This window comes from Capsicum annuum, chromosome 8 (assembly GCF_002878395.1).
Source record: "Capsicum annuum cultivar UCD-10X-F1 chromosome 8, UCD10Xv1.1, whole genome shotgun sequence".
Lineage (NCBI taxonomy): Eukaryota > Viridiplantae > Streptophyta > Magnoliopsida > Solanales > Solanaceae > Capsicum > Capsicum annuum.
In genome coordinates, this window is record NC_061118.1 from 118,746,136 (window position 1) to 118,890,314 (window position 144,179).

At 33.8% G+C, this 144,179-nt stretch overlaps 2 protein-coding genes across 2 annotated transcripts; one reads left to right on the forward strand and one right to left on the reverse strand.

The window, feature by feature from the left end:
- Positions 1 to 47,801: 47,801 nt before the first annotated feature.
- On the reverse strand, positions 47,802 to 49,149 carry LOC107879020 (proteasome subunit alpha type-5-like). The gene is made up of 4 exons (XM_016726152.2): positions 49,007 to 49,149; positions 48,413 to 48,515; positions 48,091 to 48,156; positions 47,802 to 48,006 (listed from the first exon to the last, which is right to left on the reverse strand). The coding sequence occupies exons 1-4, from the start codon at positions 49,147 to 49,149 to the stop codon at positions 47,914 to 47,916; spliced, it is 405 nt and encodes a 134-aa protein (XP_016581638.1). The 3' UTR covers positions 47,802 to 47,913.
- A 2,230-nt stretch (positions 49,150 to 51,379) lies between these two features.
- On the forward strand, positions 51,380 to 51,779 carry LOC107879021. The gene is made up of 2 exons (XM_016726153.1): positions 51,380 to 51,393; positions 51,464 to 51,779. Exons 1-2 carry the CDS (start codon positions 51,380 to 51,382, stop codon positions 51,777 to 51,779), a joined length of 330 nt encoding a protein of 109 aa, XP_016581639.1.
- Positions 51,780 to 144,179: the final 92,400 nt, after the last annotated feature.

Genomic DNA, 144,179 nt, shown 5'->3' on the forward strand with positions numbered 1-144,179 from the left:
TTCAAAAACATCAGGCACCTTAAAACTGATTGAATAAATCATTTATATGAGAAAGAAGATACTTATTCTTAATCATCACTTTATTCAATGACCAATAATCAATACACATACACATAGACCCATCTTTCTTCTTCACAATCAAGACAGGTGTACCCCAAGGTGATACACATGTCGAATAAATCATTTATCCAACAACTTTTACAGCTGATCCTATAATTTCTTCAACTCAGCTGGGGTTATTCTATAGGAAGGAATAGAGGTGGGCTTGGAGCCCGACTCAACATCAATAGCAAAATCAATATCACAATATAGAGGCATACTAGGCAAATTTTTAGGGAACACATCCATGAACTCACAGACAACACAACAGAATCTAAAAAAGAAGGTAAAGTAACACTAACATCATGAATATGAGCCAAGTAAGACAAGCATCCCCTCTAGACCAATTGATGATCTTGAACGTAAGATATAACACTCTTAGGACCTAAATAAAGTACACCCTTCCAAGCTATCCTCGGCACAACGGTGAAGGTAAATTCACAGTCTTAGCATAACAATCTAGAACTGCATGGTAAGGAGCCAACCAATCCATACCCAAGATAACATCGAAATCAACCATATCTTACATAAGCAAGTATATCCAAGTCTTACGCCCAAAAAAGGTCACAATACAAGATCGATACACCCAATCCACAGCTAAGGAATCTCCTACCGAGGTAGATACTAGAATAGGAATGGCAAGAGGCTTACTAATAGAATCAAAAGCTAAAGTAAAATATGTAGACACATAGGAGAAAGTCAATCCTTGATCAAATAACACAGATCCAATCTAAAATAATTGGGGACGATACCTATGAACATAGCATCAGAAGCATCTGCCTCTAGTCTAGAAGGTATAGCATAGCACTATCCTCGAGCACTGTCCATGACCACCAACTAGCTGAGTAGCCCCTCAACCACCACTATGGGATCCACTACCTTTGCCTCTCACACCTCTAGTAGAACCTCTACCTCTCACAAATGAAATAAGAGTAGCTATAATCATATGGTGGGGATAATCCTTTGCTAAATGGCCAATCTCATCACACACAAAGCAACCTCTATGGCCCAACTCAGTAGGAGAAGGTATGATTAGGACTGAATGGCCATTCTAAACTACTAGACCAGAAGATCCACTACCTGAACTTTGCAAGGCTATCTGCACTGGTCTACTATGATACCCATGAAAACCTTTAATAACTCTAATTCAAGAAGCTTGATCTCCGAACTCACAAAAAATAACACACTTTCTTGGTGCCTCCCTGAGATGCTTGAAGAATACCCTCAGTTATCTTAGCATGATCCATTATACTCCAAAAATGCTCCATATATAACCATCTAAGACGTAGCGACCTAAATAAAAGTATCCCACCCTATTACAAATATCTGAATATTCTCATACCTGGTGGAAATGCTAGCATAAGAATATCTAGACAAGGCATGAAAGCATGCCTCATACTCTACAACATTCATGGAGCCCTACTCCAGGCAATCATACTCATCTCTCATCTAATTCTGTAGACTGTAAGGTACAAATCTCTCTAAAAAGGCATCAGCAAACTGACCCCAAGTCATCTCAAGAGAATCAAGAAGTCTGTAACTAACAACTAATCTCCACCAATTTATAGCAACATCTATTAATTGATAAGTAGTATAAGCAACCCCATGAAAATCAAGCAAACCCAAATTATGTTACTTCTCCAAACAATCAATCTAGAACTCGTAGGCATCCTCACCCATAACGCTATTGAATCTAGGGAACCCAAATAAGTAAATCTCTCAAACCTCTTCTAATTCCCAGAAGGCATAACTGTACTCATAGCAAGAGGAGACATGGTAAATCTGGGGGTCTTAGATGTTATATAGAAGGTAACATGGATTAAGGATGAACTCCTAATCTTGGAATACCATACTCAAAAACCGACACTATAATAGGAATGGTACTTTGGGTCTGAGGAGTACCAAGAGAGAAAGTAGGTGCAACTGAAGGATCCACACTCGAGACTGGAGAAACACCAAGTGCACTCAAAGGAGTACCCTCTAAATGGATCAACAAGAGAACCAATAACCCTTCTAATACTAGGGTAGAAGAACTTGGTGGAACTAAAGTAGGACTTGCGCCTCCATCATGCTAAACACGAGGCTCGGGAGAAAGTCCCCAAGAACTACTCCTAGACAGGGCAAATTTACGTGCCCGTCTATGACCTTGAGTTCTTCTATAACTCATAACTCACTCTTTAGACTGGGCTCTCTCCCAAATAAAGGCTCTATATTTCTAACCTCACAATATCTAGTCATCACCATCTGTGCAAAAAGAGTGAAATGTGACTTAGAACACAAGGTATAAAAGAAATTCGCACAATAAGAAATAGAATAAGGGAAATTTACTGAAGACATCCTATCACCTCTCAAAGATAGAAAAAAACATCCACAAATCAATCTACAAGACTTTATTAGATATCTCGTTCTTACACCATTGAGACCAATTAACCTGGCTACTTTGAAAGTAATTTGTCACTACCCAAAACTCGAGGATCATGATGGCACTTGTCGTAGCAAACCTTGACCAGTGAGCCTATCACACAAACTGATACAAAAAGGGAAATAAAAATCCAAACCCAAGGCTAGTCTCCTAGAATGAAGCCGAACCATATTAATATAACAAATAAGGAAAGAAACATACTCTGTAATACCAAATCCCAAAACCTAATCTCATAGTGTAAAAACATAACTAGTACAACTCAAAGTCAAATACACAAGACATCCAAAATAGGACATAATTATGTCTCTGATATACTATAAAGACATAGTCAAATAAGGAAAGAAAGAAATAGACTCTGGATGCCAAAAACCAACCACTACCTTTAAAAGCTCCAAATGACACCCAAAATCAAGCACCATGAGGCACACTCGAACCTAAATCTGTACCAAAACACCAGAAAGGAATATAAGTATACATTTATACCACCTATGAGAAAGAAAAAGAGACAACACATACGGAAACATCAAGTATAAGTAAGGAAAGATAGAATGATGGATAGGTACCAAGTCATATAGAATATATAATCACATTAGAAGAATAATAAAGTAAATACAATAAGAATGATGATGATAATGATGATAATGTAATGTACGAGGTTGTCGCACAACTCTGAGACCATCTCACAGCCTTCAAGACTATCGCACAATATCTGTATATACCTATAAAGCTAAAGCTCCAAGACATAGGACCCATGGGGAATTCGTCAGCCAGTATACAATCCATATATATCCATATCTCCGCCCCAACATATCCCTCAAGGAGATTTTTATAAGATGCTAGATTTTTTATCAAAAAAATGTTTTGCGTTACTTAGTATTTCCACGTGGTACCAATGTTTCATGAATGATTATTAGGATGAAATGCTCACAACCAACCACAATGAGTATTTCCACAACCATCCACAAAGAGTATTTCCATGACCTACTAATATACCATCTTGTGAGCAAAATATCTACTCATTATTTCCAACCATCCATGAAATCCAACATGATTCATATGCCAATAGAGTATGAATACAACACAACACACAATTTGACCTTATAAAATCTTTTCATCAAAAAGATATAATTATCATCATGTAAAATCTTTTCATCAAAAAGATATAATTATCATCATGTATACATGGCTATCAATATCACATAGGATCCTACACGATCACACATAGCACGTAATGTTCTAAAACCACCACATAACATTAGATATAGGCCCCCACACTGCACAACACATTAAGATAGCCATTTTCATGATTAGTTCCTACACCCTTAATATGCTTCTGTATCAACATTAATTACCAGCGCAGTCTGAAAGAAGTGAAGTCATAACCTACCTCGAATACCAAAAATCAAAACAAAAGCCTTTAATCTACAGTCTTACTCATTACGTACAGACTCTGAATCAACTAAAACATAAAATATAGAACCTACGTACCAACAAAAAGTAAATGATACCCATATTACCTATTTTTTAGTCGGGGTCAAAACGGAACCCCGCAATGAGTTTTTTAAAAAGAAGGGTAAAATTATAACTTTATTTAAACACATGTTCCCCAAATTTTTAGGAGTCTACATCTAAAACCCAAACAAATAAGTTTAAAACAAGGTCTAAATCAAAGACAAACTATTTTTAAGATTTTCTGATAAAAATCCCTAAAACCCATTTAAAAATCAAGACTTGAAATTGTTTTAAAGATGAAATTGAGGAAAAATTGATAATTATAAAGTTACAAACTCATCCAAGTGAAAAGGAAAGAAATTGGGGTTTAAATTTGAGAATTATAATTTTAGGCCTTGCGGGCCAAAATCCCCATATTCTATACTTATTCAAATTTTAACAAGAATTAGATGATAAAAATTGAAAAAAATAATTAAAATGGGTGTTATACAGCTTACCCAAGCTTAAAAGTAAAGAAATAGCTCAAAATAACAAGAAGTCTCAAAAATGGTTAAAAATAGAAAAAATTAGGTATTTATATACCCAAGCTTTGTGATCGTGGACCAAGGTAGTGATCTCGGTACGTAGTCTATCAAGGGTATCATAATTGTGAAAGGGATATTGTAATCGCGACATTCGTATGTAGGCCCAATCACAATCGCGATAAGAGCATTGCAATCGAGGGTGCACCAGTTGAGTGGTGTACCAGCTGGGAACTTAGTGCATTCTAAGTCTCTGCAGGCCCCTTGGAATTCATTCAAATTCCCATGAACACAAATGAACTATGCTACCCTATCAAAGTTAATGCTCTAGACTCAATGGATAGCATATTTTTGAAAAAGTATCATTTTCATAAATTTGACCCTCAAAACCCAAAATCAAAACTTTCCAAACCAAGGTCAAAATGAGACATAAAAGCCATAAAGTCACACCAACCATGTTACCACCCTAAAATTGATGTTCTAAAACTACAGGCATATTCTATTTTGCCATTCATATCACGGATCAAAAGATATCAACTGAAATTAACTATAAGGCTATCAAAGTAGCCAAAAACCATAATATCATATAAATTGCACTAAAATGCATCAAAATTATGCTAACGATCTCCACACTCCAAAAATACCATAACACAACCACGGGGATGGGTAAAATGGTCAAATTATATAGAAACATATATTTCACATATTTTATCAAAATTTAGGTCGTTATATATCTCCCCTAGCTTTGGACTCACTCTCATTCTGCCTTGAAGATTTGCCTCTTTTTTAAGACTGGAGGACATAATGGGAGTGGTCGTAGGAACAATTGCTTTGGACTTGTTAGCCTTGGACCTAGTGATTCGAGTCTTGTATTATTTATCAGCTTGGCTTATAAGGTATTCTTCCTTCGAACCACTAGATTTATCTTACTCAGGCCCAACACAATTATTGGTCTTTTTGCCCTTGCTTGGAGACTATCTCTTTACGATCTACCTTATTTTTTTTCTTCTTGCTTAATTTAGGTTCCATGGTACCTGTAGAGGAAATAATTAGTCACAATTCAACAAAATAGTGTACAAGTAGCTACAAATGACCCTTAGAATGAATCATTGTATGAAGGGATAACCTATCATTTGGGTCATTGGACATACATCAGGGAACCTTAGAGTGAGCTCCTCAGACAAGTGCCACCAATTACTCATTGTGATATACCATTATCATTTGATGGGTTGTCATGAGGATTATTGTGATAAAAGTAATTATCATCCCTAATGATCTGACCAATAATATTGTAAGATACAATGGGTCGTTGGTTAGGTCGTTAAGTCTTCCCTTCTTTTAACATGTATACACATTTTCAATTCGACCCATATTTTATCACTTTAAGGCTACTCGGACTTTAACCTTACCAAACCTATTCATTTAAGGACCTAAAAAAACACTATGAACGCAAATTTGACTCCCTTCAAACTTGATTTGCATATGCATATTCACATGTTAAGCATTAAGACTTCATCATTACATTCTTAAGGTAATTCTAAACCCTATTATCGTTAAATATTTGAGCAAAGCACAAGCAGTAAAACAAATATGGCATGACTTACTTTTTTAGACAATGCAACAACTCAAAGATAAATATTAGGTGTGGAGTTTGTGAATAATGGGAGTAATTAGCTAATTCCAATAGGAATCATTAAAACTTTAGGAATTTGGGGTTATTGATTGTTATTTTAACTACTATGATCGATAAAAAAAGAGTATTCCTTTTAGTAAAGGGCTGTTTGCCATTGGATTATCGGGTAAAGGGGATTAGGAATTAAAAATGGTATCGGTAAGTTGGGTCGGGTTGGGGTCATTTTAATTAAATGAGTTGGTGCTAACCCGCTCCATGCTGTCATCCTTAACAATTCAAAAAACTTACATAGGAATCGATGGAGCTTAGGATGGGTCATTATATGATGCAATGATCTGTTCCTTATGCTCGTCGATGCAAAATCTTGAAATTGACCTTTAAGAGTTTATTCAGATGGTGAATTTCACGATTCATCTTATGTTAGGACAGTTTGTGGTACTCAACCATTTTACAACTCCTAAAACTTGATTTTTGATCTTTATGAAGATGACAAGAACCACGAGTCATCATACAGTACAATGGTTCATGATATGGCTCATAGTTTCTACTTTTATTCCATATCTAGGTTGGATTCTAAGTCACTCTTGCACACTTTAAAATAACATTACTATTAAAATCTAAGTGAAAAATAAAATAAAGTGCAAAAGGGTTGCCTCCTAAGTAGCACTTGATTTGACGTTGTGGCACAATGTGGGCATCTTGATTACTCAAACTTCACCAAGATACCCCCATGGTTTTGGTCCCATGAAGTGCATTATTTAAAATCGATGCATGACTTGAGTCCTTTGGTTACTTGGACTTCACCAAGGTCTCAAACAGTGATCATATTTCCTCTTCAGTTCCCAAATGCACCTTAACACTATATCTATTTACTTTAAATTGCTTTCTGTATTTCTTCTAAAGCTCAAATGCACTATATGGAAAGCATATACCACTAAAAATAGTCAATCAACTTGGACTTCAACTTACTAGGAAAAAAGCAAAGTTTTAAATTGAATAATAATACGAAATCACTTGGATGAACTCCCTCATTTCTATGTTTAGTCATGATACATATTCATCTTATCTTTTTATAGAGGTGAAATATCATAAGCTTTCATACAAAACTCATCTAACTCATTCAATTGGTCAAGTCTTAAGTTAGAGGCCTGGCTCTAATTCAAATTCAATTTCTTTAGTGCCCACATGACCTTATGAGCAAGTTCCACCGAAAAATGGCTTCTTTTTTCCATAAACCAGCAAATAGGGTGACATACCTATAATGGTCTTGAAAGTATTCCGGTATGCCCATAAAGTATCATCCAACTTTCTAGACCATTTCATTTTATTTACCTCACAGTTATCACAAGGATTATCTTTGTCTTCCAGTTAGAGACCCTATTATCCATTAGTCTGCAGATGATAAAGTGTTTCCACCCTATTATTTGAACTATATTTTTCAATAAGAGCATGAAATAACCTATTACAAAACTAAGACCATCTGTCCCTAATGATTTTCCTTGGCATATCAAAAATCAAAAAGATATTCTACTTTAAGAATGTTCTGATGCTCCTTCCATCATTATTTAGAAGTGCAAACACCTCATCTCATTTGGACACATAGTCAACAACTACAAGTATATATTCATCTCATTCAATCTCATAAATATACCCATAAAGATAATACCCCAAACATCAAAAAGCTCAATCACAAGAATGAGGGAGAAAAGAAGTTCATGCTTTCTTGATATACCCATTTTTCTTTGGCATTGGTCATATGCACTTGAATAGTCATAAGAATATTGATTAATGGTTGGCCAATAGTACCCATATTACATAATATTATGGTTTGTCGAACTACCAATATGATGAACCCCCTCCCCCCCCCATACAATAAGGGATAAGTGACAGACCTCTAAAATTTTCATTATATTGACCTCAGGTATGTATCTGTGAATTATTCTATATGCACAAATCCAAAACAAGTATGGATCATCCCAAATAAATTTAATGCAACAAACATAAACTTCTTCTACGGCTAAAAGGATAAGTTTGATGGTATCACATCTCTCACTAAGTAATTGGTGAAATCTGCAAATCATAGAATTAAGTCTTGTGAAGCAGCCAATATTTGCTCATATGGAAATGTGTCATCAATGTCAATATCATCTTTCAACTTTAGTATTAACTCAGTAGTCGTGATAAGCAGTTTGCCATTTGGTTTTTAGTCCTGTTTGGTTTTTAACCTCGAAGTCAAATTCTTGAAAGAAAAGTAACCATCGACTAAATCTAGGCTTTGCATCTTTCCTCATCATAATTTACCTAAGAGATGCTTGGTCAGTGTTCGCAATCAATTTTGTTCCAAGAAAGTAGGATTGAAACTCTTTAAAAGCAAAAACTACAACAAACAACTCTTGTTCATTCACAATGTAGTTGTTTTTAGCTGGATTTAGTGCCTTTCAAGCATAATAGATAGGATGAAGTATCTTCTCACGCCTTTCGCCTATGACTAATCTTAGAACTACTCCATTAGAATCATACATAACCTTAAATAGCATGGACCAATCAGGCAAAACAATGATATGGGTTGATATCAATTTCTCTATTTAGGCACTCAATTACCTTAAAAACGCATCATCAAATATGAACTTCACCTCCTTCTCCAATAATTTATTCAAAAGTTAAGCAATTTTAAAGAAATTTTTAATGAACCTACAATAAAACCTAGCATGCCCAAAAGCTTCAAATACCCTTAACAGAAATTGATGAGGGCAATTTTTCAATCACCTTAATCTTAGCCTTATCAGCCTAAACTGCTTTTTTGAAATCTTATGGTAGAGTACCATCACTTTTTTACCATAAAATGATACTTTTTCCAATTAAGAACAAAGCTATAGTCTCCATACCTCCTCACAACACTAGCCAGATAGACTAATCAATCATTAAAGAAGTTACTAACCACCAAAAAATAATCCATGAATACCTCGATAGTGTACTGTCATGTTTGAGAAGATAGACACTATGCCATATTGAAAGGTCACTGACATATTACATAATCCAAAAGGCATCTTCTTGAAAGAAAATATCCCATATACAGAAGTGGAAGTAGTATTATATTAGTCTTCAGGAGAAATCAAGATCTAATTTTATCCCAAGTAACTATCAAGAAAATAATATCATCTTTTACCTGCAAGACGGTCTAACATTTGGTATATAAATGGCATTAAAAAAATATCTTTTTTTATTCTGTATTTAGCTTCCTATAATCAATGCATAATTGCCAATCAGTGACCAGCCTCACTAGAATAAGCTAATTTTTAGCATTTGGAATCATTGTGATTTTGAGCTTTTTTGTCACACATTGACGAGCTCACCCATTGCAATAAGGTAAACCATACCTGCATCCAACCACTTGATGATATCCTTCTTGACTAACTCTTGAATAAAAAGACTAAGCCTATATTGATGCTCAACATTAGAAATACAATCTGGCTCGATTTGGATCTAATGAGTGCAGATTCTAGGCAGAATACCAATAATGTCAGCAATGGACCCTTTAATTTCCCTCTTGAACTTTTTGCAAATCTGATTCAAGATTCTTAACTTGCCATTCGACCACTATAATAACTGGCAAAGTATTGTTGGCTGCCAATAAATCATAGATAAGATGGGATGGGGGAGCGTTGAGCTCCAAGATGGAAGGTTTTTCAATGAAAGGCTTGGCCAATAGAGTTGCCTTATTCTTCAAATCTAAATCTAAATTTTTAGAGCATAATAGTAAGAACCCATGCTAGTAAGTACGCACACTATCTCATCATATTCATCAATATCATCATCTTGTAAGTTCATGTTCATTATTTTAGTGCCTCAATACCTAGACTCTCCTTTATAAAAACTATCAAGGACTTGTCATCAACTAATCAATAAGTGAGACCACACAAATATCATTTGGTTACTTTATGATTTGCAAAAATTAAAGTCACTTCTTCATTATTCAACTAAAACTTTAACTGATCAGTTTCTATATCAACTAATGCTTGTCCGATCACAAGTAATGGACTTCCTAAAATGATGGAAACCTCAAAATCAACTTCACAGACGAGGATGATAAAATAAGCTGGAAAAATAAATGACTCAACCTTCACCAAGACATTATAAAAAATACCTACATACTTTATTATTGTGCGATCCACTAAAAGAAGAACCATCAAAGTTGGTTTAGGCAACCCAACCCCAACTATCTAAATACTGCAAGTAGCATCAAATTAATGCAAGCACCTAAGTCACACAAAAGAGTTAAAAAATTAAAATCCCCAATGGTGCATGGAATGATAAATTCTCCAAGATCCTTCTTTATTTGCACAAGAGACCGAAAATCTTTTGCACTAAAATGCTATAAACTATCAATATCTCAAACCTCATGATCTTCTTTTTCATCACAAGATCTTTCATTAACTTTGCATTGCAAGGCGTTTACTCAAGTGCCTCATCTAAAGGGAAGTTCACAGATAATTGCTTTGGCATTAAAATAAACATGTAGTACTTCCCCTATTCGTCTCTCTTCTTCAATTTCTATGGAAAAGATGAAGGAGTTCATGGAATGGGAGTCACAATAAATGGTACCTCCTTTTCCTTCCCCTTTTTAGCCTCAGCCTCTTTTTTAGTAACTGGAGATAGCTTTTTAAATGACTTTTCTCAACAAATTGATCTTCAAATTCAACTACCTTTTCAGCATTGATCATTCGATCTTAGCCTCATCATCAACAACCAATGGCATAAGAGGGCCAGCAGTTATTTTCCCTTTCCTAGTAGTTAGAACCATGCAGTGATTGTTATTTTTCTAATGCTAAATAGTGTTTCTCGAAAGTGTAACTTTATGATGTTGATTCAAAGCTACAAAAATCTACCTAAACTACTGCTCAAGTTGCTTAATAGTAATATAATGTGTCTCCTCCTTTTGAATTATACCTAAAATATCTGCTCTAATATCTTTATAGTTGTCATCAGTTTTCTCTACCCCTTCAACACTTTTGAAAGCAGCTCCTCCACCCTAGCATTAATCATCTCAGTTTTAAGACTATTGGGAGAGACATAAGAACCTCTTTTATCATCCTTACAACTATCTCTCTTCCTTCAATCACCATCGCTGCCTCTACTCTTATCTCTATACCCTGATCGATTACACATGTTAACCTTGCAATTGTTATGACCTTGATTCCCTTGACCTTGATGTCAAGTTTCTTAATTAGAGACATGGACTTTGGCCTATAAACCCACAACATAATCATCTAAATAGTTTACCTCCTTATCAAAATTAGAGTATTTATGTATAGGCACTTTACCTTGAGTTCCGACTACATGGAATATGTATATACCCATCTCTAATAATTATTTTGTAATCAAGCTTGATTTGGTTCTTATCTAAGCTACTTGTGAAGTGATACCTTCATTTATCTTTTGTTGCTCAATCGATGCTTCTATTACATAAGTGCCACAAAAACCTCAGAATTCCATGTATACCAACTCTAGTTAGTTTTTTATGATTCTACCCATATAGATGGAGCCTGCTCCTAAGTTAGACTCATGAATACACCCTCAATTAAAGTGTCAGATGCAACCTTGTTGTTAAAATTCAATGATCGATAGAAGATTTCAAGTATCTGTGATTAGGTATTCTTTGATTTGGGAATTGTTATAGTTTCTTCTTAAACCTCAATCGTGTTTCATACAATGCCTCCAAATATATTTGCCTGAAAGTATAGATCTTATCTTTTATCTACAACATTTGAGAGAATAGGTAAAACTATTTCAAGAAAGTTGTCTTTTGAATCCTATCTAGTAGTGAATGATCCACTTGGTAACTCCGCCAGCCCTAGAGTAGCTTCACTAGCCAATCTTATTTCGCACTAGGTATTTCATAGGATTTGCATATCTCCACAAAGTTTGTTATATGTAGGTTTACATCAGTAATAACGAAACACACTTTTCAAATTCAAAAATTATACCATGTCTCTAGTATTGTCGAATTTAGTCCTTGCTAAAAGTAGAGATGGAAAAATAGCACTTTTTACCTATATCATATATGATAGCATCATCATCATCAACATCAAACTAGGGAACAAGACATTGGGGTTGCTGATCAAGACCTCAATTTCACCTTTGTCTAGTTGTTCATCCACTGCAGCTTGATGGGTTGCTTCTTCTTGTCTAGCTTCATCTTCCAATTAAGCGTATTGAGTTAGTTCATATTGTTTAGACTATTCTTTGTCTATCATCTGCATTTCATACTCTTTGTGCTCTCCATTATTAACCATTTTTCTCAAATTTCTTAGTGTCTTTTTTATTTTAAGATCAAGTGAAATTATGAGATTGCCTTGACTCCCAGTACGGGGCATGCACCAGTGTGAAACCTAGAAATAAGAAAACAATAAAGTAAAATAAATAAAATAAGGACTAATAGTTAAATAAACACAATTGATCCATGTGTGATATTTTGAATCCTCATTACAAATGGAATCCAAATGATCTCTAGATTAATCAAAAGATCTTGTTAGTTGGCTAGAATCTGCTACTTGAATGAAATAAGATCTTATGAAATTATATTGAATATTTTCCAATACATTTTTTTACCAAATTAGACTAGTTGTCCTTCTTCCTACACAAACAATGCAATTTGAATTAGCATCAAAAGTAAGTGATAAAATAATTTTTTTCCTTTACTTATTGTTTTAAATTAAAAACATCTACCATTCAATAGAATATTCTTTAATTCAATGAAAGAGATCATCGTATTCCCATAATTTAAATAGATGTGAGATATATAAATTCTTTGTTCATAGTTTTCAAATTTGTTGGGTGTGTTGGAATAATAAGAAGTTTTAAAGTTCTTATTTACTTGAAAGGTAAATATAGAAACTGCCATACTCTTCGGCAGCGGTGCAAAAATTTGATGTTGCACCAGTTACACCTCACAATAAAGTATATAGTAGTCATTGATTAAAATATGCAACCCAACAAAGGTTGGGGTTGATCCTACAGGGAATACGGCTAGGAGCTCAGTCGATGCGTCATTAAGCTTTCAGTGAGTTATTTTAAAAAAAGGGGTTTGTAACAAATAATATTTACTGAAAGTGAGTAACTTAGTAACAAAATGTTTATTAATGGTATTTTTAATCAACAAGAGAATTTACGATTGTGTTCCCCATGATTTCATAATGCATTAGGTATGTCATACTATATATTGTCACAATCCAAAATTTGAGGGCCATGATCGCACTTGTCGCCGCGAACCTTGAAAAGTAAGCCTATCCCACAAACTTATACAAAAGGGGAAATAACAATCCAAACCCAAGGCTAGGCTCCAAGAATAAATCTGAACCATATCAATATAACAATAGCGGAACGTATAAACTCAAGGATAACATGTCAAACTCCCTAAAACCTGGTGTCATAGAGTAAGAACTACTAATACAACCCATGAATCAAATACATCAAAAAATCCAACAAGAACAATCTATGTCTCTGCGTATTAGAAAAGACATAGTTTAATACAAAAAGATAGAAGTGGACTTCAGAAGCATAAAAATCTAACCACAACCTTGAATAACTCTGAAGGCGCCCAAATCAATCACTTTATGGTGCACTCAAGCTGGGACCTACACCAAAAGGGCACAGTAGGAATGAGTACAGTCCATTTGGACTCGGTAGATATCATAGGCCGACTGAGCAAAGTAGTTAAAAGACATACAAAAATACACACTAAGGGAACGTCACCTACAGTTAAAAAATATCCCACACTATTAGCCCACACCACTTGCACTAACAGTTCTATTATATCCATATATAACATAGAAAAAAACCAGAAAGGAATACAAGTATACATTTATTCCAAATATAAGCAAGGAAAAGAGAACAACATAGACGAGAACATCAAGTACAAGTAATGGAAGATAAAATAGTAGATAGGTAACAAGTCCAACAAAATATGCAATCATATCACAAGCATAATAAAGTAAATATGATAAGAATGATGATAATGATGATGATGTAATGCATGAGGTTGTCACACAACCTCCGAGACCATCATACAGCCTCCGAGACCATCTCACAGTCTATGTATACACCTATGGAGCTAAAGTTTTAAAACATAGGACCCATGGGGGTTCGTCAACCCATAGACAATCTACATGTATCCATATCTCCTCCCCAACACATCCTTCGGGGAGGGTTTTATAAGATGCCATATTTTCTATCAAAAAAAGGTGTTTCCAATGTTTCTTAGTATTTGGTACCAATGTTTCATGAATGCATGTGAGGATGTAATACTTACAACCAACCACAAAGAGTATTTTGCACAACAAACCACAATGAGTATTTCTATAACCAACCAATATACCATCACGTGAGCCAAATATCCACTCAGTATTTCCAACCATCTATGAAATCCAACATGACTCATATGCCAATAGAGTATAAATATATCACAACACACAATTGGTACCATAACATGTATTTTCATCAAACAGGACACAATTATCATCATGTATACAAGGTTATCAATATCACATAGGACCCTACATGATCACACATAGCACGTAGTATTCCAACACCACCACATAACATCACACATAGTCCCCTACATAGGCATAACACATTGAGATAGCTATTTTCATGATTAGTTCCCACACCCTTCACATGCCTTTGTATTAAAATTAACTACCCAGCCCAGTCTGAAATAAGTTAAGCCATAATCTACCTCAAAGGCGAAAAACTGACCCGTAACACTTTAATCCCAAAGCCTTGCTCCTTATGAATGGATCTAGAATCAACTAAAATATGAAAATATAGAATCTACGCATCAAAAAAGAGTAAACGATACCCATCTTACCTATTTTCAAGTCGGGGTTAAAATGGATCCTCAAATTGGGTTTTCGATAAAGAAGGGCAAAATCATAACTTTGTTTCAAAAAACTGAAGATAAGGTTAGAAATTAAGATAAAACTGATAATTATGAGGTTAGAAACTTATCCAAGTGAAAAAGGTTTGAAATTGGGGTTTAAATTGGAGAAATAAAATTTTTAGGCCTTATGGGCCAAAATCCCCAAATTCCATTCCTTAATTTAAGTTTAAAACAAGAAACAGATGATAAAGATAGAAGAAAATGATCAAAATAGGTGTTATGGAGATTACCCAATCTTAGAAGTAGAAAAAATAGCTAAATATCATGAAACTCTAAGCTCCAAGTCTCAAAAATAATAAAAAATAGCAAAAATCAAGTATTAATATACCCAAGCATCGTGATCGCGGACAACGAGTAGTGATCACGGTACCTGGATGACAAGGGTATCGCTACTGCAAAAAGGGTATCTCGATCATCATATTCCATCTAAAGTCCTAATCGTGATCCCGATAGGAGCATCGTGATTGCGGGTGCACCAGCTGGGGACTTGGTGAATTCCAAGTATCTGCGGGGCCCTTAAGATTCATCCAGAATCTCATGAATACAAAAGAACTATGCTATCCTATCAAATTTGATGCTACAAACACAATGGAGATAATAGATTTTCAAAAAAAACTTCATTTTCACAAAGTTAACCCCCGAAATCCAAAATCACAACTATCTAAAATGAGGGTTGAAATGAGATTTAAAACCCATAAAATCACACCAACTATGTTACCACCCTAATATTAGATGTTTCGAATCTACTGGCATAGTTTGTCCTGCCATCCATCGTACAGATCAAAAGATGTTAACTGAAGTCAACTATAAGGCTCTCGAAGACACCAAAAACCACAATATTACATAAATGGCACCAAAATACATTGAAAATTATGCGAATCATCCCCATATCCCAAAAATACCAAAATACAACCATAGAGAGGGGTAAATTGGTCAAATTATTAAGAAACACATATTTCACATATTTATCAAAATTCGAGTCGTTACATCATCCACAGCTAAAAATCTAGTTTATTCTCGAACTAAAGGCAAGAGAAATACCTAGATTAGCAAAAAGTTAGGGATACGAACTACGCATATCAAACTCGACCTTGCAAGTAGCCTCTTCTACGGGTCGATGCCTCCACTGGACCTTAACCACAGAAATAACTCTGAAGTGTAACTGTCTAACATCCTTAGCCAATATGGAGACTGCCTCCTTAACAAAAGACAACCTCTCATCTAACTGAACTGGCTCCCAATGAATGACATGAGACTCATTCAAAATTTAAAGGCAAAGCATGAAAACATGAAAAATTGGATGAACAGCTAATAAGTGTGAGGCAAAGCTAACTCATAAGCCACATCACCAATAGTCTGAAGAATCTTAAATAGGCCTATATACCTGGGGCTAAGCTTTCCCCTCTTCCAAAACCTCATCACACCTTTCATGGGTGAAACTCAAAGAAAAACACGATCAACAACACTAAATCTCAAGTAACGAAGTCTACGATCTGCATAAAACTTCTGCCTAGTCTAAGCCACTTGAAGTTTATCCTAAATGTTCTGAACTCTATCCAACGACTCATGAATCAAGTCCGTAACTTGAGGTCTAACCTCAAAAATGTCAAAAAAAACACTGGAGAGTGACAATGCTTACCATACAAAACCTCATAATGAACTGTATTGATACTGGAATGGTAGCAATTACTATACGCAAAGTCTATCAAGGTTAAATGTTGCTCCCACTAGCCACCAATATCCATCACATAAACACAGAGCATATCCTCCAAAACCTGGATAGTCCACTCTAACTGACCATCAATCTAGGGGTGAAATATGGTGCTAAGATTAACCTGAGTACCCAACTTATCCTGAAAATTCTTCCAAAAGTGAGATGTGAACATCGAACCTTAATTGAAAAGAGTAGACACTGGCACACCATGAAGATACATAATCTTATGAATGTACATATCAGCCAACCTCTCAGCACTAAAAGAGACCTGCACCAAGATGAAATAAGATAACTTGGTCAATCGATCCATAAGGACCCAAACACTATTAGATTCATGAGAAGTATGAGGAAATCAGATCATGAGGTCCATAGTGATTGGTTCCCATTTCCACTCAGGAATGGGTAATCTCTTGTAACGACCCAATTTGCTAAATCGGAATGCTACACGATGCTCATGACCCCGAAGGACCACAAGCTAACCCATGACTGATATTTGTATCTGTATACTGCATGAGATAACATAATAATATGGAAACATGCTCTGAAAGGCCATAAGGATACATCATGAACATAACGGAATGATATAACATCTATGTGGGGTAATAGAATACCCAAAACAAAACTGAAGTCTAGCACATGACAGTCTATGTCTAGTCTGCATCTAGTCTGAAAGTCTCTACTGTCTGAAGAATCTGAATAAGGATTTGATGGGACATGTCCCCAACTAACTCCAACTAATAAGCTAATCAATGAGATACTAGAAAATCATTATGTCTTCGAAGGATGAGGACTCACTTCTACTCTGACTGTTGAAACTGAAATCTACTGTTGATCTGGAACTCGTGTCTCTGAACCTATGGTGTAACATAAAAAGAAAGCACCATAGCACAAATATGTTAGTACATATGTACCGAGTATAAATGTGAGGTAGGCTAAATATAAGGGTTCACATGCAAGCTAATGCTAGCTGATTGTCTAACATGAACGTGAGAATGCATATATAATTATGTAACTGTAACTGACAACGTGATATCGTGATTACTAAATCTGAATACTGATAACATAATATGACTGATAACATGAATGACTATATCTGAGTATAACTGATAACATGGGTGACTGTAGCTGATAATCCTGAATCTGATGGAACTATCTGAGTTTCATACTGTAACTGAGTTGACTATATCTGATAGTCCTAAAATTTGAAGAACTATCTGAGTTCTATTACTGAGACTGATTGACTGTATCTGACAGTCCTGATTCTATAACATAAAACTGTAGGAAGTAGTATCTAACTGATATGCCCCAAAGGTGTTATGATAGATCAGATGGGGTCCAATCTATGCCCTGATTAGAAGGGTGTCAATACCGCGCCACTGGTAAGGACAACATGTGAGTAACCCTTATATAACAAGTAACTCTAGCGAGAACGGTGGTAACCCTCACATAATAGGTTAAGCCACCTCATCTACCCTCATATAGTAGGCTACGATGTCTCGACCTATGTTGGCTACATAGTTCTGGAATGCAAGGATTGCTTCTAGGAATCAGACCCTCGTATAACAGGTGAGTCCCCATCCTTGGGTTCACTCAGTGCTATTCCTACTCCCATCTGAATGGACACTGAACATGATTTACTAAACTAAACTGAGCATGGACTAAGTTACTAAATTTTCATGGCTGATGAAATACTACTGATATCTGACAACTTACTAAGTCATGAGATCATGGAGATTTTTCCTGAGTCATAAGACTATCTGAAGTCTAAGAGTTCATAGCTTGACTGAGAGTATCGTGAAAAACATGACATGGCTCTAGGCACACAGCTAATATTTTGGGTATAAGTACCCCCAGGACTCAATAGAAGGAAACTGTCATAGCATGATTTACTTGAAGACTTGACTAACATCATAATACATACTACATTCATAGGAGCCTTTCATCAAACATATAATAGGCATAAACTTGTACAGACATGGTGATTTCATGATATCATGCTAGTTAGACAATTTTTCTTCATCTAGGCATTTAATCAAACATATTGTAGGCATAGTACATGTAAAGCACATTATACAACAATTAAACATCATGCTTCAATTCCAATTCCATCTACATGGTTTCAGTCATAGGATTTTGTGAATCTTTATCTATATTAATCAACTCACATGGAATTTATCATCAAATCATGGAATAGAAATCAATTCCTCACTTATCAACATGAAAGAGAACATACAAAGCATGAAAACATGAAGAAAATCTATAACTTGTAGTTGAAAAGGGATTCTTGGACTTCATAGACTAAAGGAGCCCATGAATGAACACTATGCATACCTTAGTTCGTGATTTCATGAAGATTGATGGTGAAACCTTCTTGAAATTGGACCTTCTATGAAAACCCTGGCTTGAGTTCTTGAGAGTATTTGAGAAAAACATCAATATTTAGGATGAATAAGGGCTAAATTCCATGTTTCAAAGCTTATATAGGGGGGCAAATTGACCCTTTTAACCCTGGACACGTAATTTAAATTTTCAGTAAAATTTTTCGAATAACGCCCTTGGCACGACGTAGCGTTATCTCGTCGTGTCACTGAAAATTGACAATTGGGAAACTGCATGGTAGCGTAATGTGGAGCTATCGCTTTACCACCTTGTCTACAACCTGCAAGTTTGGCGCGACGCGCCAGTATTACGGAGCAACACTGGAATTTGACAATTGTCATTTGAGCTATCTCCGCGACACGCTGAAGGCTTAGGTCAAACACTGTCTCACTAAAAAGGCTCTAATTCTTCGCCCGGGTGTTGGATTTGGGTGAATTATATATCGATGGAAAGCTTATTCAATTTCCCATGTGATAGGAAGTAAAAGTTATGGAAATACCATGTGTATGAGAATGAATTATTATTTCAAAGTAAGTTCTAACATCCTTGAGATGATTTTCAAGCTAAGAAAAAACACGGGTATTACATCTCTGAAGCAATCCACCAGGTCTCAAATACTCGGCCTTCACTTGCTGGCAATAAAGGCAACGAGCTACAAAATCTTCTACAACATTCCTCACACCACCCCACCAGTAATGCTTCCTTAAGTCACGATACATCTTAGTTATTCCCGAATGGATGAAATACATATAACAATAAGCCTTCTCCAAAATCCATCTATTTTAATCACCCACTCTCGGTAAACAAACTCTGCCCCCAATCCTAAAAAAATCATCGGAATCAAGTGAGTTCCTTAGCCTCACACCTCAACACCTTATCCTAAAGCAACCTCAATCCCGCATCATCAAACTGATGAGCTCGAATCTAATCCATCAAAGAACACCTAGCCTCCATTAATGCTAAAACACATCGAGGAGTCAAAATACCAAGCCTAACCATCTGGTTAGGTAAAGACTAAACCTCTAAGGTAAAAGGCCTCTTCTGGATCAAAATATGTGTCATGCTACCCATACTAGTCAACTTTTGGCTCAAGGCATCTGCAACCACATTAGCCATGCTCGAATGATTGAGAATAGTCAAGTCATGATCCTTAAGCAACTTAACCCAACGGCGTTGCCTTATATTAAGATCTCGCTAGGTGAAGAAGTACTGAAAGCTATGATGATCTGAGAAAATCTCATAATGGACTCTATACAAGTAGTGACTCTACAACTTCGCACAACTCCAAATCATGGGTAGGGTAATTCTTCTCATGGGGCTTCAACTAATGAGAAACATACGCAATCTCCTTACCCTTCTACATCAACACGGCACCTAATCTAATACCTAAGGCATTACAAAAAATGATAAAACCTATGCCCTCCTTAGGCAAACTCAAGATAGAAGCTAAAGTTAATAAATCATTAAGCTTTTGGAGGATCACCTCACAAGCATCAGACCACTGAAAGGAAACCTTCTTCCTAGGCAACCTGGTCGATGAAACTATAATGGATGAAAAACGCTTAACAAAACACCGATAATAACCTACCAAACCAATAAAACTCCAAATCTCGATGGAAAAAGTAGGCCTATCCCAATCACGAACTGCTGCAATCTTGGCTGGATCAACCATAATAACCTCCTTAGTCACCATATGAGCCAAGAAAAAGATAGACTCCAACCAAAACTCATACTTGGAGAACATGGCATACAACTTCTCATCCCTCAATCGTTGAAGCATAATCCTTAAATGCTTGTCATGATCAGCCTCACTCTTGGAATAAACCAAGAAATCATGTATAAATATAATAACAAAGAAGTGGAGATACGGTCAAAACCTCGATTCATCAACTCTATAAATATGGTTGGGGCATTGGTAAGCCTTAAAAACATGACCAAGAACTCATAATGAATATATTGATTCCGAAAAGTTATCTTTGGAATATTCCAAGGTCTAATCCTCAACTGGTGATACTCAGTTCTCAAATCAATCTTTAAAAACACCGCGGCACCCTGAAGTTGATCAAACAAATCATCAATACGATGAAGAGGATACTTATTCTTAACCGTCACCTTATTCAACTGTCGATAATTAACACACATACACATAGGCTAGTCAAGACAGGCGCACCCCATGGAGATATACTAGGTCGGGTAGATCTCTTATCCAAAAACTCTAGCAATTGATCCTTCAATTCCTTAAACTCAGTTGGGCCCATCCTATAAGGAGGAATAGAAATGGGCTTGGTTCCCGTCTTAATATCAATGGTAAAATCAATATCGTAGGGAACACATCCATAAAGTTGTGGACAGCATAGACAAAATCCAAAGATGAAGGTGAAACCACACTAGTATCATAAATATGAGCCAAGTACAAAAGTCATCCCCACTTAACCAATCAACGTGCCTGAATATAAGATATAACCCTCTTAGGACATGAATGAAGTGCACCCTTCCAAAATATCCACGGCCCACCTAGCTAAACTAGAGTCAAAGTCTTAACATAACAATCTAGAACCATATGGTAAGGAGCCAACCAATCCATACCAAAGATAGCATCGAAATCAACCATATCTAAGAGAATCAAATCTATCCAAGTCTCACACCCAGAAAAAGTCACAATACAAAATTGGTACACCCGAACACCAGTAAAGAATCTCCTACTAGGGTAGATACACGAATAGGCATGGCATGAGGCTCACTAAAAGAATCAAAACCCAAAGCAAAATATGCAGACACAGGAAAAAATCAATCCCAGATCAAATAACATAATTGCATATCTTAAATAAATAGGGATGATACCGATGATCATAGCATCAGAAGCCTCTACCTTTGGTTTGGCAGGTATAGCATAGCACTGTTCACAACTACCAACTAGCTGAGTAACCCCATAATTACCACCATAGGCTCCACTACCTTATCCATTTGCACCTCTAGCAGAACCCCTACATATCACAACTGAAATAGGAGTAGCTCTAATCACATGGCGAGGACAATCCTTGGCCAAATTACCAATCTTATCACACACAAAACAACCTCAGTGGCCCAACTCAATAGGAGAAGGTACCACTAGGCCCAAATGACCACCTTGAATGCTGGACTAGAAAACCCACTACCCAAACTCTGTAAGGCTATTTGTACTGGCCTACCATGATACTCGTGAGAACCTCAAAAATCTCTTCCTCGAGAAGTGTGACCTCAGAACTCACTAAAATAGCACACCTTCTTGGTACCTCTCTGAGATGTTTGAAGCATAGCCACAGTTATCTTAGCTTCACTATACTTTGAAAAGATGCTCCAAATTCAACCATCTGAGATGTTCAACGCCTTTATAAACTTCTGAATCTTCTCAAACTTGGTGGTAATATTGGCATAAGAATTTTTGAACAAAGCATGAAAGCGTGCCTCATACTCTGTAACAGTCATGGAGCCCTGCTCCAGGTAATCAAACTCATTCCTCATCATATCCGTTAGATCGTAAAGCATAAATCTCTCCATAACGGTATCGAAAAACTAAGCCCAAGTCATCTAAAGAGAATCAAGCAATCTACAACTAACCAATGACCTTCACCAATCTCTAACAGCATCTGTCAATTGATAATTAGTATAAACAACCCCATGCGACTCAAGAGAACCCAAATTATGTAATCAATCAAGAACACATAGGCATCTCTCGCCCACAGCACCACTAAATCTAGGAGGACCCAAATGAGTATACCTCATAAACCTCTTCTAATCCTTAGAAGATATCACTTTATCACAGCAAGAAGAGACATGGTGAATCTAGCAGGCTGAGATCCTATCTGGGGAGGTAACATAGATGAAGGCTGAACTTTCAACCTTAGAATACCATATACTCATGTGTCGGCACTAAAATAGGAATAGTACTCAGGGTCTAAGGAGTACCAAGAGTAGAAGTAGGTGTAATTAGAGGATCAACACTCAAGACTGGAGGAACACCAAGTATACTCTAAGAAGCATCCTTCTAATAGGTCAACAAGAGAACCAACAAATCCTCCAACACGAGGTTGAAAAACTTGGTAAAACTGAAGTAGGACCTACACCTTCAACATGCTCAACACAAGGCTCAGCGAAAAGTCCTATACTATTACTCGTAGATGGGGAAAATTCACATGCACATTCACTACCACGAGTCTATCCATGACTCATAACTCACCCTCTAGACTAGGTTCTCTCCTCGAATAAAGGCTCCATATCTCTAATCTGATGAGATCTAGTCATCACCATCTGCAGAAAAGAGTGAAATATAACTTAGAACACAAGGTATGAAAGGAATCTTCATGATAAGGAACAAAATAAAGAAAATTTCCAAAAGACATCTTATAGCCTCTCAAAGATAGATACAGACATCTACGTACCAATCTGCGAGACTCCATTAGACATTTTGTTCTTACACCATTGAGACCAATGAACTTGGATACTTTGATACAAATTTGTCATGACCTGAAATCCGAGGGTCATGATGTCACTTGTCGTGGCGAACCTTGACAAGTAAGCCTATCACATAAACTGATACAAAAAAAAGAAAATAACAATCCAAACCCAAGGTTAGGATCCTAGAACAAAGCCAAACCATTTTAATATAACAATAGCGGAACGTATAAACTTATTAATAATATACCAAACTCTCCAAAACCTGATGTCACAGTGTAAGAACTACTAATACAACTCATGAATTAAATACATCAAAAAATCAAATAAGAAAAATCTCTTTCTCTGAGTACTAGTAAGGACATAGTCTAATACAGAAAGATAGAAGTGGACTTCCAATATATGAAAATCCAATTGCTTTCTTGAATAACTCTGAAGGCTCCTGAATTAATCACCATGTGGCATACTCAAACTAGGACCTGCACTGAAAGGGCATAGTAGGAGTTAGTGCTGTCTACTTATACTCAGTAAGTATCATAGGCCGACTAAGCAAAGCAGGTGATAAGGTATAAAAATAAACACAAAGGGTATATTACTTGCAATCAAAAAATGTCCCACAACGATAACCCACAGCGCTTGCACTAATAAATCTATAATATCCACATATAACATAGTAAAACACCAAAAAGGAATACAAGTATACAATTATGCCACATATAAGCAAGGAAAAGAAAACAGCATATATGGGAAAATCAAGTATAAGTAAAGGAAGATAGAATAATAGATAAGTTACAAGTAAAATAGAATATACAATCACATTACAAGCATAATAAAGTAAATACAATAAGAATGATAATAATAGTGATGTTGATGATGTAATGAACAAGGTCATCGCACAACCTTCGAGACTATCGCACAGCCTCTAAGACTATCACTCAGTCTCTATATACACCTATAGAGCTAAATCTTAAAGATGTAGGACCCATAGGGGGTTTGTCAACTCATATACAATCCATATATATCCATATATCCTCCTTGACACATCCCTCTGAAGGTTTCATAAGATGATACAATTTCTATTAGAAAAAGGTATTGTGGTGTTTCTCAGTATTTCCAAGGTAGTACCAATGTTTCATGAATACATATGAGGATGTAATGCTCATAACCAACCACAATGAGTATTTTCACAACCAACCATAATGAGTATTTCCACAACCAACCAATATACCATCACGTAAGCCAGATATCTACTCAAACTTCTAACCATCCATGAAATCTAACATGACTCATATGCCAATAGAGTATGAATATATCACAACACACAATTGGTACCACAACATGTTTTTTCTTCAAACAAGACACAATTATCATCATGTATACAAGACAATCAATATCACATAAGAGCCCACACGATCACACATAGCACATGACATTCCAAAACCACCTAAAACATCACATATAGGCCCCACACGGGCACAACACATTAATATTGCAATTTTCAGGATTAGTTCCAACACCCTTAACATGCTTTTGTGTCAAAATTAACTACCTAACCCAATCTACAAAAAGTTAATCCATAACCTAGCTCTAAGGCAAAAAAACTAATCCATAAAACTTCAATCCCAAAGCCTTACTCCTCACGAAAAGACTTAAAATTAATTAAAACATGGAAATATAGAATCTACGCATCAAAAAAAATCAACAGTACCCGTATTACCTTTTCAAGTTAAGGTCAAACCAAACCCTCAAAATAGATTTTAGAAAAAAAAGGACAAAATTATAAGTTCGCTTTAAAAATATGTTTTCCATATTTTTAGGAGTCTACAGTTGAAAACCTAAGCAAAAATAAGTTAAAACGAGGTTCAAATCAAAGAAAAACTATTTTTAAACTTTCTCAGGTAAAATCCCTGAAATCCATTTTAAAATCAAGAATCAAAGTTGTTTGAAGATAAAATTGAAAGAAAATTGATAATTATGAGGTTAGAAACTCATCCAAGTGAAAAGAGTTTGAAATTGGGCTTTAAATTGGAGAAATACAATTTTAAGACCTTACGGACCAAAATCCCCAAATTTCATTCTTTTATCCAAGTTTTAAATAAGAAATAGATGATAAAGATTGAATAAAATAATTTAAATAGGTGTTATGGAGATTACACAATCTTAGAAGAGGAAGAAATAGCAAAAGATCATGAAACCCTAAGCTACAAGTCTAAAGAATGGTGAAAATGGCGAAAACTAATTTTTTACATACCCAGGCATCGTAATCATGAACCAGATGTCACAATTACGGTACCTGGATAACAAGGGTATGATGATTGCAGAAAGGGTATTGCAATTATGACACTTGATCTGTAAGCTCAATCATGATTGCGATAGGAACATTGCGATCGCGGGTGTACCAGCTGAGTGGTGCACCAGCTAGAGACTTGGTGCATTTCAAGTCTCTGTGGGCCCTTTGAAATTCATCCAGAATCCCATGAATGCAAGAAAACTAAGCTATCCTATCAAATTCTATGTTCCGGACTCAATGGCTATATCAAATTTTCAAAAAAAACATTGTGTTAATAAAGTTGACCCCAAAAAACCAAAATCACAACCTGGGATTGAGATGAGATTTAAATACCATAAAATCACACCAACTATGTTTAAACACCTTAAAATCAATGTTCTGGATCTGTTGGCATAGTCTGTTCTGCCATCTGTCACACGAATCAAAAGTTGCTGAGTAAAGTCAACTATAAGGCTCTCGAAGACACCGAAAACCACAATTTCACATAAATGGCACCAAAATGCATCAAAAACCATGCCAATCATCCACACACCCAAGAAATACCACAACACAACCACAAAGAGGGGTAAAATGGTTAAATCACAAAGAAACACATATTTCACATAGTTCATCAAAATTTGAATCGTCACATATATCCTAATGCTTAGCATGAAAAATTGGTTAGTTAGTCCTATAGATAGATGAATATCACCACACAACTTGGTTCGTCGATGGATGTTTGCTTTCATAACCTTTACCTTTGATCCCAAATTAACTATTTTTGAACAAAGTCATGTTATTAGATGAGGATTAGCAGCCTCAAATATCCATTGTTAATTCCCTTACTCATTCATTAACCCTTTGGTCCTGCAAGTAAGAACAAGGTGAGTTTTGATGTTCGAAACTATTAAAAAACAATCAATACAAAGAGAAGATCAATATATACATGAACACCATACAAGAAGTACTAATTAATTTACCTAAAAAAGGAATGATTGGGAATTCATGATCAATCTCACAATCAAGAATAACGAAATCGTTCAAAAAAATAAACCAATCAACATTCACCAGAACATCATACAATGCACCAACGGACAACTACAATTTTGTCAGAAACCCTAGAGACGGCGCATGCAAAAGCCTTAAAGTAAAAAAAATTATTAGAATGGCTACTTCGTCTGGTGAGTTTAACCCACCAGAGGAATCAATACTGCAAAACAAGAAAGGGGAGAAGAGTTTGAGTTTTTCAGGGCCAAAGTATGTTGATCTATTAAAAATTAAGACGTATGCGCATGATACTAGTAGGGTTCCTCCAAAACCAGTTATTATGATGCATGGGGAACCAATTTTTACATGGAAATCTTTAGAGAGGAAAAGTTTGATCTTGCAAGAGAACTTACAATATGCCATTATTGGCAAATTGTCATATGGAAAACCTAATGTCACAGAACAATAAAAATCAATTCTTGTACAATGTGGAATAAAGGGAGATTGCACATAGGAGTGTTGGATGCAAGACATATACTAATTAGATTGAATCAATTATAGGATTATGTGCAATTACTTTCAACCTCAGCTTATTATATTAAGGCCAAGGACATGTATTGGAAGATGAGAATACTAAAATTGGATCCTTGGTTCAAGACCGATATTGAAACCAGGATAGGCATAGCATAGATACCAATGCCTAACTTTCCATAAAAAAATTTTGCTAAGAAAGTCATATTTTCTATTGCTTCTGCAGTAGGAAAGTCGTTAACGGAGGACATGGCTACAAGAAATCACACGAGTCCAAGTTGTGAAAGAGTGAAAGTAGAGGTGGATTTAGTTGCTAAGATACCTCATAGAGTAAAAATCAATGAGGAAAATAATATTGTAGGGGAAATAAAGTCCAAATGGATTCAGATAGAAAATGACTACATGCCTAAGTATTGTAAAGAATGTTGTCAACAAGGACATGATGAAGAAAGTTGCTAGAACATTCATCCTGAGGTATATTCCAAGCTACAACAACAAAAAGATGAAAAGGAAAATTCTCAGGGCAATAATAAAAGGTAGAAAGAGGATGTTAGTGAATCTACAACTAACATCAACAAACAATAATAGTTCCAAAGAAAAAATAAATATAGGAGAGATAAGTATGGTCATATCATAGGGGAAGTTGAGGAAAAGCAAGAAGATATTGTTATTTCTAATACATTTGATGTATTAAATAAAGAGAAGAGTGAGTTGCAAGAGGAGATAAACAAGAATCAAAAGAAGGAGAGCACAAAGGATGGGTTAACAAGAGTGTTGGTAAAGTAGAAAAGAAGGCATTACCTGTGGACCAAGCTATAAAAGAGAAAAGTAATGAACAAGGTCAAGTAGATAATACTAAAATTGACAATAATTCAGAAAGGAGAGAAAACCAAACAAGGCAGGTAGAAGAGAATATAAAGTAGAAAGCACAAGTACAACAATCGGGGGTCGATACTCAAAACACAGCAAGGGAATTGATGGTGTTGAAAGAAGACAAGTTTTAGAAACAAGATTTGGTGTTAGAGGGAATTCAACCTTTAGCAATTAAAGCAGGGAATCTGATGGAACTTATTAATAAAAAAAGACATGGATAATGAAGATCTAAAGGATTATATATAGAAGGAATTTGTCTCCTAAACAAATACAGTCTTTAAATGCAAAGAATGGAAAGCAACATAGGAGAGGCATGACTACAACTGGGAGTACAATGCATATAAGTATCCATATGTAAAAATCAACATCAAAATAAATGCATTAATTTAGAGCATCAGGTCATTTATTACTCAGAAAGCATTTACAAGGTTGATGACAATGCATAAAAGACATCAATTTTGGTTCATTGGTCTCATGGAACCATTTCAGCAAAGTCATAACTTGATGATTATAAAAGAAGATTAGGAATATAGCATACATAAGTAAATACATCAGGCGAGATTTGGGCATTCATAAATTGAATAATGGAGTACAGTGTCATTAGGGAGGAGGAACAATAGCTTACCTTGAAACTTGAAAATCATCAAGCAAGAGTAACAGTGTTTGTTATGCTGGTATAAGCAAAATGTAATCAAAATGAGATATTAACATTAGGGGATTCACTGGAAGATATAGATAGTGTCATTCAAAAGTCATGGATAGTGGGTGGTGATTTTAATTTGATAAGAAGTAATAAGAATAAACTTAGTGATTTACCAGTCACAGTAAATGAGACTGAGGATTTTTATCATTGTATTAACATATGCAATTATCACGACCCGAGGCTACCCCCTAGTCGCGATAACGGTGCGTACAGTCATGAGTGACCACAAGCTAACCCATAAGCTGGTACCTACTAGGAGCATTGAACAAAAGAGTAATAAAAACAACATGTGTAGAAGATAATTTGATAAGATATTGTAAATCTGAAATAATGAAATATGTAATACTGATATGTCAGAAACAACTGATAAAAATTGAAAGTAATTGGCTGAAGTCTAACTGATTGTCTAAAATCCTCTAAACATCATGAGGAGTTGATAGGACAAGCCCCAAACTAACTCCGTCTGACTGAACATAATTAAATACCAAAATAACTGGGATAAATAAATCATGTCCTCGATGGATGAGGAATCACCACTGCTGCTGCTAAGTAATGCTGAGCTGTCTAAGAACGGTCGAGAAATTGAGCATTCTGAACCTATGTTATAAGATAACATAGTGCAATGAAAAGTATGCAATCAGTACTTTGAATGTACTGGTCTATAAGATGAGGCCTGGATAAAATGTATGAGATAACTGAGCATGATTACATGAACATGTAATATTTGAGAATGCAAGACCAAGCATAAATATGATACTGGAGTAATATATAAGCTGTAAGGCTGAAATCTATACAACTGAATAATTGACAATATTCAGGCTTGGTCAAGCAAACCTGAGCTGAGATACACTGAGATACTGACTAAAACTGTAGGAGGTATTACATAACCGACATGCCCCAATCTGAGCTAATCGGGATCCAACCTATAACCCCAGTTGGAAGGATGTCAGTACCGTGCCACGGGTACTAACACATGTTGTATGGAACCACTAAATTAGTGTCCCAAAGGACTAAGGAGTCATCCTTTACTGCCAGGTGCTCTCATGAGATATGCGTCAACCCTCAACTGGCAGAAAGACATCTCAAACCTACGCTGGCTACGTAGTTCTGGAACTCATGGACTGCTACTAAAGGTCACACCCTCTACTAGCAGGTGAACCCCCATTCTTGAGTTCGCTCGGTGATAAATCCTACTACCAAACTAAACTAACACTGGTACTTAACTGAACTAGACTCAACTAAACATAACAACTAACATTACAAATCATGATCATAACAACTGTATAAATGGCAATATTCATGGTTTAACTGAAATCATTACTTGAAAGATCAAAAATATAAGTAAACATATAGGTATCGGGTGTTCATAACCTGCCAACACTGAATAATCATAAAACACCATATTAAAGCTTAAAACTGCAGTGGGGAGTTATGGTTCAAAAACCCAAAACATAACATTTCACCAATTAAGTGAGAAGCATGAACTTGAACATGGGGATATCTTAAAACGTGAGAAAATAACATGAATTCATGGCTAAATTCATAATTCGATATTATGACATGAAATTCAATTGAATATGACATAGGAAATCAAAACTTGAAACATGAGATAACCTAACTTTCCATGGAATCATACTAGGACATAAATTGAGTCAAACTACTAAGGAAAAACATGAATTTAAACTCACCTTGAACATATGCATTTTCATAATAAAGCAAAACTCATATTTTTTAATCAAAGAAAGGTTTTTGGGATCCATGAGTGAAAGAGACCCATGGATGAACACCTCACATACCTTAATAATTGAATTCTTGAAGATTTCTTGGATTGGAAGATTGAACTCCTGATTTCTTGGGGAAAAAGGTTGAGTTTATTCTTGGGGACAGAAGAGGTTTCTTGAGAGCAATTTGGAGTTAAGGGGTCAAATAATGCCCTTTTGGAAGTCCCAAATCATGTTAAGGACGAATTGGGTTGAGGGAAATGACTCAAATGCCCCTTAGTTTAATGACAAGGGGCTGGACAGAATAGTATTGGTGCTCTGCGGGCTTCAATCTGGCGGAGTAAGCCCCGTACCGCGGGTTTCAGTCTAGCAAAACAAGCCCCGCTCTGTGCACCTATTGCGGTAGGTCTTTTTTTTTGTTTTCCAAACACGCCCCTTCGCTCATCTTAAAATCTCCAAAATCCCCCGAGACAAACCTTTACCAACCCCACACATAAATCCATTAAAAACTCAATGTCTCAAGGTCTGAAGACCAAAATAAAATCATCAAAGTTGTAGGAGTCTTGAAAATAACTAAGTCCTTAACACTTAGTGAAAATTTTAAGCCTTGGACCCCTTAAACATGCAACTAAAACCAAACCGAACTTAGGATCTTACGGGGCATTACAAGATCTCCCTCTTGGGTACATTCATCCTCAAATGAGATTTGTTAGACTAAGAATACTAAGACATAAAGGCCATATACTGAACATGCATGACTTGGAAAATGATTACAGGACTGAGTCTGAAGCATGATACATGAACTGAACTGATTTCATGAATACATGCAATGACATGAGAATGGTTACATAGCTAAAATAGAGAACGGAAAGAATTTAATATAAGGAAGATCACTACCTCAAGATGAATCTGGATTTCCAGATAAAAGATGGGGGTACTTGGTTCGAATATCTACTTTTGCTTCCTAAGTAGCTCCTTCAACTGACTGATTCCGCCAAAGAACTTTAACCAAGGGTACTTATTTACTCCTTAGCCTATAAATCTAACGATCAAGGATCTCAACTAGAACATCTTCATAGGAAAGTCTATCCTGAACATCCATACTTTTTAAAGGAACAACAATGGTTGAGTCACTAATACATTGCCTTAACAAAGAAATATGGAACACTGGATGCACTAACACTAAGTCTGCAGGCAACTCAAACTCATAAGCTACCTTTCCAAAATAGTTTAAAATCCTATAAGGACCAACATAGCGGGGACTGAGTTTCCCATTCTTGCCAAATACTTTACTCTGTTCATAGGTGAAATCTTCAAATAGATCAAATCACCAACCTCAAACTCAAGATCCCTTCTCACGTCTGTATAAGATTTTTGAAGGCTTTGGGTTGTCTTCAACCTCTCCCAAACAACTAAAATATTGCCTCAAACACTGAATTTGGCCCTATCAAAGCACCTTCACCTGCTTTAAACCAATCAATAGGAGACCTACATCTCCTTCTATAGAGATCCTCAAATGGAGCCATCAGGAAATTGGAGTGATAACTATTATTATAGGCAAACTTAACCAAAGGTAAGTGGTCATCCCAACTACCTTTAAAGTCAATAACACAGGCCCTTAACATGTTTTCTAAGGTCTGAATGGTCCTCTCTGCCTAACTATCTATCTGAGGATAAAAGTTGTACTGAGATAAACTTGGGTGCCGAGACCCTTCTGAAAAGCCTTCCAAAAGTAAGAGGTAAACTGAGTACCTCTATCTGAAATGATGGATAACGGAACCCCATACAATTTCACCAACTCCCTAAGATAAAGCCTAGCATAATCAGCAGCTGAGTATGAAGTATGAACTAGTAAGAAATGGGCTGATTTGGTCATTGTATCTACAATAACCCAAATTAAATCATGCTGACAGCGCGTACGAGGCAACCCTATCACAAAATTTATGTTCACCACTTCCCACTTCAGAGTGAGGATGCAGAACTCTTATAATGTACTACTAGGCCTTCGGTGCTCAACCTTTACCTGCTTTCAATTCGAACACTTAGCCACAAACTCTATAATATCTTTCTTCATACCACTCCACCAATAGATTTCCTACAAATCACAGTACATCTTAGTGGCTCCAGGGTGAATAGAGTATCTCGCACTATGTGTTTCTACTTAAATTCATTGTCTCAACCCATGAACACATGGAACACACAATTTGCCCTGATAATAAAGCACACCATCTCCCCCTTGGGAGAAAACCTTCACCTTCAAATCTCTAATTGCCTCCTTCAACTTAACCAAATTGGGATCCCTACTTTGTTTTTCTTTTATTTAGGCAACCAATGAAGATTCCAAACCATTCTACACCCACATACAACTATAAGTTGAATCAATCAATCGAACACCTAATCTAGAAAGTTAATGAACCTCAAGGACTAACTTCTTCTTATCTCTATCCACATAAGCAACACTACCTATGGAAAATCTACTAAGGGCATTTGCCACTATGTTAGCCTTGCCCGGGTGATACAATAAACTCACATCATAATTCTTCAACAACTCAAGCCACCTTCTTTGATGAAGATTCAGATCTTTCTATGTAAACACGTACTGTAAACTCTTATGGTCAGTGAAAACATCAACATGAACTCCATAGAGATAGTGCCTCCAAATTTATAAGGCAAAAACAGTAGCTTCCAACTCAAAAACATGGGTAGGATAGTTTTTTTTATGGGGTTCAAGTTGTCTAGAGACGTAGGCTATAAATTTACCTCACTACATCAATACACAACCAAGACCAACTCTGGAAGCATCACAGTATACTACAAACCCATTTATGCCATCTAATAGAGTTAAAAATGGAGCAAAAGTCGTTCAAGTCTTTAACTTCTGAAAACTCTTCTCGCAAAAATCTGAGCACTAAAATCTGACTTTCTTCTAAGTCAATCGATACATAGGGGATATAATATAAGAAAACCCTTTAACAAACTGCCGTAAGAGCCAGCCAAACCCAATAAGCTCCTGATATCTGATGGAAAGATGGGTCTAGGCTAGTTTCTCACTGCTTTGGTCTTTTAAGGGTCAACCTAGATGCCATCACCAAAAATAATATGGCAAGAAAAGCTGCAGATCTGAGACAAAATTCGCACTTACTAAACTTAGCGAATAACTGCTAATCTCTAAGGGTCTACAACACAACCCTCAGATGATTTGCATGATTATTCTCATTGTGGGAATAGACAAAGATATCATCAATGAAGACTATGACAAACATATCCAAGTACTACTTGGACATGTTGTTCATCAAGTCCATGAAAGATATAAGAGCATTTATTAGTCTGAAGGACATAACTAGAAATTTGAAGTGAACATACCGAGTTCTAAAATTTATCTTCGAAATATAACACTGATGATAGCCAGACCTCAGGTCTATCTTAGAGAAATAATTGGCACCCTGAAGTTGTTCGAATAAGTCATCAATTCAGGGGAGTGGATACTTATTCTTAATGGTGACTTTATTCAACTGATGGTAATTGATGCACATTCTGAGAGAACCATCTTTCTTACGCACGAATAGGACTAAAGCACCCCATGGAGAAAAACAGGGCCTAATGAAGCCCCTATCTAAGAGGTCTTTTAACTGTTTCTTCAATTCCCTAAGCTCAGTTGGATCCATTTTTTAGGGTGGAATAGAGATAGGTTGGGTATCTCAAAGGATATCTATTTTAAAGTCGATTTCCCTCTCAGGAGAAACTCCGAGAAGGTCTTCAGGGAACACATCTAAAAATTTATTTACTATTGGAACTTACTCAAGACTCGGGGTCTCAGAATTTAAGTCTTTGACTCGAACAAAATAGTAAACACACCCTTTACATATCATCTTTCTTGCTCTAAGATACGAAATAATCTGACCCCTGAGCACTGAAGTACTACCCCTCCATTCAATGACTAGTTCATTAGGAAACTAAAATTGACCGACTCTATTTCTCCAATCAACTAAGGAATAACATGAGTGGAGCTAATCCATAAGGAATAACATGAGTGGGGCCAATCCATGTCGAGAATAATATCAAAATCAGTCATCTCTAACTCCACAAGATCAACTGAAGTGATTTTTTGAGATAGGATAACCGAGAAATTTTTGTACACCCGTCTAGCTATAATAGATTTACCTACTAGGGTAGACACGGAGAAAGGCTTTGCTAAAATATTGGGACTAACACCAAAATTAATGAAAATATAAGGAGTCATAAAAGAGAGTGAAGCTCTGGGGTCTAACAATGCATAAACATAAATATAGAAAACCAGTAACATACCCATAACCACATCAGGAGAACTTTTCTGATCATGTCGAGTCTGGAGGGCATACAACCTGTTCTGGTGCTGCCCATTGGTTTTACTGGAATTGGAACCCTCTGGGTTGGGCGATTGGCTGGAGTAAAAGGACTATTAGACTGACCCTGCTGACCAGCCCCTGGGCAATCCCTGACTCTGTGGCCTAGCTTGCCATATCTAAAACATATATCACTACCAGCCCTACACTCACCCTGATGGTTCCTACTCTATAAGACCTGCATTAACACCTCAGTCCCCTTTCTACTGCTTAAACAAGGTGTGAGTGATATCCTACAACTGATGTATAGCCAACTCTGCACTCTCACTTGAAGCGACACCCATGATATCTATCACTTTCTGCACTATGTCTAGAAATCCCTATGGATCCTCCTCAGATTTAGATCCCAAAAATAAAGGGGGATTCATTTGAGTAAAATCCCAAATAGTAAATAAAACTATATTTTCCACTTGATTGGCTGGAGCAATAGCCTACTAGTTGTTTTAAGTATCTACAGAATGGGCTAGGATAGTAAAAGCAGCCCTGAAATCGGCATGAAAGACATGCTCATTCAAGGATCTTCCTAAACAGGTGGTGCAGTCTAATCCCCATTCCTTCTCCCGTTGTTTCTTCTAGGAGGCATTGTCAGTAAACAAAATTATTCCTTCTCCCGTTGTTTCTTCTAGGAGGCATTGTCAGTAAACAAAATTAAGTATAAATTAGAAAGGGTAATTAAATAGATCTCATGCTCTTTTGCATGACATGAACACTGAAAAGAGGAAGTTTTCCTAAAATATCTTGTAGCCTCTTGTCTATAAGTGTGGCTCACTTAACACCCATGAATAAGACTCTACTGAATGCGACTTTCAGACTCCCTAGGAAACTTTAAAACCTGAGGCTCTGATACAAAGTTTTATCATGACCCGGGGCTACCCTCTAGTCACAACAATGGTGCTTACGGTCATGAGTGACCACAAGCTAATCTATGAGTTGGTACCTACTGTGAGCACTAAACAAAAGAGTAATAAAAATAATATGTACAAAAGATAATTTGATAAGATACTGTAAATCTAAAATACTAAAATACGTAATACAGACATTTCTGAAACAACTGATAAACCTAAAAGTAACTGATTGACTATCTAATTGATTATTTAAAAGCCTCTAAACATCATGAAGAGTTAATGGGACAAGCCCCCAGCTAACTTTGTCTGACTGAACATAAGTAAATACCAAAATAACTGGGATAAGAAAACCATGTCCTTAATGGATAAGGACTCACCACTGTTGCTGCCAAATAATGTTGAGTTGTCTAAGAACGGTCGAGAAACTGAGCATTCTGAACCTATGTTATAAGACAACATAGCACAAATAAAAGTATGCGGTCAGTACTTTGAATGTACTGGTATATGAGATGAGGACAGGCTAAAATGCATGACATAACTGAGCATGAATGCAGGAACATGTATAATCTGAGAATACAAGACCAAGCATAAACGTGATACTAGAGTAATATGTAAGTTGTAAGGTTGGAATCTACATAACTGAATAACTGACAATCTACACGCTTGGTCAAGCAAACCTGAGCAGACATACACTAACATACTGACTGAAATCATAATAGGTATCATGTAATTGACATGCCTCAATTTGAACTAATCGAGGTCCAACCTGTAACCCCAGCTGGAAGGGTGTCAGTACCATGCCACGGGTACTAACACTGGTTATGTGGATCCACTAAATTAGTATTCCGAAGGACTAAAGAGTCACCCTTTAATGTCAAGTGCTCTCATGATATATGCTTCAACCCTCAACTGGCAAAAAGATATCTCAAACCTATGCTGGCTACGTAGTTCTGGAACTCAGGGACTGCTACTAAAGGTCACACTCTCTACTAGAAGGTGAGCCCCTATCCCTGGGTTTGCTCGGTGCTAAATCCTACTCGCAACTAAACTAACACTGGTACTTAACTAAACTAGACTCAACTAAACATAGCAATTGACATTGCTCATCATGATCATAACAACTGGATAAATGGTAATATTTATGGTTTAACTGAAATCATTACTTGAAAGATTAAGTAAACATATAGGTATCGGGTGTTCATAACCTGCCAGTACTGAATAATCATAAAACACCATATTAAAGCTTAAAACTGTAGTGGGGAGTTATGGTTCAAAAACCCAAAACATAATATTTCACCAATTAAGTGAGAAGCATGAACTTGAACATGGAGATATCTTAAAACATGAGAAAACAACATGACTTCATGGCTAAATTCACAATTCAATATTATGACATAAAATTCAATTGAATACAATATGGGAAAGCGAAACTTGAAACATGAGATAACCTAACTTTTCATGGAATCATACTAGAACATGAATTGAGTCAAACTACTGAGGAAAAACATGAATTTAAAATCATCATTAATATATGCATCTTCATAATAAAGGAAAAGTCATAATTTTTAATCAAAGAAAGGTTTCTGGGCTCCATGAGTGAAAGGGGCCCATGGATAAACACCCCACATACCTTAATAACTAAATTCTTTAAGATTTATTGGATTGGAAGCTTACACTCTTGATTTCCTGGTAAAAAAGGTTGAGTTTGTTCTTGGAGAAAGAGAAGGGTTTATTGAGAACAATTTGGAGTGAAAGTAGCAAATAATGCCCTTTTAAAAGTCCCAAATAGTGTTAAGGATGAATTAGGTTGAGGGAATTTGACAAATTCCCCTTAGTTTAATGACCAAGGGGCTGGATGAGATAGCACTAGCGCGTCGCGAATTTCAGTCCGGCTGATCAAGCCCCGCACTACGAGCTTCAGTCTGGCAGAGCAAGCCCCACATCGCAGGCCTATTACAGTGTGTCTTCTATTTTTATTTTCCTAACATGCCCTTATGCCTGTCTAAATATCCCAAAACTCCCTTGAGATATACCTTTAGCAACTCCAAACATCAATCCATTAAAAAATCAACGTCTCGAGGTCGGGAAGACCAAAATAAAATCATCAAAGTTTTAGGTGTTTTGAAAATGACTAAGTACTTAACACTTAGTGAAAATTTCAAGCCTTGGACCCCTTAAACATTCAACTACGATCAAACCAAACTTAGGATCTTACAGGGCATTACAGCAATTTAGAGGAAAGTGGTTTTAAGAGAAGCAAATATACCTGGTGGAATAGAAAGATTGGTGAGGAGTTCATTTTTAAAATATCTGATAGGGTGTTGTACAATGATAGGTTTCAAGATATATTTCCTATTGTGGAGATTGAAAACATGGTGAGAAGTGGTTCAGGCCATGCCCAATGTTATTAAAGTTTAGTAGGACAAGTGAGCTGGTAATCAAGTCTCTAAGATTCCTGAACTTCTGGTTGAAAGAAAAATCATGCATGGAGGTAATTAGGTTAAGTTAGAAGGCTAACATAAAAGGTAATCCTTTTGTCATTTTTCATCAAATGTTGAAAAGAACAAAATTTGCCTTAACTGCATGGAGTAAACAAACTTTTGGGAACATTTTTCAAGAGATATCTACCTTATAAAAGGTGATAAAATAAGAGAGAAGTAGTTTGAATAAGATCCTACAGGGGCTAATAGAGCTAACTTAATAAAAGCTCAAGTGGGATTAAGTTTGCAACTAAGAAGGGAAGAAGATTTTTAGAGACAGAAGGTAGGATTTGAATGGCTCAAAGATGGAGAAAGAAATTCCATATTTTTTCATGTAGTAGTGAAAGAAAGAAGGTCAAGATTAAAAATTAGAAGAATTTAGAATGAAGAAGGGATTTCGTTGGAGAATCAAGATGACATTCCAAAATCTGCTACAAAAAATTTCCAACAACAATTTGAAAAGTAGAAAGATACAAAAGATTTCTTAATGTTGGAGGTACTTCCTACAATAGTATCAGATGCCCAGAATAGTGAGTTGAAGAAAGTTCCAACTATAGAGGAGGTTAAAATTGCAATAATAGAATTGAACAGAAATAGTGTTGGAGTTCCAGATAGTATGACTGGTGCTTTTTATCTAGATTTATGAAATATTATTTCCAAGGATCATCAAATAATAATAGACTTTTTCTGTGGGTATGAGCTCCTAAGGTTCATTACATATACTAATTTGGTTTTATTACCAAAAAAATAGTAGTGAACACCTTTTCAGATCTGAGACCTATTTCACTTAGTAATTTTGTGAATAAAATCTATTCTAGAATTATTCATGAAAGAAATAAAGGAATTCTACCTGATATTATTTTTGAAGAACAAGCTGGCTTTGTTCAGGAAAGAAGTACGACTAAAAATATATTGGTGGTTCAGGAAATAGTGGTTGAAATCAAAAAAAAAAACCTCCTAACATGGTGATGAAACTGGATATGATGAAAGCCTATGATAGAGTAGAGTGGCTGTTTCTCACTAAACTTATGAGAAAGGTAGGATTCTGTAAAGAAATCATTGATATGGTGTTCAGGTTAGGAAATAATTGGTACTTTATATTGCTAAATAGACAACCTAAAGAACTTTTTAAATCCTCTAGGGGTCTAAAGCAAGGGGATCCTGTATCTCCTACATTATTCATCATTGCAGCAAAGGTGTTATCAAGGAGTTTGAAATCTTTACTAGTCAAGAAATAATTCAAACTTTTTGGTATGCCTAGAGGTAGTCCAAAAATTAATCATCTGGCATTTTTAAATGATATGATTATACTTTGTACGATTGAATTAGGGAATTTGCAATTGGTCATAACAACCTTGGAGAAATATGAAAAAGTATCTGGCCAAAAGATCAATAAGGAGAAAAGTGCTTTGTATCTACATAAAAGTGTGTCTAATAGTGCAGTGGTAATGGTAGAGGTAGAAACTGGGATATTGAGACAAGAATTTCCTTTTAACTATTTGGGATGTCCTATTTTATAAATGAGAAAAAAGAAGGACTACTACCAACTGATAATGAATAGAATAAGCAATAAATTGCAAGCTTGGAAAGGTAAATTACTTTCTTTTGGAGGTAGAGCAGTTTTAATCAAGCATGTACTGCAAAGTATTTCTATTCATTGTATATCTGTAATTAACCCTCCTAAGAATGTGGTAAATACTATTCAGATGATTTTTGCTCAATTCTTCTGGAGTAGTACTATAAGGGGAAGAGAAAGGCATTGGGTAAAATGGAAGACTATGTGTTTTCTTGAAGATGGAAGGGATTTAGGGTTCAAATTATTGCAGGATGTTTCCACAACTCTCTTCCGTAAACTTTGGTGGAATTTCAGGACTAAGAAGTCTATTTGGAGTGACCTTATGCATAATAAATACTATAGAAAATATCATCCTAAGGAGGTAATAAGGAAATCAGGGGGGGAAGATCTCAAGTCTGGAAAAAAATGTTGCAAGCAAAAGATCTTACAGAGCATCTTATAATGTGGCAGATTAGAAAAGGTGATGCATATATTTGGTTTGACAATTGGACTGCAGTAGGAGATATTTATTCTATTATATGGGATAGGGATGACAGATATCAATATGTTAAGGACTTGGTGTTAAATGGAAAATGGAATGAAGAGTTGATAAATAATCTTTTTTCAGAAGAGCTGGTGGACTATATACTTCATAAATTAAGACCCCCAGAGCATTCATTAGATAAATATAAAGCAATATGGAGTGTTGATGTAGGAGGAAAGTTTATTGTTAAGTCAAGATGGCAGTATGTGAGACAGAGGGAAATGATCAATGATTTCTATAATTAATTATGGATAAAAGGTTTGCCATTTAAGATTGTATTCTTTATGTGGAGAATGTGGAAATATCCCAGTGGATAATGTTATAAGAAGATGGGGAGTAGAGGTCCTTCTAAATGTTGGTGTTGTCAAAATCCAGCACAAGAGACTATGTCTCATGTGCTACTGAGATCCTATACTGCTAACAGGACTTGGTCCTATTTTTCTTCTTTTGCAAGTACTAATATTCAAGGATTGAGCTTAAGAGATACAATCTATGCATGGTGGAATGCTAATGTGAAACAGAGGGAGAAGGTGTATTTTAGAGATTTATCGGGCATTATTCTTTGGGGATTGTGGAAAAGAGGGAATGCATTGAAGCATGAAGGAAAAAGAGTGAATGCACAAAACTTATTTTCAATATTATAAGGAATTTAAGGATGCTATTGAAATTAAGGAAGCCAATGCTGGATTTCTCATATGAATGGCTGGTAATTTTACAGGATTTTGAACAACTAAAACCTAGAATCAAAGTTACTACTGTGTTATAGGAGCTTCCAGGGGAAGGTTGGGTTAAGTACAATTAAGGGGTAATCCAGGGAAAATTTTAGTTATGTTTTATTTGAGATGTATGCATGGAGATCTACTATATGCATAAGGAGCAATCATAGAAGACACTAACAACATGAAAGCAGAGGCTATAGCAACTATATGCAACAATGCATTATAATCAGTCAAAGTATGACAAAGTGATCATTCAGACAGACTCTCTATCAATGCAAAAAATCTTAAATAAGGAGTGGGAGAGTCCATGGAGTATAGCGATAAGGTAAAGCCAATATGGCAATTACTTTCAAGTAAGCAAGTTCAGATTCAGCATATTCTAAGGGGAGGAAATCAATTAGCAGATTACTTTGCTAACTTGGCATTGGATCAAGGGGAGTTCATATTTACATAATTCAAACAGTTAAAGATAGTAGGCAGGAGAATTGTTAATAGTGTAAGCTCCAATGTCCATATTTGAGACTATTACCATCAAAGAGGTAAAGGGGATAGGATGGCTAAAGCAAGTTTTTTCACATGTATTATATTTACAAGCCAAAAAGGTTACCAAAAGAGTGAAACTGCTAATTAGCCTAACTGTAACAGCCAACAAAAAGGACTCTCAACAATAGAAGGGTAGGTCAGAAGGTCAGATCTTATCTTTAGGCGTCTGAGCCACTTGTTACTTTCCAAATACATGTGGTTTCGAGCATCCCAAAATCTATATACCAACCATATATGCATATTACCGAGGGAGAGGTTAAGAAGTACAATCTCAAGCTCAATCAAAAAGGTCAATAGAGGTATCAACTTACTTAGAAGAAGTAACAAGCCTCAGTTGACTAGACCCTTCGATTTAGCACCAAAAATCATAACACAAATCCGTACACTGGAAAACTCAACTGAGATAACAAAAGTAAAAGCACAAAATTAGGAAAGATCAACAATATACAGAAGCAAAAATCAAAGGGGAGGAGGATAATTACTTATCAAGCTGGAAAGAGCTTCATTCAAGAGTAGCAAAGGCACAAAGCTAATTACCCACAGCTGAAAAAGAAGGAATTGAAGATTCTCAGAAGGAAACATGATGGAATGAGGCGGAGAAGAGTGAAGCTCAACACTGAGCTCAAATTTGGAAACCCTACTGAGTATATATGTTACTTTATTTGGGTCGGTTCATGTAATGGACCAATTTATTTTATCTATTGTTGGACTCTTTAGGATGGGTTGGTCTATCATTGTTTAGATTTTATTTTGATTGATTAATAAAACTACAAACTAAACCAAAAAAAAATAATTACTTTACCTACTTTGCTTATTCATCATGGTTACCATAATCTCAGTTGCGGGATTTAGCTACTCATACTCATAAGATCACAATAAGAATTGTTATAAGAATTCATAATCATAAACGTACGAATAAAATAGAAGAAATTTGGACACTTGAATTATTAAGAAAGAATTAATAATCAATAATTAATAAATGTACTCTCTAAAATCTCATAAAAAATAATATATGTGGTTTCTAAGACTAATAAGTCCTTATGAATGCATAACCCATAAAAGTAAACCTAGGAAAGGTATCTATAGACAAAACAAAATATATCCTAAACATAATGGGATTGTAGTGTCAGCATCTCAATGAGGGGTAGGACGATTCATTATTGAATTTGAAAGCCCATCCTTTCTATTCATTAGTAGGTGATTAATTTTTGTTTATCTTCATAAGTCTCTGTAACGATCATCAAGATGAGCCTGTCCTTTCATAAAATGGCTCATTGTATCCACTCGTCGATCAGGCATGGCCTAGTCAATTTGCATAACTTATTCCAACAATCTTCAAAATGAGTCTGTTGTATCTCATAATGAGTCATTGGATGCATATTTCTAATCACTCTCCATGTTGGCCTCTTCTGATTTTACATAGCTACAGCTTGGGATGGCTCGGCCTTAGGTCCAATAGGTCACCCCAAGGCTCGTCTGATTCCTTTGGCTCTATTTCCTATGTTTTGTGATTCTTTTACTTTTGGAATTTTTTTTCTCTGTAAATACCATAAAAACACACCACATTTACATAAATGTGCCTTAGAATGGCATAATTTTCATGTTTTAACGTTGAAACTATCGAATAACCATCACGACATATTAAAACTTACAAAAACACATCATATCTACAAAAAAGTACTTAAGAACGTATAACAATCCCATATTTTAGGCATAAAAATTATCATATAACCACGACACATCAATTTCATATGCAAATTTTATTAGTTCTGTCTCCAAAATATTATTTTTGGGATAGTAGTAATGTTAGTTTGGATATCGAGTCATTTGAATGCATTTTGATTCATTAGTTGGAAAGCTGGAAAATGATGACATAGAGTTGACTTCGATCAGTATTCATTGATCACGACATCCATTGGAGGATCTAATGATATCATTGATTTTGAAATATTAATTTTAGTCAAGTAGCATTGTTGTGTTCACGGAGTTTTGAATGAATTTCGAGGGTCTAATCAGGCTATTTTGTTCATATTTTAGTTGTTGGTGCAGCCCACAACCCTTCTAAGCTGGAAAATTATGGTAGATATTCATTGATAATGGTATTTGTTGGAGTATCTAACAATTTTATTGAGTTTGAAATTGTAACGACCCGAGTCTACCCCCATAAACGTCACACGGTGCTTAGAACTACAAGTAACCCCAAAGTTAACCCATGGTATCTACAAAGCATTGAACTATGATGAAAATACTTAAAACATGAGTGAAACTTGTTTTGATAATCTGAATTCAACAAGGGTAAATAATCTCATAGAAAACACTATGAACTAACATCAATTGAAACCCATGAAACCTGGAGGAAAAGTAAACCAATTGACTAGTCTTGACAAGATCTAAACATACTGAAAAGCCACTAGGATAGACCCCAGCTAACACAGAGTTAAAACATAAAACCTGAACTTATTAATAGCTGAACATGTGATAGTAACCATAAACCTAACCCTCAAAACATGAGGACTCACCAACTGATGAAATGTAAGAAGTGGTCATCGTGGCTAATCGTACTATTGAGAACGAACACCCAAACCTACATTATGAAACAATACAACCACACAAACATATATGTGTTTAATGCTTCTGAAATATACTAAGTATATGGGGTGAATGCAATAAGTGAAAACTATATAGATCATAATCTTACAACATGCATGTTAAGTGTAAATAGACTCATCATGATCATGAATAAAACTAAAAGCTAAAATATCATAAGACATAAAATATAATGCAACATCTGATAGAGTCCATGAGTCATTACACTTAGCTTCTAATATCATCTTTCTGTGGGAGATTCTCGTAATCAATATAAATCATGCGAGCAACATGGAGTCCATGTAAAAAAATCCCATCGAAATGGCCCGATATATCTTGTCAGGGTATAAAGGCTAACTAGGGTGATCACATATATATATCCATTTGGACAAGATGAATAATGTTTGCACATGTCCATTTAGACAAGCTGAATAATAATCTATGGTGGCACGTAGCTTATGGAACTAGGGTATGCTAAACCCTCGCTCACCGATGCTAGGTACTACTCCCAAATTACACTATTGCTCGAAAAATATATGAAATTCATCTTAAAATGAGCATATAAGCTGATAAGTCTGAAAACAGAATATGCTTCTGTTTCTATCTTATAATCATATTTAATTTGTGAATTTCATATTTTGTCTGAAATTATAAGATCAAAACTGAAATCAAAATCATGTTGTAATTGTTTGTCATCTGAAACAGTAAGTCCGAACTTCTTGTAAACTGAGTGAATTATGCTAAAAGTGCATACTTTTACAAAATTATGGTACTTTTATCATAAAAACTGAAATTTACTTCATGAGAACTACTATGGGTGTAAAAATATGAGAAAATCATGAATTTCATGCTAAATGTACTTTAATTCATAAAGGAACATCATAACTTGAAAATCATGTAAAGTGGGTATGAACCCTAATTTGAAATTTCGTAAATTGAATTATAAAATCAAAGCTTTTAGGCACAAGGATGAAAAGGTAATCCTAATTCAAACCCCACATACCTAAACTTAGTGAATTTCTTGAAGGAAACTTGAACTGGAGCCTTGAAAGTATGAATTTTGGATAAGAAAATCTTCTTTGATGTTCTTGAGAAGGAGAGGAAATTGTGTATTTTGACTTGGGGGAGGGGGGGTGCCTCATTTAGTATCTATTGTAGGATCAATTAGGACGTAAAAGACTACATTACCCTTAAAAAACTGAAGAGAAAGTAGAATTTTGGCATCGCCAGGACCACTAGTGTGGCACGCTCTTATCACGCCATGCTAGGGGTGTGGCAAGCTCTTAACGCAGCAACTAGCAAGTGTGGCACGCTCTTATCGCGCCAGGCCACTATTTTTCATGTTCAGGATGTGCCTTGCCTTCGTGGCACGGTCTAATCGTGAATCCTTACTGTTTTGGAGTTTTATTAGGCCCAGAATCTCATTCCAAAAATTTTGAAACACTTTCTAATGATTGCGTTAACATTCTTAAACATTATTTAACCTAAAAATCTCATTAAAACATCTAGGAGCTATCAAAATTAAATCGTCAAATTTTTTGGGGTATAACAGAAATGTTGATTTTGGTCTAGTAGCATTGTTGGATTGTGTTCACAGGGTTCTGAATGAGTTTTAAGGGTTCAATCGATTTATTTTGTTCATATTTAAATTGTTAGTGTAGCCCACCACCCTTCTAAGCTGGAAAATTATGGCATAGAGTTGACTTTTGCGTCTATTGGCGAATAGGACAATTTGATTTAGTTTGAAATGTTAGTCTAGTAGCATAGTTGTATTGTGTTCACAAGGGTTCTGAATGAATCATGAGGGTTCGTTCAGTGATTTTTGTTCATATTTCAGTTGTTGGTGCAGCCCACCACACTTCTTCGCATTCACAAGGACCATGTCGCGATCATTGAGCGGGAATTCCTTCAGTATCGCGATCGCAGTGGGTGAATCGCAATTGCTAAGAAGAGGTTTGAGGGGTCTGAGTTGGGTCCAAATTTGTTCCTCGCAAACACAATCAGGACATCACGAATGTAATCGGCCCAAGTCATTTAGCTTCGCGACTGCAAGGGTATTGACCACAATTGCAATGAGTAAACACCTGGACAGTGTTTAGAATGTTTCTTTCAAACCCCATACATTATAACTCGATTTTGAAGTTTTGAAACTCATTTTAGGGAGAATAAAAGGAGATTTTTGAGATTTCTTCATTGGGTAAAGTTTCTTGGACTATTTTACTCATTTTTCAATATTTATTCCATGATTTCACTTTCAAATCTTGATTTTTAAATTTGAAATTTTGTGGTCTTATACATAACCTTAAACATTTTTGAAAGAATTCCATCTTGATGGTCAAAAAATAAAGTAGGACAAACAAATTGAAACGAAGCAGTACTAACTTTATGAAAACTTGGTTAATTGGAGTTCAAAGATTGGGGACTACAATCTCAAGCAAGTTGTAAATGTAGAAGATGTAGAAATAGATGAGGTAGATGTCATTAGAGATGCGGATCGCTTGTTCTTCCTTTCAACTGATTGCTCATGTGTAGAAACTCGTAGGATGTGACATAATTAACTGATGTTCACACATCTAGTGTCTGCTCCGAGTTCCACGGCAAAATTATATATTGATCATGGCATCTCCAAGGGATGAAATCAAAATGGAAAATTTTACTTACCATTGACAAAATTACATTACTGGAGGATGAAAATCATCTAGTTGGTCCATTGAAGAACACAATTAAGAACATTTGAGAAAGGAAAATTAAACAACAATTTGCTGCTAAGATAGCATATATCTTTTGCAATGCGACTCTCCAAGTCTTCGTTAAACTCTTGAGCGAGCCTTCAAAGTGAAAAAAGAACAATAAAAGCTGAAGCAGAGAGTATTTTCATAATGTCGTCTTTACCGTCTCCAAAATTTTCCTACACTATTATTAGATTAGTTTTATCATATGGCTTACTTGATAAAAAAGAACACATACAGAAACTTATTGACTGAGAAATTTACATGCAACCCAAGAAGCTGAAACCTAAGGAACCAATTGTATTTTATTTATTTTTACATTTAGCAAATGATATGAATCATCTTAAAGTAAAAACCAGCTCTAACACTAACTCATACAAGGGAAAGCAAGCTCAGACAAAGTTGGTTTAGATGTAATTTGATAATTACTTGAGAAATGATTGTATAGTGGAAGTCCCTTGCCGAAGAGGCACACTAATTCAAGAATGCTTCAAAGTCAAAATAGAAAATCCTTTTTCTACTTTTTCTACCACAACCATATCTCCACATGACATCCAAGGATTTTAAATCTCCTTATATAAAAAGAATGCGTCCTTGAAGAAAGAAGTTAAACTTTAAAAAGTAGCTTTTCTGCAATCTCAAGTCTCGTCACCAAATAATCTATCCCATCTATCCCATTGTACGGAATTTCGTCGAGCAACATAAAGGACTTGAACCTTATCGTTGAAGGAAAATTTAACTCAAATCTAACAAGGTATCATGCTTGAAGGGCAAAAATAATTCACAAATTCTAGCACAATTGAAAGCAAACATTGCCTATAACAGAAATAGTGTACAAGCATAACGAGAGTGCTTTCTTATAGGCGGCTGATAACATCTTCCACCTCAGAAGGCGAGTAGAGATGATAAGTTGGTGATACCCTCGCAATATCCACGTTATTGGGAGTCACCTGGAATAGAATGACATGATTTTCAATCAATAGTAGAAGTAGAGCATACAAATGATAATGAAGATGCAGTGCCATGGAGCTTACCTTTTCTTCCATCACTTGCTTCAGAATTGACAATGCTATCTTTTCAGCCTCCTTGAGGGAAAGGTCCTGAGAATAACAAATAATTCACTTTAGATCAGATTTCAAAACCATATTATACCACTTACTTGAGTCCAGAAATAGCTGATCTACAACTCTCGTCATAGCAAATTTTCAGTGACATTTTTCTTTCTTTTTCCCAAGGAGGGGAAGGGGGTCTGGGATTAGAGGTGGTTAAGATCATAAAAATACCTAAATCCATGAAGAATATGCAATGTACAAAGATATGACAGTTAAACTAGACAATAAAATCCATCTTATATACCTTGTTGAATTGCTCCTGCAACGAGCTGTCAGCACCTTCTGAACCTGAACCAATGGCTTTTGCGTTGCATTGCCAGAATGTGCCAGAAGGATCAGTATAGTATCTGCATATCAAAACGCCTATTGTCTTAAGTGGCAACAGGGTACCAGATGGCCACTGGGATGAATTTAAAGGATAACAGCAATTAGGATTTCAACTAATGGTTGCACAGCCTACTAGCTGAGTACGACTGTTTCGTTAAAGTATATGTACAATATTCAGTAGCCCACTTAATTCTTGAAATAAAACAAATTTACTAGTTAAATTCGCATGTTAGAAGGTCGTACCACGATATGAGAATTCTATACCTACTACTAGCATTACTAGAATTTTTAGCATCATTATTTTCTGGTTTGAGTTCTTTCTTGGTTTTGTGTTTCCCATTGTTAGAATATGAGAAGGAATAAGAATAGCATATAGAATCCTCCTTGAAAAAGTACTGTAATGTAGTGTCCTATTTGAAAAAGGGTTGGAATTTAATGTCTATAAATACAGTCTTAGTGATTACACGTAGATACAACAATTTAATAATATTTTTCTCTTATATTTCTTCACATGGTATCAGAGCCTCCACGATCATGGTAGAGAATCAAAGAGCTTTCGATGCTGCCCGTCTGGCCAATGATCATGTTAGCCAAATTGGCTATCGTGCTTCTTTCTGATGGCTTCTCATATCTAATTTGCGCAGCACCGTGCATCTTTTCGGTCTATATTCTCATATCTGAGTTGTGTAGCACCGTGCATCTTTCCGATGACTCCTCAAATCTTATTTGTGTAGGATTCTGCAATCAGTCTGACCCTACCCAAATAATTTTTCCCAGATTTTCACCACTTTTCAGCCATCAAATCTAATAATCCGATGCATAATCATGTTTCGGCCAGTTTTCGATGACCTTGTTCAAGATCTACTCATCTCTTGATTTCGAGATGACCCATATATTTTATACCAGTTTCTGATAATTTTCCAGTGACGGTCAACTTCCAGACAACCTTTATTTAGGGATGTGCAAAAACTGAACCGACCGATAAACCGAACCGATAAAAATGTTATTGGGTTATTGGATTACCGGTTTCTTATTGGTTTTATAAAAAAATTTATTGGGTAAACGGTTCGGTTTTAGCTTACTGGGTTATCAGTTTAAGGATACACTAAATTATTGTTTTATATCCTTATTTATGTTATATATATAAATCTCTCTCTCTCTCTCTATATATATATATATATGTCTATCTACCTATCTCTCTATCTCTATTTGTCTCTCTCTATATCTATCTATCTATCTATTTATCTGTCTCTCTATCTCTCTGTCTGTCTCTCTCTCTGTCTCTCTCTCCGTCTGTCCGTCTGTCCATCCATCCATCCATATATATATATATATACACACACATATATATACATATATGTGTATATATATATGTGTATATATATAAATGTATATATATGTGTATATATATATAAATGTATATATATAAATGTATATATATATGTATATATATTATATGCACTACTTATTCACAATTCAGTGATTCACAAAGTATTAATCTATTCAGGGCAACAAAGGCATAATATAAAACTCGGCTATTATCGTATTGAAAAACTTGAAGCATTTATAGCTTCCAACAATTAGGATTCAATTTTTTTTCGAACTAACATTCAGTTCAAGTTTGAAGATTCTTGTAAACTAAAATGCATTGCGTAGGATTTTGGCGTAACTAAGATTCGTTTTTTTATGTTAGTTGTTACTATTTCTATTCTATAAGTATTTTCTTATTGGTTAAACCGAAAATCGAACCGTTAAGGACCAAAAACCGATAAACTAAAACCGATAAGAAAATATTTTATTGGTTGGTTATTGATTTTCCATATTTAAAAACCGAAAACCGATAAACCGAACCGACCGATGCACACCCATGCCTTTATTACTTTTCCGACCACTTTTCCAATTTGTTCCTTTTTAACTAAGGCCTCCTAGACATCCAAAGTAGTCCTTACTAGTTTTCTTGCAGATATGTTTACCAAGTCTCACTGATCCTCGTATTAATTACATCCATAACAAGCTCGCTACATATGCCTTATATGCACCAATTTGAGGGGAAGTGTTAGAATATTAGTAATAGGAATAGCATAAAGAATACTACTTGGAAAAGGATTGTAATGCAGTGTCCTATTTGAAAAAAGATTGGAAAGTAATGTCTATAAATAGGGTCTCAGTATAATCACGTAGATACAACAATTCAATAGTATTTTTCTCTTATATTTCTTCACACCAATGGAACATAAATAGCAAGGTAAGTTCCATCCATGCCTAGAGTAATACAAGCTCATTATTAGTTGTGAGGAAGCCGGAGGTATTTTCCAAGAAACAAGTTAACAGCATATGAGGCTGACGGCCTAAATAAGCAAATATTAAATGGAGAATATTGACACAAGGGAAAGAAGAGGGAAACGTCACAAATATAAATTTTGTTTTCCTTTCATAAGATAAGTTGGGTTCACTAAATGAAAATTTTCAATTAAGACCTACGGATTGTGTGCACGTATGTACGCACGCACACAAAGCTAACTATTCAAGGAAGTTAAATGTAAAAAGGATAGAGAGAAAAAGAGGAAGCTTGGATCATAATCCTGAATGTTGATTTGATGAATGGCAAGATTTTCTGGGATGGAAACAGCATCTCAACGTGTTACAGAAAGTTATGTGATGTTGGCAAGGGATTGAACTAGCAGCCAACCAGCTCTTTTATCAAAATACATGGGAATTTGCTAATGAACAAACCATTAAGAAGCAGCAGTCATGTTACAAAGAAATCACCAGCGTTCAGGACAAGAATAATATAGCATTTTATAAATTTACAGAGAGAAATAAGTGATGGGATGTAGATGGGTATAAATTAAATTGTGCATCTCAGGAGTCTTGGGAAGTAGAAATGGAATACGCGAGGTAAGGAGGTGAATGATAGGATGATGGTTATTAAGCTAGTTGTTGGATGACATACTTTTAACATAATTAGTGCTTACGCACCACAACTGGACTTGGACGAGAAGGTCAAAAGCACACTTGGACGAGATATCCCTCACACAGAGAAGAAATTCTTTGGAGAAGATTTAAATGGCCACACCGAGACAACTTCGATGGGCTACAATGATGTGCATAGTGATCTCGGTTTTGGGAATAGAAAGGAGTTTCGCTTTTGGATTTTGCAAGAGCTTTTTGATTTGGTGATAGCAGACTCGAGGAAGGAGAAGCACTTGGTCACCTTTCATAATACGGTGGCAAAGACTCAAATCGATCTACTCCTAAGGAAGAGTGATAAGAGGTTTATATAGGGACAGTAAGGTTATCCCGTGTGAGAACCTTACAACCCAGCACAAGCTCTTGGTAACGGATCAAAAGACTATAAGGAAGAGCTAAAAATCTATATGACCAACCAAGATTAGGTGGGGGTGGGGGTGGGGGTGATCGACTAATGATAAGATCAGGAGTTGGGCAAGAAGTTGATGGCTATGGGGGCTTGGGAGATCAGTGGGGATGTAGATAGTATGTGGACTAGGACACAAATTGTATAGAGAAGCAGGGGTCTTGAAAAGTAACTTCGGAGGAAAAAGTTGTATAGGCTTACCAAAGCGAGAAAAAAAAGGGCCCGCGACCTAGACCAAGTGAAATGCATTAAAGATGAGGACAGATTATTGGGAAAGAAGCACACATTAAAATCTTAAATTTAGAGGGGGCTTAGGGGGCAATTCTTCGTAAGATGAGATGAGTGACTGAACCAAATGAGATTCTGGAGAAATTTTGAAAAAATGCAAGCAAAGCAGGTATAGAGTGGTCAATTGGGTTGCTTAATGTCATTTTTAGGACAGCTAAAATGCCCGAAGAATGGAGGTGGAATATAATGATCTCGTTGTATAAGAACGAAGGTGATATTCAAATTGCAAGTATAGGGGCATCCCACTACTAACCCATACTATGGAAGTATGGAAGAGGATGGTAAAGATGAGGGTGAGAAAGGATGTGTCTATTGTCGAGAACCATTCTCGATTCATGCCGGGGTGATCAACTACGGAAGTCATTCGTCTTTTCAGGAGATTGTTGGATCGGTATAGACATAGGAAAAGAAACTTACATATGGTGTTCATAGACCTAGAAAAGGCACACGATGAAGTCCCAATAAAAGTTCTAAGGAAAGTCTAGAGGCGTATATGTGGCATACATTGGAGTAAATAAAGACAAATATGATGGAGCCAAGACCAGTATGAAAACAGTGGGATGAGACTCAGAACACCTTCAAGTCGAGATAAAGTGACACCAGGGATGAACTCTTAGCCTGTTTTTATTTACCTTAGCGATGGATGAATATTTAGCGAAAGGTACCATGGCGTATGTTATTTGTAGATGACATAATATTGATTGACGGGACACAAGGTGAAGTTAACGATAGACTAGAGGTTTGGAGACAAAGACTAAAGTCTAAAGATTTCAAGTTGAGTAAAACTATATCAGAATACATGAATTAAAGATTTAAAGTTGAGTAAAACTATATCAGAATACATGAATCTAAAGATTTCAAGTTGAGGACTATAACAGAATACATGAAGTGTAAGTTTAATTATGCATCTCATAAGGCAAATTTGGACGTGAGGATTGATATACAAGTCATCCTAAAAAGGAGGCTTGAAATATCTTAAGGTCAATAATCCAAGGAAATTGGAATGGCGAGATCAATGATGATTTCACACATTGTATTGAAGCGGGGTAGATAAAATGGGGCTCACATTCGGTGTCCTATGTGATAAGAATGTGCCAACAAGACTTGAGACATAAGTTTTACATAGTTGTTGTTAGACCAACTATGTTGTACGAGGCAATGTTGTCAAAGGCATGTTTAAGCCCTAAAGCGACACAAAAAACATGTTCAGCGCTTTGCATCGCTTTGTGGCGCTTCAATGTCATCATCAAGGCTCTGAGGCATATTATTCCTTGTCAATGAGCGTAATCCTAAAAATGAGACATGAAACAACTGATATTTCACTTTATCGTAATATTTTCAATTTCTTTGCCCATATATTAGTTATTCATGCTTATGATTATTAATCATGGACTACACATACATAGTTGTATTTTTTTCTCCATTTTCACTTTTTTATTTAAAGCCCATGCTTTATTTATGTTTTGTGCTTAAAGCACAAGGACTTTGGTGCTTTTTTGCACTTTTCGCTTTGATAACACTATGGAGTAGAGTGTTGCCTAGTAAAGAACTCACATGACTAGAAGATGGATGTAGCGGAATTGAGAATGCTTAGATTGATGTGATATACGAGGCAAGGTTGGAATGACTTCCGTGGTGGACAAAATACGAGGAGAGACTCAAATGATTTTGGCATGTTCATAGACGCCCGAGTGAGGTAGGAGAGGTCGCAATGATACATCCAAGTAGAGGTAGAGATAGATAGATGGAAGAAAAATTGGAGAGAGGTGAGTAGACAGGATAAAACCTATCTTAGCTCACCGATGACATAGCCCTAAAATAAGCAAGCATTAAGGTGAAGGATTATGGTAAATGGTTATAGGTAGTTAAGCAATGTCCCTCCCTTTCTGTGGGAGAGCACTCTTCTAGTTCAAAGCACCTTATTTGCTCCCCCTTCTCTCTACCATTTTTACTTTTGAAACAAGTAACAAGTATTCATCAGCATTAAAGGCATGCTGGCCACCTCCAAAAGTGTGATTACATAGATAGCTAATTACAAAAGACCTAGGAAATCCATTATTTGTACTTCATCTACTATACATTGCTCTTTACACCAAAAACATAAAGTAGAAATACATTTTCCTTTAATCTTCTGGATGGAATTTGATCTTCCTTTGCATATTCTCTTATTTCTCTCCTTGCATATAGTCCACCATATGCAAGCCGAAACAGTTTTCACTATCTCTTTTGGCTTTTGCTTCCTTCCCTTCTAATCCAACAACTTCCCTTCTAATCCAACAACTCAACAGATCAGCAGTGTGTTCTGGCATTGTCCAGTTTTCTACAGCCAAGGGGATGAATAAGGATCAGACTTGGGAAGTCACCTTACAGTGGAGGAAAAGGTGTTTTTTTGTTTCATTGGCTTCCATACAAAGAGGGCATATGGAGGCTAAATGAAGTTTCCTTTCCTGTAAGGCCTCTTGGGTGAGACATGCTTTCCCCATTACCAGGAAAAGCATCTCACTTTTGCGGGTGCCATGCTTCCTCAAGTAGCTTCCCAGGGCCCACTACTTCTTCCAACTAGCTCTAAAAGACCATCTTGTAGACTCTACTAACTGAGAATTTGCCATCTGTGTTGTGCCTCAATCTGATGGTATCAAGCTCATTGATAGTCCCTGTGAAGGTACCAATTCTACCAAGTAGAGCAGTCACTCGTTCTACCTCCCAGTCATTCAAAAGCCTTCTGATAATTAAGTTTCCTGAGTTGTCCAGATGTCCTCAATTGTGGTGTTTTGGTTGGTGCTGATGTTGCATAGGCTGGGGAAAGCTTCTTGTAATGTGCCCTGTCCATCCCAATTATCCTTCCAAAAAAGGATTTTGCTACCAGTACCCACTTGGAAGGTAATGTATTCCCCTAGGCTGGTGGTTCTCCATAACCCGACTCCATAAGTGTCAGTGGCTTCATCAATACACAACAACAACAACAACAACAAACCCAGTGTATTCCCACCTGGTGGGGTCTGGGGGGGTAAGATGTACGCAGTCCATACCTCTACCTCTAAAGAAGTAGAAAGGCTGTTTCCGATAGACCCCCGGCTCAAGTCACGAGATACCACACAAACTCATAGTAAAGCACAGAACTAGATTACATAACATAAATACGGCACCCATAAGTATTAGAAAACAGAGGAAAGCACACAGATTCGTAATAAAACATGGAACACGGAAACATAACAAGGATAAAACCCCCACCAAGTAATTCCCTACACTAGCAACCCAAACCGGCCCTAGTCTTCTGCCCTAATTCGTGTCCTCCAGACCTTCCTATCTAGGGTCATGTCCTCGGTGAGCTGTAACTGCTCCATGTCCCGCCTAATCACCTCACCCCAGTACTTCTTCGGCCTACCCCTACCCCGCCTAAAACCATCCAACGCTAGCCTCTCACACCTACGAACCGGGGCATCCATGCCCCTCCTTTTTATTATAAATGGAAGGGGGCATTTACTTTTTCTTTAACAAATACACACACTAACACACATACACACACAAACTCACGTACTAACACACACAAACATCAGCACTCTCTCTCTTTACCTTCTCTCTACCACTTCTCTCTTTAAAAAAAAAATAAACAGCCACACAACCACAGCTCCACTACCGCCGGTGGCCACCATCACCACATGCATCTCTCTCATCTCCTTACTACTTGCGACAAAACATGCCACCAGATCTGCTCCAGCCGTTGCCGCCCCTATTCTCCTTTTCTCCAGCAGACGAAACCTGCTGCTCCGGCGAATCACCACTCCGGCGACCACCACAGCCATACGCCGCCCTTTCCTCCCCACTTTTTCCTCATTTTCTTGCTGCTCACTCTCTCCTCTCTCTCCTCTATTTGCTGTTGTAGCGCCAGGAAAGGGTCAAGTTTGATCAGAATTGGTGTGATTTTGGCGTTGCTCCGGCAAAAGCCGTTAAAGCAACGCCGTTTCGGTCACTGATTTATTTTTTAATATATATTAAATGTGGTTGGTTGATTGTTAGCTTTGCAGATTTGGTCGGAGTTGTACATTCTCCGATGAACTTCATTTTTTGGTGGGGTTTCGTTATTTTTAACTGCATTTTACTGATATATTTGTATATTGTGGCTTATTCTTGTTGTTGCTGCTATATTTTCTCCGTTTTTGATTATTTTTTCCACTGGTTGGCTATTGTGTTGAATCAGACATTATTTTTGGACTGTTGTGTCATTTACACATTTTTACTTAACTGATAAAGAATAAGATACTACACGTTACATAGCCAATGATATTATTTTTCCGTCGAATTTTTGAGGCCATCACATTACAAAGACAGATTTTACTTTCCTAAAATATTATTTTACATCATGGCCGATGAAGAAATTATTTGTCGATTTTCGAGGCCTTCACAAATAAAAGGAAGAATTTTATGTATACAAATACGTAACAAAAATAAATATTTTCGGGCGATGACGAAACTTTTATAATATCATGACAATACAAAAGGTTTTATGATTCATATCTTGGTAAGACGTTTTAGGACGTCCGATTAATCGAGCAACTACTTCGTAGCCATGGCGAGTCAAAACTTTATCTGAGCCCACTATTTAACAAAAATTATATTTTGAAATACGTATATGCACACATATTTTTTTAATTTATTTTAATTATTGTTTATCTGTTACTAATATTTATTACGAGTGTTTATACAGGTTATCAAGAATATTTATTGGGAATGACATACAAAGAAGACTTTAAATTGTTTCTTTATACTTTTTTAGATTTTTACACTTGTATAAATGTTAATCATAGTGAAAATTTTATTTTTTGGGTGTTGGGCGGGATATTCTATATATACATAATTTCATCGCTTTAGGCAAAACTTAGGCCGTTAATATTTATATAAAATAATTAATTTAATCAACTAATTCACACATTTACATAGTCTTTTCGTTAAAACAAACTTTTTTATTTTGATTTAGTTTATTTGTTTACATATATATACTAATATAATTTTGATTTACGACAAAACATATATATTGTTACACTTAAATAAAAGAGTCAAGTTAATTAAACAGGTTTCCTTATTTTCCTTAAAAATTAGGTGGTGACTCTGTACAAAATTCAATTCTTTTAGAGTCCATGAGTCATGTTTTGTTTGACCTCAGATAAAAATAGGGCATGATAGAATGATGACTCTGCTGGGGAAGCACATCAGGTTCTAACCATGATAGACTCGATTTTTCAATCGAGGGAGGCATTTTTACATTTTGCATACGATTAAATTCTTTGATTCTTTATTTGTTTATTGATAATTTTTTTACATTATTTTTACAAATTAGTTTTGCTATTTAACAATTCTTTGATTCATTATTTATTTAGTACAATATATCTGTACATTGTAAAAATTACTATACCTTTTTTTTATTTAACAATAGTCACAATTTCATCGAGTCTTTGGCCGTACACTTCACACACTGTGGTTCACGCGGGAGGGGGGTGTCTTACACTCCCTCAAACTTTCTTTGAAATTTCATAGTTGGTGCATTTAAGTTAGTGTGCCTTTTCATAATTGTTCTGTTTTACTCTCAGCCGTTTAGGAAAATTTCTATTCTAGAAATAGGTCACGCCATGTACAAACTCACAGATAGGTTTGAACTACGTTTTGACCTGATTCTTGTCCTGACAAGATACGTAGGCAACCCTGTGTTAGGGTTCGGTCTCTTAACTATTTTAGAATAATTTCTCCGATATTAAAACTGGGGCAATTTTCTGGAACAGTTCAAAAAGCGCTCTCCAAAATTCTTCAAGAGCGCAAATCAATAACTCCTTAAATCCAAATCTTAATTATATTAGTGACCAACCAGCCTACCTTCAGATACTCTCCCAATTTTGGTGCGAGAATATCTAACTTTTTCTTTCGAACGTCGTAAATCGTTAAATTTATGACGTATCGATCTATATTTTCAAAAGCAAGAATTCAATTATTTTTTTTAGTTATAATAATCCCGCCAACTGCGGTAAAATAATGTCATAATTTCTTCAGTATCTGACTTTTTTAATCTTGTCAGCATACTGAAGTTGTGTCAAAGTTCTTCCTATGCATGACATCCATTCTCTCGATCATTTGATCAGAACAATTTTGATGTTAAAATTTTTATTTCTTTTCTTTTCCGTTCGTCTTTTATATTATTTTCGAGAATGACCAGCATTTTTTTTACGATCATACATTGCACATACAAATTCACAAATTTTTCTGAACTACGCAGACCTGATTCTTGTATTCACAAGATACGTAGGCAACCCTAAAATGATTCTTTTGAAAAATATAAATGTTTAAATATACATATACCCTAAAATGATTCTTTTGAAAAATATAAATGTTTAAATATACATATACTTTTACATAATTTTAAACATTTATATTTTTCAAAAGAATCATTTTATACTTAATACATACTTTTTTCACATATCTCCTCCTCTTTGATAAATTTAGTGTAGTTGAGTACCACAATTGTGGATCTCGAGGGGTGCCTAATCCCTTACCTTCGGGATAATTTGAACCCTTAACTAGAATCTCAATCGTTTTTTCGCAGACTAAAAACATCAATCATACGTGTTAATAAATAAACAGGTTTCCTTATTTTCCTTAAAAATTAGGTGGCGACTTTGTACAAAATTCAATTCTTTTAGAGTCCATGAGTCATGTTTTGTTTGACCTCAGGTAAAAATAGGGCATGACAATCATCAGTGTTTCTAGCAACTTCTTTTGTCTCAGTATCACGTGTTTCTGTTGAGTGACACAATATAAGAGATCCCCTGAAGATGAAATGGTTGCTTAGTTTTCGACACACCTCCCAGAACCCCTTATTAGAAAACTTCAGTCTTGGCATATTAAAATATCCATTATGTTTGCTATATCCAGTCCCTTGACTGTGGCCGTGAACCTTTGAGTGTTAAGGTGATTTGACAGAATAATAAATAATCCCGTTTGGGGTAGCCATGGTTATCTACAAGATTTTACAAGCCGAAAGAAAATTTTCTGGCTGTATCCGATGAGGCAAAAAATATATTCAACAAAGCATTAACCGAAAACCTGAAAGGCAAAGCAAATACTAAAATAATAAGATTCTTAGTTTAAAAACTAAATAAGATTCTTGTTACTTTTTTTCTTTCATAACTGCACTAAAATTTATGGGGTTTAAATCACCTAGCTTATACACAAAGCCCTTAATTTTTATTGTAACATGCTCTCTTCAATATTGCTCCACTTTTCAATAATAGTCAGTACATCATTCTCTTTCAAAGCCATACTATCAGAGTATTAAGTTGATAAAATATATTGTATCACTTGCAACCTATCTCTGAAGTAAACAATCTTCTAAGAATTACCTCTATAGTGTGTGTTATTCAGTAGTTTCAAGTGCAATTTTAACATCATCAGATTCTGCCTTACATTTCAAGTTATGCCCCATGGGCAAGAGTTGACACTGCCTTAGTCTGTAATGATTTGACAGATGACCTATAACTCTTGCCCCAAAGGCAAGACTGAGACATTTATGCCCCATGGGCAAGAGTTGACACTGTCATAGTCTGTAATGATTTGATAGTTGACCTATAACTCTTGCCCTAGAGGTAAGACTTTGGCAGTTATGTACCATGGGGAATAGTTGACTATGGCTTACTCTGTAATAATTTTACTTGTTGAAGATATATATTCTAAATTAAATTGTTACTAATCTTTTGTTGTTTCATTTTTCACAAGGGTTGTGCTTGGAATGGATGGAAAAGAAATGAGTATTGAGCAATACAATAAGGGACAATCAATTGAAATTATTGATAGAAATAGTGAGTTACAGGTTATCGAACCAATATTGAAAGCTGTAATAGCTGAAGAAATGGGGCAGCCATCCAAGATTAAGAGGGTACGACAAAAAAGAAAAGGATACTTGATGTCGAGACTACTCTCTTGAGACACAATGCCTCTTTGAATGAGGTAAATATCAAGTCGATCTTTATTGACAAACAAAATATGATGGAGTGCATGTCAAACATTGCAATTACACACAACATCCAATTTAAGGTTATTAAATCAAGTACAACAAGATATTCACTGTGATGTTTGAACGACAGCTGCGCGTGGCGATTTCATGCCTCGAAGATTGTTGATTCTTTGCTCTTTCAGGTTACTACATATGAAAAGGCTCACAGTTGCTCAGTTTATTTCATAACGTCTAACCACAGGAATGCAACATCAAAGGTCATATGTTACTACATACTAGAGCTTGGGCGTGACTCTAGTAATGTAATCACACCAAACTTCATAGTAGATGAAATGAGAAGGAAATACGAAATAAACATATCCTACAACAAAGGATGGCGAGCGATACAACATGCCTATACGGTGATAAAAGGAACCGCGGAAGAGAACTACAACAGGTTGCCATCGTATCTTCACATGATGAAAGAAAACAATCCAGACACATACACAAACATAAAGAGGGGCGTTGAGAACAAGTACAAATGTTATACTGTTGAAATTAAAAACTTTTGCCCAAGAGGCAAAAGCTTATTCTTTAATTGCACTGATTAGATTATTAACATATATGTAACTCTTGCCTCATGGGCAAGACTAAGTTTAGAAAATTATTGTATAAATTCTATAATGTTGAAATTGAAAACTTTTGCCTAAGGGGCAAGGTTTATTCTTTAATTGCACTGATTAGATTATTAACATATATGCAACTCTTACCTCATGGGCAAGACTTAGTTTAGAAAACTATTGAAACTAAAATTTTTTGTCCAAGAGGCAAAAATTTATTCTTTAATTGCACTGATTGGATTATTAAGATATGTGCAACTCTTGCCTCATGGGCAAGACTTAGTTTAGAAAATTATTAAAATTGAAATTTTTTGTCCAAGAGGCAAAAAATTATTCTTTAATTGCACTGATTAGATTATTTACATATATGCAACTCTTGCCTCATGGGCAACACTTAGTTTAGAAAATTATTGAAATTGAAAACTTTTGCCCAAGAGACAACAATTTATTCTTTAATTGCACTGATTAGATTATTAACATATATACAACTCTTGCTTCATGGGCAAGACTTAGTTTAGAAAATTATTGTCAAATGCTATAATGTTGAAATTAAAAGCTTTTGCCCAAGAGGCAAAACTTTATTCTATAATTGCACTAATTAGATTATTAACATATATGAAACTTTTGCCTCATGGGCAAGAGTTAGTTTAGAAAATTGTTGAAATTGAAAACTTTTGCCCAAAAGGCAAAAGTTTATCCTTTAATTGCACTGATTAGATTATTAACATATAGGCAACTCTTGCCTCAAGAGGCAAAAGGTTATTCTTTAATTACATTGCTTAGATTATTAACATATATGAAACTCTTGCCTTATGGGCAAGACTTAGTTTATACAAATGCTATACTGTTGAAATTGAAAACTTTTGCCCAGGAGGCAAAAGTTTATTCCTTAATTTCACTGATTAGATTATTAACATATATGCAACTCTTGCCTTATAAGCAAGACTTAGTTTAGCAAATTATTGTACAAATGCTATACTGTTGAAATTAAAAACTTTTGCCTAAGAGACAAAAGTTTATTCTTTATTTTCACTGATTAGATTATTAACATAGATGGAACTTTTGCCTCATGGGCAAAACTTAGTTTAGAAAATTATTATATAAATGCTATACTGTTGAAGTTGAAAAGACAAAAGTTTATTCTTTAATTGTACTAATTAGATTATTAACATATATGAAAATCTTGCCTCATGGGCAAGACTTAGTTTAGAAAATTATTGTACTCTGATTATAAACATCAAATGGAAATTGTTACTAATATTCTTTTGCTCAACACAGGTTTTAATATGTTTTTTCACTGCTATTTATACACCACATTCAAAGGAAGTTTTGTAAACTGATCCAATTATGCCACCACCAATCAAAGACTCCTTGTCTAGAAAGGCTTTTGTGTCAGCCTCCCAATCCTCATATTTTGAAGGCAAAGTTTTGCTGAAAAGAACTGATTTTCCTATAATGACATTTGAATCTATTGAAGCCAATAACGTGCTCTCTATAACGAATGCTTCATCTTCTCTCCTCGTTCTCTAACAAGCCTTTATATTGATGATGGTTATCAAACAAACGCCTGAAAGGATTACTGCAGTAGCGACAATAGCAACAATAGCCGAGGCACTCAATTTTGGTTTTCTTTTTGCAAAAGCAGTGCCATCGATAGAATATGAAACTTGTAAAGAATCACCATACAGATCAGTATTATGAAAAAATGTTGAGGGTCCAAACTTCTAGATGCTCTTATTTGAGGAAATAGCACCAGATAGAAGGTTGTAAGATAAATTAAAATGAGTTAAATTTTGCAAATCCCCAAGGGCAACAGAGATAAATTTTGCAAATCCCCAAGGGCAACAAAGATTGATCCAGACAATGTATTTTACGATAAATCCAAAAAATGCAATTTAGACAAATTTCCAATGGTTGATGGAATACGACCATTCAATTGGTTATGATGTAAGTCAATATATACAAGGTTTGGTAAGTTGTATAGGTTTTGTGGTATTTCTCCTTATAAAAGATTCTCAGATATATCTATGCAGCAAATATTAGACTTTTTAAAATTTCAGTTCAAAGCAATGATGAAACTAAACAAATTAAACTGAAATGGTACTATACTTACAGTTGAAGAAGAAGCTTGTAGTTGCTAATCTCCTATGGGATTTCACCAAATAGGGTGAGATAGACTGATGTGGAATTCTTTAGACATTGATGTAAAATACATATTAGTGATAAACTGAATTTAGTAGAAACTTATATCAATAATAATGTCAATTAAGTTTGAAGGCAGAAGTCTCAAACAATCGAAATCAACATCCACTGAGAGACGCTCTATTTCTTCATCAGAAGCAACATCCATTTTTTCTGTTAATAGAGTTTTAAGATTTGAGTGAAATCAGCTGAAGAGAAAGAGAAGCAGGAGAGATTATTTGACAAATGATGAAAAAATATATCAACGAGAATCAATATCTGAGAAAAATCTATGGAAAAAAAGAGAAATAAGAAAAACTCTAAATAAAGGTTAAAGACAAATTAATTTAAAAAAGAAAAAAAAAAGGAAGAAATAGATAATGGTTGAGAAAAAAGAAAAGGAGAAAAAAATAAAGGTTGAAATAAATAAATTAAAACATGAAAATAAAGTTAAAGGAAAAAATAAAAACTGAAAATAATAAAAAACAAATTAATAAATTTAAAGAAAAAATAAAAAAGTGAAAAAAAAGTAGAATAATAAAAGTAAAGAAAAAATAAAAAAGTGAAATAATAAAAAATAAAATTTGAGAGATAAATGAGTATGGAGAGTTTAAAAATATATTTGAGGTGTAGAGGGGCAAAATGATTCTTTTAGTATATTAAAAAGTAAGGAAGGCTATTCTTCAAAGACATTCTTATTTAGGGTCAAATATCTAAAGCCGCCCATATTTAGGTCTATGAGATGCAATTTCCTCGAAGAAATGCATTCGAGTGTTGCTTTGATTCGGTATTTATCGGGTCAGATTTTTTGAACTCGTGTACATTGAATGGGGAGATTTGAGCACAAAATAAATAGCCATCGACCATAAAAATTATTTTTTTTTTGAAAAATTATTTCACTTTCAAATATAATGCCAAAATTATATTTGAAAAAATGAAAACAAGTTTTACTTGTTTTTACTTTTTCAATCATGCTTCTCTCACAAAATTTTAAAAATAACTTTAATTTATATTCATGGGCAAACACAACTTCAACTCTAACTTCAACTCCAACTCCAACTATTATAATTTTCATGGTCAAACGGGGCCTAAGTTTATTTTCATGAAATTACATTCAATGATCTTGAAAGAGGCATTCTTCAAATTTTTATCTCAAATTGAACCGTATTTTTGGGCTAGTCTTTGAACTGCATTTTCAGGCTAGTCTTTGAACCATCGTTCCTACCTGTATAAGTTATAATCCAAATGATTCCCATGCAAATATAAGATTCATGATCTTTATCCTCATGCTTTATGTGTTTTTGGAGTGAAAAATGTTCATAAGAATCACTTAGAACAAGGTTGAACTTAGAGCCTTTGATTCGTCCAAAGTTTTGTATTTGATTCTACAAGGATCTATTTTGAATGTGTATAAATTTTTATATACGCAGAATTTTGCAGCTCAAGACCCACCAAATTGTAGATAATTGAGTTAGCTCTCCAACGATACCAATTTCGCTTTAATCCGACACCCGAGCAAAAAGTTATGGCCATTTTCGTGAGAAGCAGTAAGGGTGTGTGGTGGGCAATGCGCCGCCCAACCAAACTTGGGAGATAGGAAATGCGATGCAAAGCCTAGCTTGGGCGATTGACTGGGCATTGCCTAAGTCATTGCCAAGTGTCAAAAACACTGTTTTGACTTATATCAAGGGTGTTGAAGTTATTTCACACCCCTAAACCGTCCCCAATCACTCCAAATCGTTATAAGGGGTTTCTAAATGCATTATTTACACTCTCTAAGCCCCAAATCAGTCAAGTTACGATCTAAAACCCTCCCTCCCTTCCCAAGAATGAAATATTCAACTTTCTCTCCAAGAATTCAAGTATCCACGATCCAAATTCAAGTTTTTCTTCAAGAGTTAGTCAATTAAGGTATGTGGGAGTTCATCCATGGGTTCCCTTTCACCCATGGAGCCCCAAAACCCTCTTTTCAATTAAAGAATGAAAGTTTATTCTTATTATGGAGTTTTGTACATTCAAGAAAGATTTAGTTTCACGATTTCATAGTGTTTTTACTTCAATTCAGTCCATGTATGATCCCATGCAAGATTTTGAATTTCTCATGCTATGATTTGAGTTTTCCATTCTTTATTCAAGTGAATTCCATGATAGATCCTAAATCCATGATTTTTAACAACATTCTCTTGTTTTAAATTCATGTTTTCCACATGTTTGATGAAATTCCCTTATCATGTTCAACTAGTTTCAAGATGAATCTCCAAGTTATAAATTTTGCCATGTAACTCTATTGTTCCCTCATGTTTAAGATATTTTTATATTCAAGCTATGATCTTTAGATGTTTTGATGAAACGCCCATGTCTTATTTCGAGCGAATTTCATGTAAATTACCTAATTCATGATTTTAGTTATGTAATCATGCTATGCTCTCATGTTTAAGATATTCCCATGTTCAAGTTCATGATCCTCATGAGTTTGATGAATTGCCCCATGTTAAAGTATTAATCCCTATGTGTTTGATGAAATGCCCAAGTGATGAGTTTCTCTAAATAATGCCTTCCTATTATGGTTTCTAAGATTTAGTGTGTCCTATTGTTGTCGTTATCGAGTCTTGGGTTATAAATACCCAAAATTTAGCTGCTTACCTAGTTTTTGGTATCTACAGAATTATTTCAATTATACCATGAGTAATATTATTCAGTTAGTAATATGGTTAGTTGTGAGTCCAATTAAGCTTAGCTCAGTCCAGTTTCAGTTTCACTATCAGTTTGTACATTAATAATTACCTCATAATCCATATGCATGTTATTTTCAAAATACCATGACCTGAGTTTATAAGTTACTCCCTCCGTTTAAAAAAGAATGACCTACTTTGACTTGGCACAAAGTTTAAGAAAATAAAGAAGACTTTTAAATCTTGTGGCCTTAAATTAAAGTTGGTCAAATGTACCAAAATGCCCTTTAATCTTGTGTCCTAAACATGTTATGTGGAAAGTTGAAATTAAAGTATTACAAAAAAAAAAAAGGGGGTCATTCTTTTTTAAACGAACTAAAAAGAAAAGTAGGTCATTCTTTTTTAAACGGAGAGAGTATTAGTTATCAATGCATGCACCAGTTGGTAATTCAGTGTCTTTTAGTTGGGAATAGGATTTAGCACTGAGCGAACCCAGGGATGGGGGCTTACCTATCAGTTGAGGGTGTGATTCCTAGTAGCAATCCCTGCATGCTAGAACTACGTAGTTAACGTAGGTTAGAGATGTTAACCTGCCAGTTGAGGGTTGACACATATCTCATTAGGGCCCTGCCAGTTGAGGGTGACCCGTAGTCCTTCAGGACAATACTTTAGTGGATCCACACAGCCAGTGTTAGTACACATGGGACGGTACTAACACCCTTCCAAATAGAGTTATAGGTTGGACCCCGATTAGCTCAGATTGGGGCATGTTAGTTAGATAATACCTCTCACAGTCTCAGTACAATATTTAGTATATTCTCAGTTCAGGTTTGCTTGACCATGGCATACAGACTCTCAGTTATTCATTTATTAGATTTTAGTATTTTAGTTTACAGATTATTTTAGAAATATGCATATGCTTGGTCTTGCAGTCTCAGATTCTACAATTTTCATGCATTTATGCTCAGTTATCTCATGTTTTTCAGATAGTCCTTACCCCATACGCATAGTACTCCACAGTTCTAGTTCACTTTTTCAGACTAAGTATAGACCAGTCTTACATGACCAGTATTCAGGTACCAGTCATTCAGTTAATCAGATAAGCATAGTATATGTCAGTTTCCATCACGTAGTTTCAGACCCAGTATTCATACAGTATCCATATTTTACCGTATCCCAGATTCAGTTCAACTTAATCCAAAAAATTAAAGATTTTTAAGAACTAAGTGTAGTGGTTCACCATCTTATCAGATTAAGTTTGTTACTCATGTTTTAAGATGTTTTCAGCTTTCAGTTTATTCCAGCTTATTGGTGAGTCTGCTTACACTTAGCATGCATGTTTTAAGATTTTATTCATAACCAGTTTTTACTTATTGTATTCACCCTACATACTCAGTACATTCTAGAAGTATTGATCCACATATACATCTGTGTGGCTACTTGTCTCATAATGTATGTACTAGTTATATCTTACACATCATAATCAGACAGTTGCAGCATTTCGCCAGCAGGCGAAGAGTTCTCCTATTTTGAGAACTTCAGTCAGATTTAATTCATGTACTATGTTGTATTTATTCCTATGTATTGATTAGTGGTAGTCGGAGGCATGTTTCAGCTACCTAAAGTCAGTATCGTAGAGGCTTCATAGATGTCAGTCAGAGTCAGTCATGTAACTTGAGTTCTTTCTCAGTTTTATTAGAATGTAAAACTTTATCAGTTATATACTATTTAAGATTTTTAGTATGATTATGTTTCTGCAAAACAGAACTTGTTGTTTACTGTATTATAATTCAGTTGCTTAACAGTATGTTAGTTCATGGGTTAGCTTCGGATCACTTGTGGTTCCTATCACCGTGTGGCATCCAGGGTGTACTCTCGGTGCATTACATTATAGTCGTGTAGAATTGTATGATCAAATTTTGATTGGACTAGGTGTCCATTCTTGTATGCAGTGCATTTGCATAATTGTTGCACTAACAAACAAAACTGTGCAGAGTGTGACAGTTGTTCATGGTCAAAGCAAGAAACGGACCTAGTCCTCTAAGTATCATTTAATCATCATCAAAACATGAGACAACAATTTTCCTTTTTTGGATGATGAAAAGCCATGTTCACAAAATATCAAACCACTTTCAGACTCTCCCTTATCACACACATCACAAAATCATCAATGTGTTTCCCCTATCAATATTCCACCTGTAATCAACACTACTGTATTACATTACTTGGTACCTGGTCCCTGCCTTAGTGAATTCAATTCCCCTTTTTGGCATCATAAAATGTAAGAAAAATAAAGTGATAATACCTACGAAAATACCTGAACTTTAACGAAATTTTCAGTGGAGCATATTGAACTTTGCGGGGGTCCTATTATCCACATATACTTTTTTAAGTAGAATTAATCCCCCCTCCCAGACTTTTTTAAAGTGGAATTAATCCCCCCCAAAACGTTATACCTAATTTTTTCGGTGGGAAGTGTGGTACACGCGCTGTTTCTTCTCCGTTTTATCAGTTTTCAACATTTTTTCACCATTACAACCATCTAAATGATTCCACAACTCAAATTCCTCCTACAAATCAAATTCCAAATGATTCTATTGAGTCAATTTCAAATTCCAAGTCCATTCTTGTCACTCCAAAAGTTTTCAAATTCAATTATAAAGAAAGTTCCTTCATACTTGAATTTTAAATTTCAAGTTTCAATATGGCAACTCAATGGAATCTTCAAATTCCAAGTTTCAATTACACCAACTCAATGGAATGGAATTTCAATTTCAATTTCAAGTTCCAAATTCAAAGTTGCAATCACGCCAAATTTCAATTTCAATTTAATGAAATCTTCTATTAATCTTCAAGAATGGAAAATGAAATGGAATCTTTAAGAATTCAATTTCAATTAACAATGGAGCAACCATTGTTGAAGAAAGGGAAAGAAGAAAGAAGAGAGAAGAGAGAAGAGAGAAGAGAGAAGAGAGAAGAGAAATAATGGAAAAAAATATATAAAACTTTCAATAATTAGAAAATTTAGGGGCTGTTTGGCAAAAAAAAAGTTTTAAACATTTTTTGACGCCTTCATGCACTCAATGAGCGTGACTAACACACAATGGGCATGGCAGATATATGCCATTAAAATACGAAAAAAAGTCTATGGGGGTAATAGAATCCCCGCAAAGTTCAGTATGCTCAACTGGTAATCCGGTCAAACTTTAGGTATTTTTGTGAGTATTCTCCCAAAAATAAATCAAGATAACAATAGGCATAATTTGGTTAACTCATGGTCACTGGGGCAACTACTAACATGAATGAACAACTAAAATAAAAGAGAAATAGATAATAGACATAAAAAATAGTTCATTTATTAAACAAGGTTTTAGTACCATACAATATATCAATAATAAAAACATAAATTCTTGAACCAAAAATCCAGTAGATACAATAAAAGAAACTGGCACAGGGAGTAATCTATAAATAAAGGAGGCTTAGGTTGATGGAGGTTTAGGAGAGAGGGACTTAAGCAACATTTCCATCCTTGAACTTTCTATAGCATGAGGGCAATAACTTCTTAGTGAGGTCCTTCACTTCCATATTAATCCTTTGACCTCATCTGTTAGTGTAGTGACTTTGGCCTCCAACTCTATATTTTCAGCTCTTAGTGCTTCTGCAACACCTGGTCCTTTAGAAGAAAGCTGTTGGTTCCTTAACTTTAGATGTAGAATTTTAGCATCCTTAGAAGCCAGATTCATTCTCATCTCCTCAACCTCCTCACTCAAACTCTCTTGAGAAGCAATAAGTTATGAGATTTGGGACATTGTCCCCAATTTTCCTTCAATACACTCATTCGCAATAAGGGTGCTTAAAGTAAACATTTTTAGCAGTTTTATGAGTATCTTTCTCACTAACAATCCCAAAGTGGTAAAACACTTTGTTCAGGAAATACCTATAGGGCATTCCACCTGGGTAAAACCACTTAGTTTACAAACTCAAACACCAATTGAAACTCCCTTTTTAGGAACCTCTTCCTTATACCAGCAACATAGGTCCCAACAACTTTTAAAGCATATATCATAAATTCCACTAAGGGTTGTTGCTTCAAAAAATACCAAACTCTAACAATAGGGGCGTTAAGAATTTTTCCCTGAATTTTCTCATCTAATTTCACTTTCTTGCCTTAAACTAAGGAAAATAAACTCAACCCATCATAAAAAAATTTCATTGTCTAGTAGAACTGCCTTACCTCATTTTAAAAAATAGAAGGAACTGGTTCCTCTAGGAGGTGCAACCAGCCCTGGTGCATTACATATTCCACTAACACCACTATTCTAGTTTTTTCAAAAATCCTAGAATCAAATATTCTCTCTTTCAGAACTTTTTGATTTTTCAAAACCTCATTTCTTTCTTCTTTAGGCAAACTCCTTTCTACTTCCTCCACCTTCCTTCTTTTTGAGACATTTCCATGCTCTTTTTCAGCAACTTTTATTTTCTTGGGGCTAGGTCCCTCAATCACCTTCTTTTTTACAGTAATGTGTTTCCTATGAGGTGAACTCCTTGTCTTTGTTTGAGAGGACCTGTCTCTTTATCCTTCTCGAACCTCTTTTCTCTTCTTTTCTATTTCCGCAACAATATCAATATCAATCTCTTCATCACCTTCTCTAATATCAACCACATCCATATTCTCATCATCTATCATTGTCCTTTTTTCACCACCCTTTTTAGTAATTGCAGACTTACTTGCCTTTATGGCATATCCCATGAGTTTTCTCTGTACACTTATTATTGTATAGGTCTTGGTTACCATTTTAGTTTCATCCATTTTCTCCTTTCCTTTGATACCTCTTTGTTTTTTATTAGACCACATTAAAGGTTAGTCATCTTAATTAATCTGTTCCTCTTTCATTGGAGGTTGATCAATTAAGGTAGTATGCTCATTATATTTAGGTGTTGAGTAAAATAAAGGAAAAATACTTTTATCGCCAACTATATTTTCTCCCATCCCTACAAAACTCTCTACGATCATTTTCCAATTGCATCAAATTCTCAGTGACCCAATCCTCTTCTGCTAACACACTACTAGATAGGTTTGATTTTTTCATAGGAGGATCTTCATCAAAGAGTTGTGCAAAGATTGCATTTGACTATGAAGGGTTAGGAGAACCAGGTTCTTGAGAAGTTTTACAAGGATCATTCCCTATAGGGTTTCCTGAAGAAGTGGAGGTTTATGGAAATTCAATCTCTATGGGTGACCAAACCCTTCACTAGTGTCAATAATTATGGTTTTTTTAGGATTGGGTTCAACAACTTCTGGGGTTTCTTCCATGGTGGACTCAGCATGAAAACTAGTAAAGAGGACGATTCAACCATTGGGTTTTCAGGGGAGGATTTAAGAGATGAAATAGGTTCAATGTCTTTTTAGGGGTTAAACAAGACACTTTGTCAGCCATTTGAAATTTTAGGAGAGTAATTTTGGAATAAGGAAATATAATTTTTGGAGGAAAGAAAAAGGTTTGGCTTTAAGTGAGAAATTTAGAGCTAATTTTAGAAATAAGATATGGGTGGAAAAAAGGTTTAATTTTGATTTTAAAGAGAATGAATGGTGCAACGCTTGAAATTAAAGGGCATGGGACATGTTTGGTTCCCATAGGTACGACCCTTTATTTCTTTGGGGATTTGATAGTTTTTAAACATGTGCAAAGTTATGTGGATTTTCAAACAAAAATCTTATGCATTTTTCATGACACATATGAATGATACTAAACTATGGGATGAGACTAGGTCCCTCCATTGCTTTGAAAAAACTTTTAATTTGTGTTTGACTCATATTATCCCCTTCAAGAGTTGCTCACCATACATGTATATTGAAAAATGTATAGTACCGAGTTAGACCTTATTGTACAAATTGAAACTAGGATACCTGTCTCCATATCATAGCCTAGAATTTAAGGACTTTAGTCCACTTAAGTAGTGTAATACCCCGTACGTTCCTAGTTCAGCTCAACCCTTAGTATGTGCCCATAGCACTTAGAACCTTAAAATAAAGCTAAGTGTTGAGGGGTTTAGTCATTTTTTACTCCCTTTAAATTTTGAGGACTTTTAAGTTGACCTTACGGGCCCCGAGACGATGATTTTTGAGTTGATTTATATTCAGGGGTGAAAGTAGCATGTCTAGGGTAATTTTTAGATTACTAGAATTGGATGATGTTTGGGTTGGAATTCCAGCAGCTCACCATGATTTTATCACGTCGTGGTAAGTAGGGCGTTGAGAGGTCCACCACATTGTGGTGGAGTGTAAAAAGGCAATTGTCAGTTTCCAGAGGGTCACCGTGATTCACTGCATCACGATGAATATCGCGATGATCCACTCACTGTATTGCGGTGATGCCCAAATTAGCAATGATCCAAATCCAGTGAGTCACTACGATTCCACTGTGTTGAGGTGGGCATCATGATGACCCAATCACCATATCGCGGTGAAGCCTTAAACGACATTCCAGTTTGGTCTTTAAATTACCATGGTTAGTTTAGTCTTTTTCCAAGCCCCTAAGTCATGAAAAATAGAAAACTAAACCTATTCTAAGCATATTATACTTATTTTTCACCGAGTCACTCTCAAAGAAAACCCTAGAGCTTCAATTTTAAAGTTTAAGAAATCCAAAATTTACCGTTCCTTTTTCAAGATAACCAAAAATTCAAGGTTCCCTATTCAGTATCTTCAAGAAACAATATTCAAAAACCTAAATAAGAATTCAAAGTCAAGTTTGTTCATTAATTTAATCAAATAAGGTATGTGGGGTTATGAATAAGGATACTCCTTTCATCATTGTGCCCAAAACTAGCTTTTAAAGACGAATTTATATGAATTGCAATTAAAGTTCATACCCAAAGTATCTTGTTTTGAATTATGAATTTATAAAGTGATTGAAGTATGAAATTCCATATTTGTCTTGATTTAAAGAACTCTTTTTTATGATTTGAATACTATGAGTATGATTTGAGGCATTGATTACAGATTTCAAATTTGAGTTTAAGCATGATATTGTGATGTTGATCTTATTATATTGATGTTGTTGAAGTATTTCAAGAAGTATATTGATAATGATGTTTTGCTATGAATTTACATGAGTTAAAGCATGGGTTTTAAGCCCGTAGTTTGAGTATTGATATTTCAAGAAAATTATGCTTTAAGCACCCTATGATTAGTTCATGTCTAGATTTTTCGAAAAGATTTGATCTTTTGATCCTCATCCAAGATACGAAATCCAAACAGTTAGTATTTATTACAGTTTTAAATAGATAGATGCATAACTGGTTTTCATTTTAAACCCTTATTCTAGTTTTAAAGTGGATTTCCTACAAAATGAGCTTACAGATTAAAGAGAGTAGTATTTAGTACCGAGCGGGAAGTGTGGGTTTAGCGCATCCTACTTCCCTAGAACTACGAGCCAATGTAGGTACAGATTCAGATTATTCCTATTTATATGCATGACAGATTCATATTGTAATCATTCAGCTCAGGTTATACTCATTAGCAAGAGTATGACACCTCTCCACAATGTGAGGTTTTGTCCTTTGGGAAACTAGACGTTGGACACTATGACAGCTCACATAGTATATGTTGGTTAGAAGAACCTCTCCAAAGCCATAAACTTAATCCCTTACAGAGAAGCTTTTAAAAGAATTTCCTAAGTCCTAACAGAAAAAAATAACAGAAAAGCTTTTAGAAACTAAGCTTTTAGAAACTAAGTGTAAAGGCTCACAGTTTCATTCAGATATTACTTTACATCATTTATTAGTCATAAGATTTAAGTTTTTAGTTTAAAGATATAAAAGTGAGTCCTTTCTACACTTAGCCTACATGATTTAAAGATAGAATGCAGTATAACTTTTAGAGCTAAATGTGATAACTCACAAGACTTACACAGTATGCTTTATTTTTCATGATTTGTGATTTCAGTTTTCATTTATTCAAGCCAATGTGAGTCATTACACTTAGCATGCATTCTTTTTATGAATTTTTATGAACATTGAAATATTGTTTCATCTATGCATTCACCCCCACATGCTCAGTACATTCCAAAAGTACTAATCCACATATACGTACATGTGCTACATTATTTAATAATATAGGTTTAGGTGCTCCGTTTTGGCAGTGTGAGAAATCTCGAGCATCTACATCTACATCTCAATAATTGGTGAGTCCTCATAGTTTGGGGACCCAGTTATTCAGATTTCTAGTTTATTAAAGTAGATTGTTTAGCTGTTTTCAGTCAATTCGAGTCAGTTGGGGGTCTGTCCCGGCGGCTCTCTAGTTGTTAGTCGTAAAGGCTTGTCAGACTGCTAGTTGTAATTCAAATTTCAAGTAATGGTTGTAAAGACTTTTAAGTCAAATATTATCAGACATTATGTTCATCTAAATTTAGTTTAGTTCAGGCAAAATTCAGTATTGATGGCATGCTTAAATTTCTCTAATATGAGTTTTAGATTTAGTAGAAGGCTTATAGGGTTAGCTTAAGACTACTCGTAGTTTTGAGCACCATGTGACGTCTTGGGACCCATTTTTGAGGTGTTAAAAGCTTGGTATCAGATCCTAAGATTTAAAGAGTCCTAAGGAGTCAGAAAAGCCGCGTTATGTAGAGTCTTGATCATAGGTGTGAAGCACGCCACATTTATGAGCAAGAGGCTACGAGACAATTTAGGAAATCATCTTTTTCTTTTATGGTCCATCGTGCTTACAACTGTCTCTATCTACTTTTAACTTGTACTCTTACGTGAAATGATATGCCTCCTCATAGAGCTAATGCCCGTAGGAATGATAACCAACCACCCCAGACTGCTGACCCTTTGAATGAGAATGTATCCCATGCTGAATTTAGGCGTTGGCCCAAGCTATGACTGCTAATATTCAGGGCAACCATTAGGCTGCAGTCCTACTTCATCAAAATGGTGATTTTGCTGTAGCTAAAATTTATGACTTTATGAGAATGAATTCACCTGAATTCTTTAGGTAAAAAGTAGGTGAGAACCCACAGCTTTACCTTGACGAGGTGAAAAAGATCACCAAAATTATGTATGTGACTAAAGAGGAAAGTGTAGAATTAGCTTCTTGCAGGCTGAAGGATGTTGTTTATGATTTGGTGGTTATATTGAAGAATGGTAGATGTGAAAATGTAGCTCTCATGAGTTGGCAAGTATTTCAGAATGTGTTTCTAGACAGTTCTTTCCATGTGAGTTGTGGGAAGAAAAATTGAGGAGTTCATGAACCCGAGTCAGGGCTCGATGACAGTGATAGAGTACTTCCTTAAGTTCAATCAATTGTCTAAGTATGCTCCTGATTTGATAGTTAAACCAAGTTCAAGTATGAGTAAGTTTGTTACCAAAGTTCCTTTATCTATCATTTCTGATAGGGGTACTTAGTTTACCTCTCACTTTTGGAAAGCCTTCTCGAAGGGTCTTGGTACCCAAGTTTATCTCAGTTCAAATTTTCACCCTTAGATCGATGGTCAGGTGGAGGGGACCATTCATACCCTAGAGGATATGTTGAGGGAATATGTTCTTAATTCCAAGGGTAGTTGGTACGAGCACTTACCATTGATTGAGTTCGCCAATAATAATAGTTATTATTTTAGCTTTTAAATGGCCTCATTTGAGGCTCTTTATGGGAGGAGATATAGGTCATCTATCGGTTCGTCTGAAGTGGGTGAGGCCAATTTGATTGGGCTGGATGTGCTGTTAGAAGCCATGGAGAAAGTCCAGTTGGTTCGAGAAAGGTTGCGGACGGCTTAGAGTCTTCAAAAATCTTATGCAGATGAGAGGATAAGGGATCTTGAGTTTGAAATTAACAATCTAATTTATTTGAAAGTTTCACCCATGAAGGGGGTAAAGAGATTTGGCAAAAAGGGAAAGCTTAGTCCTCGATTTATTGGCCCTAAGAAGATTTTGAACCGTGTTGGGAAGGTGGCATACGGGCTTGAGTTTCCTACAGATTTTTCATCCGTCCACCCTGTGTTTCATGTATCCCTGTTAAAGAAGTGCATTGGTGATCCAGTTGTTGTAGTACCCTTTGAAAGCACAAATATTCATGATAACCTCTCTTATAAAGAGATTCCAGTTACGATTCTTGATCACCAGATTCGTAGATTAAGGAACAAAGAAGTTTCCTTGGTCAAAGTTCTTTGGCGGATCAATTCGTTGAGGGCACCACTTGGGAAGCAGATACGCAACCCAAGTACCCTCATATTTTTGTCGCTGATTCAAATTCAGTGTAAAGTAATAAGTTTCCTCAGATCATCTCTTTTCATTCTAAGTTTTAGCTTTATATAGTCACTCTCTTAATAATTTTTGCATTGGTAAATCAATTTAGTCATGCTTTCAGTTGTGCATGCCAGTTTATAGTCTCAGTTCCTCAGTATCCTCAGCTTAATTAGTCTCACTTAAAGATGAATGTTTCTAAGGGGGAGATATTGTAATACCCCATACGTTCCTAGTTCAACTCAGCCCCTAGTATGTGCCAATAACACTTAAAAACCTGAAAATAAAGCTAAGTGTTGAGGGGTTTAGTCATTTTTGACTCTCTTTAAACTTAGAGGATTTTTAAGTCAACCTTCCAGGCCCCGAGACGATAATGTTTGAGTTGATTTATATTTAGGGGTGTAAGTAGCATGTCTTAGGTAAGTTTCGGATTTTTGAACTAGGATTAAATATTGTTTGGGTTTGGCATTCTAGTAGCTCACCGCGATTCCATTGCGTCGCGGTGAGTAGGGCGTCAAGAGGTCCACCACATTGCGGTGAAGTGTAAAAAGGTAATTTTCAGTTTCCAGAGGGTCATCGCAATTTCACCACATCGCGGTTCGTATCATGATGACCCACTCACTACATTGCGATGATGCCCAAATCAACAATGGTCCAAATCCAGTGAGTCACTGCGATTCCACCGCATCACGGTGGGTATCACGATGATCTACTCACCGCGTCGCAATGAAGCCTTAAATGATATTCCAGTTCTGAGTTTTAAATTACCAAGGATAGTTTAGCCTTTTCCCAAGGCCCCAAGTCGTGAAAAACTGAAGATTAAACCTTGTCTAAGCATATTATACTTGTTTTTCACCAAGTTTCTCTCAAAGAAAACACTAGATCTTCAATTTTAAACTTTAAGAAATCCAAAATTTACCGTTCCTTTTCCAAGATAACCAAAAAATTGAGGTTCCCAGTTCAAGATCTTCAAGAAACAATCTTCAAGAACATAAATAGGAATTAAAAGTCAAGTGTCATCATCAATTTAATCAATTAAAGTATGTGGGGTTATGAACAAGGATATTCTTTTCATCCTTGTGCCCAAAACTAGCTTTTAATGACGATTTACATGAATTTACATGAATTGCAATTAGGGTTCATACCCAAAGTATCTTGTTTTGAATTATGAATTTATAAAGTGACTGAAGTATGAAATTCCATATTTGTCTTGATTTAAAGAACTCTCTTTTATGATTTGAATACCATGAGTATGACAACATGAAGAAAGTTAAGCCATAACTTATCTCGAATGTCGAAATCGGAACAAATAAGCCTTTATCATCAAGATTTCACTTCATGCACGGACCCAAAAATCAGCTAAAACACAAAATTATAGAATCTACGTGTTTAAAAGAAAGCCAACGATATCCATGTTGTCCACTTTCGAATCGGAGTTAAAACGAACTCCCAAAATGGGTTTTCGCAAAAGAAGGGTAAAAATCAAAATTTTTGTCCAAAAATATTTTTTCCAAGATTAAAGGAACTCATAGGAGAAAACCCAAGTGGACATGAGGTGAAATTGAAGTTTGAATTGAAGAAATGCTAATTTAGGCCCTCCGGGCCAAAATCCCCAAATGTCACTTTTAAATATGAGTTTAAACAAGATTTAAATGATAAGGTCGATAAATAGTAGTTGAAGTAGGAGTTTGGAGCTTACTCAAGCTTAGGAATGGAAGCAAATGCCCACAAAACTCGATTCCCAAGCTCCAAGTCTCAAAATTGGTAAAGAAAATTGAGAAAGGATTATTTATATATCTAGATGTCAGGTGTTGCTAATGCAGTCAAGTGACCACTTTAGCGGTACCCGCTAGCGTTCCAGTTCTCTAAAGAACACTTTAGCACCTTTCGCTAAAGTGCCCTTGCCCAGCTGATAGCCGATCGCTAAAACAGCTAAGTGACACTTTAGCAACTGCTACTAAAGCAGCCAAAGTGGCGCTTTAGCGGCTGCGCCAATTGTGGAGACTTCGCGGACCCCTCGAGATTCATCTGGAATCCAAAAAATATAAATGAACTATGCTTCCCTATCAAATTCAATGTGAATTTCGAAAGAACGTTGTTTTTGCAGAATTGGTCCCCAAGACCTATTTTCACAACTTTTCGAACGGAGGATTGAAATGAAATATAAAGGCTGTAAAACAACACCAACCATGTTATCAACCTAAAATCGATGTTCCGGATCTGCTGGTGCGGTCCGTTTTGAAATCCAATGCACAAATCAAAACATGTTGACTTAAGTCAACTAGTAAGCCTTTACGACTATCAAAAATCACAATCTCACACAAATCACACCAAAATGCATGGGAATCGTGCCAAACATCCTCACACCCTAGAAACACTACAATGCAACCATAGGAGGGGTAAAATGGTCAAATCACACAGAAATAAATATTTCACACAAATCATCAAAAATCAGGCCATTACATTAATTTTGGGGTTACAAAATATGAAATGTATAACTACTTAATTTGTAGCAGTTTTATCTTTAGCTGAGGCCTTTGCTTTGATCATTTAGCTTGGGATCAAGCATTACTGGTACTGAACTATGCATTCTCTGCAGAGCTGCCGAAGGTTGGACAGATAACAGAGAGAGACATTGAGATGGATTTGAACAACCAAGACCATCATCTGCTCGTCTCTATGCACATAGGTACGATAAGTTCAATTCTGATTATGGCAACCAAGTACTCTAGTGAAGGCACACCAGCATCATTTATCATTGGCAGTCCTTATTCATAATCTGCATATTTCTTCTAAGCAAATGATGTTCAACTACAGATGTTGTTCCCCTTTATTGTTAATGAATTTGTCATGTTTGTACTATTTATGATAATGTTCTGCTTTGGTCATTTAAACCACATTCCTTTAACTCATGTGTGGTTGTTACATTTCTTTTTAAGCAAACTTTGTGAGTTTTAGTTGAGCTATAAACTTTGGTCACTTTAAAGTATGTTTCTAAAGGAGATTTCCTGGTTTGATTTCTTGTTATTGAATGAAAAGAAGAACCTCATCATTGCGAAAGGCAATGTGGTCCTTGCTATGACTATGCGAGTATGTATTGCAATAAGCATTAATTTTCAATGGAATTATTTCAGTGGGTGTTCTTTTAATTTTACTGAGCACATTTACGTAAAACAAGTAACTGTCGCACCTGATCAGTCAAGGGTGCACTACTAAAAAAAATAAAAAAAACCGACCACATGTGGTCGGTTTTTTATTTTAAAAGATTATAATTTTTTTTAAAAAGATACCACATGTGGTCGCTTTTATATTTTAAAATTTCAAAATAATCATTTGAATAATTTTTATATTAATTATTATTTATTTTTAAAATAAAAAATAAAAAAATAAAAAAATGGACCACTTGTGGTCGATTTTATTTTAAAAAATTAATTAAAATATATTTTTAAAAACCGACCACAAGATAAAACCAACCACAAGTGGTTAGTTTTTATTTATTTTTTAAAAAAGAAAATATTTTTAAAAAACCGACCACTTGTGATCGATTTTATTTAAAAAATATAATTAATTTTTTTTAATAACCGACCACAAGTGGTCAGCTTTGGAATTTGAAAAAAATAAAAAGTAAATAATTTTATAAAACCGACCACTTATGGTCGGTTTTGTAATAAAAAAATAAATTATTTAGGAAACCGACCAATTGTTGTTGTTTTTATTAAAAAATAATTATATTTTTAATCTAATATATTATTTTTTTTAAAATTACACTGATCACACGTAGTCGATAACCAATAAAATAATAATAAAAATCAATCAATTTTAGATTTTGTAAAAATATTATATTAACAAATATATCAAATAAAATAAACAAATTACGTTAAACATAATCTTTATCTTTTACTTATGTTTCAATATATATAATAAATATTTTCCTTTGTATATACGTTAAATGACGTTAAACATGCATAATATTTGTATAATGAATATGTGTATATATCAATCATACCGTTTAATTTACGATAATGATATTATACTAATATCACAGTTATAATAATGTAATGTACATATATAATCGATAATTCATCAAAATATTATGATTGTGTTCTATTATGAGGTAATATACTTGTGGATGTGGTGTATATATAGTACGCCTTCAAGAGTTCATATATATATATATATGATGTAGTGATTGATTGATGAACGATGTAGTCAAAAACTAGTAGAATATATAAACATATTAAATACCTTGATTTAAAACGATAGAAGTAATAATATACTGTACGTTGAAGTTTTATTGATGTAAGCTAATTAAATTAATCGATAACTAATCAAAGTATGTATATGAAATACGTCGCATTATATTATTGGATAGTATACTTGTGTACGTACGTGATGTATATAGTACATATTTATAACTTGATATAGTCGATAGTGTGTATATGTGTGTGTATGTATAGGTATATATATAGTAGATACATATTATATAGTGAAGGTATATTAATGACATAAGATAAACTAATCGATAATTCATCTGAGTATATGTGAAATACGTTGTCTATTATTATGGGGTAGTAAAATCGTTATGGGGTAGTAAAATCGTGTATGTGATGTATATAGTAGTGATTTAAAAGCTGATAGCCAATTGAATATATTTATATATACATGTATATCTCATGTAGTAACGTATGTATTAATTGAAAGATCGATAACAGAATCTATATATCAAAATATTTTGAATAATACGTTGATATCATACTATTGAGGAAATATATATTCCATTTTGTGTCACTGTAGACACGCGTATATTGTTGAAGTTGTAATAACGTAAGAGAAGTAATCAATAATTTATCTGATTAACACGTTGTATTACGAGGTATATAGATATATATAATATCATATTTAAAATCTAACTAACCAAAAATTTATCGTAATTTGCAAAATTCATTGATATTATTATACGAATGAGGAAATATACTACTTGTGTTAATGTGATGATAAAACAACTAATTATCTGATTTATATATATACAGATTGTATTAAATTATTTGGATGTAGTTATAAATATTATAGAATTTATTAAAAATTTTATTTGTTAAAAATTAATTTTAATTTATTAATTTAATATTGTAATTTATTAAACTTTAATTTCAAAAATAATTTTGTAAAAACCGACCACATGTGGTCGGTTTTCAATAATATTTCCAAAAAAACTGACCACATGTGATCGGTTTTCTATTATTTAATTTTTTTTATTAAATTTATTTAACCCGACCTGAACTACAAAATAAAACAGCAAAACACATACACCCGACCTTGATAAACACAGCAACACCCACAAACACCCATGAACATACTTGATAAAGACACATAATACACACATCGCGATCCGGCGACAATAGTGCGGCAAAATTGAACTCCGGCGACGGCAGCTCGGCCAGCTTCTCTGGCGACTCCAACTTGTGAGGTGTTCTCTTCTTCTCTAACTTTCCCTTTTCCTCTCATTTACTAAATAACGCACAAAACCCTAGTTGCAATTTTAAGTCTTAGAAATATGAGTTGTATTACTAGGGATTTGTTTGATTCAACATTAGGAGCAAGACCTTAGCTCAAATTTTCATAATTCTTTATCGTTTTTACTATTTCTTTTTGATTTTTTGGGGAAAATCTTATTCCTATTCCTTAGCTCAAGTTTTTGCTTGTGGTAATTTGAGTTTTGGTATAAAAGACCAGCATTTTGACAAAATAAGAAAAAATATTAATTTTATCTATTAATTTCAAATTATCAACAATTAGTTTTAAAGTCGAAATGGTAGCAGTGCATTGTCTAGTCCTTTGATTTCTGTTATTGTCGTTATAAGTCGGAATAAAAGTCATAAATGTGATATCTTTTACTAAATTGTTGTAATTATTTAAGCGAAAGATTATTCTTTCAAATAATTTTACTATTTGACAGAATCCGAATTCGCAAAAAGAATTGCTTTGCTTTTTTTTTGGTGACCGCTTATCTCTTTCTCTTTAATTTACGCCAAATAAAGGTAAGTTGATTTATCTCTATTTTCTTATAACGAAGTCTTTAAATGTAGTATAGTTTGGGATTGTTCACTATAGAAGGCTTTGAAAGCCATAGAAATTTTGTGATGATTATATGGTGTGAGAATGACATGTGACGCCTGTACTTATTTGCTTTGTTACACTTATTCAATTGTTTGACTTATTAGACTATAAATGAATATGTTACTTGAAAGTGAATAAGTGTAGTTACTTGAAGGTGAACTTTTATTTTGAATTTTGTTGAAGCGTAGATACTTGAAATGTGAACATTTTATTGTGAATTTTGCAATGCATGATAATTTGGGAGGTGACTTAGTGTCTTGAAAATGTTGAAGTTTAGGTACTTGAAATAGAAATTTTTGTTTTGAATGTAGCTTAGTATGGTAACTTGTGAGCTGACTTAGTCACTTGAAATTGATTAAATATAGGTACTTGAAATGTGAATTTTTATTTTGAATGTGATTTAGTTAGGTAACATGTGAGGTGACTTAGTCACTTGAAATTGATTAAGTGTTGGTACTTGAAAGGTGATTTTTTTTTTGAATGTGGTTTAGTTTGGTGACTTGGGTGATGACTTAGTGACTTGAAATTGATTAAGTGTAGGTAGTTGAAAGGTGATTTTTTATTTTGAATGTGGTTTAGTTTGGTGACTTGGGTGGTGACTTAGTGAGTTGGAATTGATTAAGTGTAGGTACTTGAAATGTGAATTTATCATTTTGAAGGTAGTTTAGTTTGTTTTTATAGGAGGTGGCTTAGTGACTTGAAAGTGTTGAAGTTTAGGTACTTGAAATGTGAATTTTTATTTTGAATGTGATGGAATTTGGTAACATGTGAGGTGACTTAGTCACTTGAAATTGATTAAGTGTAGGTACTTGAAAGGTGAATTTTTATTTTGAAAGTGGTTTATTCTACTAACATGTGAGCTGATTTAGTCACTTGAAATTGATTAAGTGTAGGTAGTTGAAAGGTGAATTTTTGTTTTGAATGTGGTTTAGTTTGGTAACATGTGAGGTGACTTATTCACTTGAAATTGATTAAGTGTAGGTACTTGAATTTTGAATTTTTATTTTGAATGTGATGAAATTTGGTAATGTGAGGTGACTTAGTCACATGAAATTGATTAAGTGTAGATAGTTGAAAGGTGAATTTTTGTTTTGAAAGTGGTTTATTCTACTAAAATGTCAAATGATTTAGTCACTTGAAATTGATTAAGTGTAAGTAGTTGAAATGTGAATATTTGTTTTGAATTTGGTTTAGTTTGGTAACTTGGGAGGTGACTTATTCACTTGAAATTGATTAAGTGTAGGTACTTGAAAGGTGAATTTATCATTTTGAAGGTAGTTTAGTTTGTTGTTTTGGGAGGAGACTTAGTGACTTGAAATTCATTAAGTGCAGGTTGTTGAAATGTGAATTTTTGTATTGAAAGTGGTTTAGTTTGGTAACTTGGGAGGTGACTTATTCACTTAAAATTGATTTAGTGTAGGTACTTGAAAGGTGAATTTATCATTTGAAGGTAGTTTAGTTTATTTTTTTGGGAGGTGACTTAGTGACTTGAAATTGATTAAGTGTAGGTAGTTGAAATGTGAATTTTTGTTTTGAATGTGGTTTAGTTTGGTAACATGTGAGATAACTTAGTCAATTGAAATTGACTTAGGTGAATTTATCATTTTGAAGGTAGTTTAGTTTATTGTTTTGGGAGGTGACTTCGTGATTTGAAAATGTTGAAGTTTAGGTGCTTGAAATGCAATTTTTTGTTTTGAATGTAGTTTAGTTTGGTAACTTGAGAGGTGAATTAGTCACTTGAAATTGATTATGTGTAGGTACTTGAAATGTGAATTTACCATTTTGAAGGTAGTTTAGTTTGTTGTTTTTGGAGGAGATTTAGTGACTTAGAATTGATTAAGTGTAGGTAGTTACAATGTGAATTTTGTTTTGAATGTGGTTTAGTTTGGTAACATGTGAGGTGACTTATTCACTTGAAATTGAGAAAGTGTAGGTACTTGAATTTTGAATTTTTGTTTTGAAAGTGATTTATTCTACTAACATGTGAGATGATTTAGTCACTTGAAATTAATTAAGTGTAGGTAGTTGAAAGGTGAATTTTTATTTTGAATGTGGTTTAGTTTGATAAAATATGAGGTGACTTATTCACTTGAAATTGATTAAGTGTAGGTACTTGAATTTTGAATTTTTGTTTTGAATGTGATAGAATTTGGTAATGTGAGGTGACTTAGTCACATGAAATTGATTAAGTGTAGATAGTTGAAAGGTGAATTTTTATTTTGAAAGTGGTTTATTCTACTAGCATGTGAGATGCTTTAGTCACTTGAAATTGATTAAGTGTAGGTAGTTGAAATGTGAATTTTTGTTTTAAATGTGGTTTAGTTTGGTAACTTGGGAGGTGACTTATTCACTTGAAATTGATTAAGTGTAGGTATTTGAAAGATGAATATATCATTTTGAAGGTAGTTTAGTCTATTTTTTTGGGAGGTGACTTAGTGACTTGAAAATGTTGAAGTTTAGGTGCTTGAAATTTGATTTTTTGTTTTGAATGTAGTTTAGTTTGGTAACTTGGGAGGTGACTTAGTCACTTGAAATTGATTATGTGTAGGTACTTGAAAGGTGAATTTATCATTTTGAATATAGTTTAGTTTGATGACTTGGGAGGTGACTTAGTGACTTGAAATTGATTAAGTGTAGGTACTTGAAATGTGAATTTTTGTTTTGAATGTGGTTTAGTTTGGTAACTTGAATTTAGGTACTTTTTATTTTGAATTTAGATACTTGAAATATGAACTTTTGTGTCTTGAACTAATTACTTGAATCTGATTGATTGTGTAGATGGAACCTGATTATAGTTGGATATATCAACGAAATAATGATAATAGAATGGGTCTTAGGGTGGAATTTGTTGAAGGTGTCAGACAATTTGTTGAACATGCTAAGACACTTGATGTTTGGTCATGTTTTCGGGCAATTTGTTGTTCTTGTGTTAGATGTGATAGTACATATCTTTTAAAAGAAAAAGTTGTCAAGTAACATTTTTATAGAAGGGGGTTCAACGAGGACTTTTAAAGATTGCGTTCTATTGATGGTGATGTTGAGCAAAATAACTTTGTCATTGGTGAAAGTAGTAGGTCTGCAGGGCATAGTATTTATCAAGATACTAAGATGACAGATATGGTGCATGATGCTTTTGGGATGAAAAACGGGGGTGACTTTAGAAATAATGTCAAAGATATTCCCAATAGAGAAGCAGGCAAATTCTATGAACAATTGCATGTTGCTAGTCATCCTTTGTTTGATGGGTGTTCGCACTCTCATTTATCTGTTGTTGTTAGATTATTAAGTATTAAATCTGACTGGAATATTACTGAAGGAGGAATGGACTTAATGATAAACCTTATTAAAGAGTTAGTTGACCCCGACTTAGAGGTTCTTGATTCTTTCTATAAGGCAAAAAGATTGGTGTCAAAGTTAGGTCTCTCCTCAGTTAAAATTAATTATTGTGAAAATGGTTTCATGTTATACTATAAGGGAGATGCTAACCTAGAGTCCTGTAAGTTTTTCAGCACCCTCGATATAAGCGTGGTTGTAGTGGAAGTAAAATTGCTATTAAGGTGATGCATTATTTACCTCTAATACCAAGGTGTAAGATGTTGTATGCTTCAAACAGCCCAACTCCTTATATGAGATGGCACAGTGAAAATAGAAGGCCCACTGGTGTTATGTGTCATCCATCTGATGGATAGGCTTGGAAGCATTTGATGCAACTTATCCAGATTTTACAACTGAGCCACGAAATATTCATTTGGAATTATGTACAGATAACTTCTCTCCTTTTTCAGTTGGTGCTGCGCCATATTCATGTTGGCCTGTATTTATCATTCCTCTTAAAATGTTGATGACTAGTCCCTATATATTTTTGAATTATGTTGTTCCGGCCCGCGTAATCTAAAAAACGGAATAGATGTCTACTTGCAACCTTTGATTGATGAACTTCAAATTTGATGGCATGAGGGGGTTGAAACTTGGGATATCTCACTTAAATAGAATTTCAATCTACGTGCATATCTAATATGGACTGTTAACATATGGAAACCAATGAAAAGTCAAGGAATCTTGTATGAAATGAAAATCCATGATTGTCATTTTCTTATGGAACAATTACTTTCAATTTCTTTTTTTGGTTTACCTGAAAACATATGGAAACCAATAGCAGAGCTTAGTTTGTTCTTCAAAGACTTATGTGCCACCATATTAAAAGAAGAAAATTTGGTGCGAATGGAAAGTAATATTGTTGTTATCACCAAAAAGTTGGAGAAGATTTTCCCACCAAGGTTCTTCGATGTGATGGACCATCTTCCCATTCACCTTATGCATGAAGCTCGTCTAGGAGGTTCAGTTCAAACTAGCTAGATATATCCATTCGAACGGTAAGAAATTGCAACATATTTAAATTCACACATATCTTTTTTAATATAGTAAACATCTAATCTTAAGATTGTGCAGGGAAATTGGAAAATTGAAAAGGGGTCCTAAAAATAAACATAGAGTGGAAGGCTCTATAGTTGAGTCATATCTTATAAGAGAAACGTCTCAATTTTGTTCATACTACTTTCGTGATGAAGTTGCTTGTTCAAGAAATAGATCGAACCATCATCAGGACGATGAGAATGAGCCTCATTTGCATCCAAAATTAATTTTTAATCAATCTAGTAGTAAGTCTAAAAAGATCATATTACGCCGGTTTATTACCATAGAGCATAAATCAACAACTTTGTATGTCTTGAATTACCCGGAAGTTGAGCCCTCTCTAAAGTAAGGAGATTAAAAATTAACATATCTTATTTATTTACTCATTCCCTTAAGAAAACTAATTGTGTTTCGCATGTTGGATCTTCAGTTCACTTAAGACTCAATTCCACAAAAATCAAGTGTATGTATCCTTTGCAACACGGTATACATATAAGGTTCATAAATGTAATAATATTTCTACAAATTTTAAACATTTACACATTCTTCAATTAATATATATATATATATGTATGTATGTATGTATGTATGTATAACATTTTTAGGTACACCAGTCGCCAAATGCAATCTCATACGATCAATTCTTGAGAGATATTTCTTTGGGACCAGTTGAAGCTCATACAATGTCCTATGACATAGTAAATGGGTTTAAATTTTCCACCGAGGAACACTCCAGAACAAGAAAAACAAACAATAATGGCGTTTGGGTTAAGGGTGATAATAATGTTGATTACTTTGGCATTATACACGAGATCTTAGAACTGAAGTATACTGGTTTCCTAATAAAAAAGATTGTACTCTTTCGATGTAAGTGGTTTGATCTAAGCACAAGAGGCACATGAGTATATAAGAAGCATAATATCATTGGAGTGAAGCACAATAGGTTGTATTCTTTTTTCGATCCTTTTGTTCTAGCACAAAATGCTAAACAAGTGTATTATGCTCCTTATTGGGCAGTGATAAGTCTGATTGGTGGGCTATAATCAAACCAAAGCCTATAGGATGGGTGAAAGTTGAGAATATGTTGGAGACTGCATATCAAAATAAAATGCAGATTGATCACCAGTTAGTGGACATTGACTTAATGGATAGTTTGAATCACCCAAAAAATATATTTGAAGAAGTTAATATTGCAGAAGAAGAGGTCGAGTGGGTAGAAGATGAGGAAACTTTTAAAGAGGGTGAATGGTTTAGTGGAGAATCTTCAGGAGAGGAAGATTAATTTGTGTAGGTTGTATTTATTATGTATTGATCTCTTTATGCTTTGTACTATTTACCTTTATGTAACTTGTTTAAGATTGATATGTAATATATTGTGTAAGATTGTTGTTTTCACTTTCCATAATTTATGTAGTAATAGAAATATTCTTGTCTACTCGTGTTGTTGGACCAATTTGAAATGTGAATTAGTAATTTGAAATTAGTTGCTTGGAATGTTTTCTTATATATTAATTTTGTAAGGACTAACTACTTGTTAACTTTACATAATTTAGATGGCAGGTAGATGTGACAAAGGTAAGGAAAAAGTTGATCCTACAAAAACAAAAAAGAAAAAACAAATTCCGCCTTATAGATGACTGACAGGTATTTATATATCTAAGGGTCAGTTTGCTGTTGCGCCAGCATGACCCTCAAATTCTAGGTCGCCGCAGCATTCAGTTCCTGCTCCTACGCATGCGGATCCGCTTCATGGGTCTATAATGACTCATTCTGCTCCCATTATCATGCCACCGCCATCACAGTACTGTCGAACGACCGCTGGCACATTCAGACATCTATCATCGTCAGTATCCTCTGCTAGCAATCACCTACGTTCTCACTGTGATTCTGCTAGATCTATTGGGCTGACAGATCTTCATCTTGGAGGCACTCTATCCGGCGCTTTAAATACGCCCACGCCAGTGCATCCACCAGTACTTGCTCCGCAGTTCAGAGAAAGAGATAATTATTGGAGGCGGTATATTATTCCATATGGGATAGGGTAAGATTTCTACATATAACAACATTATTCATTTTTCACTTATTGTATTATTATGCTTTATGAAATTACTGTTTGATCTTGTGTTGCAGGTTTAAGCCCGATGCTGGAGTTGGAAAAATTATGACTTAATGCATTTGTCAGAACTTCAACGGCTATTGGACCAGTTAGAAAAAGGTTCCAGAACATGAAAGAGATAAAATGTTTAAAGAATTTCATGTAAGGATTAACTTATCGACTGCTTAACACATTCTTAGAACAAAAAATTGAATATTATATTTTTGGATTATACGGTCTGTTGGATTATGCCAGAACTAATAGGGTATGACCAAGGTTTATACTGGAACCCATGTGGCAAGATTATATTTGCTATTGGAATAACAACGAATATAAATTGTTGAGTGAGAAAGGAAAGAAAGCTAGGGCATCATCCAAGGGTGGCTTACTACATATTGCGGGTGCAGTTAGTCGGATTGCTGTGGAGGAAAAAATTCTATGTAACTTTTATAGTTTTAATTGTTTGTTTTTATTTAAATTTTTTTAATTATTTGAATATTAATAATTTTATCATATGTAGGAAAAAATTCGGTAGGAAGATAAGACACGATGAGATATTCGAGGAGACGCATGTGAAGAAGAAAAAGAACCCAACTGATGAAGATATCTGGGTTGAGCCTCGTTCAAAAGCTGCCCATGTAAGAATCAAATTTCCTATTATGAATCTTTTTCTCAAAGTTGATATTATTCAAGTAAAAGTGGTTTAATATTTTTTACTATTAATTTTAACTTTACTTTGATTGTAGGACAAATATATGTAGCTTGTTAATGACTATCGTAGTACTCAGCCTCTTGAAAGTCAGGGTGACACAATACCTGAAGAAGTAAAGGAGGAGTTATGGAGAGAAACTGTGGGTCCTCCAATTAGAGGCTAATACTACGAGTACCTCAGAAAATGTAATAGCGAGAATGTTAGGTCTACGTTTGGCCCGACATCCTATACCTCATTAGTTGATAGAGAAACTATTTAATCACTAAGAACTACAATTTCTAAACTCACTGAAGAGCTTACTGCACAGAGAAAGAGGGCGAAGCAGAAGGAGGAGAAAACAATATCACAAATCAAGATGCAGCAGCAGCAGTTCAACTCTTTTATTCCATCTGCAGGAATTATTCCTCCATGTCTTGGTGATGCAGTTCGGGCTGCAAAAGGTTAGGCCCACCGGATGATATCAACACAGATAAGGAATCAGATCCCATGTGTGCGGCTGAGGATGTAGATGACGAAGACGATGATGATGAGTGGTAGTTTTTTGACTTTTGTATGTGTTGTAGTTTGGATTTGTGGATGACTTGTAGTTTTTATATTTTTGTATATTTTTAGACATGTATTGTATGTTGGTTGTTTGAATAGAATATAGCATGTATATTCTATGCTCATTTATTTGGCTGGTTGATGGAATGTAGCATATATAAAGCTTTTATTTTAAAAAAAAAATTCTCAGAAAACCCAACCACATGTGGTTGGTTTTCTGAATTTTATTTACAAAAACTTTAAAATATTCTAAGAAAATCGACCACATGTGGTCAGTTTTATGGAATTTTTTTACAAAAACCGGCCACTTGTGGTCGATTTTTGAAAAAGATTTCCAGAAAACCCACCACAAGTGGTCGGTTAATTAATTTTAAAAAACCGACCACAAGTGATCTGTTTTTTAATAAATAATTAATTATATTAATTAAAAAATTGACCACACATGATCGGTTTTGTAAAAATTAAATAATTAATTAAATGAAGATACCAACCACATGTGGTCAGTTTTTTAAAATTAATTAATTAATTTAAATAAAAAACCAACCACTCGTGGTTGGTTTTATTAAAATTAATTAATTAATTTAAAAATAAAATCGACCACTTTTGGTTGGTTTTATTAAAATTAATTAATTAATTTAAAAATAAAACCGACCACTTGTGGTCGGTTTAATTTGAATTTTTTATTTTTTTAAAAAATAATTTTGAATTTTAAAAATATATTTATATTTTTAAAAAAACCGACCACACGTGGACGATTTTGAAAAAGCTACCACGATTTTATCGACCACGCATTTTGGTAGGTTTTGTGGTCAAAAATGCAGGAAAACAGACCACATGTGGTTCATTTTTGTGGTCGGTTTTCCTGATTTTTTTAGTAGTGGTATTTGGTATTGCCGGAACATCTTTTCCTATTTTGTCAATGTTTTTTGGTTAAAATTTTTTGAAAATATTTTTCTAGGAAAACATGCTTCTGTGAAATAAAGAAAATGATTTCCTTAGTTGAAGTTGCGAAAACAAGTGGCAATGTCTCCTACTCCATCCGTTTCAAAAAGACCTCTTTCCTTTTTTTGGCAATACTTTAATTTCAACTTTCCACATGGTATGTTTAGGATCACAAGATTAAATGACATTCTGGTACATTTGATACAACTTTAATTTAAGGCTAAAGATTCAAAAGTCATTCTTTATTTTCTTAAACTTTGTGTCAAGTCAAAATAAGTCATTCTTTGTTAAACGATGGGAATATTAGAAATCTTATGAAAAATATTTCACCATGAACATTAGGGGTGGCATGGCAAGTGACACTATTTTAGCATGGTTGCGGATCCCTGGAAGTTAGAAGCTAACAAAAATTTCATAAGAAAAGAACAACAACAAACTAAAATGAGAAGAAGAGTGACTCTTTTTTTCTCACCCAAATAAGAGCAAATAGGGGAAACAACAATTTTGGTCCCTAATTGCTTAATTCCTATTTTGATCCCTATGTTATTCGGCCAACCACAGCTAACCTTCAATTAAATAAATTGTGCTGCTTTAGCCCCTAAGCTAACCAAACTAACAGAACTAATTATGAAAACTTCACGGAATGTTTTTTCTAAAAATCAGAAAATTGAAAAGATATGATTTTTCTAAAAAGGAAAAAAAAAAGAATTGCCAAAGAGCAGAATATGATCACACTCCATTTCCGACGCCAAAGTCGACATTTACATGTTTATCTCTACCCTCCTCTTCATCATTCTACATCTGTGACTCCCACTATGTATAAAGTGATGTTACCACTATAAGTTCATTGTCTGTCATCTCTATGAAGTGATGTTATTATAGGTTTTACTCCTTAACTGAAAAAATTCCCCAAAGCATATGATATTGTAAATACAATCTACAATGGTTAATTTTTTAAATATATATTATCTTTCTTGTTCAAGCATTATATCTAAAATATAATGTTTTGCCAACTGAATTGAAAACTTTGGAGCATCGCCTACAAGGCAAAATTAGACAATTAAGTTTTAGATTTTTCATAATATTGGATACCCCATCGTCTTCATTTGTTCCATAGGTGACAAATGAAAACAACATATGGAAGCTAATCAATAGTAGCGAAGTTGAAGATCTACTCCTTCTCTCCCCTTCTCTCTTTTTATACATTTTTTTAAATTTTTCCCAGCTTTGTTAGTTTAGGTTGTTCAGAGATTGAAATTACACAATTTTATTAATTCAAGGTTACATGTGCTTAGCTGAATAACACTGGCATAAAAACTGAAATTAACTAATATTACCATTTTCCCGGCTGCAAAACGCTTGCCAACTTCCCAAAAATTAAAGCCCATAAAGGCACTGCCATAATGCAATTCATAAAGGTAATGCATAATACAGTTGAGGGCAATTAAAGTCATGCAATGAGACAAATAAAGAGGAAAAGGCAACGTTTTACAACTTCAAAACTTGACAGATAATGAGACCAAGTAAATATTATAAAATAATTAATATACTAAATATTTATTCTTTTTGAAAATATTCAATAATTTTTCATATATTTCAAAAATAATATTAAAAAATTTAACGTACGATAAGAAGAAGTTTTGCTGGGCTTTTGAGTACTATATGTTGAATCTGGTGTCCGTAGACTATGAACTAGATTTAGATAAAACAAGATTGAACTTACAAAATAAGTGGTGAAGTTTAGAACTTTCATGAATCAAGAATTCTTTTATAAATCCAGAGTCCTATGATATCACCAGTGGCAGACCCAGGATTTAAGGATAATGGGTGCTACAAAAATTTAAAAATTGAAAAAAGTAAGAAATCACCTCAATGAAGTTCAAACCCGAGGCCTCCTTCCAATGAAGCACCTTAAGATCAACCTAAATGTCAACGCACCTAACCAACTTTTTGTTATAGTGGGTGCTTTTATACGTTTTATATCTATTTTTCTATATTTTCTATATATTTATACCTATTTCGTGTTGAGTTTAGTGGGAGTCGTAGCACCCAAAATCCTACATAGGTCCATCCCTGGATATCGCATTATACTCGCACAATCTTTGTGTTATTGTGGTTTTAAGCTAAGAGACTTGCGTGTGTCCTAGTATTCATGAGTGCTTAAGAAATTTGTCACAATTTCATAGAAGCGGATCCACTTCACACTCATATCGGTCCAATCACTAAGGATATTCTGCAGAGTAATATACCACCTACAAAGGATATGATTTGAATTAAAAGTACAACTCAACTCTTAATTTGTCTTGCAGTATTGCACTATATTTCCATATTATAGATGTCACACCCCCCTTTTTTATACCAAAAATATTAATTTCAAGTTCGAAAAGGGTTTCATTATTAAGTGACGAAAGATGAAAATTATTTTCAAAAAGATTCATGTTTATAATTAACCCAGAGTCGCCACTTGACATAAATCGGATGTGCCAAGTCACCTTTGAAAAATCCCTTTTCAAAACAATTTGACACTTTAAAATTGGTTTGTGAATAAATATTCTGGTAAAGGAATTCTGTTGATTGAGAGGAAGGTGTTAGGAACCCCTTGATCCTGTGGTTCGACCACGATCGCTCTGTGAAGTATATCGGCTAATTCGACATTAAGAATGTATAAACCACATAAACACACAACAATTAAACAAACAGACACAAACAAAATGATTCCCCCAAAAAATAATGTCCAGTCCAATTTTACAATCCCAAAATAGAAAAATGCAGAAACGTAAACCTACGCTAACCTACACTAATCCTAAACTACGCTCCAACGCTTTACCCTATGCCTCGGGCCTTCGTCACGGATGTCTTTCTAGTATAAAATACTTCAGGGCATTCCTCGGTGAATAAGTACAATATAATCTCGGGACATTCCCCGGTGAATGAATACATCTTCAAATCTTATGCAATAAAGTAGAAAGAAATATTTGCACGCACATTCAAACATTCAACGAAACACCATTCTAAAATTTGCCTACCCGACTTAGCATTTGCCTATTAGCTTCGATCTAAAACATGATATTATCAAACTTAATAAATTCGACGCCTATTTTGAATCAAACAAACATCATCATATAATAAATACAAACTAATCACGTTCAATTTCTGTCCGTTTTTAATTCTTACCCCCTAATCCATTCTCAACATGATTAAACCAATTCAATACACAATTCACTAATCAAGTTTTCACATCTAAATCCAACATCAAACAACACACAACGAAGATTCAAAGTTCAAACATGCCAAACCCATAAATCATTCATAATCATGTAAAAATTAAAAAAAGAGAAGATAGAATTGGACCTCAAGATCTTTCGATTGAATTAAGAAGAGAAATAAGAGCTGTTTTGAGAACCTTGAAGAAGACCACAACTAGACTACGAAGAAAATCCAATAAAACTTCCAAAATTCAATTCGAAATACAGGAACCACGGAGAACAGTGAACCCTAAAATCAAAGCTTACAAGAAAACTGAGAAAACTATACGTCCGGAGCTGCGGTGAACTCGAACAGCAGTGAATATCAACGGACCAAAGCAGATTCGGCAAATTTTAGTGTTTTCCAAATGGATTCGCCTAGAAACCATGGGAAATAGAGCAATTTTAGGGATTTCGAAGTTGAGTCGACTGAATAGACGAACTAGAGCCGATTCCGGTGAAAAATTTTGCCAGAGAAACTTGAGAACTGGCTGGAAAATTTAAAAATCAACTGGAAATCCACTGAATTTTCTCACCCTTTTCTTTTCCCATCTGATACAAGAAAGACAAGGAAACACGAAATAAACACCAAAATCAGTCCACTAGATAAGAAACTGAGTACCTCTTTTGGTGACCCCTCTCGGATTCGCTACCAACAAGAAAAGTACAAGGCACAATGGTGTAATAACACCAAAACAGTAGCAACACAACAAGAACAAGATGAACAATAGACTAATTTTGGATTTCACATTAACAGCACAAACACACGGTTACAACATCAACACTACTACACGATTACAAAGAAACAAAAAGATAGATAGTTAGACAAATTGAAGGTATAATATTAACAACCTAAAAGCCTATTCCACTCTTGGACCTTTGACATTACACACATCAATTACCTAACTCTTACGTTGGCACAAGAGTGACCCTGATATCCCAAGCATCCAACGTTTCCAAGCTTGAATCCAACACGAGCGATTCCACACTCAAGTTGGTATCCCTAGTTACAATTTCGGGTTGGTGGTCTTCTCTCTTTAAAGAGAAAATATTTCAAGTGTTATAAACTCATAATATTCATCAAAATCTAACTAATGAAACCTTACGTTATTCTATTTATAGTGTATTACAAATAACAGGTAAAATGACCAAAAGACCCCTTAGTGAAGCGGCACCCCTCTAGTGTATGTAGTGGACTGATTTGGCCCTTTTAGTGTATGTAGTGGACTATTTTTGTGTCCATTTAGGTGCTCCTTTGCACTTCATTGAACACACCAAACCTCAGGTCTTACGTACGCCCTCATAAGTCTATCTACGTGATCGTACTCATACCATCCTCCCCTTCTTGAAAAGGATTCGACCTCGAATTCGTACCTTGCAAATTCAAAGAGAAAACAAACAAGTACACATTCTCATGGCATGAGGGTTAGGGTTAGCAAAATAAATAATTAGCACTATCATGCCACGGTGGTATACACTTGAAGTACAACCAAGGATACTTTGTGTTAATTATGAAAAACTTTTGTACAACATCACAAACGAAAAGGCTCGGATGAACATCAAGAATTAAGGGACAAAAATCGAGACTACGCCTCTCATACGATGTATATATAACAACATCATGAACATCATCATATGCATATAGGTAGTGAAGAAAGGCACCAAAGACACAATTCTCATCTAAGATGTATTCACAAGTAGGAACACACAATGAGAGAAAGGGACATTGCAAGCACGTAGGATGTCTCTCCTTCCAACCACTTACCGAAGGAAGACATTCCATCAAGGAAGTCATACCAATAGGGAGAATAGGGAAACTACCATGCAAGACTCCAATCTAAGGTAAGTAGTTTGCCTAAGAACTCGGGTTTCCTCTACAAATGATGTGAAGCACTCTCCCAAGAGTCCCCCAAGATACTTCAACTTGTCCAACCCCATGAAGGTGATAAGAAGTCTTTAACATCCTTGGACCCTTCCACAAACAAGAATACAACTTGGCATCCTCAAATTGTGGTTCACATAACTTAAATAAAAGTGTGTCAAACATGGATGCACAGATATGAGCAACACCCCAAAGAGACCATGACATATTTGCCCTACGGTTCTCAAGTAGACATAAACCACCATTAACATCAAAGAGATCACAATTCAAGTCACCATATTTGTCAAACATGGGTGAGGTGTCATGCAAAGGAGTACAAGCAAAATCATTTTTCAATGATATGTCAAGCACATGATTAACCCTATGAGCCAAGCAAACATTAGAATCTTTACAACAATATAGGCTCACGGGTTCACTCCTTTGTCCTTGACCACATCTTCAAATTCTTCACTCACTTGAGATTCATTAATCACATCCTACATATTCTCAAGTGGTGGGAAAGTTTTACACACAAGTTGATCAACACAATTTTCACATGACGATGTACTTTCATTCAACACAATAGCTTCAACACTAGATGGACACAAATTGAATTACTAGAAGAGTCAATTCGGTCATCTATAGGATCAAATAGTGTATCCATTCACACAACATGTACATCATCCACAAGTGTCAAAGAATCAATATACTCATATGTAGGTAAGCTACTACTCACACTCAACGGCTTATTAGTCACATGTTCATCATTCACATGTACCAAAGTATACGAGTTAGCTATTTTACCTTGACATTCATGAGTATGTTCGTCTTTACCTCGATGTGAAAGTCCTTCACAAGTTTGGGAAAAAACTTCCTTTGGGAAGCTCTCACCGCAAGGTGTTTGGACCTTAGGTTTTGGATTTGTTGGGATAAGTGTGGATACCATTGGCGTAGCCTTTCAACGTGCCCTTTCATGTCTTCAATATTGTCAGTGATGCGGTCAAATGTGGCATCTTGGTGGCAGCCATGGTACCTAAAATAAAAGACAACAACGAACAACAAAACAACAAACTTGTTAGCTCAAGAATGCTTCACCACACTCTCACTCTCGATTTTTACCTCACACTTGGTTTCACAAGTGTTGAAAGTCGGCTTGTACTTCGCGTGTGATTGAGGGTCGAGTCTAGTCTTGTCCGGAATAGATTTTTGTTTGAGTTGACTCAAAGAAAATTTGTTTACAGACTTGAACCAACAAGATACAACGAATTCACAAAAGATAAAAGCACACAATAAATGTAGACATGAACAAACGAACTCTACAACTAACTTACAATCTAGTAGGAGATTACTAGTTTGTTAATTAGTGTTCGAACCAACAAACGGAACTAAGACACAATAAAATGAAACTAAGAAATTTGAAATTGAGCTTAAAAATTATCGGTGAACTGTAAAAATGTGATGTGGCAGCCACGTATTGGTTGCGGTTGTTATCAAATTTTATTTTCTAATTCAAGTCTTGGTCCAATTGTAATTTGGAATTGGTGGGAATTGGTTAAGGAGAGAAAACAAGTCTTGAAATCCTCTTTCAAATTCAAAAAGCAAGACTTAACTTTTCTCCTCAAGACATGCTCCTTAAATCATGGAAGGTTGTTGGAAAAGTGGCTGTTAAAGTACTTGAGTGGTTGGAATTGGTTGTAAAAGTCTTGAGAGGTCTTAAATTTTGGAAATATGTCTTTCAAGACTAACAAAATACACACTCTCTTTCTTCAACTTCCAAGATCAAATATCCATATTTTCTTCAACAATAGATGAAGATGTGAAGAACACCAAGAACACATTTTTTTGAATTTTGAAGTTTTAAGGTTCACGTTGGACCCCAAACATCAATAATACCTTTCCAAGCTTAAAAATACAACACAATAACCACCATACACATTCAAATCTTGAACCAACAACGCACCACACGTCCAAGATTTGAATCCACAACAATAATACCAACAACAATCACACGACCAAAGTTTAGGTTCACAACAACAACATCCACAATTAAAGCTCAAATCTAGATCTAGACTTCTTTAGTGTTAGAGGTGAAGAAGCTAGCACTAGAAACAACAAAACAAATAAAATGACTTCTAGATCTAGACTCAAAACAAGAAAAATCTCGCCCAAGACATAACAAGAACACAATTTTGGCCAAGACACAAAAATGGACAGATTTGCTTCTTTTTGAAATTTTTAGATTTCAACTTTTTTTTTTTTTGAATTTTCTAACAAGCAAGCCCAAGATTGATCTTGTTGGAACAAGATCTATCCATGCTTTGATACCAAATGATACAAGAAAGACAAGAAAACATGAAACAAACACCAAAATCAGTCCACTAGCCAAGAAATCGAGGACCACTTTTGGTGACCCCTCTCAGATTTGCTACCAAGAAGAAGAATACAAAATACAATGGCGTAATAACACCAAAATAGTAGCAACACAACAAGAACAAGATGAACAATAGACTAATTTTGGATTCCACATTAACAACACAAACACACGGTTACAACATCAACACTACTACAGGATTACAAAGAAACAAAAAGATAGATAGTTAGACAAATTGAAGGTATAATATTAACAACCCAAAGGCCTATTCCACTCTTGGACCTTTAGCATCACACACACCAATTACCTAACTCTTACGTTGGCACAAGAGTGACCCCGATCTCCCAAGAATCCAACGTTTCCAAGCTTGAATCCAACATGAGCGATTCTACACTCAAGTTGATTTACCTAGTTACAATTCGGGTTGGTGGTATTCTCTCCTTAGAGAGAAAATATTTCAAGTGTTATAAACTTATAATATTCATCAAAATATAACTAATAAAACCCTACATTATTCTATTTATAGTGCATTACAAATAATAGGTAAAATGACCAAAAGGCCCCTTAGTGAAGGGGCACCCCTCTAGTGTATGTAGTGGACTGATTTGGCCCTTTTAGTGTATGTAGTGGACTATTTTTGTGTCCATTTAGGTGCTCCTTTGCACTTCATTGAACACACCAAGCCTCGGGTCTAACGTAAGCCCTCATAAGTCCATCTACGTAATCGTACGCGTATCACAATCCCGATCTCCATATTTTCGGATTTTTCAGTGAGTGTGTGTGTGTGCGATTTGTGCGTGAATCTGTGTGTTGAGAGTGAAGATCTGTGAGGTGTTGTGAATATGACGTCTCTGTGTGTGTGTGAATTATTGATGGTGAGTGTTTCTGTGTAAGGTGTATATGTGTATTCTGTTGATGGAATTCGGTTTGTGAGTGTACGTATATTGTGAAGAGGACAGAAAAAATGGCTTCTCCGTATATGCGTATGTGATGAAGAAAAGAGAAACCAATTCTCCTTCCAGTGGTGTTGCGTACTGTGTGTATCTGTATCCTCCCCTTTGAATAATCTCTCCCTTCTGTATATATCCCTTATGCAAAAATGAAAAAAAAATCAAGATTGTATGTGTTTTCCTGGGAATTTTTGTGGGTCCCCCTTTGGAATTGTCACCCCCCCCCATCTACGTGTCCTCTATGCGTGGATATGGCATCCCCCTTTTTCCCTGATGGCATGTTTTTTTCTCTATGGATATCTGTATAATCTCCAAAATAATGGGGGAGCATGTGTCGGTGTGTGGGAAATTATGTATGGTGTGTGGGTCTCACGTGAATGAGTGTGTGATGTGAGTGAGGCGTGTATTTTTGTGTGTATTCAATAAAAAATGGGGAATGATGTGTGAGGTGGCATGGTAAGGTGTCAAAGTGTTATGCAATTTGATTATTTTTATCCTTTTTGGAGAAAAATTATCAACAAAATAAAAAATATATGATAACGTAAATATTTTTGGGGAGGAACAAAATTATATATCTACAATAGAAGAGCCAAATTTTAATAGTGCATATTTGATCAAATAATGACTAGATATTACCCTTATGAACTTAATTAATAGGATGTTCAATTACATAGTTTAGATTATCGTCATTAATATTGCTATTCTCAAATTGACTAAAAATCTCACTCCCTTTGATATCTGTTTTAGTCTGTGAATTGTTAGATTCACCTCTAACTATAGTTAGTGTATTTATATTTATCTCATAGTAGTTGTTTTATCACACTACATCTTAAATGGCCAATGATATTTTTCATTATATAAGCCACCACAAAAAATGTTGATTTTGTCCCAATTGAAATATTTATCAAGTGAAACTACTTAGGCTCGTCACCCACCAACTAGTTCAGCAATCCTCGAGGTACTTCTATATAAATATATATAGTTTAGGTCAGAGTCGATGGATGCTCGAACATCGATATTTCACATGAATTCGCCTCAGGACCGGCTCAAGCAAATTAGTGACCTAAAGCAAAAATCAAATAGGGGCCTAAATTTTCAAGATTTTTTTTTTTTTTTTATAAAATCGATATTTTAAATCCTAAGATGCAAAGTTGTTAATATTCTAGTCGATTTCTTCTAATAATTTTTTTTGTTAATATAACTAGTGCATTTAATCTTTCTTAAGATATACTTTAAATACATCAATATAAGAGGTTTATTTTTTCTACAAATAATATTTAATAATTTTTTAATAAAAACCTATAAGACCCGTTTTGCCCATGAAAAATATATATTTACTCTTTTTTTTTCATTTTTATTCGATAAATGATGTTTGACCATAAATATTGCAAATACAATTTGTAGTTGTATTTAAAAAAGTGAAAATAAGTCTCAACTTGTTTTCATTTTTGTTACTCTAATTTACTCAAAAAAAAAAACATCAATTTATATTTATGATGAAATATAACTCCAACTTCAAATTTTTTTTATTTTCATGGTCAAACACCTATTTAAATATTTCAAAATAAGAGATAACTTTTCAACCATTCATACGGTTATCCAATTATATATTGGACTTACAAATTTGTATATTAAAACTCCATCAAAAAGTTTAATAGAGAAGAGATCCATATACATATCCTGTAAAAATATAGTAAATATTTTTAATGGCTATTTAATTATGAAATACACTTGTTTCACAAAATGAACATAACGTTAGTAATTTGATACCAAATGACAGTCCATTCATTAAAATCACCTAAATATTATTCAAGATATTGAATTCATAACCTAATCAATCTATTAGATATCTATTAGATATATTAAATCCGCGCCCCCCTACAAATGGTATCAGAGCACAGCAATTTAAAAAGTACGGAAGAGATATATATTAGAGTTAGAATATACATGTTAGAGTTAAAATTAGATTTAGAGTTAGAAAATTTTACTTATAATTAATTAATTATGCGAAGACCATTTAAAAATAGAGAAGCTTTTAGAAAAATTAAAGAATCTTTAATTAGTAATTATTCAGAATATATAAGTCTAAATAAAACAAAAGAAAATCCACAAAAACTAGCCTACTTAATTACATTAATATCTAGTATAGAATCAAAATTAATAACACATTTAAAATCCAGAAGAATGAGATATATACCACCTAATTATGATAAAATTAGATTTAGATATCCACCAAGATATTATAAATATAATTTAAAATGAATAAAATACAACAATATAAAGAACTAAAACAAATTATCTCTGAAAAACGTAAAGAATTAAAAATAAGAATAGAAATACTACATTATAATATATTTGTCGGAGTTAGTAAAAATTCAATAGATACACAAAAAGATGAAATATCAAAATTAGAATCACAAATAGATAGTTTAGAATATGTATATCAACATGACCTATTCACAATAAAATGAATAAAGAAGAATTTATTAGATGAAAAAATATATGAAAACTACGAAGGATCAAAAATAAAAATAGTATTTTCTAATCTAGGACGAAGATATAAGAAAATAGGTGAACATTTATACCTAATGTTAGAAAAAGAAGAATTAAAATTAGAAGATAAATTAACGGCAACGGTAAGAATAGAAAAAGAAAATGAAGAGATAAATAGGAAAAAAGAAATAGAAAAAATAAAACAACAAACTACGGAAGAAATACGAAAAATAGAAGAAACCAAAAATAGTAGAATTGCTGAATTAGAAAAAGAATTACAAATGTTAAAAGAACTGTATGAACAAAGACAAAAAGAAAAAGAAGAAAAAGATAGAGAACAGAAATTACTGAACGAGATAAATCAATTTAAGGAAAAATTAGAAATAAAAAAAGAAGAATTAGAAATAAATAATATAGATATTGAAGAGACAGATAATTATGAGTCCGAAGATAGTGAAACATATACAGAAATATTAATAAATACAAAAAATTTAGAAATCAATGAAGAACAAAAAGAAATTAATGAGGAAAACTTAGAAAATACCCACACAGAAATAAATACTCTTGATAAAAAAGAAAATGAAAATATAATACCTAAAACAACAGAAATAAGAAAACCTATATACTATAAGAATAAGTTTAAAAAATATAATGAATATGACAAATGGATACCAAAACAAATAGTAAATAAAAATTATAACTTTTTAGATCTAGACTGTGTAATAGATACAGAAAAAACAATACAATTATGGATAGGATATATGACAAAACAATTATTAGATAATAATATAAATATCACAGATGCACCGGAATATATAGAAAAAATCCTAATAGGATCAGTAAAACTATGGTTTGCAAATTTAACTGAAAATAGCAAAAAAGTATTAAGAACTAATAAGCCTATAGAAGGAACATCATCGACAACAACTAAACTAACCCCTATAGAATTATTAAAAAAATATGAAACAACTATAAAAGATGAATTTGGTAGTACGACAACAATCGAAGAAGAACAAAATGAAGAAAAAGATACAAATAGAAATTTAATGTTAAAATTAGCAATATGTAATATGTGTTATATAGATGAATATACTTGCGCATTTAAAGAATATTATTACAAAGGAGCATATAGTATAGAAGAAAGTAAAGAAATAAGAAAATTATATTTTAATAAATTATCCGAGCCATTTAGTTCGAAAATAATAAAAAGTTGGGAAGAAGCAAAAATAGTAGATACGTTAGGAGCAAAAATAAAATATTTACAACAATGGTATAGAAACTTATGTGAAAAATATAGAGAAGAATTAAAAATGGAAAAAACATTAATAAGAAATTTAGCATGTTGCAAAAATAAAATAGCACCCCAATTTGGATGCGAAGAAAGATATTATAAGAAAAGAAAGAGACATAAGAAATACAAAAAATATAAAAAATCAAAATATAAATATAAGAAACCAAGAAAAAGATATTATGTAAAAAATTATAAACATAAAAGACCATAAAGAAAAAAGAAATCTATAAAAGAATGTACTTGTTATAATTGTGGAAAGTTAGGACATTTAGCTAGAGATTGTAAATTACCTAAAAATCCAAAAAATAAACAAATATCAGAAATAAAAATAGATAATACCGAATATATACAGATAGATTATATAGATTATGAATTAGAAAGTGAAGATAGTATATATGAAATTTCAGAAAACGAAACAGATAATGAAATAGATAGCGAAATAGATGAGTCAAATGACTGAAGAAGATATAAAAATAATAACAAAGGAAGAATATTTAAATGATGAAGGAACGGAACAAAAAATAATATTTGATAGTAACATATTTGATGAAATAAAAGAAAAAGAATTAGATTTAAGTGTAGAGAAAATATTTAAAATACCAACAATAAAAAATATTTTTACTAGAAAAAAGGATGAATATTATGTAGTATGCCAAAAAGAACACGTAATAGACTGCAGATATGCAAAAGGAAAAGCTAGTATATCATTAGTAACAAAAAGAATAATTAATAAAGAAATAAATGATATAAAAAGTAAAGGAGATCCAATAAAATATGTACACCTTGGAGGCACAGAGATATTAATAAAAGCATGTTTTAGAGAAGTAATAGATACACCAATAGAATTATATTTAGCAGACGATAGAATTATAAAACCCATAGAAAAGAGCATAATAACTGCCGTAAAAGAAAATCTAATATATCAAAAATTTAAATTTATAATAAGTGCAAATTATTCAGTAGCAGTAACAGATAGAAATATAGATAAATCATTAGTATTATATTGAAAAATATCAGGAATAGAATTAACCCCAGGAAGTAAAATATTTACAGCAAGATGTAAAAATCTATATGTATTAACAACAAAACATAAAATAACAGGAAAAAATAAGATTAACAAAATACAAATAGAAAGCCCATTCGAACAAATAGTAAAAACAATAGATTATAATGACTATACCTATAGAGACATAGATACAGAAGAAAATTTAGAAATAGTAAATGATAGAATAAGTACAACAAAAAGAATAGCTAATGAAAAACCAGAATCATCAAGCTCATCAAAAAGAACAAGTTATGAAACAAATTCAATAAGTAATTTAAACTAATATTACATAACGGGAAAAATAAATGAAAAAGAATATTTAATACTTTTGAATACAGGACAAGAAGAAAATCATATAGCAAAATATCTAGTAAAAAATGAAGAAATAAAAACTGACAATGATATATGCCCAGATCTACCAAGAAGTTTAATAAATAATAAAAATATAGCAGAAAAAGAAATAATATTAGGAGTGAGAAAAATAAAAATAGAATTCGAAGTAAAGGAAGAAATGCAAAAAGCAGATATAATATTAGGAATAAAATGGTTAGAACAAGTAAAACCATATAATATAGAACATGCACAATTAACCTTAACATATAACAAAGAAAAGTTATTCTTAAAAAGAGCCTTAACATGAAATGAAGATAGTAGTAGAGGGATATTACAGTAGATATTATACGCCTATGATAGATACAGGAGCAGAAGCTAATTTATGTAGATATAATTGCTTACCCGAAAGTAAATGGGATAAATTAAAAACACCAATAATAGTTAAAGGATTTAATAATGAAGGAAGCTTAATTACTTATAAAGCTAGGAATGTAAAGATACAAGTATGGGATAAGATATTAACAATAGAGGAAATTTATAATTATGAATTAACATCAAAAGATATACTTTTAGGAATGCCATTTTTAGATAAATTATACCCACATATAATAACCAAAACAGACTGGTGGTTTACAACACCATGTAAACAAAAAGTAAGAGCAAAAAGAGTTAATAATAAAATAAGAAAGAAAACTGATTGGATAAAAGGAAGTGAAAAAATTACACAAAAGTTAGAAAATATAAAAAATACTGAAGATACAGTAGAACTAGTAGTATTTTCGATAAATAAAATAGAAATAACTATATTTTCAATAAATAAAATAGAAATAATTCAGAAAAAATTAGAACAATTATATAGTGAAGATCCATTAAAAGGATGGGAAAAACATAAAACTACTATAAAAATTGAATTAATAGATAAAAATAGAATAATAACACAAAAACCATTAACATATAATTTTGATGATTTAAAAGAATTTAAAATGCACATAGATGAATTATTAGAAAAACAATACATACAAAAAAGTAATATTAAACATAATAGTCCAGCATTCATAGTAAATAAACATAGTGAACAAAAAAGAGAAAAAAGTAGGATGGTTATTGACTATAGAAATTTAAATGCAAAAACTATAACATATAATTATCCGATACCAAATAAGATATTAAAAATAAGACAAATCCAATGATATAATTATTTTAGCAAATTTGATTGTAAATCAGGATTTTACCACCTAAAGCTAGAAGAAGAATCTAAAGAATTAACCGCATTTACGGTACCACAGGGATTTTATGAATGGAACGTGTTACCATTTGGATATAAAAATGCACCAGGTAGATACCAACATTTTATGGATAATTATTTTAAACAATTATCTAATTGTATAGTATACATAGATGATATATTATTATACACAAAAACCAAAGAAGAACATTTAAAATTATTAGAACAGTTTACAGATATAATAGAAAAATTGGGAATAAGTCTAAGCAAAAAGAAAGCTGAAATTATGAAAAACCAGATAGAATTTTTAGGAATACAAATAAATAAAAGCGGAGTAAAAATGCAACAACATATAGTACAAAAAATAATAAATTCGAAAGAAGAATTAGATACAAAAAAGAAATTACAATCATTTTTAGGACTAGTAAACCAAGTAAGAGAATATATTCCAAAATTAGCAGAAACTTTAAAACCACTACAGAAAAAATTAAAAAAGGATATAGAATATAACTATGATGAAAAAGATAAAAAACAAGTTCAAAAAATAAAATTACTTTGTAGAGAATTACCAAAATTGTAATTTCCAGATGAAAATAGAAAATTTATATATATAGTAGAAGCAGATGCAAGTGAATATAGTTACGGAGGAGTACTTAAATATCGATATGAAGCAGAAAAAATAGAACACCATTGTAGATACTACTCAGGTACGTTCAACGAGACAGAAATAAAATGGGAAATAAATAGGAAAGAATTATGTTCATTATATAAATGTTTATTAGCATTTGAGCCATATATTGTATATAACAAATTTATTGTACGAATAGATAATACACAGGTACGCTGGTGGTTAACAAAGAAAATACAAAATTCAGTTACAACAAAAGAGATTCGGAGACTAGTTTTAAATATATTAAATTTCACATTTACAATTGAAGTGATCAGTACTAACAAAAATGTTATTGCAGATTACATATCAAGACAAAGCTACATAGACTGAAATAGTAGAGGAAGATACTCTAGAAAAAATACTTAACACCCTAACTACGCTTTCAATGAAAGTGGACAGTATGGGTAATGAGATAGAAAAGCTAAAGACTAATGAAGGTAAACTGAAGTCTATAGCTACAAATCAGCTAACTCAGCAGTGTGCAGAGCTATGTCGATCGGAAGACATTAAAAATCCAGAGCTAGAAGGAGACGTTGGGACACTCCATAAAACCCATAACATTTATCAATCTACTTCTGCAGGTACAAACAAAGGAGTTAATAGACCAAGATACTAGAATGTAAATATGAATAAAATATTTGAAAAACCATTTACCCCAAAAACACAAAAAGACCATTTATTCATACCCCCACAAGTTAATACATACCGAGATAGCCTAAACCAAGACAAAAAAATATACAACTACACCGTCTAGAAATACATAGAAAATATGTACAGAGTACAAACCTTTCTGAACCATAACCCCAGAGCTACAGACATTAAAGAACCAAATACCAATTATATAACCTAAAAATTACAAGGATATAATAAATTAATTGCACTACCCAAAACTAACCCAAGCCTAGTTAAAACCTGTTTTGACTATGGACTACTAAATACCATATATACCCAAGACGGAGAAGAGCTAACAGCTATGGAAGAATTATACAAGATATTCACTACCTACAAAAGAATAACAAAAGGAAATTTATTTTATATAAAGTGTTATACTGCACCAGCAGAGCTATTATATGATGAAATAAAACCAGTTATACAAGTTGTAAAGATAGGATTGACAAGAGATATGATTATACCAGAAGATATTACGCAACAACTGGAGATACCCAGAATTGAGATACCAGATTTTTATGCAAATAAACGACTTATTGGACTAGCTACGATCATTCAAGAATTAGCAAATAATTATACTAACGGAAACCCAATATGGAGCTACTATTCAAGAGATCATCAAATGATATATTCAAATTCAAAAGAGCTACGACAAGCAGATATGGAAGACGTAAGACAATGGATAATGACGCTACTTAACCCAGAAAAATAATCTACCACAAGAGCAATAAAAAAAAGGATTTATTTCAGACGGATTACTAACAAGATACTGTAAAATAATTGGACACAAATATCCAGACCACCAATGTTCGAGGTGCAATGGAGAAGATACTATTATTCCAGAGGTACATCTAGAATAAAAAAGACAAAATGCCAGCTGGAAAGATAAGATAAAAAGCAATAATGGAGCAGATAAAGAGCAATAATGGAGCAGATACGACAACGGAAGATATTTGGACTTATTGTACAAAATTTTCTTACGATACAATAATGTAAAGCAATAATTGTTTTTCTTACTTTTCTTACTTACATTTATGACTTTAGAGTAGGGTAGGCCATAAGGCCACTATTGTTGACTTTTTTTTCTTAGTCTTAGAAATTAGAAACATGTGATTGTAAGAATTACTTTTTCGTTCTATATATAACAAAGGCAGAAGGCATTGCAAAGGCAAGCCTTCATGCGTTGAAGCAACTTTCCTCTCTCCATTCCACAAAAAATATTTTACTCAGTTAATTAGATAAACATATTCCAATGGAAAAAGCTATGGAGCAACAAACTTCAGAAATATCAAAGCTACCCGAACAGGTATATCTATTTATGATTATAATAGCTAATTTCATAATTCCCAACAATCATGATATGATAAAATAAATTCATATTAGTTACTTTATAGTAGAATTATTCGAAGAATAATATGTTAAGAAGTTTATTAACAAAGAGGAAACGGAGAAAAATCCCTAAGGACTATGCCATCCTAAAGGTGAAACCAATGAGGCAAGAAGCCGTGGCGGGGAGTAACCAGAGTAGAGGCGCTGTTTAGGGGAAAAAGTATCCGGATTACCATGTTAATAGTGACGGAAGAACATATTATTTAAGAATAATCTAGTATATAGTAAGCTAAGATGACTATATTTTATGTACATGGTTGAAGGGAATATTTTGAAAAAAGCAATTTTATGAAAATGAATGATAATTTATCTGATGTGATGGTAGATAAATTCAAAATACTTATTTTGTATGCACTTAGAAATATAAAAGTAGCAAATATAAGAAAAATCGTATTAGAAAAAGATTTTGGTAAATATTACATGACTAGAGTAAATTATATACCATATCTACCTAACTACTCTTATAAATACTTACGATGATAAGTTACATAAAATTTTTTAGAAAAAGATATAAAAAATATGCAGTTACTAGAAAAACAGATAAAAATAAATATAGATAAATACATGGAAAATAAAGATATAAAATTTCTTAATAAAAATATGCAAAAACTACTAAGGCTAAAACAAACAACTACAAAACACTATAATAAAACCAATTTTAAAAGATAGATTACCTAGATTATCTTAAAGTTTTAATCTTATATATACTCAAAGATATAGAAATAATAGATATTAAGAAAATAATATTAGAAGAAGTAATAAACTATGAAATTGAAACTGCAAATTGTCTAGAACAGTTATACGAAGAAATTTACCCAGAAGGATATTATTCAGATTAAAAAATGTTAGAATATATTAGACAAACTAGAGAAAATCAAGAAAATCTAAATAATGAAATTAATTATAGAAACCGAATTAGGAAAATAATGGAAGACCTAAAAGAAAAATTAGCATGGATAGAAAAAACCTTAGAAAATTTAGATAAAAGCACATGTGATAGTTTATATAGTTTAAAAAACTCACTACGAGAAGAACAACACAAGATAATAAATAACATTGAAAATCTAGAATTAGATATACATTATAGCACAGATAGGATAAATTATTATACAGAAATTTGTAACTCTGCAATTACTACAAGATAAAATAATTAATGAATATATCTTACGAAAAAAGTAAATTATTAAAAGATATTAAAACAAAATTTAAAAAATATCCACGCACAAATAAAAATAGATTCACTAGAAACCTAATCAATCTATTAGATATCTATTAGATATATTAAATCCGCGCACTTTTTTTAACTTCACCAAATCAGAAAGTCATGGACTTGTTTGAGAAAATAAAGGCAAAAACAATAGCGACGAATTATCAGAAGCTTCGAAAAATCTCAATTGGGTCATCATCATCAGGAGAGCACAACGAGGTGGAACATGCTACGAAAAATGAATCTCCTGAACAGAGCACAACAGAGTTTATTCAAATGATTAAATCAATGAAATCACTTACTCAATCTTTTGTATGAATCTAAATCCTAATTATTTGATTATTTAATGTTTGTTTATATTATTCACTCTCTGAAAAGGAATGATCTTGGTCCATTTTATATTTTTTAATACTCGTTCAAAGATTCTATTTTGTAATATCAAATTATTTCAATATTCTTGGATCTAACTTTATGTTTCAAAGATTCTATTTTATATGTTTCAGTATTTTGTCTAACTTTATGTTTATTTTTTGTTGAAACAGGATAGCTTTGTGGTTGCAAAGATAACTGAAATTTGCATACCGAGGCTACTCAAAAGAATAAGTGATTTGCTATGATGGGAAAAAATTACTTGTCATCGCGTCCAAAGATGTAGATTTTATACATTATACATTACTTTATTTAACACACTTATGTATAATATAAATTTTTGTATATATAGAAGAGACTGTTTTTGTATTAATCGAATTATACAATTATAATCTATGAATTTTGTATAACGTTACATTATACATTCTGACAAATAATGTTAATATTTTATATGTATGGTGTAACATTATACATTCTTGAAGTTTTTATTTGAAAGTATAAGATATAATATATCAGGCATTATACATTAGTTATTTTGGAAAACTAATGTATAATATAAGTCTAATGATATATATTTTCAATATGTTATACATTAGAAGTTCTTATTACAATTAGTTGTGTTTTATGTTGTATTTTATAGTTAAAAAGTCTTATTTTTGTATAATTTTTCATTATATCTTCTGTTAAGCTTATAGGTCATACATGTTTAAAGTGAAAAATTTAGATGTGTAATATGACTTTATACATTACTGTAGTTTATTTTTAAAATGTATAAGTTGCCCTTATACTTATTCTAATGTATAATATAAGCCTGAAGATATATATTTTAATATGTTATACATTAAAAGTCCTTATAAGATGCATTTTATACTTTATGTGGTATTATACTGTTAGAAAATCTTATTTTTGTATAAATTTTCATTATACCTTTTGTCAAGATATATAGGTCATACATGTTTAAGGTGAAAAATTTAGATGTGTAGTATGACATTATACTTACTGCAATTTATTTTTTAATGTATAAGTTGCCCTCATACATGCGAAATTGTTGTGTATTTTACTTTAATTTTTTTACGAACTTCGTCAATATTCAATTCCATCGCGATCGTAGCAATCAATTTCAAAAATTTAATACTTTCCGAAATAATAATTGCATCACTTTTATGGAATTAATTAATGATTTTCAACTCCCAAATTTCGAAATTAAGCAACAATATGGGGATGTTCATATTTTTTTTTCGAGAATTGAAGAAAGGCGAAGACGTTTTTTTTTTTTTCAAAAACGTCATTAAAAATGAGAAAAACTAACAGTGATGTTTAAGAGTTTTTTTGAATTTAAATTTCAGTTATTTTATTTAATCATACAAAACATAATTATAGGTAATTAATGGCTTTATTTAAGGGAATGAAAGATTTCATTTGATTACTCTTTACATGAATGTAGGAGATTATGTTTTATCATCTTACCTTAAATATAGGATTAACTGTTTTATCATACATTCGAGCTATGTATGATGGACAGCCGAATGTATGAGTATATTTACAAAATTCGGGAGAGAGAAAACTAGAGGAAATTTTATGTAATTAATTTCAATAGGTAGGAGATTTATGTTGTTTACATATATATATATATTCATCTTGAAAATATTAGCCACAAATAAATCACGCTTATAATACTCATTACCTACAACTATATTATATTTGTTAACACATTATCAAACTCAAATAAAATCTTTACCAACCTCTTTCAATTGATTTCATGAACATCAAGTTGGTTCAAATATTATAACTTGTATACCACCTCAATTAGTTTTACTATTTTCTCACATGTGAGTTTAAAAAGAAAAAAAATTTCATTTCAAAATTTGGAGTAGTTTTGGAATCACCAACATAAATAAATAATTATTCTTCTTCAATTTGGGTGTGAGGCACAAAACTGACTTTGTTAGAGAAAACATGTTAAGTAGCATCAAAGTCGACACCCAATCTTTCAAATATTTAGTCATAAGATTCACTGGACAAATAACTACAATAATTATATCACCTGCCTAGCCAATTATACTTCAGGGGAGTACAATTTCTCTGAATCTTCTTCTATACTGAAGGGTATGACAACTTAAATTACCACTCATAAGTTCATTAAAAATGTAGACATATGGTATCCACATACCTTATTAGCAGAAATACTAAAGTTCACTTGTTTTCCACAATAGTGACTCACCTAGTAATCATTTTTTTACTGCTACCACTTCCTTGAGCTGAACAAGAGAATAAACCCGAATCAACAATCCATCGCTATTGAAATCTTCAACTTTGCCACCATACATATCATTCCTTACTGCACGTATAACCACTATTGAAGTCTTTAAGTTTGTCATCATACTCAAGTAAAATATTTTTTTCTCCACCTAATCAACCCAATATCTAACAAATTTAACACCTTGTTTTCACCCTCAACTTCACTGAACGAAATTTTAGAAAAAATGGAAAATACATGAAGGTAAATATTTTAGAGGAAGGAGTAGAAAGAGAGGAAAAATAGTGTTTTCAGTAAGAAAGAAGCATAGAAATATTCTTAAAATTGTTGGAAATCTTATGAAAAATATTTCATCAGGAACACTTGAGAAAATTCTTTAAATCTTGAGGCTTGTCAAGAGACACTATCCTTAAGAATATTTCACCTACTATGATGTATCCCATGATTCAACAAGCTCTTCTAATATTCAATTAGGAGTCAAAATCTAACAAAAATTTCATCAGAAAAAAAAAATCCATCAAACTAAAATGAAAAGAAGAAGAATGACTCTCTTTTCCCCATCAAGAGCTTAAGAAGAAAAATATAGACAGAAAAATGTTTGCCAGTCCCTAAAATTAAAGTTCGATCCATAAAGACATTGCTATGATCCAATTCATTCTGGCAATGAATTATACAATTGAAGGCAATTAATTAAAGTAAAACAATAATGACAATTAAAGAGGAAAATGATAAAACTTGAAATATAATCAGAATAAGTAAATATTATAAGATTATTAATATATTAACTTTTTTTGATATATACAACATCTCTTGCCTCTCAAAATTACCCACCCCACCTCACTCCGCCCCCTATTTTTTCTTACAAAAATTTCTACTCCACCCCACCTCCACCCCCAATCTTTTTAATTATTTTACCCCACCCGCGCCTACATCCACGAACCCACCTACCCCCACCCTATCCCCTATCCGCCTTACCCACTTCCACCACAATATGCGTCTCTCTACTCTTATTCATTCTCATTATTTGGTGTTAGATATATACAAATTCTTTTTGGATAATAATCTTTTACTCGCATGTCAAATCCAAGAAAATAAGTGAGAAACAACTTGTTTTTCTAGAAATATTTTCCTCCATATCGCACACACCCTTTGTCATGTTCGTTTGCTTATTTATAAAATATTTTCTTTAGGAAAATAAGCTCCTTGAAAACTATGAAAATGACTTTCTTAATAGTAGTAGGAAAACCAAGGGACATTGTCTCCTCTCATTCTCATAACCACCCACCCTTCCAGTCTGACCTCCACTTCCACCACCCCCATACCTCCTCATTTTCCTTCTCTATGATCGTGACACTCGCCATATGATCTCCAAGGGTCCCACTTCCTTTCTCCACAATTGGGACTAAAGTCACGTGATAGTGAAGAAGGTGTTGTAGTTGCACCAGATTCAGTAACATCACCTGGAACATCCAAGTTTAAACGTTCCAAATGGACCATCGAGACTCATTTAAAATCTTGTGAATACAAATAATATATGTTACAAGACTGAAAAAGATATTCCATACATGTTCAAACCAAAAGACATTTTGTACATGTTTGAACCCTTAATACCAAACTGAGATCATCTTGACCAAATGTTGATCAAAGTCAACTCTTGACTTCTAAGTTTTTAACCAACTACTTAAAATGCATTCAAACACCATGAGACCTGACGTAAACTTCCAATGAGCTCAAAAACCATGTTTCGGAGCTAACAGAACTATCAAAATTTTATTTCAAGCCCATCTTCATCAAATATTAACTTTGGTCAATCATATCAGTTTTTCAATCTTTTAAAATGAAAAACTCGCAGAACTCCTATACAACCACACCAAAAATTATGCCACCCAAACCCACAAGTACCATAAAGAAACTATAGAGAGAAATAACAATCAAAATATACAAATATTGAAAAACAACCATGAGGATTGTTACAAGAAGACTAAAAACAAAATTTGAGGAAGAACAAAGGTGATTTTTTTTGGTACACAGAGTTTTTCATTTCACCAAAATGTTCATTACAAAACCAGCTGATTGCTGACCAATCACCTCTCGTATCCTACTTCTACTCACATATATACATTTCTTGGCTATCTATAAGTACATCAAGGATAAGTATTCAGCTTCTGTAAGTACTTGTGCCACTTAATTACAAAGTTCCCTTTCGTATGTATATGCAATGCTATATCTCTACAAATTTTATCACTAGAATAAAGTCTCTTCTGAAATCTGAGGTGATTCCTGACTTTACAGATAGAGTAGATCATCATGCTAAACACTGCTGCTACTACTTCTCTGTACCCTGCTTTATTCTCCAGCCATGTTATCAACCATTATACCTCTGCATTCCAGCTGCCAATTGTTCTAGCTTGTCCCAGCCAATTAAGTAATCTTCTCCAAATACCCTTAGTGATGCTACATTCAAAGAATAAATGATCAAATAGTTCATCTGCTGCATCACAAAATACACATGATTTAGGGACTTGTATGCCAATTTTCAGTAATATCTCCATTGTTGCCAATCTGTGTTGTAGAGCTAACCACAGATTGAATTTATGACTTGGCCGCATGTAAGGTTGTAAGATCATCTTCTTCCATGACACTCTGAGGTGTTGAGGTATCTGCAATAAGTACAGTTTCTTGATAGAACAAAGGTGCTTTGGATTAATTTGGAGTCAAAATTCAATATTGAGAACCATCAGTATAACATTATATGTCATATGTATGTTATTTCTGTATCATATGTATGATACTTGTATGTCATATATTTAACATCGACACACATGATAAATATACAATATACATAAGATATAAAATGATATACATATAACATGCACATTATATATTAGTTGTATAATATATTTATGTATCACTTGTATATCATATGAATAGATACAAAAAAATACGCTAATTGGCTATTCTTCGAAATATTTCAATTTTGTTTTTTTTTTCAACTAAATCTCCACGAAATATTCTAAAATTTTAGCCACAACTTCGCATAAGAATCACAACAACGCACAATTTCCTATTTAAGAAACCAACAACAAATTTAACCACAACTCATTTTATGTTCCTCAAGTTTTCTCAAATATGGAGTTTTCAATCAATGTTTATACTTTAAGTTCAAGCTCAAAAAAACAATTCCTATGCAATTTTTAATGAAAAAACTATCAATAATTTTTTGAATTTCAAGATTTGAACTTTTTTTAAAAGACCTTTAGTGAATTGATCGAAAACAACATAAAATTGAGAGAGATTTAGGGTGTGTTTGGTATGAAGAAAAATGGTTACCATAAAAGAAAAATACGTGGTTTTCTATTTTATTTTATGGTGTTTGGTTACAAAAAGAAAATATTGTTCCAAAAGCCTCTAGATATATAGTCTAGGCAAATACTAATGATGCTAGATCCAACCAGGACCTTAGACCTTTGACTCCTAATACAGGATCCATGATCCAACCCCAATAATTAATTGGGGACCCAACCTCGACTCCTCATTTAGGACCAACCCCAACTCTCAACTAGGGAACCTACTACGACTTGACCCTAAATCTTGACCCATAACCCGACTTCGATTCAAGACCCAACCACAACTCTTGATTGGGACCCAACCCCAACTTTGAACCAGGACCTGACATAATTTGGGACCCCAAACCCAATATTGACACCTAAATCCCAACCTGAGACTTAACCCTGACTTTTAACTAGGGACCTGAGTTAGGGTTAACTTAGGAAGCGAGTCCTTGTAACAATCATAGTTGTGAGTTTTTCTTTTTATATATTTTATCTATTTTTCCCTTCCCTATAATTGTTACATTTTATTTGTGGGCTGTGAGGATGGTTGACATGGTCTCGAATACATTCTGGAGTGACTTTTGGGAGAGTTTGAGACCGATTGAGGCTTTAAAAACTATTAGTTTGACTTCGGGAACTAGATTGTATTGGATAGTTTCATTAGATCTGTAACATCGATTTTAAGTTAGAAGCATAGTTAGTTTGGGTCTTAAGCTCTTATTTTGCATTTTGATCCTTATTTAGAAAACTAGTTAAAATAAATTGTTGAGGATCTTTTGGGGGATAATTTATTATGAATGACCTCTTTTCAAAAATTTGATGGTTCTATTAAGTTTGGAACATCAAAAATAGCCCAGTAGCATAATTGGTTTGGCTATGTGGGATCTTAAATGAGTCTCAGGGTTCATTTAGAGACTTTGAAGTTGGAGTTTAGCTAGTGCGATAGCTGATATCTGGTGCATCATCTCCTTCATTGCGATTGTGTAGCTATGTGTTGTAATTTTGGGCCTTAATAATATTCTTCATGGGAATCGCGTGGTCGTCGTACCATAATCGTGATGGATATTCTGGGGGATTGAGTCAGGTTTTTCATTGCAGCCAGGAGGCCCACCTCCCGTAATCGCGATGAGCGATCTAGGCTAGGTCAACATTTACCATCATGATTGAGGGGTGAGGGAACATGATCGTAAGATACTATTCACAAAACAGTATAAATGTCCTATTTTTACAATTTTTACCATTTTTGGACGTGGAAGCTTCGGAAAAAGGGTGATTTCTAGGGTTTTCTTCACCATATGTGCTTGGGTAAGCTTCAAAATCTTATTTTCATTAACTTCTTATGATTATATCTTCAAAAACACCTTTGAATCTTATTTTCCGACTAGAATTTGGAGATTTTTCAATAAACTTCTAAAATAATTTTTCATCAATTTGAACACTAATTTCAACTTATTTTCCTGTAGTTGTAGACTCCTTTTAACTTAGGAAACATATTTCCAAAATAAAATTTTAATTTTACCCCTTTCATTTTAGACCCATTTTTCAAATTAATTTTGGATTCAATTCGAATATAGCTAATATGTGTATCATTAGCTTCATTTTGATACGTAGATTATGTTTTTGATAGTTCTAGCTCATGCTGAGACTGTTCGTGAAGGAAAGACTTCGTATTGAAGGCTTAGCTTAGATTTTTGGCTTTTTGAGATAGGTCATAGCTTAACTTTATTTAGACCGGGCTGGGTAGTTAACTTTATTGTAAACTATGCTATGGCTTAGTGTCACAATCCATTTTCTCAGGTCATGATGGTACATACTATAACCAATCAGTAGGTAAGCCAACTCATAGTCCGAAATAACTAGTAATGGGCTATCAAGAAAAATAAAAGAAAACAGCAAAATGAATATGATAAAAAGACCAAAACACATAAAACAACCCCAAAACCTAGTGAAGTTAGTACGAGGCCTTCTAATATAATTGAAGTATAAAGTGAAATACAGAGTAAATAAAAGTGCACGCCATCTCTGAATACAACGTAGTGATAAGTCTAATTCATAAAAGGAAGAGTAGCAATACTTTGAACGCCAAGAGCTCACCCTAAATCTTCAATCCATAGCTGCTCCGCACAATAAACACAACAACGACGAGAACTCATACTATGATCTGCAGGCTGTAGAAGTGTAGTATGAGTACTAACCATGCAGTACTCAATAGACATTAACCGACTGAGCTTTAAATATAATGCAAGCATAAATAACATGTAAAGTAGGAATATAAACTATAAACAAATATTCAAAAAGCTAAACAAGATAATGCTAAGGGAACAATACGGATAAACTCATCATATCCTAACAGTAACTAGAGTCTAAAATATAATACCGTATATCACTAGTCAATATACAGAGGAAAAATGAAAGAAAGTTATATAATAGTATACAGGGCCAAGAATACATATACGACATGAATAGACAACGAAGAGTGGGATATTTGTTAATACCAAACTTATCATATCCTAATAGTAACCAGAGTCTAAAATGTAATACTGTATATCACTAGTGAATATACAAAAGAAGAGTGAAAGAATGTTATATAATAGTATACAAGGCCAAGAATGCATATAAGATATGACTAGACAAGGAAGAGAAGGATATATGTTGATACCATATATATATATATGACTACTCAAGGTAATGACATAAGATAACCAACCTAACATGCCAAGGCATCCTAACCAAGTAGGAAAGCTAGTGTTGGCATAATCAGGATCTCTAAGCATAATGTCTAACCATGAGATAACTATCAATAATGTAATTTATCATGAAAATAAAAGAAATCAGAATCATGCCAAAAACCTTGGGTATCGATCCATAATCAACTTGCCATGAACTAACCATAATAACAACAACATAGTAATCAACTAGTTGATCTTCGGTGGATTTATGCACTTAAATGTCACAATTTACGCTTGTTTAGCTTTGTTTTGAGGACTTTTTGTGTGATTAATGAAGTGATATTCACATAATTAAGCATCTATTTCAGGTATTTTATTTGTTTTTTAGTTCGAGGACAAATTAGTATTTTAGTGATGGATTATGTAATAACCATAGTTATTTTTTTTCCTTTTTATGTCTTTTGATTGTTTTGACCTTTTCATAGTTGTTACATGCCATTTGTTAGTTATGAGGTTGGCTGCTATGGTCCTTGATACATTCAAGAGTGATTTGGGAGAGTTTGAGACCATTTGAGGCTTTAAAAGCCATCAATTTGACTTTGGTCAACACTTTGAGTTTCGGGCACTGGATGTCTATTTGTGCAGTTTTATTAGATTTGGAATGTTGATATTTTGGATTAGAAGCATAGTTAGTTTGGGTTTCGAGCCCTTATTTTGCATTTTGACCCTTATTTCAAAAACTAGTTAAAATAAGCTTTAAGGGTCCTAGGGGCTAATTTGTTTTAAATGAATACTTTTCAAAAATTTGATAGTTTCATTGAGTCTGAAACATCGAAATATCCTAGTAGCATCATTGGTTTAGTTTTGTAGGGTCCTAAATAAATCTTGAGAGTCTGTTCGGAGACTTTAAAATTAGAGTTTTAGCTGGTGCAACAACTGATATCTGGTGCATCAGGCCCTTCCCCACATCACATGGCCACGTGTTGCTATTACAGGCCTCGATGGTATTCTTCATCACAATTGCATGGTGGTGCTATTATGATCAAGGTGGGTATTTTGGTAGACTGAGTTGGATTTTTTATCGCAATTGTGAGGCCTAACTCCCATGATTATGATGAGCAATCTAGCTCAGGTCAATATTGACCCTTGAGAATACGAGGTGAGGGACCATGATCACGAGGCACTCTTCCTAGAACAATATAAATTTCTCATTTTTTGTGATTTTTCCTATTTTTGGACTTGATAGCTTCGGGAATGGGTGATTTCTAGGGTTTTCTACACCTTTTCTTCTTGGTAAACTCCAAACTCTTATTTTTGTTAACTCCTTATGATTATATCTTCAAAAACACGTTTAAATCTTACTTTCAATCTAGAACTTAGGGATTTTTCTGGCAAACTTTTAAAATGGTTGTTCGTTGATTTGAAAATCGATCTCAACTTATTTTTTCATGGGTTTTCAGTTGTAGACTTTTTTTGACTTGGGGAACATATTTTTAGAATAAAATTCTAATTTTACCCATTTCATTTTTTAACCCATTTTTTGAACCAATTTATGACCCGATTTGTATATAACTACTATGGGTATCATTAGCTTTGTTTTCACACATAGATTATGTTTTTTGTAGTATTAGCTCATGCTTAGATCATTCATGAAGTAAAGGCTCTGCGTTTAAGGCTTAGGCTTGGATTTTTGGCATTTTAAGGTATGTTATTGCTTGACTTTCTTTAGACTAGGCTGGTAGTTAACTTTCCTATAAAGAATGCTATGGGGTAGGGAATTTAGTTGAGGGAGTATAATTTTGAAATTATTATTATTATTATCATGTATCCATGTGGGGTATTATTTGGATATTATTGTTGACTTGAGAGAATATAATTATAGTGATACCCGAGTAAGGGTTTTATTTGACATATGAAGGCCTTATTTGTGCATTAAATGCCATTATCATTATTGTGTTTCCCATGCGGGAGCTTCAATAGATATTATAGGCCTTTTGAACATTATTTGCCTTTATCATGATTTGTAATACCTAAGAGAGGGTTTTTTGAGATGATATTATTGATGTCTACATAAATATTCACTTTAGTGGTGTTAGGAAGGCTCATGAAATGGACTTTTATTTGACGTTTTGTGAACTTACAACACTTTTGATGCTTAAAACAAAGGAAATTTCTAGTTTAAAGGCATGTTTTTATGGGTATGATGTGATTTTATGGTATTTGCAGGATACAACATGTCCGCAGAAGTGAAGTACAGAAAATAGGAGTTAGGAGCATCAGATGAGCTATACAACGACCGTTGGATCTAACAACGGTCGTCCAATGCAATCATTGGTAGAAGTAGAGAAGTGAAATTATTGTGGCCATCATATGATGCATCCTATAATTTTCCCTAGATGTAACTATCTTTAGATTGATCGTAGAAAGAAAGTCTAGATTATAGTGTAAATCACTAGTAGATAGGTGAGAGGATTAACGATCGTTCTATAAAACAACGAGCTTGTCCTAGGCATCATTCCAGCAAACATCTGCCAGTGTTCAAAGGTCATCTTCTAACCAACAATCATTAAGGAGGACGATTGTGGTAATTTCCAATGATCATCCCTTCCTTCGTCTAAAGTACTAATTTAGCAAATCCTAATGTGTTTAGGATAGTTTTTGTTTTTGTGTATAAATACTCTTAATAGGTTTGTTGTATTAGCTTACATTCTCTTGATACTTTTGAGGCATATTATTGTTCTTTGAATTGCAAACATCAACTTTTAGGTTTTTTAATTCAAAGTGAGATTTGCAACTTTCATCTTATTCTTGTAAGGTCATAATTATGTCTTTGAATTACAAACATCAACTTTTAGGGTTTTTAATTCAAAGTGAGATCTGCAACTTTTATCTTATTCTTGTAAGGTCATAATTATGTTTTCTTCTCAGAATTATTATGTGTGCTTACAATCATGAGTGGTTAACACCAGAACTAGGGTTGTGTAAATTATGACGGATAAACATAGTAGTGTTAAAGCACAATGTGGTTCTCAAAGGATGTTTATGCGTGTATTTTAATTCTCCTTGGTTTGGTTTCTAACGGTGGCTAATGTTAGAACACACCCTATCCTTACTCATAATGAAAGAAGGTGTAATCGATAGGAAAAGAAATTAACAATAAGACTCAGAGATATCAACCTCTATTTAATTATCTTGAGCAAATAAGTGGGATAGCTAATATGGGATCAGATAGGGGCTAGTAATGAAAAACATAGGAGACAATGATACATGGTTGAGGGAAGTCATCTAATAGGGTTGTAAAGTTTTTTAGATGAACATAACCTATAGATTATACATTCTAAGCACCACGAGAGATCACTAGTATGATAAACATATGAAGTTATTATAATGTCCCGTACTTTTCCTAGCTTAAATCCATCCCTAGAATGTCAAGAATTTGCTTCAAAGATGAATACCATTTATTTCATGCTGTATTTTCAAGATTGACTTTTTATTGTGTGAGAAATTAAATAAGCTTTCCATCGATACCAAATTCGCCTAAATTTGACACTCGGTTGAGAAGTTAGAGAATTTTTAAGTTGACAGTGTGCCACCTGGGCACTTGGCGCGTTGCAGAGAAGGCAAAATCCGCAATTGTTTAATTCCAGTGGCCTCACATCGCGGAGAATCCTATTTTCCCAATTATCCCATTCCATTGAGACTCCGTGATGCTGACGCGTCGCGCCAAGGGCCAAAATGGCAATCCAAGGGGCACCGCAATTGTGGCGCATCGCGGTGAGTGCCCAGTTCCCATTCGTCCTTTTCCAGTGAGCCACCGCGATAGTGGCGCGTCGTGGTTTCTCAGTAAATTAGGATTTTTGTTCATTTTCCAGTTCCATTTGGGAGTTTAAAAAGGTTATTTTGGTAAATTACACAACCCCCAATCCATCCAAAACACATCATTAAGCTTATACTAAATCACTTTATGCTTATTTCATCACTTTTCTCTCAAAAGAAAACCCTAGATCATCAAAGCCCCTTCTCCAAGAAATTCAAATTCCTTTATTAATTCTCCAAAGAAATTCAAGATTAAGGATTCCCAATACAAGAACTCTAAGAATTCATCTTCAAAGCACCAATAGAGATCCAAGATTCAAGTTTTAACATCTAAGATCATCAATTGAGGCATGTGGGGTATGAAAAAGGATAATCCTTTCATCCTTGTGCCCAAAGCTTGTTTTAAATTCAACTTTTACTGAAGTTTGTGTGATTCTCTATGAAATTCAAATTAGGGTTTACACCTATTATTGTTATTTACAAGTTTATGATATTCTCAATGATTTAGAAGTTGCATTCCACGATTTTGTTCATATTTTCATGCATATTGCTGAAATTTTTAGATTTTATGATGAATTATAAAATGCTTATATTATCAAGCATGAATTTTAGATGTTTTAACATGAGATTGTTGCATGGGTCATTATGCCCTAATTAAGATTTCTATTTCAAGATTATTTGTGCTATAAGCACCTTCAGATAAGATTATTCTCAGATTATTCATAAAGATTTGACCTTTTGGTCCTAAGCTAAGATAAAAAATCCACTTTGTTCATATAACTTGAGATTTAACTATGTGCTATTTTGAGGTGGATTTCTTAATATTTTGAGCATAAGAATGGGAGTAGTATTTAACACCGAAATGGGTGGGTTACTACGATTTCATACCCCAGAATTACGTGCCAACGTTGGATTCAAATTATTCCCATTTCTATGTGGATGACTCAAATTGTGATCACTTATGATAGAAGTTCTATTCTGATGGCAAGGGTAGAACAACTCTACCTAATGGGGGCCAGACGTGGGACTCCATGGATGCTCACATGGTGTATGTCAGTTAGAAAATTCTCCCAAAAAGATATCCCCTACTCTTAAAACAGTCTATTGGTTTAAAGCCTTAAGATAAAGTGTTTTCCGTACAGCTTAATGGTAAAGATTTTCAGAATAGTTTCTCAGAAAAGAATAACAGAAAGCTTTTATAAAACTAAGTGTAAAGGCTCACAAAGCATACTCAGATTATGCTTTACAGAAAGATATTAGTTTTAAATGTCAGATTTAAAGACTTGAGTCCTTTCTATACTTAAACAATTGATTTAAAGAGAGAATGTGAGTACAACTTTTAGAACTAAATGTTATGACTCACTAGATTTATAAAGTATGATTTGTTACTTATGATCTTCAGTATTTCATATATTTCATCTTATGTGAGTCATTTACATTTAACATGCATTGTCTTACAAATTATGATGATTGATATTATATTTTACTTATGCATTCACCCCCATATACTCAGTACATCCTCAAAGTACTGATTCACATATATGTCTATGTGCTACATTGTCTCATAATGTAGGTATCAGTTCATTTGTAGCACAGATACCATATTCAGAAAGTTTGCAGCTTCCAGTCAGCAGGTGATGAGTCCTCTTAATTCAAGGGATCGAGTCAGTCATACAGTTTGAGCAATATTTTATATTTCCTTATTCAGTCGTATTGATTTGGGATAGTTGGGGGTCATGTTCCAGCTACCTATAGTTAATACTAGTAGAGGCTTCATAGTCAGTCAGTAGAGTTAAGGTATTTGGTTCCAATTTTGTTTGTAAAAGCAGAGTTATAATTATTTTAATTTAGTTTGGTATTGATTAAATTCAGAAAAGAGTTATCTTCCACTTATTTTATTCAGATTTATGTATTTTATTCAGTTGCTTATGAGTTATGCCAGTAAAAAGGTTAGCTTGGGATCACTTGTGGTCCTAAGCACCGTATGACATCTCAGAACCATTTTTGGTGCATTACAATTATAAAGTTACGGGGAACACAGTCCTAGTGCTTCTCTTATATTGACTACAAATCCAACAAAATCAACCACTGTTGCTATTTGATGTTCTCAAATCTCACATTACTTGAAATTATTTACTAGTTGTTTAGACAAACATATTAATTAATATTCTGACCTATTTCTTGTGAGATAGACCCCATCCTAGTTTGATTCTATGTTTGATCAGTGACTGCTTTATACTTTTATTTGAGGTAAAATTTGGGCGACATCAAATTTTGGAGCCACTGTCGGGGAATACAGTTACAGAGTTGATCGATTGTATTTGTCTAGATGTTGGTTTACTTTTCCTTATTTTAATTTTTTATTAGTTCTAAGGCACAAACCGGTGCATGCCCAACTTAGATTTAATGCAATCCCTTGATTTAAATCGATCTAAAAATTAAGAGAACTATGAGAGCTAGAAGATGAATGGTTAACAATAAAGGTAATATTAAAAGAGTAGTAGCTAAGAAAACCTTAAATTAGCCTGGGCATTTTTATAGGCTTTGAGACTGCTAATTTGGTTATATAAGAGAATGCTAGACAAGAAGCTGCTATACAGGCATCATAAGAAAAAATGGCTAGACAAGTAAAAGAGACCCGTTTAGCAATACTTGAAGAATAAAATAGGCAAAGACATAATAGGAAAAAACATCCCCCTGGGTGTTATGTTCCTTAGCTTAATGATGTAGATGTTGATCTAGACTTTGTAGAGGTGATTGAAATAGGTGCCATTGTGCCACCACTATTGCCACCAAGAATAGAATTTAACATCACCAATGCTATGCTTCAATTGCTAAATTTGAAGGGAGTATTCACGGGCCTTCCTACTACTACTACTATGAATCTTCATTTAATGAACTTTTTAGAGATTCATACTTCCAACAACCTTTCTAATATGAGTCAGGATGCTATTATACTATGTTTATTTTTCTTTTTATTAACTAGAGAAGCTACCACAAGGGGCCAGGTTGTGGACTTTAATCGTGAGATCAATTTTATTTTGATGAAGATTATAAATGCCAATAGAATAGATTGGGTGATAAAGTTGGATGATGCATTATGGGCCTACCATATTGCATTCTAAACCCCTATTGGTGTTTCTCCATATCATCTTATGTATGTTAAGGCATGTCACTTACCTGTTGAACTTGAGCATAAGGCATTATGGGCACTGAAGCGGTTAAATCTAGAGTGAAGTGATGCGGCAAAGTTGAGACTTGAACTGTTAAACAAGATAGATAATTTCAACTTAGAGAATATGAAAGTTCAGTCTTATGCAAAGAAAATATAAATTCGTACCATAACCAGAAGATAGAAAAGAGAGAATTCACCACCGTGATTAGATTTTATTGTTTGAATCTAAGATTCGCTTATTTCTTGGAAAGTTTTCATACCATAATCGAAATATAGAAAAGAGAGAATTCACCACCAGTGATAGGGTTTTGTTGTTTGAATCTAACCTTACTTATTTCTTGGCATGTTGAAGTCAAAATAGAGAGGCCCTTATCAATTGCTGATAGTTTTTCCCTATGGTGCAATTGAACATTGAAAAAAGGAAGATCAGAAGTTTAAAGTGAATAGTCAAAGGGTTAAACACTATCTAGCTGATGTTGAATAGGTCAAAGAGTCATGTGATGTGTATCTTGATGGTTCTTGAGTAATTAAGCACACCCGAGTCATGTCACGATGTTGAATCAGTCGCTTTATGGAAGGCAACCTATGGATTAGTGTGGTCTGAGTAGCCAAATTAACCACATAGTGCTGATGTTAAATCAAATACTATTTGGGAGAAAATCTAATAATTTTGTACTTATTTTCTTTATAGGGTAACACGTGCTAAGTGTGCAAAGATAACACATAAAGGAAATTGCGAACTTGAGAAAAAATAGAACCCATAAAAGCATTGCATGATTATTGGAAGTTCCAACGATCATATGTTGTATCTTCTGCAGAAAGTTTAGAGAAGTAATTTTCAGGATGTGATCCGACAATTGAGCACCAACCATTGTCTTAAGAAAGAACGATCGTGGTATCCATCGTCTGATTAAACTTTTGAAAACCAATTTTCATATGATAGAACTGACGAGTTTAAGAAATAATCATTGCAACATGCAATGATCGTCCTTAAGCTTTATTGATTCCCGGGTAAATTTTTTTAAATCTCTTGGAACGAAGACATTCAACGATTGTTGTACGATTCAACGATCCTAGGGATGAGTTGTTTGTTGGGTCCTAAAAGTTTAAAAAACTGCCCAATCTGACTTGACCCAACTCATCTTTTAATCGTTATTCCTTTGACCCTAAGACCTGATAAACTCTTACTTTTATTCAAACTTTAATTGCATATCAAAAACACGATCAAAGAAAGCAAAAAGGGAACAAAAATCCGAATTTAACCTAGAACCTTACAGATTTGATTGCTCCTAAAATTGTTTACTCCTTCAATTACTTGAACTCATCATTGTTCAAAGAAATTGCACTCGATAAACAATAAGTTTCCTCCTTATTTTTTAAATGTGTAAATTATGAGTAATATTAAAAAGAAGATGGGTAATACATACCTTTTAGAGTGCAAAGAAAAATTGCCAAATTGAGTTCAGAGCATGTTGTCTAACTAAAACTTGACAAATGTGCATTGTGATGGGTTGAATGATGGGTATGGTTAAGGTGAAGTCTGAGTAGCCTTGGTGTCAAAATAGGGACAAACTTTTGTGTTTTAAACTAGTTTAATGTTAGTGCAAACTCAATGATGCAATCAACGATCATTGTTCCTATGTACGATCGTTAGTTAGATCATTGTGTGTGCCCAATTTTAAGGTTGCAGGAATTCATTAGATGAATACTTCCAACAATCATTTTATTATGGTACGATCATTGGTAGTTGTCATATGATGTGACAACCCTCAGGAAATTTTAAAAGGGACTTCCTATGATCAAAAGGACGATCGTCCGTTCTTACAACGATCATTCAAAATATCATCTGTATAAAGCACTAAGTATCTATTTTATCTTGAGACTAATATTTTTTCTATTGGTTCTATGTTACACAAAGTTAGGAAGAAGAACCAAGATGAGGAAACCCATAAAAGAATAGCTAAAAAGTAGGCACTAAAGGACAAACCTTTGGCCTCGAAGATCGAATCTAGTGGTTTAGAGGTAAATACTCAACTTGTGAACTTGATGAATGATACAAGCCTCAAAATAATAGATAAACTTGCTAAGTCCTAGGATACTATGTCCATAACTTTTGTTCCCGTGACCACTCCCATTGATCCTTTATAGCCTAAAGAGGGAGGTCAAGCCTCAACTCCAAATGATAGTGAGCTTGAAGCTACAAGATACTAAAGAAGGTTTGTTTGACAATGAAGAGTTTATGAATGGTTCTGATTGTACTATCTCAAATTCCTCTAAAGGAGCTGTGATGCCGCCCAAATTACACCTCCTAAAAAGTATAAAGACGGTGATAAATCAAATATAGAACCCAACATGGTTGGGGTAGATCCCACAAGGAATAGGTCAAGTCTCTATCTCTTGTTTGTCTAATTATTAGAGAATAAGTAAAAGAAGGGGTTTTGGGAAATAGAAGAGAAATAGTAATAATTTTTGGTTGTTGGATTTGTAATCAATATGATAAAAGCACTAGGACTGTGTTCCCCAAAAATATCTTAACTCCATAGGTTCTCTATACTCTAGTGCTCTCTCATGGTATTCGGCATGCAAAATCGATAGGCTATGTATCATTTAACTTACTAGATTACACCCATTGTTGATGACTATTCCCAAGCACACAGGTTCATGTACCATAGGTGTTGCATTACTAAACCCAATCTATGATCTCAATATAGTCTTTCCCATTTACTGGCTCAAGTCTAATTAAATGAAGATAACTCCAAGTCTTGTTGTTGATTCACTATTCCTATACGATTACCCTTTCTAAAGTCCAGATTAGAGATAGGATGAATTCTAGTACATGCACTCATCAAAAAGTAAGCAAACTCAAAGAAATAATAATATATGCCCAGCTACCCTTCAAGAATCACTTGGTACTTCAAATGCTACATAGTTAATCATGGTTCCCATAACCCTAGTTGTGGTGTTTAGCTACTCATAATTTCAAGCAACAATAAGATTTCATAGATAAAGACATAATTATGAACTTACAATACTAATAAAAAACTCCAAAATCTTAACTTGAATTAAAACTCCAGAAATGATATTCGTGTAATCCCAACAATATGCCATAGAATATCACAATATAATGTTGCAAAATATGAAAGAGTGTAAACTTGTACAAAAAACCCCATAGGGTTGTTTATAGAAAAAGACTTATCCTAATACAATCAAAAAATGTTGCACGTCCATCTTATACGAGTGAAAGGTATCATCATGGTTAGATACCATGATACTATTTTGGTGTATGTAGTTTTATCAATGACATTTCCATCTTCAGGTCTTCGATGGTACAACTCTCAATACGACTTTATTGTATCAAAGTAAAATTGTATATTATTTTCGTTTGATAATCTTCAACTTAAGCTTCTACAACCTTCATTGATCTATTTTAGCACCACTACATCAAGGTAGGATCATCACTTCTAAGAACAATTGCGGGGACTTCTTATCTGGTGGTTCTCTTACTTAAGTCTTATATCTTTGTTTCTAGGCCTTTATTCCTACAACCAAATGGTATGATTATTTGGTCATGGTACAGTCATAGGATCTCTTCATTTGATCAACTCCTGAATGCCACTTCTCTGATTATTTTTATGAATCCTAAGCACGACGATGGTTAGATCCCATGGTTATGGCAATGATCTTCTGAGGCCTATTTAAGTCCAAATTCCAGCATTCCACTCTGTGTGACCTCTTTGACCTAAAAATACCTAAAAAATCCATTATATCCATAGAAACTAACCCTTGTACTTGCAAATATTTACCATTTTAAGCAACTCAAGTATTGTAAATTCACGACGCATCAAATTGCTGCTGGAAATCTCAAATGGGGAAAGACTCATGGAGATGAGAAGTTCTAAAGTCCTAGAATTACTATAATGATAGGGTGTACCTAAACAGGAAAGGGAACCAAAAGAGAAACATTCAACAAGAACTCGATATGCTACCTGGGGTACTATAAAAAGTTCCAAAAATGGATTAGGCGTTCGATAAGTATTAGCTGGGATGGATGACTAATAAAGTGTGTAACTATGGTGTTGAGTTAGTGTGTCAATTTAATGCTAACTATATAGAAACTCTTAAGAATTTGACTCTTTCCAGGAAGGAGAAAGATATAAGGAGTATCCTAGTTTAGACATGGTAATCATGCGAGGTATGGAGGTTGACATCTCCAAAAAGGAAATTGCTAAGGTACTTTTTGGTGATGAATTTAAGCTACCATCTGAGATTCTAAAGTATTTATCAAATGAATAATTTGAAGAAGGTGAAGCAGCTTAGTAATAATGATAATTAATTGCACTATAAGTGGTTGGCTGTCCATATTGCGGAGGCTAAAAAGAGGTGGAATGGTTGAATGATGCTGCAATCTACAAACACACACTGAGTTTTATTGATAAGGCTTTGTGGTCCATTGTCAGGCATCGCATAGCACCATCCAAAATGAGAATACACTAAGTACTGACAAAGTAGGGATGGTAGAAACCTTTAAGGTGGAATATGGAGTTGAATATTTCATAAATCATTGCAGATGGGATTTAGGGGAGGGTGCTATTTTTCAACACTACTTTGCCCTTTCCTAGCCTGCTGACATTATTGTTTTGGAAGACAAAAGTGTCATCCATTCTAGTTTTTGATAGGTTTACCTAATCAACCAATACAACATAAATAACATTAATTAAAGACTACATGAACTTGATGGCTTGAGCCTAGAGTCCTTTGCTAGAATTGGCCCTACAAGCAATGGATCGGGTTGCTCCTGCTACAGAGTTTTTACCTTACAAAGATAGAACTACTTTTTCATCTACATAGCATCCCATAACACCTTTGGGTGCACTTTAGCCTATGCCTGCAGGCTATATATTGGTACTCGCAGACTTCTTTGAAAAGATAATAAAAAGGATGGCTATGTTGGAAATAAGGATCAAGAAATTGGTGAAAGGTATAAAACCTTATATGGAGGATGAGATTAAGACTGTTGTATGGGGTATGCAAACCTAATTTGATAGGCTTGACGTATGAATGATGGATAAGCTGGAGAGTGTTTAAGTACCCAATTTAAGTATGGTTACAACTGAGTTTGCCTCACTTGAGGTAGGTATGAAATTTTTTTTGAGCGGCAGTTGTTGATTGTGCAACCTCCATCTATCCCAACTTTTAAGGATTTTAATAAAGATATAGATGTACATGTGTTAGACTTCTATACCTAGGCCCGAACAAATAGGGGTAAGGGTAAGAAAGTAGCTGAGGTGGGCAATGATATAAAACCCCGTAAGAGGAGAAAGAGGTGAGATATGAAAGGTAAGAAGAAAACAGCCACAATGAACAAAAGGACCTCCGAGGTGCTTACATTAGAGAAAAGAGATGTCCCACCTAATAGTATTGACATTATTGCTAATATTGCTACTAACTTTGTTGTTGAGAGTGGAGAGGCATAAATATTTCCCCATGATACAGTTTATGAGTGCACCAAATATCATCGATGCTAACTTGATCGTGAGAGCTACGACCATATCGAGGCTACTAGAGTTGGAGAGGATCTAGGGGTTGCATTTGTGACCCCAACTAATCAGTCCATCATAGGAATATAGTGCACTAGAGGTATGCCCTTATCTTAGTTTTTAATATTTTTATGCATTGGGGATATTACACAGTTTCTTAGTTGGAGGTGGAGGTATATCGATATCTGAGGGTTTTTTGTTGTCTTGTTTCTTTTCCTTCGGATACACTATCTAGTTAGAACTATCATGTTTAGGAGTGTAATTTTTGTTTTGTGTTATTTTTGTATTGTTTCTTTAATCAAGAGAGTAATAAGAGAACTTGGTGCAATAAAATAAAAGAATAGATCATGCAATCTATCTTTTTTTAAAAAATTTTAAGTGATACTCTTCTATAAAAGTTTTTAGATGTTTTTGTTATGTTGTATGCTTACGGTGGATTGTGACCAATGTGAATCTTGTTATGGTACTACAATTACGAACATGATAACCATAGCCTAACTACGAATGAATCGGATAGATAGTAGCTCTATATTTAGCCATGAGATATGTGTGTTGTGAGGTACTTACCTAGTCGGTGTGTGCATGTGATATAGAACTTGCCCTGCTAGTCTCACCAAAGTTATAACATAGTAGGTTAGGAACGAATCGTTGGTCGTTCATTAATAGTCAAGCATAAGCCTAATAGTCAAGTATAAGCCTAATAAACCTACCAAATTAAAAATAATATCCCTTAATCTCAAAATTTGAGCCTAAATAGACATCTTCCTTGAAATATCCCATTTACCTTCCTAATTCAATTACAGTGAACCTTTTTTATCCTTGGTCCCTTCTTGGACAATATGCACCTCAACTCAAGCAAATCACCTGAGTTGAGGGGGTACGTGAAAAAATTGGGTATGTAGAAAAAGTTGGTAAATGAAAAAAAGAATTTTTGTGCGATCTTATGTGAAAAAGAAAGAAAAGAAAAATATGATGAAGAAAAGAGAGAAAGAAAAATAAAAAAGTTATAAAATAAAACTGCATTCGAGGTTCCAAAAGTTGAAAAGAGAGAAAAATAAAGGAAGTAGAAAAGTGGAGTCAAACATAGTATAATGCCAAGGACGAATAAGTTACTTGATCCGTATGTATCATGCCCATCCCCAAGCCTACACTACAAGCCAATAAAAGCCCTATAGTGATCGTAATCCGACTTTCAAAAAATTTATGGCGTAGAAAATAAGGGCAAGCTTATGTTATTTCATGCCTATTGTCTGAATTTTTTTTATGAGAGTGAGTGCTTAGATTCAGTCCCTTTCCTAATATCCAATCTGTACTTTTTAATATTTAATATGTATTTTTAAAGTGTGAGAGAATTCTTTTATGTGAGGGCATAGGGATTGTATCGTAGTTGTTACTTTTTTGGGTAGTGTCATTGGTTTGCGGGCTAGGTTATCTATTGATAGTCTGATGCTATTACTTGATCCTTTTGTGCCATGGTGAGTGGTTTGTGTACCTATAACGGATTTTGATTCTGATGACACCGAAAGGGTTTGAACTTGTGTTTTTATTTATGCATGCTTAAGTAGATTTTTGGATTTCTCTTGGTTAAGCGTCGTATGCTTTGTTTTTGGATTATTTTTGTTTTATTCGCTTAAGGACATGCAAACATTCTAAGTTGAGGGTATTGATGTGTCATGGACTTACGACACTTTTGATGCTTGAAATAAAGGAAATTTTTAGTTTAGAGGCATGTTGTGTGGGTATAATGTGTTTTTATGATATTTGTTGGATAAAATAGGTCCAGAGAAGTGAAGTACAATAAATAGGACTTAGGAGCATCAGACGAGCCATGCAATGACCATTGGATCTAACAAGGGTTATGTAATGTAATTGTTGGTTGAAGTAGAGAAGTGAAATTATAGTTGTTATTACAGTACTAAAAAAAATGAAAAAACGACCACACAATGTGGTCGAAAAAACCAACCACAAGTGGTCGGTTTTTTTTTTTGAAAAAGCGATCGCTGTGGTCGCTTTTATATTTTAAAAAATCAAAACAATTTTAATAATTTTTATATTAATTATAATTTATTTTACAAATAAAAATAAAAAAAATAACGAAACCGACCACTAGTGGTCAGTTTTTAATTTAAAAGAAAAAAAGAAAATACTTTTTTAAAAATCGACCACTTGTGGTCAGTTTTTAATTTAAAAAAAAAAGAAAATACTTTTAAAAAACTGACCATTTATGGTCAGTTTTTAATTAAAATAAAAAAAATAATATAAAAATAATTACGTTAAACATAATCTTTATAATATGTAATCAATAATTATATATATGTAATCAAATATATATATTATAGTTTCATTAAAAATAATTATATATATAATGTAATATATATATAATTTTTTGAAACTACATTGATCACACGAAGTCGATAATCAGTATAATAATAATAAAAATCAATCATTCTTAATTTTTTTGAAAAATTATACTTAAAAATATATCAAATAAAATAAACAAATTACGTTAAACATAATCTCTATTTTTTACTTATGTTTCAATATATAAAATAAATATTTTCCTTTGTATATACGTTAAATGACTTTAAACATGCATAATCTGTGTATAATAAATATGTATGTATATATATATATCATACCATTGAGATAATGATATTATGTTACTATTTCAGTCATAATAATGTAATATATAACCAATAATTCATCAGAATATACTGAACGTGTTCTATTATAAGGTAATATACTTGTTGATATGATATATATATACGCATTAAAGAGTTCATATATATAAATATCTTTATATATATGTGTGTGTATATATATATATATATCATGTAGTGATCGATTGATGAACGATGTAGTCAAAACCTAGTATATTAAGCTAATCAAATATAATTAATCGATCACTCATCTGAATATGTATAAGAAACACATCGCATTATATTATTGGATAATATACTTGTGTACGTATGTAATATATATAGTACGTAATTAGAATTTGATATAGTCAATAGTGTGTATATGTGTGTATGTGTATATATATATATATATAGTATATACATATTATACAGTGAAGGTATATAAATGACAAGTAGTCAGTTTTCATAATATTTAAAAAGAAATATTTTTGAATAACCTGACCCGACCCGTAATAAATAATTATAACACAAAAAAACACACCCAAAGTTGAACATTCACCCGTCCAAAACAGGAAACACACCTAAACCCTCCAAACCCGTCCAACATTCCTCATTTCATCCTCCAATCTCCATTGTTCTTTCTCTTTCTTGGAAGTTTTTACTCAACTTCTTGTATTCTTTTTGGCTTTAATCAAATTTTCCATCTTAACTTTCAACTTTGGCAAGGTAACAATTAACTACAACCCATTAACTAAATTTAGCTTATTTTAGTATCCATAAACTCATTTTTTAATATCTAGAAATGTTAAAGGTCTAGGGTTAATTTCTCATACAAATATCTTAGTGTTAATTTCGTCAATTGGTTGTTGTTTGAGCTCTAGGGTTTGGATATTTATTTTATTTAGCTAGATTTTAGCTAATTTTTGGAATTTGAGATTGAATTAGCTAATTTTAAGCTTGTTCCTACATTATTTGATTTTGACTTACCTAAATTTTGGTTAGTCTTGATACTTATTTCTCCATTTTACTCATTAATTGTTTAATTATTTTGGGGTAAATCTTATTCCTATTCCTTTACTAAATGGTGTAATAATTTAAGCGAAAGATTATTCTTTGTAATAATTTTACTATTTGATAGATCTCGAATCCGGTATAAGGACTGTTTTGCTATTTTTTCTGATGACCGCTTATCGATCTCTTTCACTTTAATTTAGGCCAAGCAAAGGTAGGTTGTTATATTCTTGTTATTATTCATATTGAAGTCTAGTGAAGCCATGTGTGGCCTTATTCGATTCACTAGCATTTGTTGTTATCTTTTTGTTATTGTTCATATTGAAGTCTAGTAAAGTCGTGTGTGGTCTGGTTCGATTCACTAGCATTGTTGTTGACATCTTGTTGGTCTTGTTGTTGTTTGTTTTGAATGTGGTTTGGTTGGTGACTTAGTTACTTGAAAATAGTTAAGTGTAGAAACTTTAAAGGGGATTTTTTTGTTTTGAAAGTGGTTTTTTTGGTGACTTAGTCACATGAAAATGGTTAAGTTTGGGAACTTTAAAGGAGATTTTTTGTTTTGAAGGTGGTTTGGTAGGTGACTTAGTTACTTGAAAATGGTTAAGTGTAGGAACTTTAAAGGTGATTTTTTGTTTTGAATGTAGTTTGGTAGGTGACTTAGTCACTTCAAAATGGTTAAGTGTAGGGATTTTAAAGGGTATTTTTTATTTTAAATGTGGTTTGGTTGGTGACTTAGTCACTTGAAAATGGTTAAGTGTAGGAATTTTAAAGGGGATTTTTTAGTTTTGGATATGGTTTGGTAAGTGACTTAGTCACTTGAAAATGGTTAAGTGTAGGGACATTAAAGGAAAATTTTTTTGTTTTGAATGTGGTTTGGTAGGTGACTTAGTTTCATGAAAATGGTTAAGTGTAGGGACTTCAAAGGGGATTTTTTTGTTTTGAATGTGGTTTGGTAGGAGACTTAGTTACTTGAAAATGGTTAAGTGTAGGTACTTTAAAGGGGTTTTTTCTATTTTGAATGTGGTTTGGTAGGTGACTAAGTCACTTGAAAATTGTTAAGAGTAGGAACTTTAAAGGGGATTTTTCGTTTTGAATGTGGTTGGGTAGGTGACTTAGTTACTTGAAAATGGTAAAATGTAGGGACTTTAAAGGGGATTTTTTTGTTTTGAATATGGTTTGGTTGGTGACTTAGTCACTTGAAAATGGTTATGTGTAGGAACTTTAAAGGGGATTTTTTTGTTTTAAATGTGGTTTGGTAGGTGACTTAGTTACTTGAAAATGGTTAAGTGTAGGGACTTTAAAGAGGATTATTTTATTTTAAATGTGGTTTGGTAGGCGACTTAGTCACTTAAAAATCGTTAAGTGTAGGGACTTCAAAGGGGATTTTTTTGTTTTGAATGTGGTTTGGTATGTGAATTAGTTAGTTGAAAATGGTTAAGTGTAGAGACTATAAAGGGGATTTTTTTCTTTTGAATGTGGTTTGGTAGGTGACTTAGTTACTTGAAAATGGTTAAGTGTAGGTACTTTAAACGGGTTTTTTCTATTTTGAATGTGGTTTGGTAGGTGACTAAGTCACTTGAAAATTGTTAAGTGTAGGGACTTTAAAGGTGTTTTTTTTAATTTTGAATATGGTTTGTAGGCGACTTAGTTACTTGAAAATTGTTAAGTGTAGGAACTTTAAAGAGATTTTTTTTGTTTTAAATGTGGTTTGGTTGGTGACTTAGTCACTTGAAAATAGTTAATTGTAGCAACTTTAAAGGGGATTTTTTTTGAATGTTGTTTGTTAGGTGACTTAGTTACTTGAAATTGGTTAAGTGTAGGGATTTTAAAGAGATTTTTTTTTGTTTTGAATGTGGTTTGTTTGGTGAGTTAGTCACTTGAAAATAGTTAATTGTAGAGACTTTAAAGGGGAATTTTTTGTTTTGAATGTGGTTTGGTAGGTGACTTAGTCACTTGAAAATGGTTAAGTGTAGGGACTTTAAAAGGGATTTTTTTATTTTGAATGTGGTTTGGTAGGTGACTTTATTACTTGAAAATGATTAAGTGTAGGGACTTCAAAGGGAATTTTTCTGTTTTGAATGTGGTTTGGTAAGTGATTTAGTTACTTGAAAATGGTTAAGTGTAGGGACTTCAAAGGGAATTTGTTTTATTTGAATGTGGTTTGGTAGGTGACTTAGTTTCTTGAAAATGGTTAAGTGTAGGGACTTTAAAGGGGATTTTTTTATTTTGAATGTGGTTTGGTAGGTGACTTAGTCGCTTGAAAATGGTTAAGTGTAGAAACTTTAAAGGGGATTTTTTGTTTTCAATGTGGTTTGGTAGGTGACTTAGTCACGTGAAAATGGTTAAGTGTGGGACTTTAAAGGGGATTTTTTTGTTTTGAATGTGGTTTGGTTGGTGACTTAGTCACTTGAAAATGGTTAAGTGTAGGGACTTTAAAGGGAATTTTTAAGTTTTAAATGTGGTTTGGTAGGTGACTTAGTCAGTTGAAAATGGTTAAGTGTAAGGACTTTAAAGGGGATTCTTTTGTCTTGAATGTGGTCTGGTAGGTCACTTAGTCACTTGAAAATGGTTAAGTGTAGGAACTTTAAAGAGGATTTTTTTGTTTTGAATCTGGTTTGGTTGGTGACTTAGTTACTTGAAAATGGTTAAGTGTACGGACTTTAAAGGGGATTTTTTGTTTTGAATGTGGTTTGTTTGGTGACTTAGTCACTTAAAAATGGTTAAGTATAGGAACTTTAAAGGTGACTTGGTAGGTTGAAAATGATTAAGTGTGGGGACTTTAAAGGTGACTTGGTAGGTTGAAAATGATTAAGTATTGAGACTTTAAAAGTATTTTTTTTAATGTGGTTATGTTTGGTGATAATTGAATTTTTGTGACTTGATCTAATTAGTTGAATCTGATTGATTGCGTAGATGAACCTGATTATAGCTGGATATATCAATGGAACAATGATAATAGAATGGGTATTAGGGAGGAAGTTGTTGAAGGTGTCAAAAAATTTGTTGAACATGCTAAGACACTTGATGTTTGGACATATTTTGGGCTATTCTTGTCCTTGTGTTAGATGTGATGATATAAATCTTATAAGTGAAGAAGATATAAAGGAACATCTTTATAGAAAGGGGTTTCACAAGGACTTTTTAAGATTGTGGTATTCATGGTGATGTTGCGCAAAATAAATTTGTTGTTGGAGAAAGTAGTAGGTCTGCAGGGCATAATGAATATCAAGATACTAGGATGACATAAATAGTGCATGATGCTTTTGGGATGCAACACGGGGGCGGCTTTAGGGAAAATATCGAAGATGTTCCTAATAGCGAAGCAGAAAAATCTATGAACAATTGCATGCTGCTAGTCATCCTTTGTTTGAAGGGTGTTCACACTCTCGTTTGTCTGTTGTTATTAGATTATTAAGTATTAAATCTAACTGAAATATTGTTGAAGGAGGAATGGACTAAATGGTAGACCTTATTAAAGAGTTAGTTGACCCCAACTTGAAGGTTCTTGATTCTTTCTATAAGGCAAAAAGATTGGTGTCAAAGTTAGATCTCTCTTCGGTTAGAATTGATTATTGTGAAAATGGCTACATATTATACTTTAAGGAAGATGCTAACCTAGAGTCTTGTAAGTTTTGTTAGCACCTTTGATATAAGCGTGGTTCTAGTGGAAATCAAATTGCTATTAAGGTGATTCATTATTTACCTCTAATACCAAGGTTGAAGAGGTTATATGCTTCAAACAGCTCAGCTCCTTATATAAGATGGCACAGTGAAAATAAAAGGTCCACTGATGTTATGTGTCATCCATCTGATGGAGAGGCTTGGAAGCATTTTGATGCAACTTATCCAGATTTTACAGCTAAGCCACGAAACATTTATTTGGGATTATATGCGGATGAGTTCTCTCCTTTTTCAGTTGGTACTGCGCCATATTCATGTTGGCCTGTTGTTATCACTCCTTATAATCTTCCTCCTGAAATGTTGATGAGTAGTCCCTATATATTTCTGAATTGTGTTGTTCCTGGACTATGTAATCCAAAAAAGCAGAATAGATGTCTACTTGCAACCTTTGATCGATGAACTTCAAATTTTATGGCATGAGGGGGTTGAAACTTAGGACATCTCTCTTAAATAGAATTTTAATCTGCGTGCATATCTAATGTAGACTGTTAATGATTTTTATGCTTATGGAATGTTGTCTGGGTGGATGACAGATGGAAAGCTGGCTTGTCCATACTACATGGAAAAAACAAAATCTTTCACATTGAGACATGGCAGGAAAAATTCATAGTTTGACTGTCATCGTTGTTTCTTGCCACCTGATCATGAATTTAGGAGGCTCAAGAATGCATTCAAAAGGAATAGATGGGAATATGATGGTCCACCTCCAAGGCTGTCTGGTCATGACATCTGGGAGATAGTTTAGGATTTTACTAAAGCCAGCAAAGAACCATTATACAGGCTTAATGGATATGGTGTTTTGGATAACTGGACTAAGCAGAGTATATTTTGAGAGTTAGAATATTGGCCAGATAATTTACTTAGAAATAATGTTGATGTAATGCATACTAAGAAAAACTATTTTGATAACTTGTTCAACACAGTTATGGATGTCCTCAGCAAAACAAAAGATAATCCTAAGGCCAGACTTGACTTACCAGAATATTACAAATGCAGAGAATTACACTTACAGGAGGGGCCCAATGGCAATGTTCTTAAGCCCAAGGCTAGTTTTACATTCAAGTTGGAGCAAAAGTGTCAAATATGTGAGTGGGTCCAAAGTTTGAAGATGCCCGATGGATATGCCTCAAATTTGGGAAAGAGGATTGATATGACACAAGGAATCTTACATGGAATGAAAAGCCATGATTGTCATGTTTTCATAAAACAATTTCTTCCAATTACATTTATTGGTTTACCTGAAAACATATGGAAACCAATAGCAGAGATCCGTTTATTCTTTAAAGACTTATGTGCCACCACATTAAAAGAAGAAAATCTGCCGCGAATGGAAAGTAATATTGTTGTTATCACCAACAAGCTAGAGAAGATTTTTCTGCTAGCGTTCTTCAATGTGATGGAACATCTTCCCATTCACCTTGTACACGAAGCTCGGCTAGGCAGTCCAGTTCAAACTAGGCGGATGTATTCATTCGAACGGTAAGCAATTGTAATATATTTAAATTCATATATATCTTTTTTAAAAATAGTAAACATCTAATCTGAAGATTGTGCAGGGCAATTAGAAAATTGAAAAGGGGTCTCAAAAATAAACATAGGGTGGAAGGCTCTATAGTTGAAGCATATCTTGCAAGAGAAACATCTCAATTTTGTTCATACTACTTTTGTGATGAAGTTGCTAGTTCAAGTAATTGACCGAATCATCATCAGGACGATGTGAATGAGCCTCATTTACAACCGATATCAATTTTCAATCAATCTAGTTGTAAGGTTAAAAAGAACATACGTTGCCAGCTCACTCCTATGGAGCGCAAAACAACAACTTTGTATGTCTTGTTGAATTGCCCAAAAGTTGAGTCAATTCTGAAGTTAGGAGATTAAAATTTTAACATATCATATTTGTTTACTCATCCCCCTAAAGAAACTAATTGTTTTTCGCATGTTGGATCTTCATTATATTTAAAACTCAATTTTACGAAAATCAAGTGTATGCATCCTTTGCAACATGGTTTACATATAAGGTTGTAAGTGTATTAATATTTCTGTAAATTTTAAACATTTACACATTCCTTAACTAGCATATATATAATATGTATATTATAATATTTTTAGGTACACCAGTCACCAAATGCAGCCGCATACGATCAACTCTTGAGAGATATTTCTGTGGGTCCAGTTGAAGCTCATGCAATGTCCCGCTACATAGTAAATGGGTTTAAATTTTCCACCGAACAACACTTCAGAACAAGGAAACCAAATAATAGTGATGTTTGGGTTAAGGTTGATGATGATGTTGATTACTTTGGCATCATACACGAGATCTTAGAACTGGAGTATGCTGGTTTCCCAATAAAAAAAATTGTCCTCTTTCGATATAAGTGGTTTGATCCAAGCACAAAAGGCACAAGAATACATAAGAAGCATAACATCATTGAAGTTAAGCACTATAGGTCGTATCCTGTTTACGATCCATTTGTTCTAGCGCTAAATGCTACACAAGTGTATTTTGCTCCTTAATCATTGCGCAGTGACAAGTCTGATTGGTGGGTTGTAATCAAAATAAATCCTATGGGACGGGTGAAAGTTGAGAATATGCTGGAGACTGCATATCAAAATGAAATGCAGATTAATCACTAGCTAGTGGACATTGACTTAGTGGATAATTTGAATCGCCCAAAAAATATATTTGAAGAAATTAATATTTTGAAAGAAGAGGATAACTGGTAGGAAATGAGGAAACTTTAGAAGAGGGTGAATGGTTTAGTGAAGAGTCTTCAGAAGAGGAGGATTAGTTGTGTAGGTTGTATTTATTATGTATTGATGTTTTTATGATTTGTACTATATATTTTTAAGATTGATATGTAATATACTGTTTAAGATTGTTATTTTCACTATTCCATAATTTATATAGTAATAAAAATATTCTTGTTTATTTCATGTTGTTGGAGCGATTTGAAATGTGAATTAGTAATTTGAAATTAGTTTCTAGGAATGTTTTCTTATATATTCATTTTGTAGGAACTAACTACTTGTTAACTTTATATAATTTAGATGTCAGGCAGAGGTGATAAAGGTAAGGAAAAAGTTGATCTTACAAAACTAAAAAAGAAAAGACAACTTCTGCATTATAAACGGCCGATAGGTATTCATATATCTGAGGGTCGATTTTCCAACACGATAGCACGACCCTCATATTCTAGGTCATCCCAGCATTTGGTTTCCACCCTACGCATGTGGGGCCACTTCATGGGTCTACACCGACCCAATCTGTTCCTATTATCATGCTACAGCCATCACAGTACTATCAGATGGCCGCTGGCACATACAAACATGTTCCATCATCGATACCCTCCTATAGAAGTCACACAACTTCGCACAGTGATTCTGCTGGCTCTATTAGGTTGTCGGATCTTCATCTTGGAGGCACTCCATCTGGTGCTTCAGATCCGCCCACGCAAGTGCATCCACCATCACTTGATCCGTAGCTAGGAGACAAAGATGATTATGGGAGGTGTTATCTCATTCTATTTGCAGTAGGGTATGATTTCTAAATATAATAACATTATTCATTTTTTTCTTTACTATATTATTATGCTATATGAAATTACTGTTTGATCTTGTGTTGTTGGTTTAGGTCGGATGCTAAAGTTGGACAAGCTGTGAGAAAATGCATTTGTCAAAACTTCAACAGCTACTGGACCAGTTTGCAGAAGGTTCCAGAACTTGACAGGGAGAGAGTGTTTAAAGAATTTAATGTAAGAATTTAACTTATCGACTACTTAACACTTTATTAGATTTTAGTCATTGAATATTATATTTTTATTTTTATTGTAGAAATTTTACTGGTGGGATGATGCGAATACATGTCTTATAAAGAGAAACTTCTTTAGAAAATGTAGATTTAGGTTTAACGGTCTGTTGGATTATCTCCGAACCAAGTTTGTAAAACTTGACTGGATTAGTGAACCCTTATGGCAACAGTATATTTGCCTTTGGAATTACGAAGAATACCAATTGCTGAGGGAAAAAGGAAAGAAAGATGAGAAATCATCTAAGGGTAGCTCCTTACATACTGCAGGTGCCAAAAGTACCCTTGCTGTGCAGGAAAAAATGATATGTAACTTTTACAGTTTTAACTTTTTGTTTCTATTTAAATTTTTAATTATTTGAACATTGATAATTTTTTCATATGCAGGAAAAAGAAAAGGATAGGAGCATACCACACGATGAGCTATTCGAGGAGACTCATTTGAGAAAGAAAAAGAACCCGACTGATGAAGATGTTTAGGTTGAACCTCGTGCAAAAGCTGCCCATGTCAGAAACAAATATTGCATTTATGAATCTTTTTCTCTAATTTGATATTATTCAATTATAAGTACTTAAATATTTTTTGAATTTTAATTTTAACTTTACTTTGAATTAAAATAGGACAAATATAGGCAGCACGTTAGTGAGTATCGTAGTACTCAGCCTCTTGAAAGTCAAGGTGACCCACTACCCCGACATGTAGAGGAGGAGTTATGGGAAAAAGTTGTGGGTCCTGTAGTTAGAGGCCATTACTATGGATACCACAACAATTTTTTTGGAGAGAATATTAGGTGTTCGTACGTCCCGACAAACCATTGAAAGACTAGAAAATACGATTTGTAAACTCACTGAAGAGCTTGCTGAACAAAGAAAGGGGGCACAGAAGAAGGAGAGAAAAATTCATCACAAATCAGGATGTTGTAGGAGCAGTTCATCCCTTTCATTCAAACTACAGGGATTATTCCTCTGTGTCCTGGTGATGCAGTTCGGGCTGCAAAAGAACTAGGCCTCCTGGATGATATCAGCATAGATGAGGATATGAAAGACGAGGACGCATTCGATGAAGATGACTTTTAGTTTTTTGACTTTTGTATGTGTTGTACTTTGAATTTAGACATTATGTTGTAGTTTTTTTAGTTTTTTGACTTTTGAAACTATTGTTGTACTTTAAATTTAGACATTATGTTGTAGTTTGTACACTTTTGAAACTATTATTTGTGTTGTACAATTTTGAAAGCATTTACATTTGTTGATTTAAAAAAAAATTCTCAGAAAAATTGACCACAAGTGGTCGGTTTTTTCAAAAATTAAAAATAAAAAAAATCGACCACCTTGTGGTCGATTTTCTATTAAATAAATTAATTATAATAGAAAACCGACCACTTGTAGTCGGTTTTCTTATAAATTAATTAATTAATTTAATAGAAAACCGACCATTTGTGGTCATATTTTTTATTTTTTTTTTTAAAATCATTTTTTCAAATTTTAATAACATAATAATAAATTTTAAAAATAAATATATATTTTTAAAAAACTGACCACATGTGGTCGATTTTTAAAAAGCTACCACTAATTTACCGACCACATAGTTTGGTCAATTTTGTGGTCGGAATTTAGGGAAACATTTTTTATTGTCAGTTTTCTCCCTTTTTAGTAGTGTTAGACGATGCATCCCATGATCATCCCTAGATGTAATGATCATTAGATTGATTATGGGAAAGAAGTTCATATTATAGTGCAGATCAGCAGTAGATAGAAAACAAGATTCAATAATTTTCTTATAAAATAATGAGCTCATCCTAAGGATTGTTCCGGTAAATATATGCCAGTGTTCAAAGGTTATCCTCGAACCAATGAGCACTAAGGACGATTGTACCTTCCTTTGTCCAAAATGCCGAATTAGAAAATCTTATTGTGTTTAGGATAGGTTTTGGTTTTGTCTGTAAATACTCCTAATAGGTTTGTTGTATTAGTTTACTTTCTCTTGATACTTTTAAGGTATATTATTGTTCTTTGATGTACAAACATAAATTTTTAGAGGTTTTAATTCAAAGTGAGATTTGTGGTTTTCATCTTATTCTTGTAAGTTCATAATTATTTTTCTTCTCAAAATTATTATTGCATGCTTGCAATCATGAGTAGCTAAACACCACAACTAGGATTGTGAGAATCATGGCGAATTAACTTAGTAGTGTTCAAAGTACGACGTAATTTTCAAAGGGTGTTTGTATATGTATTGTGATTCTCTTCAATTTGATTACTTTATGATGGTGGTCAATGTTAAAACTCACCTTATCCTTGCTTGCAATAAAATAAGGTGTAATAAGTGGAAAAAGAGAATCAACAATGAGACTTGGAGCTAGCAACCTCCATTTAATTAACTTGAGCTGGCAAATGAGATAGCTAATATGGGATCAATTATAGGGGTTAGTAACATAAAACTTAGGAGATGATAATATGTGAATGGGGAT

What these genes read in the sequence shown, in the direction of transcription:
- LOC107879020 (XM_016726152.2), bottom strand. Translation starts at nt 49,149, where the DNA reads ATGCACGGTGCTGCGCAAATTAGATATGAGAAGCCATCAGAAAGAAGC. An exon ending in TGCAGGAGCAATTCAACAAG is followed by an intron (nt 48,157 to 48,412) that starts GTATATAAGATG and finishes TGTTATTCTCAG; the next exon opens with GACCTTTCCCTCAAGGAGGC. An exon ending in AGCAAGTGATGGAAGAAAAG is followed by an intron (nt 48,007 to 48,090) that starts GTAAGCTCCATG and finishes ATTCTATTCCAG; the next exon opens with GTGACTCCCAATAACGTGGA.